We start from the raw sequence: 125,764 nt of genomic DNA, 5'->3' as shown, positions 1-125,764 counted from the left end.
ACAAGATAATGAAGAATACCGGAATGGGTCGGAATAAGAAAAAGGCAAACAGCAAATATGACCAAAGATGAGAAAGCCCACCGACAAAAGTGACGAATGTAGAATGGGTGACGAAAGCAGAATAGGACTAATTTAAGAACTTGGCAAAAACCTAATGGGACGACCCAAGACGATACCCATTTACTCAACATGGCACTGTCTAAGTATTTTACGTAGCTTGCGTACTAGCATCAGGTGACTGGCTCCTTACGTGCTAGTATGGGCTACGTAAGAGACGTAGCTGCTACATGTATAACAGTAGACTGCACACGTATAATGAATATGCATATTTACTAATCATGGCACTGTCTACGTATTATACGTAGCTTGCGTGCTAGCGTCAGGTGACTGGGTCCTTACGTACTGGCATGGGCTACATAAGATACGCAGCTGCTACATGTATAACAGTAGACCGCAGACGTATAATGAATATGCATATTTACTAATCATGGCACTGTCTACGTATTATACGTAGCTTGCGTGCTAGCATCAGGTGACTGGGTCCTTACGTACTGGCATGAGCTACGTTAGATATGTAGCTGCTACATATATAACAGTAGACTGCACACGTATAATGAATATGCATATTTACTCATCATGGCACTGTCTACGTATTTTACGTAGCTTGCGTGCTAGGATCAGGTGACTGGGTCCTTACGTACTGGCATGGGCTACGTAACATACGTAGCTGCTACATGTATAACAGTAGACCGCACACTTATAATGAATCGGTATATTTACTCATCATGTCACTGTCTACGTATTTTACGTAACTTGCGTGCTGGCGTCAGGTGTCTAGGTCCTTACGTACTGGCATGGGCTACGTAAGATAGGTAGCTGCTACATGTATAACAGTAGACCGCACACGTATAATGAATCGGCATATTCACTCATCATGGCACTGTCTACATATTTTACGTAGCTTGCGTGCTAGCATCAGGTGACTGGGTCCTTACGTACTGGCATGGGCTACGTAACATACGTAGCTGCTACATGTATAACAGTAGACCGCACACGTATAATGAATCGGTATATTTACTCATCATGGCACTGTCTACGTATTTTACGTAGCTTGCGTGCTAGCGTCAGGTGACGGGGTCCTTACGTACTGGCATGGGCTACGTAAGATAGGTAGCTGCTACATGTATAACAGTAGACCGCACACGTATAATGAATCGTCATATTCACTCATCATAGCACTGTCTACGTATTTTACGTAGCTTGCGTGCTAGCATCAGGTGACTGGGTCCTTACGTACTGGCATGGGCTACGTAACATACGTAGCTGCTACACGTATAACAGTAGACCGCACACGTATAATGAATATGCATATTTACTCATCATGGCACTGTTTACGTATTTTACGTAGCTTGCGTGCTAGCATCAGGTGACTGGGTCCTTACGTACTAGCATGGGCTACGTAAGATAGGTAGCTGCTACATGTATAACAGTAGATCGCACACGTATAATGAATCGTCATATTCACTCATCATAGCACTGTCTACGTATTTTACGTAGCTTGCGTGCTAGCGTCAGGTGGCTGGGTCCTTACGTACTGGTATGGGCTACGTAAGATACGTAGCTGCTACATGTATGACAGTAGACCGCACACGTATAATGAATCGGCATATTCACTCATCATGGCACTGTCTACGTATTTTACGTAGCTTGCGTGCTAGCATCAGGTGACTGGGTCCTTACGTAATGGCATGGGCTACGTAACATACGTAGCTGCTACATGTATAACAGTAGACCGCACACGTGTAATGAATATGCATATTTAATCATCATGGCACTGTCTACGTACTTTACGTAGCTTGCGTGCTAGCATCAGGTGACTGGGTCCTTACGTACTGGCATGGGCTACGTAACATACGTAGCTGCTACATGTATAACAGTAGACCGCACACGTATAATGAATCGGCATATTCACTCATCATGGCACTGTCTACGTATTTTACGTAGCTTGCGTGCTAGCATCAGGTGACTGGGTCCTTACGTACTGGCATGGGCTACGTAACATACGTAGCTGCTACATGTATAACAGTAGACCGCACACGTATAGTGAATCGGCATATTCACTCATCATGGCACTGTCTACGTATTTTACGTAGCTTGCGTGCTAGCATCAGGTGACTGGGTCCTTACGTACTGGCATGGGCTACGTTACATACGTAGCTGCTACATGTATAACAGTAGACCGCAGACGTACAATGAATATGCATATTTACTCATAATGGCACTGTCTACGTATTAAACGTAGCTTGCGTGATAGCATCAGGTGACTGGGTCCTTACGTACTGGCATGAGCTACGTAAGATAAGTAGCTGCTACATGTATAACAGTAGACTGCACACGTATAATGAATATGCATATTTACTAATCACGGCACTGTCTACATATTTTACGTAGCTTGCGTGCTAGCATCAGGTGACTGGGTCCTTACGTACTGGCATGGGCTACGTAAGATACGTAGCTGCTACATGTATAACAGTAGACTGCACACGTATAATGAATCGTCATATTCACTCATCATAGCACTGTCTGCGTATTTTACGTAGCTTGCGTGCTAGCGTCAGGTGGCTGGGTCCTTACGTACTGGTATGGGCTACGTAAGATACGTAGCTGCTACATGTATGACAGTAGACCTCACACGTATAACGAATCGCCATATTTACTCATCATGGCACTGTCTACGTATTTTACGTAGCTTGCGTGCTTGCATCAGGTGACTGGGTCATTACGTACTGGCATGAGCTACGTAAGATAAGTAGCTGCTACATGTATAACAGTAGACTGCACACGTATAATGAATATGCATATTTACTAATCATGGCTCTGTCTACGTATATTACGTAGCTTGCGTGCTAGCATCCGGTGACTGGGTCCTTACGTAATGGCATGGGCTACGTAACATACGTAGCTGCTACATGTATAACAGTAGACCGCACACGTGTAATGAATATGCATATTTAATCATCATGGCACTGTCTACGTATTTTACGTAGCTTGCGTGCTAGCATCAGGTGACTGGGTCCTTACGTACTGGCATGGGCTACGTAAGATAGGTAGCTGCTACATGTATAACAGTAGACTGCACACGTATAATGAATCGGTATATTTACTCATCATGGCACTGTCTACGTATTTTACGTAGCTTGCGTGCTAGCATCAGGTGACTGGGTCCTTACGTACTGGCATGGGCTACGTAAGACACGTAGCTGCTACATGTTTAACAGTAGACCGCACACGTATAATGAATCGGCATATTTACTCATCATGGCACTGTCTACATATTTTACGTAGCTTGCGTGCTTGCATCAGGTGACTGGGTCCTTACGTACTGGCATGAGCTACGTAAGATAAGTAGCTGCTACATGTATAACAGTAGACTGCACACGTATAATGAATCGGTATATTTACTCATCATGGCACTGTCTACGTATTTTACGTAGCTTGCATGCTAGCATCAGGTGACTGGGTTTTTACGTACTGGCATGGGCTACGTAAGACACGTAGACCGCACACGTATAATGAATCGGCATATGTACTCATCATGGCTCTGTCTACGTATATTACGTAGCTTGCGTGCTAGCATCCGGTGACTGGGTCCTTACGTAATGGCATGGGCTACGTAACATACGTAGCTGCTACATGTATAACAGTAGACCGCACACGTGTAATGAATATGCATATTTAGTCATCATGGTACTGTCTACGTATTTTACGTAGCTTGCGTGCTAGAATCAGGTGACTGGGTCCTTACGTACTGGCATGGGCTACGTAAGATACGTAGCTGCTACATGTATAACAGTAGACTGCACACGTATAATGAATCGGTATATTTACTCATCATGGCACTGTCTACGTATTTTACGTAGATTGCGTGCTAGCGTCAGGTGACTGGGTCCTTACGTACTGGCATGGGCTACGTAAGACCCGTAGCTGCTACATGTATAACAGTAGACTGCACACGTATAATGAATATGCATATTTACTAATCACGGCACTGTCTACATATTTTACGTAGCTTGCGTGCTAGCATCAGGTGACTGGGTCCTTACGTACTGGCATGGGCTACGTAAGATATGTAGCTGCTACATGTATAACAGTAGACCGCACACGTATAATGAATCGGTATATTTACTCATCATGGCACTGTCTACGTATTTTACGTAGCTTGCGTGCTAGCGTCAGGTGACTGGGTCCTTACGTACTGGCATGGGCTACGTAAGATACGTAGCTGCTACATGTATAACAGTAGACCGCACACGTATAATGAATCGGCATATTTACTCATCATGGGACTGTCTACGTATTTTACGTAGCTTGCGTGCTAGCGTCAGGTGACAGGGTCCTTACGTACTGGCATGGGCTACGTAAGATACGTAGCTGCTACATGTATAACAGTAGACCGCACACGTATAATGAATCGGCATATTTACTCATCATGGGACTGTATAGTAGGTCGTATTTGTATTACAACTCTCGTAACTCGCCTACGTATTCGTAAAGATACGGATATCGTGTAAGTAAAGCCTTTAAATAAGTAGGAGGTGTACGTTTAAACAACTCTATATGATAACCAACACATGTATGAATAAAGATGTTTTCTACTTATGTTCATATTCTGTTGAAAACTACTTAATGTAAAGGTATAAGCTACTTATAAGTAGGAGGTTGAACTGGATAATGTACCCGAATATGTATGGGTAATGGTGGCAGCTACTTACATTCAAGTTCCTTAAACAACTACGTATTGTACGGGTATAACATACTTATTACGTAGGCGCTGACATTATACGTACAAAATTCCAATGCCCGTACGCAACATTGTGTATCTCCTAAACGCGTAAGTAGCTTGCACCATTAAGCAGTATGCGGCAGCTGTATTAAGTATGCTGCACCCGTAGTAAGTAGCAAATTGCAAGCTACTTACAATTTTTTGCTTCATAAGTAGCAAATTTTTCTCAGTGCGGGTAATAAAACTAGTTGCACTTGGATTTTTCACTAGACCGAGTCCAGACGCGCGCGTGAACACTGCTGCACAAAAATGCCTGTTTGCTCGGTTTTTTGTTATATAAAGAGGTTGGGGACATCAAATTTACAAAAAGAAAGTGTGACATTTCACATGTAATATTTTTTATTTACATATCATACGTTTAATTACATTCAAACACAATTATTATATTTTAGTCTCATGTAATTGTTGGATTTATCGATTTTGCTCGCTCAGTACAAATTGCGGATCGGTCGAGCGACAAATCCGACTTCTCATCTCTCAGAATACAATAACATACTTCAACGAAAATGTATTAGTGTGCGTGTTGTGACACTTGTCACTCGTCCGTACACAAAAAGAGATCGAGGTTTGCAAGATTTGTCTTTGACGTGTGTCATTTTCTATGTATTTTTGTCGTCATTACAGATTGGATTTTGTATGTAAGTGTGTGAGAAGTGCGACTGTGTGCACCTTTCCCCCCGCGAAAAATGGCAGAAAGATTTGTACGGTGAGATATCGCTTGGGCCCCTCCCTTCCGATGTGTCGGAAGCCGGTGTTGCTCGAAGACAAGAATAATTGAATAGGTACAGTCACATCTAAAATATCGATATGTACGGACAAAGTGCTAAAAATATGTATACCTACACGATATTTTTAGATGTACCTTTAAATAATGACGTTGAACTCAGAAGAAAAAATACTAAATTACGCTATTGAAAATTTTACTTTATACCACGAGTACCTACCACAATCTGTTATGTCAATCCAACCGAACAAAGTGGTAGCAGCTTGTTAAATATAGGTACCTACCTAGTCAAGAAATATTTTATATCTTCAAAGAAATGAAGAAAAAGACTAAAAAGTGCAGAAAAAAATCACATTGAAAAGTTCAACTGTGTACCATGTAAGTAACTACATACTCGTATCTACACAGCGGAGTTTTAGTAATAGGATTCAGATTGTCTCCCTTCTGATACGGAAACCTACATAAAAAAGACAAATTAAATACCAAATCTTGGGGCATTTAAGCAGGTTTTGTATAAGTATCAACCTAAAAATATGTAGGCCCAATCACTTGTATATATGGGCGGTTTCAGACTAGCATTTTTTTCCTGCGCGTGTACGGTCGTTTCGGCGTTACGCGCTACGCGGCTACTATACGCGCGCAGCGCGCGCTATATTTCGCTACATTTGGTATACAACGTGTCTCTCTACCCTCTGGACATAGATGAATAGGACGTGTCGATTAGGGTATTTGTAACATATGTACAAAGTCTCATTCCAAACGCCACAGTATGCTTCACGGCTTACTCGCTTCCAAAAACGAGCTTATTTATTATTATTATTATTATGTGTGAAGCAGGCAGGCAGTTGAAATAACTGCCTGCCTGCTTCCAGAGCCATCAACCGAGTTTTCAGTGTTGAGTCGAGTTTGCATTGTGCTTGTCTAGTTTATTCTTAAACTCATTGACACTTTGGGCCGATACTACGTCCTCTGGGAGTTTGTTCCAAGCTTTGACCACTCTGTTGCTAAAGAAGTGTCTATGAGGATTATTGTAGGACCTGCGTGACACCAGCTTATACTTATGACCTCTCAGACGGTTGTTGTTATTGCGTTCTAGCATCTTATGGAAATCTTTGAGGTCATAGTGTTGGGTTAGTATTTTATATGCGCGTAACGCGTTGCGCGTATAAAACGCTAGTCTAAAACGTCCTAAGCGTGTACCGCACAATCTGCGTGACTGGAGGAAGTAAAAGCGCAGTTAAGCACAAGTTACCTAACTCGCGTTTACTAGCACAAGTAGCTCGCGTCTTTTCTTGCTTCAGTAATTTACATCTACCACAATGGATACGCGAGTGCACCAGTGGTGGATCACACTACACACGAAAGCAGCCCCCTTCTCTAGCCTCATTGTCAGTATCATGCGCTATGTGCAAGCAATATTAGGTACTAAGCCCGCTCCACACTGGTGCGCGGCGTGATGCAGCGAACGCGAGTGTGGAGCGGGCTTTAAAAATACGAAATTGAGTTGAGCCCGGCGACAATGACAACAGTCCGTAGGCGGCTAGGAAAAAAAACTCCAGCACAGCCGAGTCGGGCATGCTGCCGGATACCGGGTCAGCAGCAGCACCTCTGACAAAAAACTTGAAACGATATTCTTAACGTAACGAACGCCTGAGCGGGACAATCCATAAAAACTTACTGCTTAGTGAAATTGCTATAAGCTTTACACAGGCATAAACTTTAACCCGAATTTTCGTTTTATTGTTTAATTTAAGTAGATAACTAACGAGTTATTTAAAACAAATTGTATGGTAGGAACTTATTATAGAGCGTTTTGTTAAAACTTCTTTACATTAATGCCAAAACGTTTGAAACTGAAACACAAAATGACTTTACCTATAAAAGTTTTAAATTTTAAATTCTCTTGTCCATGGTTCGGTTAGTCTGTGCCAGTCTGTGCTGACGTTTCTGTCAAAATAAGTTAGGTTAGATTACTTTTGTTTACTAAATAAAACAAATGCTCTGAAATAGGGGATAACAAATGATATAATAAAATGACGTTAAATCCCAGAAAGTACTTAATTAGAGATATGATTAATAAACCAACTCCCTTTGATGTTTGGTTGCAAGGAACTATCGAACAAAATGTCGGTAACGATATTTTAATAATATCGGATACTTTTGGAAGAGCGAAAATAACGAAATGTGAGACTGCTGACGGCGTTATCGATAAGGCTTCTTTACAGAAAGGTAAGTTTAGGCACATTATTGCTTACAATATTCAGGCTTAGCCTGGCCGCACACGCACGGAATTTTCCGTAAGTACAGAATGTGCAAGCAAGACAGCGCTATGCATTTGTAGAGTCGTCCCGTTCCCAACTGTCATTCTGTACGGAAACCGAATGAAAATTCCGAACATGTGTGCGGCCAGGGTGTGTCGCGGCATTCAAAGTTGTCCAAGCCGTTACGGAATAAAGGCCTGTGCACACCGGGTGCGTAACACACATTAGTAAACCGCCAAAATGATTCGGCCGCGCACGCACACGTCACGCGAGCGGTGAGCCGTCTCTCATAAGGATTTGTATATTACAACGCGCACGTGTACTTAGGTACGTCTGTGCGCACGCACCCGGCAAAAGAGTGAGAGTTATTCATTTCAAATTAATATAAACCATGTAAAAACTAAATGTAGAGATTTTGGCTTCAATAAGCTTTTCTATCAACATCTTGAACCCAATTTTGCTTTGCTTTAATTTCTTAATCCTTTTCGCTTTTCCTTGCTTACACGACGTGCTTACGAAGTCGCAAGACTGATTGCTTTTTGTCGCTAAAGTTAGACTTTTAAAGATATGCTTTTTCTGCCGTGCAGTTAAATACACATTCGTGCTATAGCGAAGCGAATAGCAAGAGCAGTTTTTTCTACGTTCACACCCTCGTGAGCTATATGTCGTAGGCCGATCGTACGATCAGGCAGATCGTAATGTTCCTGTTTAATGTTTTGACGATAGTCACATCAAACCAATAGATAGGTAGGATAGGTTCGTTAGGTTACTTCAGATGCCCGAAGGGCAAACTACCCAGAAATAGGAGCCCCGCGTAGCGGGGCTCCGTCGACTCAGTGAAAGATTTTCACGTTTCACGATATGCCTAGGAATTTCACGATATGCCTGATCTTACGATCGGCCGCCGACATATATACGTTTCGTCAAATGTCTCGCCATAACGCCTTCATCTTCGCACGAATTTTTGATTTGATTACACTTCATTGTCTTTGCGACGTATCATTTTAGACACCATTTATATTTAGATTTATATTTGCTTTCCAGGCAAATATTGTTGTATACTAGGCACAGCTGTCTCAACAAAGGGCCTGCCTGAAGTGCAGGCTAGTAAATTTGTCGATCTCAGCACACAGCCAGATATGAAGGAGGCGTGGGAATACGAAGTACGAGAAACAAACTTACTCTTTGAAGGAAAAATAAAACCCTCAGTATAATATAAACATTTTTATTATTTAACTCTGATAAAATCCATCACCATTCCATAACAGTAATGGGAAATATACTTATTCTGTATTATATTGCTTAACCCATTAAAAAAAAAGTATAAAAACAATCAAATACATCAGGATTAACTGCTTACACCCAGGATTTAATAAAAACAAAACCATTAAAACGACTGGAATGCTTTATAAGCTTTAACATGGCGTACATTATTTTTCTTAAAATTTAACCACATCCGAAAAAATCCTTTATATTTTTGATTTGTGCACTGACAATAAGTTTAAATTATTAAAGCAGGCACCTCTGGTAAAAATATTAATAACAGCACAAAATCCCTACATTGCACCAATTTGCGCCGAATAAATACGAGTACTGGCTTACTGGCCAAAAATATATACATCAGTCTTACAATTTGGCTTCCGATTTCAAAAGAGGTCCTAGTTTTTGAGCCATCATGATGTTGCCGCTGATCTTTAGTTTGCCCTTCATGAAAGCGGTCTGCGGGTTGAGAGATCCTCCGGCGATGGCGATCAAGTCATCGTCAGAGACGGTCATCGTGACGTCAGGCTTGCCTTTAGGAGCACCTTTGAAGACTACGGGCGTCTTGAGGTCCAGAGCTGTAACGTAAAACATAATAAATATCACGTTTCTTTTAATCCTAGAATAGATCAATAGTTTCGTTGTACAGTGAAACCTGGATAATTGCAATCTCAAGGGACCGGCCATTTTTTGTCAATTAACCAGGTTTTTCATTTAAGCAGGTCGTGTCAATTAACGAGGTTCAAAAAATCGTTGTGTCAATTATAGAGGTTTTCATTAATAGAGGTTGCGTTCTGACAAATTTCTTTTATGGAGGTGCAAATAACCATTGAAAGTATATTTACACGCTTACGTTCTGGGTTTCTGGTATATATATATGTTCTGCCTATACTTGCACTTTTACACTACATTATTACTACTTTATTTTCTTATTAATAATTTGGGTTTAAAAAATTCCCTTGAATTGTAGAAGAAAGTTTTATTAGAATGTAAAAAGCATACTTTGTTTTTATTTTATCAAAACTATTGCTATTAAAATATTGTTTCTGATGTCTACAGCTACATTATTTCAATTACAGAGGGAATAAGTAAGACTCGTTTCAATAATAGAGGTAAAAAGAAGAGCAAAAATAACGGATTTTTTTAGCACAGTGTCAATTATAGAGGTCTTAGTTGCGATGTGGTCAATTACAGAGGCAAAATTACGAAAAGCACTAAAATCTAAATTGCAATTATAGAGGTTCCAAAATTTCAATTAAGAGGCCTTTTGGTCTCAAGGGACTGGGACCGGACTTTTGGTTGCAATTATTGAGGTTTTCCATTTATCCAGGTGCCAATTAACCAGGTTTCACTGTATTTGTTGATCCAGTATCAGACACAAACACACAATGACACTGGCATATTTTAGTCACCTCAAAATGTACACGCTCGGTTGAGACATATAGAGAAGTACTGATGGGCCGTCGAAAGGTACCAAAATTGCGAAATTTCGACATGGAGAATTTTCGGAAACTTCTCATATTATAGTGTGAGAATCGAAATTTTCCATTTCTTAAATGAAAGTTTCCTGTAAAATATTCCTGAAACTTCCGAGAACTTATTGGAAACTTTTCGCGACTCTTGCGTATCTATATATAGAAAAGACAAGAAAATCTTAAAACTAAGAGCATACAAAGCTTGGTTTACGATAAAATCCAACTTACTCCACTGTTTGACGGTCTTCCCGTTGTCGATAATGTTGTAAAGGAACACTCCACCGATGGACTTGGCTTTAGCAGCATTCTTCTTCACCTCTTCTATAATCTTGGCGAACAGAGCGTCGCTCTTCAGAGCAGCACCGGAGGACTGCGGGGCTGCGGCGGGCGCGGGGCCGGACGAGGACTCGACCTTTTTCAAGTCCATGTAGGCGCCTGAAAATATATAATTATTATAGACCAATTTTTTATCAAATCTCCAGAGGCATCAAATTCAACACCAATCAACACGGCTACGTAAATACTTTAATACTACTAGACTAGTGATTACTATCAAACTACGAATTAAAAAACGAGAACTTAACGAGAGGATGATAAATGTCGGATCTGTCACTATCGCAGACAGATTCTCTCAAGTTTCACCGAAATTATCAAAAATGCGTCCAAGTAGCTTCATGTGTTTCAAAACTTAGGCGAATTCACGACCTGGGTTGTTGTCATGTTTTCAAAAGACGTTGGACGTTTTCGCATTAGCTTATATTTTTTTATATTCACATTAAACCTAGGTACCGTGGCATTTTACTGCGATTAAGAAGCTTTTTTTTAGTGCCCACAGTCAGCATAGTAAGCCGAGTAAACGTACAGTTTGCCTCTCTGTCGCACTTGTAAATTCGTAAGTAAGTGTGACAAAGAGGCAACACGTCGAACATGGTTCGTGAAAGGCCCACTGTTTTCTACGTATGTATTTAATTATTTTATTTATTGAATAACTGACCTGCGATGACAACGTTGCCGGTCTCCTTGACTTTAGTCTGGAAGTGCACTCGGTTGCCGTCCAGCCACATCTCCGTGGCGAGGGTCTGGCCGGGCACCACGGGCTTCACGAAGCGCGACTTCAGGGCCTTCACGTTGGACGGGTTATTGCCCGCGTACCTACGAAATAAATAAGCTTAAAAAAAAAACATTTTTGGTACAAGCTTTTATCGCTGACTTTTCTTGCCACTGGCAACTGATACTCTTCGAGACAATTCTAACAACCCCAAATACAATTAGTTTGCGTTGTTTTATCACAGAGTTCCCATGGTCATCTCCTGTCTTCATCATCAGATCAGCTCATCATAATATTGCATTGTCATTTACATATTGTTTGCAAAATTTCAGCTCAATCGGGAAGTGGGTCAATTTTATCTTCCAAGATTTGACCCACATTAACTAACATACATACCTACTAATAGGGCAAGTTAAATAAAAGCTTGTAACATTTGATTAAAAGCCAGAAATCATGAAGATTATCGTCTGTATAACTATAAACCATAACCAATTGGTGTTTAAAAGAGACCTCATCTTGTAAAACAAAAATAAAAGTTATTCGAACATTTTATTCGTTTTGACCGCGAACCCTCCCTAGGAAGAAACTTTACTTACCTCGTTAACACGTGTCTCGCCGATATGCCAAGAGATGCGAGGCCATGCAGGATGGGCTTCTGGTGTCCCATCGAGGCCGCCATGTTCGGGTCGATGTGGAGCGGGTTGAAGTCGCCGGAAAGCCTGCCATTTAATCTTTTTATATATAAAATGAATTGCAGTTACTTTGTCATTAGTCTTGCTAAACTTCGAGAACAGCGGAAACGATTTGGCAAATTTTGGTTCAAAATATTAGTTGAAGTCTAAAAAAGGAAAATGGTAGAAACAACAAATTGTATTTATGCAAAACATTTCTCCAGTCATCTCGGGTCGCGGGAGACATGCGCATAACTATGCGCGCTTCGATGGTTCTGGTCAAAATACAAAGTTATATCAGAGGGCCTACTGCAATCATCGATATTTGCCTCGCTATCCCTAGAATATCAATAGCGATGGAGAGGCAGATAATAAAATTTCGATTTTCGATATATGCATTAGGATCTCAGACCATGGGCACCGTAACAAGAGCTGAAGTTTTAGGATAAACATAGAGAAAGTTTAAGTTGTAACCTGTACAACGCCGCCTGGTCCTCCGCAGTGCGCTGCTCGACGACGGCGTCGGGCGCGCGCTTGGGCGCGGCCACCACCTCTGTCGCGACCTTGCTGGTCCGCGGCCCGCCGAACCCGCCCTGCCCGAGCACGAAGATGTGCTGCTGGGTGCGGTACACCAGCCCTTTGTCTTGGTATATTTCACCTGGGAACAAAACCATGAGGTTAAATGAGCAAAGCTTATCGCAGATTGTTTCGAATAAAAAATAATTTCTAAATATCTTGATAATATAGACTTGAAGCTTGCGGCAGAATTCGAGAAAGATAATACCTAAAACACGGACATTAACATGTTCATGGAACTCTATTTCAAAACATCGATTAGTAGTTTAGACCTTATTTGGGAAAGATATTAATTCCTAATACGATAGCGTATCCTTCACACACACACACACACACACACACACACACACTCATAAGCAACTCTCACACCTTGACACCCCACTCTCACAGATAATTTTTTTAAGGCAGGTTTAGTTTAATTTTCCTATGTCCCAACTAAGACACAGGCTCACCCTAGTTTGGGGCTTACCGGACAACTTTTGTGCATGATACTGTATTCTTAGTTATTCTCAATAAATTTATTCTTATTCTTCACGATTAAAAAGTGGTTAAGGTGTACTCACTGTTGACGAGAGCCACGGCACTGGAGCCCTTGTCCAGCACGTCGACCACGTAGGCGCGGGTGGTGAACGTGCCCTCGGTGCTGGGCCAGTCGCCGACCAACAACGTTCATCAAGCTGTACTCACTGTTGACGAGAGCCACGGCACTGGAGCCCTTGTCCAGCACGTCGACCACGTAGGCGCGGGTGGTGAACGTGCCCTCGGTGCTGGGCCAGTCGCCGACCAACAACGTTCATCAAGCTGTACTCACTGTTGACGAGAGCCACGGCACTGGAGCCCTTGTCCAGCACGTCGACCACGTAGGCGCGGGTGGTGAACGTGCCCTCGGTGCTGGGGCAGTCGCCGACGAACAACGTTCATCAAGCTGTACTCACTGTTGACGAGAGCCACGGCACTGGAGCCCTTGTCCAGCACGTCGACCACGTAGGCGTGGGTGGTGAATAGTGATGTGCCGAGAGTAAAATACCATTACCGGTATTTTACCATTTGGGAATATTACCAGTAAATTACCATTCTTCCCGGTAATATTCCCAAAAGCGGGTAATATACTCGTACTTGAACGCTTACGTTATAAATGAATTAATTTAATTTAAAACATGTAGAAATGTCTTAATTATGTCACAAAATAAATAAAATAAATAAAATAAATAAAATAAATAAAATAAATAAAACAAATAAAACAAATAAAACAAATAAAACAAATAAAACAAATAAAACAAATAAAACAAATAAAACAAATAAAACAAATAAAATAAATAAACTAAATAAAATAAATAAAATAAATAAAATAAATAAAATAAATAAAATAAATAAAATAAATAAAATAAATAAAATAAATAAAATAAATAAAATAAATAAAATAAATAAAATAAATAAAATAAATAAAATAAATAAAATAAATAAAATAAATAAAATAAATAAAATAAATAAAATAAATAAAATAAATAAAATAAATAAAATAAATAAAATAAATAAAATAAATAAAATAAATAAAATAAATAAAATAAATAAAATAAATAAAATAAATAAAATAAATAAAATAAATAAAATAAATAAAATAAATAAATAAAATAAATAAAATAAATAAAATAAATAAAATAAATAAAATAAATAAAATAAATAAAATAAATAAAATAAATAAAATAAATAAAATAAATAAAATAAATAAAATAAATAAAATAAATAAAATAAATAAAATAAATAAAATAAATAAAATAAATAAAATAAATAAAATAAATAAAATAAATAAAATAAATAAAATAAATAAAATAAATAAAATAAATAAAATAAATAAAATAAATAAAATAAATAAAATAAATAAAATAAATAAAATAAATAAAATAAATAAAATAAATAAAATAAATAAAATAAATATAAAAAAATACACGCTCAAAATAAGAATATATCAATTAAGCTATAAAAAATTACCACTTAACGTATAAAAACAATGTGCCCACTTGCCCAGACAAGGGGAATACTTCCTAGTAATATTGGTAAAATACCGAGTAACATTGGGAAAATTACCAGTAGTTTTGGGAATTTACTAGAAAAGTAAACCTATGTTGATTTTTTGCACTTCGTATGATGCATTTGTTGACAAGTAATGATTTAATGTAAAACAACTTATGTTGACATTTACTTAATATGAATATTACCGTAAATTACTGATTCTGGGTAATCTTACCGGTAACATTACTGGGTATTTTACCACCTTGGGTATTTTACCGGTAACGGCACATCACTAGTGGTGAACGTGCCCTCGGTGCTGGGGAAGTCGCCGACCAACAACGTTCATCAGGCTGTACTCACTGTTGACGAGAGCCACGGCACTGGAGCCCTTGTCCAGCACGTCGACCACGTAGGCGCGGGTGGTGAACGTGCCCTCGGTGCTGGGGCAGTCGCCGACCAACAACGTTCATCAAGCTGTACTCACTGTTGACGAGAGCCACGGCACTGGAGCCCTTGTCCAGCACGTCGACCACGTAGGCGCGGGTGGTGAACGTGCCCTCGGTGCTGGGGAAGTCGCCGACGAACAACGTTCATCAGGCTGTACTCACTGTTGACGAGAGCCACGGCACTGGAGCCCTTGTCCAGCACGTCGACCACGTAGGCGCGGGTGGTGAACGTGCCCTCGGTGCTGGGGCAGTCGCCGACCAACAACGTTCATCAAGCTGTACTCACTGTTGACGAGAGCCACGGCACTGGAGCCCTTGTCCAGCACGTCGACCACGTAGGCGCGGGTGGTGAACGTGCCCTCGGTGCTGGGGAAGTCGCCGACGAACAACGTTCATCAAGCTGTACTCACTGTTGACGAGAGCCACGGCACTGGAGCCCTTGTCCAGCACGTCGACCACGTAGGCGTGGGTGGTGAACGTGCCCTCGGTGCTGGGGAAGTCGCCGACCAACAACGTTCATCAGGCTGTACTCACTGTTGACGAGAGCCACGGCACTGGAGCCCTTGTCCAGCACGTCGACCACGTAGGCGCGGGTGGTGAACGTGCCCTCGGTGCTGGGGCAGTCGCCGACCAACAACGTTCATCAAGCTGTACTCACTGTTGACGAGAGCCACGGCACTGGAGCCCTTGTCCAGCACGTCGACCACGTACGCGCGGGTGGTGAACGTGCCCTCAGTGCTTGGGAAGTCACCGACGAACTCGATGTACTGCTCGCCGTGAAGTACCTGTGAAGAATGGTAAGGTAAAATACAAATTAGTACCTATTTGTTTTTTGTACAAAAGCTACTTCAAAATAAGCAATCTTATATTTAATCGAACGTATCGAAAATACAATTCATCCGGGAAAGTACTAATAAGAAACTAAGAGACTTTTTTTAACCCTTTGAACGCCAAACGGCGTATCCATTTGCCGTGCCACTGACGCCACGGGGGTAAAATTTAGTTTTGTGAATAAATAATGCCAACCTAAAAGTAGGGTGCTTTTCAGTAGATTTTCATCAAAAAACGATCGACTTCAAATGCCGTCTTTGGCGTCGTTGTCACGATTTTGCGTTGACGTCAATTGCCGTCTGTGGCGTTCAAAAGGTTAATAGCCTGTTATAGTGTCCCACTGACTGCTCTGGCTCTGCCCTTGATTTCCACGACTCCCGTTGTTGAGCTTTTTCCGGCCAGTTATTAATGAAGATGTCTAAGTCGTCCCGCCATCACCGTCTGAGCCTGCCACGTCCGCGCTTATTTTGCGGCATCCACTTGGTGGCTATACTAGCTCACCTATCCGGATGCATGCGGCAGACGTGACCTGCCCAGTCCCACTTCAGCCTGGTGGTCTTCTCCCCTACGTCAGCTATGCGTGTGGAGCGTAGTGTAGTGTAGTGTTAGACTTACATTGGAGAAATCAGCGAACTTCCCAAGGCTCTGCATGGCCTGGTTAACAATGGGGGACTCCATGCACATGCCGGCGAGCACGAAGAAGGTGGGCAGCGCCACGAAGTCCTCGTGCCCTTCGTAAAGGAACTTCAGGTCGGTAGGGTTGGCCACTGACGCGCCCACTGGAACAAACAAAGCGTTTAATTTAGGGTCGTATTCCATAATTTTCATTGAAAATACGTCCTTTTAGCTTAGGAGGGCAGATCGGTCCAATATCTTGGTCCAATGTGTATTTTGTCTCACATTTTGCATAATGAGAGAGTGAGACGCACTGAGACTGGACAAAGACAGGTGGAATACCGGGTGGTATTTTACGTAACGTCAAGCCGGGTGGACTCATTGACAGTAGGAAACCGATGTATGCCGGTCACAGACCAACCCCTATAGACCGAGCTTATAGGACGACTCGCAGTCACCGCCCGTATGGTGTATAGGTCAAATATAAGATTGTTCGCGCGCCGCTCCGATCAGTTGCGCCCAAGGTTACGACCTGTTAGCAGTGTGCACGAGTCTAAGAAAATAAATCGTAAACTATTGAATTCATTGGGAAATCCTGGGATATTGCAGCGTAAAATGGTGTGGCAAGTCATCTAAGACATCTACTTACGAAACAGATGGAATAACATCCCACAGGAAAGTCAAATTCATTATTTCATTAAATAATGTTTCTTGTCCGCGGGGTTCATTTTATACTGGTCAGTAAGCAGAGGCGAAGTATGTCCGTCCCTTTTCGTCAACTTGAAAATGCAATGCGCTATCCCTTTCCCTTTCGACTAGTGATGTGACGATGATGGTTTTTCAGTTGCGGAAACTTCGTGCTTCGTCATACCGTATTGTACCATTTTAGACATAAAATATAGGTAATATGTTGTGTATTTTTTTTAGAATCCTCTAGGCCAGCGGAGCAGTTAGGCCGCATGTCACGAGATGGACCTGATGATGAACTTCAAAGAAGTGCGAGGGAACTCGGTGTTGGTTTGTGATAGACATATGTTGTATGGGTTTTTTAGAATCCTCTAGGTGAGCAGTTAGATCTCATGTCACGAGATGGACCTGATGATGAACTTCAAAGAAGTGCGAGGGAACTCGGTGTTGGTTTGTGATAGACATATGTTGTATGGGTTTTTTAGAATCCTCTAGGTGAGCAGTTAGGTCTCATGTCACGAGATGGACCTGATGATGAACTCCAAAGAAGTGCGAGGGAACTCGGTGTTGGTTTGTGATAGACATATGTTGTATGGGTTTTTTAGAATCCTCTAGGTGAGCAGTTAGGTCTCATGTCACGAGATGGACCTGATGATGAACTTCAAAGAAGTGCGAGGGAACTCGGTGTTGGTTTGTGATAGACATATGTTGTATGGGTTTTTTAGAATCCTCTAGGTGAGCAGTTGGGTCTCATGTCACGAGATGGACCTGATGATGAACTTCAAAGAAGTGCGAGGGAACTCGGTGTTGGTTTGTGATAGACATATGTTGTATGGGTTTTTTAGAATCCTCTAGGTGAGCAGTTAGATCTCATGTCACGAGATGGACCTGATGATGAACTTCAAAGAAGTGCGAGGGAACTCGGTGTTGGTTTGTGATAGACATTGTTGTATGGGTTTTTTAGAATCCTCTAGGTGAGCAGTAAGGTCTCATGTCACGAGATGGACCTGATGATGAACTTCAAAGAAGTGCGAGAGAACTCGGAGTTGATTTGTAATAGGCATATGTTATTGGTCCATTTGAATATGTTTTCAATACAACCTTCTATGACCTTAATAAAACGGACAAAAGAAAATAATTGTATGAGATTTTGGCGACACTTTTTTCTCGTATCGAAAGAGATTGCGATTCTGAGTGGAAATAATATAAAAATTCTAAACTTTAAAATTCAAGTTCTGGGTACTTTAAACAGAAATGCCCTAATATGTTAAGTAAAAATTTCAGGTACATTGTTAAATTACTTAATGAAATATTAAATTAATCAATTTAATTATTAAGTAAGTTTACTCTAAGTATACTAAATTGGTAACAATTTTACCACAATAAATTTCGGTATCACTGGTAGCAGTACCCACTACCTCTAATGAACATGTCCCATCCCTACGCTTACACGTGTCAGCGCGCCATGTTTGGATCGACCAATCGCAACGCTGTGAGCACCCCTCCCGCACCTCACAGTTTGGTGATTTGCGTCGGGAACAAAATGGCCAATATTAGGTTTCTAGAGGCGGTGTTCTGTGATGCCGGTCAACCTGTTTGACCCAATGTCAAAACTCAAAACGCGGCCTAAGAGCAGTATGTAACCATACGAGTAGTAACCATAACATGAAAAAAGGAATACTAAGACACATACGTGTATGAAGCCGAAGTTTTTTGTCGTTCATTGCCATGAGTTGTCCAAACGTAAAATTGTGGCTATTCTAGAACCGAAGAAATGTATTGCTTCGTGTACTGTGAGGTTTAAGAGGAATTACCTCCCGCGGACGCTCCGGCTGTAGAATGATCTCCCTGTCGCGCATGTAATAACTGGAGTTGCAGGCGATTTATGGGCTACGGTGATCGCTTACCATCAGGTGGGCCGTATGCTTGTTTGCCACCGACGTGGTATATAAAATAAATGAATTCCCTCGACCTGTTACCATGGGAAACATATGTCCTTTAATATTCAGTTAACTTTCGAAATATCTGCATACGGGCGAAGGTCAATAGCGATTTCGCTTTGCATTGGTAATTTAAATACGAATATAAATGATTCAAAACAGACTAATAATAGGAACTTGGGAAGTACGTAGGTTGATTTTATGTACCTAATTAATAATTATACTTATAAGTATTTCCATTCTTATATGTTTATGTCACAGAAAAAAATACGATGAATTTTAAAATAATATTACTCGTATCTGAACTGTTTTAGGTACTGTTTATTAAATATCATTTCAAATCTTTAATTTATCGCTTTAGTTTTGGGACTGCTGCACTAACCTCCCAAGGCGTAGAGGGCCAAGTCCTTGGCGTTGTAGCTGTACGTGGTCCAGTAGGACTCGCGGTCACCGTCCATCTTGCTGCGGTCTTCAAAGTCCTGAGGAAAATTCATTATTATAGGAAACTGGAAAATAGGCAGTATTACTGCAATGTTCTGCCGCCAGAGTGCAGCACTAGTGCACTTAGTAAACCATAGAGTAACTTGTACATACTAGCACAGAATAAATAATAGTACTAGGTACAGAAGACTCACTCTCTAACAAAACGCGTCTGTTACGATGAGCACAGATTGGCCGCTAGGTGGCGACAGCGCCACGCGCGGCTTATGGTTTTCCCCAAAATTGGGGCGGAACGGATTCAACGGATGTACTTTTAGCTACCTGTAGCAAAGCGACGAAATCGCGGAGTGAGCCACGCCTGATACTAGGCCTTAAACAGTTTTTTGTCAAGTTTTCACTATGACATTATGCATCAAGGCGGTTTCTTTACATGTGGCCTACCGCGAAATACGAAAATCGAAATTTCGATATCTTCCTCTCTATTGATTGAATAAGCAAGAGTGATAGAGAGGCAGAAACTGAACTTTCGATTTTCGTGTTTCGCGGTAGGCCTTGTGATTGTGCTAGTGACGCCCTTTACGCAGAGTTTCGCGTAATATTCCCTATTGGTGGAAATTTGAACTGTCATAGTGACTTCTCATTTCAGAAGAGCGCTGGTGGCCTAGCGGTAAGAGCGTGCGACTTTCAATCAGGTCGCGGGTTCAAACCCCGGCTCGTATAGAATAGAATAGAATAGAATAGATTTATTCGTAAGCACAAACAATCGGAACAGTACATAGTATAAAAGAAAACACAAAATAAGATTAAAGTGCCACGAAATGGCCCCATCTCAGCATGTTGCTGGTGGCTTCCAGCGCTGATCTTCCGATGAGACCATCAAGTGAGAAGAATCACGGAAGGTAACAGACAAGAAGAAAAAAGACAGAAATAACATACAGTAAACAGTTAGTTAAATAAGAAAAAAGTTACACAGCAAGAAGATACAACATAACGACTATTTACAATTAAGATTAATTAATACAAAAACAAGCATCGTGCTCTAAATCGCTGTATCGATCCGGTCCGACCATATCTAAGGTCCGATATCCGGTCCGACCAAGCGGACCCCAGGCTCCCAGGAGCCGTGGCTTAAATGCCGGGATAACGCGAGGAAGATGATGATAATGACTTCTCATTTATCGACTAGCTTCTACTCGCGACATTGTCGAGTATAATCATTAAACGCAAAAACTCTTAACGAGATAATTTCACTCTCTGAAAGAGTTAGACCATGACAAGTCTGCGACAATTTTGATAGCACACGCAGTGCACGTGTTATTTATACGTCATAATTTCATAGAAGTTTGATGTTTGAAATAACATTCGCACTGCGTGTGCTATCAAAATTGTTGCAGACTTATCTTGGTCTAACTCTACACGCCTTATCACAGTACCATAATTATTATGCGGGTTCCGAGCAAAAAACGCCTAATTGCAGGTGCTATTTAAAGCATTACTTCCATGAAGATGCAATTAGAAGAAGAAAAAAAGGAAATAAACAAAATACCGCATGACTAAAATACTTAGTGTATTTTAGTCATGCGGTATTTTGTTTATTTCCTTTTTTTGACAATGTATTAGCTGCAAATGGAGACCACTCAGCATAGGTATCCCAATTAACAATTATAAATTGTCTTAATTAACAATCGTCTATGTTGCACGTTATTCTACAAAACCTTACATAGTATTAAATCTGAAATAAACCGATTTACTAGGTATAAGGCGTACATCTAGTTGAAACAAAGAAATACTTTTATTTTAGTTTTCAAACACATACTCGTGTCCTTGTGTACAAAATTATTTCTTAAGCTTTATTGCAAGTGTAAGTATAGCCTGAAACCCGCGTTATATCACTCGCGTTTTATTGCACAAGCTATAAAGATAAAACATAATTTACTATTTACACTTACTTGTAGCTTCTCAACCAAGTTGAGCGTGACTTCGGAGATCTTGGAGATGTTCTTAGCCCCGGTCATGTCTACTACCTTCTCCCAGTTGGCTTTTACGGACTCTATCGTCACGGGGTCAGTTGGCTTCTTTCTGGAGAAACAATATGATTATAAAATACCTACATCTATTAGGAGTACCTATTAGGGTTGTCGTAAATAAGTTCTGGTATCTCGGGACATGTTCCGATTTAAAGTATCGTGTACCGGCCATTGTCCATAGAACGGTGATTTTTGTCCCTATCCATTACTTTTGCTTCAATTGTTCAAAAAGATTTATATATATTTATGGCGATTGCAATAGACTTAAGTATGTTAATAATGTTTTCTCAAAAATGGACGGCAAAGTCGACTTTGCCGTTTAAAAAATAGGTTGCGAAGCGCGTAGTTTATGGTCAGTCAAAAATTAAAAAGTTAAAAACATTGCAGTCTCGATTTTGGGACTGTAATGTTGCATACAAATTCCATTATTTGTCGAGTTCCAAACTTTTTAAAAGTTGAAATGGCCATATCAAATGAAGGCACAGTCCCATTAAACAGCCAAACAGATGATTAGTACCGCGACTATTTAGCTGTCTCAAATAGGTTGGCGTATTTTCGGCAGAAAAATACACTTCTATTTTTTTATTAAAAAAATAAAAAGGCGGCAAAGCTAATTTTTTCAATTGTTTCTACTTTTTTCTGTGAAAATATATACGTAAGAAAGTTGCTTTTGTAAAATATTTCTATGATATTTATATTTCTTGCACCATTTTTGAGAAAAGCACTATATATGACTCGGCTGGAAGGCTACTTGCTGGCTTCGGATTTAATTAAACGGACTCCCAAGGTCGTCCGTTTAAAACGAATCCTCAGCCTGCAAGTAGCTACTTCCGAGCCTCGACAATAATGTACTATTATATAATCCTAACTATTTACATGCATTATATTAGAGACTGGATAAACAAACAATATCTGTGGAGGGCAAATGGGTCAACATTGTTTTGTTGTAAATAAATGTGGTCTGTCCCCATAAAAATGTAATTAAAATTTTCTTATCACACTGACAAACACATAAAATGGTAGGTACTATTTTATTTCTTTGCTAATTCACAAATAGTATCGTGACATCATAATAAGACAAAGAAAATAATATAGACAAGTGAAATGCAATTTGCGTTTGCCCAATGGCAAGGAAGGCAATTGGAAGATTTTGGGAGGGAATTGTTCAGTTTAATTCAAAATTATAACACTTTAAACTCTCGCGTTTTGTACACATCGGAATTTTAGGTAAAAACAATGAAAGTATAACGCGGTAGACCCATATTTGTGTAATTAAATTATTCAAAATTACTTGTTAATATTAAAACTTATCCCTTTTCCATGGTTCGTACCTGAGGGTAGCACCTTCCGCTCTGACCAGGTGTGTTTTGGTGGCGAATCCAAGAGTGGAGTCGATTATGAGACCAGTTTCATTGAAAGACTCGTGCACCATGTATGCCTGCACATAAATAAATATCACATAAGACCATCCAAATTAAGAAACAATGATTTAGTAACACTTTATAAAATAATTTTCTTACTAAGCAGGGATGCCTGCTCACACAATGTTTGAAAAAAAAGGAAAAAGTCGCTGCCGACGGGTAAGTCTCGGTAGCTTATTGGCAGAGCGGCGGGCCAGTGTCCCAAATTCGCAAGTAATTTTTTCCAATTATCGTTTATTTCTGGAAAAAATGACCAGCATTTCACTTACCACAACAGGCGCAATGAGGTTGGGCTTCATGGCTTCAAACATGGTGGGAGGCAGGATGTCCTCAGTAAGGCGGGACGCGGCGGTTGGCACGATTGTGTTCACTTTGATGTTGTACTTGTCTCCTTCAATAGCCAGGGTGTTAGCCAGACCGACCAGACCTAGCTTGGCGGCGCTAGATTTAAGGAAATTGATAAAATATTTATTATAACTTTTACATCTTCTCAATATTGAAATGTAAATTCGGGAACACGACGAGTGCTGTGGCTACAATCTAGGTATACAATGAAATTATCGATTAAAAAATAAACATATCTACACTATAATTCCAGATTGGATGTTAAGAGTTCAAACCCTAGCGTGTACCTTGTACCAATGAGTTATATTGAGTCAAGTTTTCGGAAAAGGAACACATCGTGAGGAAACCTGCACACATCTGTAAAGATATCCCAAAGTGTGTGTTAAGTCTCCAATCCGCAGTGGAAGAGCCTAGGCCGTACTTAGCGGCATAACCCTCAATGAAATTTGGTCTGTGCTCGGCAGGTATACATTTTCTGGTGATAATGATGATGGTGATTTAAAATACCTGTAGTTAGCCTGGCCGAAATTGCCAAGAAGCCCAGCATTGCTGGACGTCATGATGACGCGGCCAAACTTCTGTTTCTTGAACAGTTCCCATGCTGCCTGCGTGGTCTTGAAGGCCCCCTTCATGTGGACGGCATGCACGAGGTCCCAGTCCTAACACAAATTATAAGCATAGGTGTAGGACTAAGGGCCAGTTGCACCAACCACAATCGGCGGATTGATCAACATTATTGTAAACGTTATCAAACTACACAACGGGACTTAATCGCGTATTTAAGTTTTAAAGTATTTTAGTATTTTATTTAAGTTTTTAGGTAAAAAAGTGGCATCCCAGACGAAAGGCAAGATGGAAACGTCCTGATGTCTCCAGACAGCCGGCCTTTTTGCCGTATGTAAAAGGGGTAACGGATAAAGTTGGCACAGTACTTGGAAAGTACTCTATAAAGACGGTGTACACTCCTTTATCCAAAGTTGCAGGGAGCCTAAGGTCACCGAAGGACGTTATTCCGTTCCAGTCACCTGGCGTTTATAAAATAGATTGCAGTTGTGGTAGTTCCTATATCGGAGAAACTAAGCGCACCATAGCAGAAAGAATTAAGGAACATATCGCAGCTGTCAAAAATCGTCAGGTGACCAAGTCTGCAGTGGCTGATCATTTGCTGGAGTCAGGACCAAACCACTGGATTGAGCTGCATAACCCTAAAATCCTTTCCACGGATCGCCATTTCTACAGTAGAAAAGTGCGGGAAGCCATTGAAATCAAAAAACATTGCAATTTTAATCGGGACGAGGGTTTTAAGATCTCATCCACATGGAATCCAGTCATTAGTAAATGTAAGCGGAAACGAATATCGACAGTCGATAAATCGAATATCGTTAGTGTTGTGTGTCGACAGAGTAACATCCCTAGTGCGCAAAACGTTCAAACTGATAAACAAGACCAAGTGCGGGTAGTTCGAAAAACTCGCGCGGCTAGAAGATGTTGATGTCAACTTGAGCCAGTCTTCTCCGAGACCACGGGGACAACGCCGTCCTCGAAACGTCGGAGGTAAATCTTAAAACTTAAATACGCGATTAAGTCCCGTTGTGTAGTTTCATAATGTTTAATAATCGTGAAAGTTTAAATCAGTGTATTACTGTAAACGGCCAGTGTAAACGTGCCTCGTCCGAGGCAATGCGGCCGAGGCACGTCTATATACACTGGCCGTTTTGTGCGCGAGGAAATTACCTCACGCGTATGCTCGCTCTGTGTTGAGGACCCGGCTAATCATAGTAGAGAGCTATGAAACTTATTATACAATATGATATTAGACGTTTTGGTGCAACCTCCCTAAAGAGTGTTTACGACCAACCAAAAATACTGATTGTATCCATTTTTAGTTGTTTTAATAGGTACCTAAATAGTGGTTTTATTGGTCACGGAATCGTAACTCGTGATCGTGAATGCTGACATTGTCACATTGAAGTAAGTAATAAAACTGAGTCTTAGCTTCGCATCCACCTAGTTTCGGTTCACATGCCTCTGCTGCCTATTTGACAGGCAAACTATAAATAGGACATGGCCTATTTGGTGTGTACCTAAGTCTGAGGAAGTGAGAGTTACACCGGGTAAACGCAGGTTAGTTGTTATTTCGGAGCTTGAGCGCGAACTGTACATAAAACATCCTGACGTTAAAGACCGCCGGGGACAGGACAACTCATGTTTCTGAAAAATTGCAATAGGCCTATCTGTTACTAATTAAACGCCAGCAGTTCTTAAATGTACGTAAAAATAAGTTAGTTAATAGCATTTTATAAAAGAGTTTGATAATAGCATTTTCTTCTATTTAGAATACATTTAAAAGAGGAAAAATTACTGTACTGGGTGAGACTTGAAAGAGGCCCTGAGTTCAAGTCTCACCCAAGGCCCAACACAGTAATATTTTTACTTTTAAATGTATTCTAAGTGCAATGCCTGTAATAAAGTGTAGTAGGCATTATCGCTAGGTACCTACTTAAAATGTTTGATAACAGGTGATGTTGTTTTTGTTATCTGATACTACTTGAATTGCCTATCTTGTTTTTTTCTGCAAGATGCTAATAATTTGCAAGATGTCATAATAGTAGATAATATATTTTATAACATAAAAAAAAACATAAACTTTGGAACACATTCAAGATGAATCTGAATTAAGAAAATTATTTTCTAACATTACGTAAAATAGAAGACCTACTACTAAACCCTATTAGTTCGTTTTTTTTAGCATTAGAAAGCACTTCATAGAAGGTAAGCGATCTTGACATGTCTTTTAATTGAAAAACGCTAGTTAAAAATCAGTAACTATTACTTATAAACGCAATAGCATATAAATGATCGTATTAGATCCATAATTGTTACATATTTGCCCTAACTTTATTTTTAAAATGTGTTTTACAATTAAAAGACACATAAAGATTGTTTACCTTATTTCTAATGCTAACAAAACGAACTATAGTAGGTTTCAGATATTTCAAAAGGTAGCTGTTGTCTAAATGTTTTTTTTATTTCAAAAACAAGAAATCAGCATGTTTGTCATCGACATTATTGTTGAATACATATAATTATGTTAATTGTATTTACAATTAGAAGGTACTGTGCCCTTACCCAACACATGAAGGTGAGAGAGACAAGTTAGAAAACCCCGATAAGCATACCTGGTCAGATATTTTGCTGAAACTCCTATCTCTGAGAATACCAGCGTTGTTGATGATGATGTCAATGCGCCCAAAGTTGTCAATTGCCGTCTTTATGATCTTCTCTCCCTCAACCACGGAGTTGTAATCAGCAACTGCCACGCCCCCTACAAAATAACATTACTTCATTTAATCAGTATTTGTTTATTTATCAGGAATAAGGTGCAGGTGGGCAATTTCGACTGCAGGGAAATTTCAACTAATCGAAATTATCTTCCATGTTTTACATTACACTTTTTTCGACACGAATACTCACTAATATTTTGTCTATTGTATTTTATTAACTGAATATTATTCAAATATGTAAATCATATTTAATATTAAGTTATAATTTGAATATTCAGTAAACAACATGACTGGCAATAAGTTATAAATGTTACACTATCACTTTAATTTTGCAAAATGTCCATAACTTTATATGTATGGTAGAAAGAAGCAGGATTTTAAATCAAATAAATACTTATTCGAAATAAAAAAAGACCTACCATCAAGTCACCATCAAAGAAACTAACATGTTATGCAAACTCAGAAAAGTTTGGCCTCAACAAGTTGATGTAACAAACCAGAAACTGACACTGACCCTGTTGTTTAGCAAGAAGATATTTCCATATAACATAATTTTGTGACATTAATACTTAATTGCTATTTTCACCCATCTTAAGATATGAGGACTTTCTAACAATGAAATGTAGCTTTCTAACAATAACATGTAATAGTCTTGAGTGACTCCTCAGATCAATGCTAGTTAATCCTTTTAGGTATGTATGTAATTAAGTCAATCACATTTTCATTTAATTTTAATTGTTATTCCTACAAATGAAAATAATTATTTGTCACCCAAAGGTGTGTCCCACTGCTGGGCAAAGGCCTCTCCTTTCTTTCCTCTTCTTTCTTTGTTCATATTTTTTATTGTATAGCCTCTTCTGCTGAACTTTGAACTGTTTGCTTGGATTGATTTTTAAATGAAGTCTCGTAGTTCAGTGTGCCTGTTGGCAAAGGCCTCCTCCAACTCTTTCCAGTATTTCCTCTGCCTGGCCAGTCTTATCCAGAATGGTCCTACAGTAGTTATTATTTCATCCTCCCATTGTTTGAGTTGTGGGCCTCTAGATCAAGATCTAGAGGCCAAGCCGAAGAATCCTTATGTGTCAAGACACATAAGGATTCTTCGGCTCCATTTTTCGATCTTACACCTTACAGTGTGGCCTGCCCACCTCCATTTCTGCAAGTCTATGTGTGTGAGGATGTCTCTAACTTTGGTTCTTTTTCTTATGTCGGCACTGTGACATTTGTCCTTTAATTTAACCCCCAACATACTCCTCTCCATAGCTCTCTGGCACTTCGCAAGTTTGTCTCTTTGTTTTATAGAAAGGAACCAAGTTTCACAGCTAGGGATTGCAATCCGGTCCGGCGGATCCGGTAATCCGGCCGGATCCGGCACATTTTAGAAGCTACCGGATCCGGTTGAAATCACCGGATCCGGACCGGATCCGGGAAAATAGAAAAAAAGACCGCACACAGCACCCACTGCGCGTTTTAAGTGAGATAAAGGCGACGGATAGAAGAAAGAAGTTAAACAGAATAAAGAACGAATGAAAAAATCCAAATTTGGTAAAATAAGAAGATATTTAATATGACGATGATTGAGAACAGAAGAGGATTTCCTCTTCTTTCATGTTAGTGGCACGAATCGGCACGATACGACGATTACTTAAATAATTAGAAGTAAACATTAAAGGATGGAGATGCCATGGAAGGTATTTGTAACGACCGGTCTGGCCTAGTGAGTAGTGACCATTCAGTGACCCTGCCTATGAACTATGAAGCCGATGGTCCTGGGTTTGAATACCGGTAAGGGCATTTATTTGTGTGATGAACACAGATATTTGTTCCTGAGTTATGAGTGTTTTCTACGTATATAAGCATGTATTTATCAATATACTATACGTATATATATCGTCGCCAAGTAGTACTACCTAGAGCTAGCTAGTACCCATATTACAAGCTTTGCTTGGTTTGGGGCTACGAGTAGGTCGATCTGTATAAAATTGTCCCCAAACATTTATTCATGTATTATTTATTTATTTAGGCTATAAAACTATTTTCACGGATATAAAATGAAAGCAAGATAATATTAGAATGCATTTCATACAATTTTGGTTAAAAGTAAAATATCTTGTTACTAGAATGGATGTCAGCGTTACAAATAATTCCATCAAAGAACAGTTACGAAAACTTGTCCTTTCAAGGAGTTCCATTTCCCATCCCATAATTATCCCATTAACAGGCTTTGGAATCTAATCAAATTTATATTTTTATTGTAAACGTATAAATTTGAGCAGAATGTGAGTGATTAAATATAATAAAAATAATAAATCATATTTTATTTTTAAATTGAGATTGACTACGTGACACTTTTTAATACTTAGATTTATTTTATTGTTAAAAAGTTATTTCTTATTAACTTCAAATTGTTGTTTTATGAATACATTTGTAAAAATACCCTTTGTTTCTCATATAACGCATAAAACTTGAAAAATATGCCATTTAATTAACTTTAATATCCTTATACCTAACCGGATCCGGTCCGGCCGGATCCGGCCGGATTGAGGCCAAAATCCGGCCGGATCCGGCCGGATTGAAAATCAATCCGGTTTGCAATCCCTATTCACAGCCATAGGTTAGACATGGCAGGACACATGTGTTGAAAGTTTTGCTTTTTATCTTTATACCTTTATACCTAGGTTGCTCTTCATGATCTCTTTGAGAGACCAGTATTTGCTCCAGCCAGAAACTATTCTTTTTTCAATCTTTTTGTCCATTTGGTTGGTTTTGTGTTTACCTGACGAAGCCTGGGTTGCGGATATAAAATTATGGTAGGGAGTATTAGTCAATTTTTGCTTTTGCAACGTTCGCTTAAATGTTGTCTAAAATAAGTTTATATTGGTCACAACATAAAAATGTTTGGTCTTTGAAGGAGATTATTTGGCCTAGATAAACATAGTCCTCAACGAAGTCTAATATGCACCCGTTAACTAAAATTTCTGTTTTGTCTGAATTTGTCATCAACTTGATCTTGCTTGAGTTGAGTTCCAGGCCCACTTCCTTGCTCCTTTTTGCTATCTCTCTGTTCATATTATTAATTTATATTTATTTTAACCTTTATAAGAAAAATGTTTCTTTAAAGATAGCTATGAATATCAGAAATAAATCTCCTTAAATATTAAATAATTTGATGTATATTTACAACCTATTGTAGTATCTCTTGGAATAATGGTTTTTTTTTAAAGATATCTATGAAAATCAGAAGGAAATCTCAATTGATATATTGAAATAACTTGGAAAATAATTTATATTGCAAGACTGATATAGAGTATTAATACGCATATTGGGCCTCATTAATATGATAATTACGATAAATAGTAAGTTCAACTACCTACAATGAAAAGATAATACTATCAATAAGTAATGAATACTACTTCCAACTGCTTTCATTAATCTGTATAAATAAATTAACTGCAAAATCGTATGCTCAGCACTGCTACTACTGTTCTGAGTTATGTTTGGGCACTGAGCTCTAAGAAAAACCACTAAGAAGTATACTTATGCCATAGAGCATATATGCTGAGTGGTGTCCATTTGTAGCTACTATAACAGCACCAATATTTATTTTATTCTTAACATACTTATTAATTATTATCTCCTTAATTACTTAAAGCAATATCAAGGAGCTATAAATATTCAATGATTACATTTCTTTTTTTTCATGTAGAAGATTTTTGCTATAAAAGTTCTTCTACATTATTCTAATCTAATATATTGTTATCAAAGCTAGTTATTGTTTTTCAATACAGATTATGGCTATAGTCAACATGCAAACAAGATAATAAAAATATAAAAAACAATCAATGTTGAAAGGACAGTGACATGACGATTTCATATGCTAAATGCAACAATAGTAAAACAAAGACAATGATAACCTTTGTCCTTGATTTGCTTGACTACATCGTCGGCGAAGTTAGCGGATTTGCCGGCGCCGTCGCGGGCGCCTCCCAGGTCATTCACCACAACCTTCGCCCCGCGGGATGCCAGCAGCAACGCGTACTCCTTCCCCAAACCGTTCCCGGCACCGGTCACCACCGCCACACGACCGTCAAAACGAAGCTGCTCCATCATTCACGGCTCACGAAAGCGAAATGAAACGATAGTGTTATTACTGACAGTGCCTGATAAATGACACTGAATTACTGCTATCTAGAGTCAAAGTCCATCAAAAACTTGTTTTGCATAGGCTACACTTGGTACTTTGATAGTAGGTACTTCTTCAAAATTCACTACACGGGCCACCACCAATAACTATTTCGTTAGTTTGATATTGATTGATAAGATTAAACGAGTAAAATTATTAAATAATCTTTGTTTTTCAAGCCCAAACTTATCAAACCCGTTTGCCAAGTGAAATTTTATTATTCGGAATGATATTATGATAATGACATATGACAGATTAACAAGGCAGCGTTCCAAAACTCGCTATACATTTAAAACAATTTATTTATTGCGCAAGTAACCAGCGCATTTTGCGTTGTGCACATTGTGTATGTATGGACTTAAGCAGTGGCGTAGCTAGCATGGGTGGTACCCGGGGCGGAAATTGTGGGTGTCACCCCAAAATTCAATCAAAATTGTAAAATATAATTATTCAAAAAATTAATAGTAATTTATGTTTAATATTCCATAGGTGTATTTACTCCATCGCTTTCATTTTAGATTCCATGAACTCTCAATAGTCCACACCCTAGCGGGTGTTGCCTCTGCGCGCATTCTATGACACGGGCAAGGACAGCATTCGCTCGGTGTAACTCACATTTCATAAGTGCCAAAAGGGCATCTACATGTTGCCTTGGACTCCGCGCACGCCTCCCAAAGGTCCCATGAAAGATATACAAATAATTTATGTTAAAAAAAAAAATATTTTTTGCCAAGTGCGAGATTTGGAAGAGATTCTGTAAAATCCCATTTCACAATGAATTTCAAATAGTCCAGAGTCACCCAATTAGAAACAGTGACATAGTTTCTCAATTACAGAAATAATCACATAATAAAAAAACCTTTCTGAATAAAAAACCTACGAGGCGCTAACATATACCAGGTGCCAACGAGGAACCCGAGAGATTTTAACCACGCATTTCTGAGGCCAAAAGAAGGAAACAATATTAAAAAAGAGTTTACGTCAATTTCGCGAAAAAAAATATCTTTTTTCGTTTTTTTTGTACGTATTTGCACATAAAATATAAATGCTATAGACGGTCAAGCAAATCTTGTCAGTAGAAAAAGGCGCGAAATTCAAATTTTCTATGAGACGATATCCCTTCGCGCCTACATTTTTCAAATTTGCCGCCTTTTTCTACTGACAAGATCTGCTTGACCAGCTATATTTGTAAAACTATCACTAAAAAATAATTTTAACTTTTTTTGTAAAACCTAGTTTTTGCAAAGTGTACTGTCACTTTTTTACATTCTATCAATAAGGATATTTGCCATTTGGACTAGGTCCCATAGTAGCAACATCGCTATCAAAAAAACATTTTGCACTAAGTAACAATAAAAAGATGTTTTTTTTAGCTGGCTGGTGATACTGGACTCTGAAACTAGGCGAATTCCAAAACAGTTTATAGGACATTTTAGTCTTTAAATATAAGTAATCAGGAATATACTGTCAAAACCTCTCGGGTTCCTCGTGGGCATGTTGTATATTATTTTCTTAATGGCGATTGTGCAATCTGCCATAGTTTTACGAATTTTTATAGATGACACTACTGATGTTCACGGTCGGGTGTCACCCCTAAATGGGTGACACCCGGGGCGGGCCGTTTCGTATGAATATAGAAGAGCGATAGAGAGGCAGATAATAAAATTTCTATTTTCGTTTGTCGCGGTAGGCCTCAGAAGCGAAATTTCGATGTGCAAAGTTCGCACTCGCAGGAGGCACTCAACTTATAATGTAACTCACTTCAAATCACTCAAACTATTCTATAATATATAATGAATAAAATATCAATGATTATCGTAATACCATTACTTTATTTAGAACGTCGTCAACCAACCGACATACTACCAACAAAACAAACTAATGTCAAAATTGAAGAAACGTAACCGTCACGTTCATTCAAAGTTCAAAGCAATTACTATAGTAAAGTACAATGGTGTGGTGTTTACGTAAAAGATTAAAAAATAAACACGTACCTGTTTAAATTATCTCGTTTATTTAAAGACCATCTTAAATGATGTCTATGTTACATTCGAATGTTGAGCCCTCATGGCAGTGGGAAACCAACGCTGAATTCATCAATGACCCCTTAGCAGGTAATTTAAATATAATTATTGTGTTTAATGCTTACACTGAATATGAACGATTTTAACAAGTGTTTTCTTTACTTCACAGTGATATATCACGAGGGTCAGTGGACGTTGAGTAAAGTCTCTCCTTTAAACAACTTACAATACAACAGAGTGAAGCTAAAACAATATGCGTCCAAAATTCGACTAGCATTGGTCAGTAGCGTGTCTGCGAAGTCTTCTGTCAATTATGCGGTGCAGTTTGACCAGCAGTCTCTATTGAAGTATTGTGAGGACGATGCTGATGCTTTAAAGGTAAGTTTTAGAAGTGTTAATTGTGAACCTGAACAGTGTTTACAACAAATCTACCACAGTTTATCTTTACTGGACTTGTGCTCTATTTTGTATCCATAAATTCATGGGTTGTCGGCGGGGTTGTTAAAGGTTTATTAAATTCGATGGAAAGTGTGAAATTGATCAAATGTAAGAGCAGGCCATCACCCTGTTGCGCTTTGATGTTCAAACTGCAGCATAAATTTCCGATTAACACTTGAGAGTTTTGAACACATATGAAATCATTTTAGTGAATCTCAGACTGTCCAAAAATATTGGAATAAAAACAAATTATTACATGGATTATTTTACAGAAATGACCGAAATCATAAACATGTATTAGTGATAGTATCACAAATTTATTTTGTTCAAATAAACTTGTGAGAGACCATGATAGACTCACTAAAATGATTTAATATGTGTTCATAACATGACAGTTTTAAATGTCTAATTTAACCTAGTCTCACAGTAAGCACAATTAGGTTTTGTGTATTTGACATAAATGTGGAATAAATATGATTTCAGATAAATGTTGCAACAACAACAAATGGTGGTAAGACAAAGATGGCATACACAGGCATTTTGATGTCCTGGGGAGTCAGCAGTGGTCCTGAAGGCACTGTTCACTTGCCTTATATGCTAGAGCGGGGAGAAAAAAAAGTCGCAGATGTGGTTAAAATCTGCTTACAAAAGATATTTGACTGCAATATAAAACCATTGAGTTTTACACAGGTAATTATTTTATGCTGAATTTATGGTTACCAATGAAATTATACTTTCTGTTCCGATAAAACCACATCTGTTGCATCCCTGCCAAATACCACACAATCCGGCCCGTGAAAAGAAGCAAAGCCTGGCTTTGGCTCTTGTGTCCAAATGTTTGGATACCCTTGTATTAATAAGAACATACCTAGTTATTAAGTATTCAAAGTACCATCAAGATATTATACAATTTATGCATAGCGGGCTGGTCAAGTGGTCATATCATAAAGCACAAGTCGTGGAGTAAACGAGGACTGCGGGGAAGAAGTGGCTCCAGGTCGCTCAGAACCATGACGAGTGGCGTAAAATGAAAGAGGCCTACCCCCAAAGGGTAGAGAAGCGCTAAAGAGAGAGAGAGAGAGATGCATAGCAGGATTATGGAAATTTATTACATATTTTTTTCTTATTTCAGTATCAACTGCTGATGTTTGGCTTCAGTTTTGTGGAGTGCGCATCAGCCAGGGGCACTGACCCTTTTGTCCTGTCCTACACCACTCCTGGGGCAGTTGACATTAAGAATAAGCTGGACATGCGGTTTGAAGTCAGTGACGTACACTACATGTGGAACGCGTAAGTATTTTAGCCAGGGAAATTGTTTCAGTTCTGAGAGTTAATTCTTTGTCTTACCATGCCCTGATTGTTGTAACTGAATTAAATGAAGCAAAACCAACCAATTAACTGAGGCAACATTTCTACTTTTGTAAAATTACTAAGTTTTATTTAAATAAATCCATTTTTAATTAAAAAAATAATATGTTGTTGGTTTCCTAACCAACTTCAAATAGAAGGTTCTGGTGACCAGATGGCTGGCTACTATTACGCACAGCATTCTGGGCACCTTTCCTGTTGACGGCAAATTTTTATCTGTAGGTTTTTTTTTGTACACGCGCCTGCAATATTGTTACTCTTCGAAGGCCGGAGAAATATGTGACACACTCTTTTGGCTCTACAAATAAGATCGTGTCAGATACTTTTGCGGGCTTCGATTGTGTAATATATTATTGCAGGTGACTGTACTTAAATAGTAAGTTTTATTATGTATGTTTATTTCTTTGTTTTTATGCATAAATAAACTTCACATTTATTTGAGTAATTCATTGTATACATAGAATTGTGGACATTTTTTTCAGATTAAAAGATGAGGTGGACAACATGTCAGAACTCATAAGCCAAGTATACCAGATTCTGCAAAAACAAATAATGCATACAATACAGTATGACATATCTTTCTTGGATATCTTCAAAATCACACTGCTCAAAGCAGAGATCAAAAGCAATGGTATTGTTAAAATGAAATCACCTGAAGTGGTGAACTCTGTTTTTACCGTGTTGAATGAGATCATTTGCAATGAGACTCCATTAGACAGTTGAGTTTTTGAATCAAGTCGTGTCGATTTTGTTGTTTAATTTTGTAAATATAAGTAACATTAAATAGTCTAGGCTGTCAACCGAAAATGTTAGTTAAAACTCATAAGTATTGTAATTTTAATAGCTGTACTATGTCAGTAGAGTTGACATGTAAGTCATGTAAATAGTTTCTTTGTGTGAATGTTTTAACTTTGACGAATACAATGAATTAATATAATAATACATGTGGTCATTTACTTATACACGCAATAATCAATATAATCTATGAAGTAATATGGATTTTTCCCACCATCAACTTGTTACCAATGGTAGCAATTTCGTGGTAACAAGTGGGAATAACCGAGAAAATAGTAGCCAGGTCACTGTCAGTGAACACAGTCAGTTGCAACTGTTGCAAGTGTAGCTACCAAATGTATGCACTGCTAAATTGGCTGCATGTACAACAACGCAAGGCTATGTGACATGACAACAGCCATAGCTTTTAGATTAGCCACTATGCATTTCGAACAGCCAATAGTGCTCGATAGCAAGACATGTTGGTTTTTGACCACTAGAAGTTGCAGTTCTAAAATATTGAAATACTATGTAATTCGCAATTTGTTATAATTTTTTAGTGAAGCATCTAGTTGTTTAGTACGGAAGGCCTATGAAGAACTGTTTTTTCTCGAATCAAGTAAATGTGTAGATTTAAATTGAATAAAAATTAAAAGCCATGTTATGTTTTTTAACATTTACTCTCATGAATTACACCTTACAAATGTGTTTTCGCATATTGTAACCTTACAAAATATTACATCATTACAATGTGCTAAACTTAAAATAACCTATTATGTAATCATGTCTTTCTTACCTTGCAAGCAGTTCTCTCATTTGATTACATTTTTACCACTCGATGATTCTTAGGAAGATGTTAAAATTTATCTTATTATAGGTATATCAAATATTTGAAGAATGAAAACTGTGTATCAAATTTGGCAATAATTCAAAGCAAGGCATGTAAAAGATTATGTAAATTTAGTCACACCAAATTCTAAATCAATATACACATAACACATAGCTAACAAAAGATTATTTATCTATTGTACAAAATGCTTAATTAAATTACACATTGAAACACATAATACATATTTCATTTAACTCCCCGCTTAATAAATAGTTAGACCTGCCCAAATAAATTTGAAATATACAGAATTAACTATGATTAACATCCATATAAAATTAAAATTTTTGTTATGTAAATAAAATACTATGTTTATCACAACAAATTAGATGAAATTCGAATAAAAATAATCGTTAGGAAAGTCAGTTGAAGGATAGGTTTTTGGTAAATAAATGCGATGTATGTAATGTGAAAATTCAAAACTAAAATACACAAAATACATAGCTTCATTCCCTTATGAGAGTCTAACATTGCACATATAAAATCACAACTAATAACATTCGTATATGTGGTCCATAAATATTCGTAGCTTGCCAAATTGGGGGATAGGGGTATGCAATACTGACTGAGAAATTACAAAAACAAACAAATTGAACATTTTCAGAAAAACGCATATTTTTTTCTAAGAATGCCCTTATATATAGTCGTCGAGTACATACTTGACTCGTACTGTAAGTCTTATTACTAAGTATTTAAGGCCAGTTACTCACTTTCTGGTCATCATAGTGGATAAACGTTTATTTATCTAGTAAAAATGACTAAAGGGGCCCACAGATTACCAGTTCGCCGGACGATATCAGCCTGTCAGTTAATCGCAAAAGGTGACAGTTCCGAACAGCTGACAGGCTAATATTGTCCGGCGAACTGGTAATCTGTGGGCCCATTACGGCCACTATGAGACCAGATAGGAGAGACGAGCTAATTTGAGACTTTAATTATACAGTACTAATTATTTCTATAAATCGAGTCAACCTTTTGTATCGCCAAGTAGTTATTTATAACTATTATCGAAACCCGTAATGCTAATGAAGTGGTTATAGTCAAATAGTCTTGCAAAGTCTATAATCTGTGTTCCATACACGTTTGTTAGTTTTTGGTTAAATATTGTTTTTTTGGAAGCACCTCATATTTTTCTATACATTTGTATTGAATGGTGAGGAAAAAATCCTAATATGTTACATAGGAAGTTCATACTTGGGCAGAATTATCTTTATTATAAGATCGACTTACAAAAAATCTCGACGTCCATCCAATCAAAAGGCAATACTAGTATGGAAAGCAGACTTTAGGCCTAACAAATACTATAATTATTTAAAGTTAGCACCCCCGAGATTTCAACGTAAACCATCCGAATGTTAAGTCATTTTCATTCCACTGTTTAATATGTACTATTAAGTATTATATAAGTGCCCGAGCGGCATGCTACAATTTTAAAGTGAGTGTCCAGATGCAAGCGAATTTGCAGCATTCAAAAAATTCTAATACATGATCTGTCCTGCAGTAAATTTCGTACCAATGTTCGTTGCACACAGCTGCGCCATTCCTGCAAACAAAAAACTGAAATCAATTTAACATATCATCAGATTACACTTTAAGCTCTCGCGTTTTGTACACATATTTTATTACACAAACGGGTCTACCGCGATATAATTTCATTGTTTTTAACTTAAATTCCGACGTTTCAGCTGAGTAGAAAGTTGTGAGGTAAAAACAATGAAATTATATCGCGGTGGACCCGTTTGTGTAATTAAATATATCATTAGATTGTTAACGTTTCATCGGAAATCCTTGAATAGGATTTCAAATTGTCAGGTAAAAGTTAGATTAGATGTTAGGTTTGTAATAGAGTTATGACTATGGAATGTATATATTTTTTTCGCACATGAAACAGTGGCGTGAGGCTTACACCGTGATTGGCACACCTATAGTATTTTTCTAACTGGAAGGATATGAATTATGATGATAGATGTCAATTCAATACAATTTTGCGACATTTGGCATTTTTATGAGATGACATCTATCATCGTACCCTTCCAGTTTGATAAACAGCAGCGGCCGCCCGCTCCTTCTGTATTATAGAATAGATAATACCTATATAGAATTAGTACATTTTTGCCGAGAGATGGACAGAAATACCTACTTCAGCGAAGATGCGCTGCGCCGGCCGCCATAGAGCACGGCGCCCCGGCACGCGCAGTGGACAAAAATGGAATTGTATGGGTTATTTTATTCCTAGGAATAAACATACAAATTTCGTTTTTGTCCGCTGCGTCCGCGCCGAGTGCGCGGTGGCGCTGCGTTGACGAGAATGGGATAAAAAAGGTTTGCATAGATGGCGCCATGTCTCGTCCAGGATAAAAAACCAAGAATTTTACACAAACAGGTTAAACCTCTGCAGGCGCCATTTGTAAGATACGACGTATCCGGTCGGTTCCATTGAGAATTTTACGTCTTTGATTTACAAATTAAATGCGACCATTTCCGAGCATGTTTGTACTAATACTCTTGTCAAAAACTAGTGGTCACCGAAAGTCGTCGCACTTTGTATCGTTTACGTAATAGTGGAGTATAATCCAAGTATTAAATATCTATAAGGATAAAGTGCCAAAAATATGTACACACCACCTACCTTAATATACCTACCTAATATATGGGAAATAAGATCGAGTAGACATATTTTTGGTACTTTGCCCGTGTCGATATTTAATACCTGGACTGTACCTACGACCCATTCACATAATTCTTAATCTGAAAAAAAATCATGTCGTCATTCGCTTTTTCGCTCACTAAACTGTAACTAAGGAATGCAATCTCGATCTCGTAATTTCGAGATCTCGCACGAATTTTCGAGATTCAATCTAGTTGACTGGAAATCTCGATTCTTGTTATCTCGGTCAAGATCTCGATTAATGTTTTCGAGATCTCGAATGAGATTAAAACATTGATCCGTGTGAATTACTTAGTTTTGAGACATCTTTTGAGGCACTTAAGACCTACTTATATAGGTATTTCTAGTTTTTTTTTAAATATAAGTAGATCTTTTATTAAATTTTTATTTAAGCAATATGTTGTTTTATTTTCAAAATATAACATGAGTACCATGACGTACCCTAAATAAGCAGTATACACAGAATTCTTTGAGATTTTTGATCAATATAACAAACATATTTAATACTTTGTCAAATATCGATCTCGTCGCGATTAATCTTTATCTCGAAAGTCTGTCGGTCGAGATCTCGAAACACCCAATCTCGATTCAAATTTTTCGTGCGAGATCTCGAATCGCCAATCTTGGTGCGAGATTGCATTCCCTAAGTCTGTGACTTTGTAAACAAGTGAAATAGTAGTGCGTTTAGACGCGACTACACGTACACGCACCTTGTGTCGGTGTGCGGCCGGCAGCCCGCCTCAGTGTGTGCAGGCGCGCGCCTAGCAGCAGCCGCCCGGCGCCGCGCCCCCGCGTGCTGGGCCCGGTGTTGACTACACGTACACGCACCTTGTGTCGGTGTGCGGCCGGCAGCCCGCCTCAGTGTGTGCAGGCGCGCGCCTAGCAGCAGCCGCCCGGCGCCGCGCCCCCGCGTGCTGGGCCCGGTGTAGACTACACGTACACGCACCTTGTGTCGGTGTGCGGCCGGCAGCCCGCCTCAGTGTGTGCAGGCGCGCGCCTAGCAGCAGCCGCCCGGCGCCGCGCCCCCGCGTGCTGGGCCCGGTGTTGACTACACGTACACGCACCTTGTGTCGGTGTGCGGCCGGCAGCCCGCCTCAGTGTGTGCAGGCGCGCGCCTAGCAGCAGCCGCCCGGCGCCGCGCCCCCGCGTGCTGGGCCCGGTGTTGACTACACGTACACGCACCTTGTGTCGGTGTGCGGCCGGCAGCCCGCCTCAGTGTGTGCAGGCGCGCGCCTAGCAGCAGCCGCCCGGCGCCGCGCCCCCGCGTGCTGGGCCCGGTGTTGACTACACGTACACGCACCTTGTGTCGGTGTGCGGCCGGCAGCCCGCCTCAGTGTGTGCAGGCGCGCGCCTAGCAGCAGCCGCCCGGCGCCGCGCCCCCGCGTGCTGGGCCCGGTGTTGACTACACGTACACGCACCTTGTGTCGGTGTGCGGCCGGCAGCCCGCCTCAGTGTGTGCAGGCGCGCGCCTAGCAGCAGCCGCCCGGCGCCGCGCCCCCGCGTGCTGGGCCCGGTGTTGACTACACGTACACGCACCTTGTGTCGGTGTGCGGCCGGCAGCCCGCCTCAGTGTGTGCAGGCGCGCGCCTAGCAGCAGCCGCCCGGCGCCGCGCCCCCGCGTGCTGGGCCCGGTGTTGACTACACGTACACGCACCTTGTGTCGGTGTGCGGCCGGCAGCCCGCCTCAGTGTGTGCAGGCGCGCGCCTAGCAGCAGCCGCCCGGCGCCGCGCCCCCGCGTGCTGGGCCCGGTGTAGACTACACGTACACGCACCTTGTGTCGGTGTGCGGCCGGCAGCCCGCCTCAGTGTGTGCAGGCGCGCGCCTAGCAGCAGCCGCCCGGCGCCGCGCCCCCGCGTGCTGGGCCCGGTGTAGACTACACGTACACGCACCTTGTGTCGGTGTGCGGCCGGCAGCCCGCCTCAGTGTGTGCAGGCGCGCGCCTAGCAGCAGCCGCCCGGCGCCGCGCCCCCGCGTGCTGGGCCCGGTGTAGACTACACGTACACGCACCTTGTGTCGGTGTGCGGCCGGCAGCCCGCCTCAGTGTGTGCAGGCGCGCGCCTAGCAGCAGCCGCCCGGCGCCGCGCCCCCGCGTGCTGGGCCCGGTGTAGACTACACGTACACGCACCTTGTGTCGGTGTGCGGCCGGCAGCCCGCCTCAGTGTGTGCAGGCGCGCGCCTAGCAGCAGCCGCCCGGCGCCGCGCCCCCGCGTGCTGGGCCCGGTGTAGACTACACGTACACGCACCTTGTGTCGGTGTGCGGCCGGCAGCCCGCCTCAGTGTGTGCAGGCGCGCGCCTAGCAGCAGCCGCCCGGCGCCGCGCCCCCGCGTGCTGGGCCCGGTGTAGACTACACGTACACGCACCTTGTGTCGGTGTGCGGCCGGCAGCCCGCCTCAGTGTGTGCAGGCGCGCGCCTAGCAGCAGCCGCCCGGCGCCGCGCCCCCGCGTGCTGGGCCCGGTGTAGACTACACGTACACGCACCTTGTGTCGGTGTGCGGCCGGCAGCCCGCCTCAGTGTGTGCAGGCGCGCGCCTAGCAGCAGCCGCCCGGCGCCGCGCCCCCGCGTGCTGGGCCCGGTGTAGACTACACGTACACGCACCTTGTGTCGGTGTGCGGCCGGCAGCCCGCCTCAGTGTGTGCAGGCGCGCGCCTAGCAGCAGCCGCCCGGCGCCGCGCCCCCGCGTGCTGGGCCCGGTGTAGACTACACGTACACGCACCTTGTGTCGGTGTGCGGCCGGCAGCCCGCCTCAGTGTGTGCAGGCGCGCGCCTAGCAGCAGCCGCCCGGCGCCGCGCCCCCGCGTGCTGGGCCCGGTGTAGACTACACGTACACGCACCTTGTGTCGGTGTGCGGCCGGCAGCCCGCCTCAGTGTGTGCAGGCGCGCGCCTAGCAGCAGCCGCCCGGCGCCGCGCCCCCGCGTGCTGGGCCCGGTGTAGACTACACGTACACGCACCTTGTGTCGGTGTGCGGCCGGCAGCCCGCCTCAGTGTGTGCAGGCGCGCGCCTAGCAGCAGCCGCCCGGCGCCGCGCCCCCGCGTGCTGGGCCCGGTGTAGACTACACGTACACGCACCTTGTGTCGGTGTGCGGCCGGCAGCCCGCCTCAGTGTGTGCAGGCGCGCGCCTAGCAGCAGCCGCCCGGCGCCGCGCCCCCGCGTGCTGGGCCCGGTGTAGACTACACGTACACGCACCTTGTGTCGGTGTGCGGCCGGCAGCCCGCCTCAGTGTGTGCAGGCGCGCGCCTAGCAGCAGCCGCCCGGCGCCGCGCCCCCGCGTGCTGGGCCCGGTGTAGACTACACGTACACGCACCTTGTGTCGGTGTGCGGCCGGCAGCCCGCCTCAGTGTGTGCAGGCGCGCGCCTAGCAGCAGCCGCCCGGCGCCGCGCCCCCGCGTGCTGGGCCCGGTGTAGACTACACGTACACGCACCTTGTGTCGGTGTGCGGCCGGCAGCCCGCCTCAGTGTGTGCAGGCGCGCGCCTAGCAGCAGCCGCCCGGCGCCGCGCCCCCGCGTGCTGGGCCCGGTGTAGACTACACGTACACGCACCTTGTGTCGGTGTGCGGCCGGCAGCCCGCCTCAGTGTGTGCAGGCGCGCGCCTAGCAGCAGCCGCCCGGCGCCGCGCCCCCGCGTGCTGGGCCCGGTGTAGACTACACGTACACGCACCTTGTGTCGGTGTGCGGCCGGCAGCCCGCCTCAGTGTGTGCAGGCGCGCGCCTAGCAGCAGCCGCCCGGCGCCGCGCCGCCCGCGCCCGCGCCCCCCGCGCCGCCCGCCGCGCCGCCACCTGAGTGCTGGGGCCCGATCTTGATGCCGTTCGCCTGGAAAATTACCACTTACTTATAACCATCCTAAAAATACGTTTTCTCAAAAATGGACGGCAAAGTTGACTTTGCCGTATAAAAAACAGGTCGCGAAGTGCGGAGTTTATGGTCAGTCAAAAATTAAAAAGTTAAAAACATTGCAGTCTCGATTTTGGGACTGCAATGTTGCATACAAATTCCATTATTTGTCGAGTTACAAACTTTTTAAAAGTTTAAATGGCCATATCAAATGAAGGCAGAGGCGCATTAAACAGCCAAACAAATAATTAGTAATAATTATTATAATGTTGGTACCGCGACTATTTAGCTGCATCAAATACTCGTAGCTTGGCTTATTTTCGGCAGAAAAATACACTTCTATTTTAAAATTTAAAACATAAAAAGGCGGCAAAGCAAACTTTTTCAATTGTATCTACTTTTTTCTGTGAGAATATATACGTAAGAACGTTGCTTCTGTAAAATATTCCTATTTTATTTATATTTCTTGCACCATTTTTGAGTAAAGCACTATATATGACTCGGCTGGAAGGCTACTTGCTGGCTTCGGATTCAATTAAACGGACTCCCTAGCTACTTCCGAGCCTCGACAATAATGTACTATTAATCCAATTTTTAACCGACTTCAATTTCATAGAAGGAGGAGGTTCTGTATTCCGTTGTGGCTATTTTTGTTTCATGTACGTTCACCGATTACTCCGATTTAAGTAATTCTTTTTTTGTTTGAAAGGAGCTACCTCCAAGTTGGTCCCATATTAATTTGGCTCTGTTCTGATGATGGGATCCATGAGGAATTGAGGGAACTCCTCATTTTTAAAGGCACGTGCATGGTGATTTGGGTGTTTTCTTAAGCAGGTTAAAAGTAATAGGTACAGTCAACAACAGAGCTATGAATACAGGCAAAGTGCCAAAAATATGTATACACGACCTTAATTGTACAGGCAATAAAGTACTGTATACATATTTTTGTCACTTTGCCTGTATTCATAGCTCTGTTGTTGACTGTACACGAATTTAGTGTTAAACATGATCTTGTTTTTCATTCATGCGTCGCGCTCTTAACAATGCGTTAAAACTAAAAATGGAAAAATAAAAACTTTTTACAAAAAAAAGAAAACCGGCTTCAAAAAGGATGTAATAAAATATTATATTTTTTTAAGTCTATGCGTTACCAACTGATATGTTTGAAGTCGGTGCCAAGCCAAGTAGTAACAATACCAGTCAAAAATAATCAACTTTATGGCTATAAATCCCATTAGAACTGTACTTTTTTTTTAATCTTTTTTTTTAAGGGGTTTTGTCACGCAGTGACAATCTCACCCCCGTAATGAGATCTAATAGTAATAATGATGTAGTAGTGAAGTATTACCTACACCACTACATCACATATAAGTATAGTTTGCACATCAACCTGGCCTCGTCTGAAAGTGGCGATGCCAGGACGATGTTGCAATTACCTATGTTGGTAGATTTAATAAATGTCATATCATTCCTCAGCGCCTCATTACGGACACATTCCATCAACACATGGTGAACATCTTCTATTTTATTGCACTCTTGGCAATTTGGTGAAGCCGCTAGTTTCATCAGGTGCTTGAATTTGTTTGACGGAATGTGCCCGGAACGAAGTCTGAGGAGTGATACTACCTGTTTCCTGCTAAGCTTTTTGTCAAACCAGGGGACCTGAGGGGGCTGACATTGAACTGTTCGGTACCAGATTCCTTTAGTGAGAGACCGCTTATCAAAGTATTCCCTCCACATCTGCCTGCAACTAATCCTAACTTTACCTAGTACTTCGCTGTGTACTGGTATACAACGGTATGGAATACCGTCGGTTATTGCAAGTTTTGCTGCTCGGTCAGCCTCCTCGTTACCCATGACGCCAACATGAGAAGGTATCCACTGTACAATCACTTCCCTATTTAGTGTACGAAGTTTGTTGATGGATTCAAGGATGGTGTAGGCTATCGGATGCCCTCGACTGCTCGAGGGTAACCGAGCCAAATGTGAAAGGGCACTCCTTGCGTCTGACAAAATTACACATTTGTTATGGTCTATAGACTCTACATATGACAACGCTTCGGCTATGGCAATAAGTTCACAGTGCATAATAGATATATCAGCTTGTATGTTAAACTTTCCCCGGAAATCCACCTGAGGGTCAAAAAAAGCCGCCCCACATCCTTGTTTCTCCTTGGACCCATCAGTAAACAGCTTATAAAAAGAGCTATACTTACTTTCTAAGAGATCATTATATAACCTATATAAATCTATTTGGTTCACATGTTTTTTGGCAGTCTCTAAACCCTCTATAAAAACATATATATTATTTGATAAATCGTAGCTACTTATCCAAACTATTCATTGAGTACATAGGTAATTGCTCATGTGATTGTACTGGGAGGTTACAGAATTGGTTATAAGTTTCAATGAGTAGCGGCTTTTTCTTTGTTCTCCAATACCTATTTTCACATGCCCTATTTAGTTCTTCTAACACATGTATTGTAGCATTATGTTCCAAGCATTTGCCTCAGTGCAGTGGCTCTATACTTTGCCCAGTCGGCTTTTCTAAAGTTGCGTCTGTTTTTATGTCTATCAGACTTATTAATATCGGTATTTAATTTAATCATTAAGTGATCGCTGCCAAGATTTTCGTTAAGTACTGACCAATTGAACTTTAAAGCTATATCTGCAGAAGCCAGAGTAACGTCAGGGGAACATTTCTGTACTGCGCCGTTCACCAATTTAATTCTCGTGTGAGTACCATTGTTCAGGGTAACAAGACCCTTTTCAACACTAGAATCATGAATCTGTTCCCCTCTCACATCAATTTTTATTGACCAATTAGTGTGGTGGCCATTTAAATCCCCTGCTACAAGGCATTTCCCGTCAGCTAGTGTAAATATCTGGTCCCAGTCCCTCTGTGTAGTATAAGCCGCCGGTGGACAATATATTGATATTACATTTTCTAAGAAACTACAGTTTAGTATCTTCATGTGGATCAATTCAATATGTGTGTTGGTTAGTTGAGAATTGCATTGTTGTGCTTTAACTGATTTGTGGGCTAACACTGCCACACCCCCATATCCATCGCCACGATCAGGCCCCAATTTCACCACGGCTACAATTGTCAGTGACATATGTCGAGCGACAATTGTCAAGGGACAGGTGACATATTACAATTTTATAAAATATTTTCTATAGAAATACTTACAAACATGACAGGCATTTTGCTACAATTGTATGTATTACAATTATGTTGTGAAACAAGAATAATTTTTTCTAGTCGACATATTTGTAGAATTGTCGGTGAATCTTGACAGGAAATGAGTTAATGTCGGAATTTCGTGACAATTGTAGTGTTTCTTGTGACAATTGTCATAAACTTAGCAAGAGAAATATCTGTTTTTTTCCGATATAATAAAGTTTTGTTTAATAATACAATGATGGTGGCAAACAGGAATACGGCCCGCCCAATGGTAAGCGGTAACCGTAGCCCATGGATGCCTGTGACGTCAGCAAAAGTAATGTTTTACAATTGTCGCACCTGTCACCATGGTGAAATTGGGGCCAGATCTGAATATGTTGTAACCGCTTATCTTGAATTGGCTAGCCGGGTCAAGCCATGTCTCACTTATTAAAGCAAGGTGTATCTTTTCTTGATGTAATAGCGATTCAAATTCTAGTCGTTTAGGGCGAATGCTTTGGGCATTCCATTGTATTACATTTAGGGTGATGTGTGAGTTGTTACGGTCCATAATTCTTTTATAAAGCTTAAGCCTGGCAGATCCTTCATATATTGTAAAACTATTGATATTATCCCCTCTAAAAAGGTACTCACACAACTTTTGATCTTATCTCTCCATGCAACTAGCGATTGCAAATCCGTGAACATTTTTCAAATCCGGATTTTCGGATTTTGGTTTGACCGAAATCCGAAGTTCGGATTCAATCCGGATTTTAAGAAAGGAATATGTGGCATAAAGGCAAAGTGAAACAAACAATCAAATTAAGTTGTTTTTATTAAAAATAAAAAAACAGAATGCGTACACTGCTACGCCAATAACAAAATATTTAAAAAATAATAGAAACAAAATACATACGTACACTCCCAAGTAACAAAAGGTTCTATAACTAAGGCATTTTATCACCAAACAGTGATATAGTAGGCCTATAATGGTAACCATTGTGACTGCTTGTACTATAAAGCTTTTTAACAAAGCGTTTTGTTTCTATAAGATTAAAGACCTTTTAAGTACTATAATTTAGCTCTTAAAACGCTTGTAGGATCATACAAAAGAATCTTTAAAGTGCTGCACTGTAATAGATATGCAAAAAGCGATTATGGTACTATTTAATACTATAGACGACTTTACTGATGCTTTTATGTACCTATTTTGCACTAATAATGCGTCAAAGTAACTTTTATAGTACTAGTATTGTAGCAGTATCGTAAACACTATTAGAGGATCAATCTGCACTATAAAAGGACTTTGTACGACCATTACGTAACGTTTTAGCTTTTTAAAAGCTCTCTTAACATCGCTATAAGGCTAGAAGAGTTCTCTAAAAGTCATGAAAGTTTTTCTATAGTGCTATATAGTACCATAAAAGTTACCTGGTACGTTGCTAAATAACTTAAATCGTAACTTAAAAAATGGCTGCTGTTTTCTGCCATAATAGCACATTAGCGGCACGGCTGGAGCCTATGTGTACTATAGCAGCCACAGTTGGAACAAGTCCTTATTTTATTAATTTTAATTTAATTAAAACATGAAAATTATGAGAGCGCATTGTCAAATTTGAAATCAGCATAATGATTCTATCGATACAATTATTTTCGCATGTACAATGTACCGGCATAGTAACGGTCCACAAATGCTTTTTAGTACATCCTTTTTATTACCTAAATACAAATGTCACTTTAAGAAACAATGGCGAATGAACTTATTTAATATTTTAGGCACCCACGACGCAAGCATGATAAAAAAGATCACTGGAATCGTTTACGGTGCAAAATAGCACTATAAACATGTTCCATTGGTTACTTTTATAATTCCAAATTGCGACATAAACGTTGCAGACAGCACTATTTTAGTACTAAAGAGCGTTTCTCGTCACTTTTAGATTTCAAACATAGAGCTGATTTATCACCGTGAGAGCCTTTATGTAATGTTTATAGAATAAATCAGTGATAAAACTAGGGCCTATCTGGGGTTTTGTAAACGTTTACAACACCATTATAGTGCTAATCATGAACACTAATTAGCACGCTCCAAAATGTTCTCAGGACTTTTATAGTACCAAATTTTGTTACTTGGGCTGCTACGCCAATAAAAAAAGCGGACGCGGGGCAAGCATACAGGTGCGAGCGAGTGCGCGACGCGCAATGCCCGGCTGGCAATAGCTCTCCCGCGTTACCGCTTCATGTGCACCGCTTTTTATTTCGCATTAGCATTCATTTTGAGCAAATTAGTACTGGTGGGAAAAAATCCGAAAAACCGGTTTTTTCTTTTCAAAATCCGAATTTTAAAACGGATTTTCAAACGCTCCGAAATCCGGATTTTTGAACTTCGAATAATCCGGATTGCAATCACTACATGCAACACCTTCCTCTTCAAACAGTTTCCTCTTAAGTTTAGCCAACAACAGCTGCCAGGTAATTTTTTCTTTGTGCTCCGATCGTTCTTCTTGGCTCTTGGGACCACCTTCACTGACACTCTTAACCAACATGTTGTCATCAAATAAAATCTCCGCTTGATCTTTCCTATTTTTCACACTTTTCTTCTTGTTTGCATTCACTATCCTATTAGAGTTGACTTTACTTGTTTTAACCGACCCAGCGTAGCTAGACTTCTCAAGCTCATCTTTCTCTGTAGGAGGTTCCCGAGTATCCTGAGATTGTTCAAATAGAGCTTGTGACTCAACCAGGTGTAAACATTGGGGACGGAATATGAATAGTGTACATAGCAAGCGTCCTTTTATATGAACAATTAAATTTTGTCATCAGGTCTCTTATTTTCCGTTCTTTCACATACACTGGGCATACTTTCGCCATTGCCATATGACGACCCGAGCAGTTGTTGCACTGAAAGATTGTCGTCGTGCAATTAGGATGATTCTCTGAGCATTTAGGGCACACAATTTTACTAGAAGGGCACATTTTAACCGTGTGGCCATACCGCCAGCACCGTGCACACTGTGTTACAGGATAGTTATACGGAGCGACCTTGGTTCTAGTATCATAAATATAAACATATGTCGGCAGAGATGCGCCCTTAAAGGTAATTCTAACAGCTTCACTTGTTACCCACTTTCCGTCAGCCGTATTCCTGCGTTTCAAACGTTTCACTGCCAAAATCGCCGTCTCACTTTCAAGATCTTGTAATATCTCCTCCTCAGTCATCTCAAGGTCAACATCAAAAATAACACCATACGACTGATTCTTTTCAAGCGTTCTATGACATTTAAAGCCACCCTCGTTAAAGCGCTTTGATTGAATTAGTCACTCAGCACTGGTATCACTACTGTGGATCAGCACTTTGTACTCATTAACGTATTTTATTCGTGTTATGCCCTGTATCCCTTCGGCTTTTAATAGTTTCGCTAATCCAAATTGCTTCGGTAGATTTTCTGTACACGTAATACAAACTTCGGTCATAAAAGTTATTATGTGTTCCGTACTCTACGTCAGAGGTCTCCATTGAGAGAGTAACGTCTCCGGTGTCCGATAGATGCCGCTAGCGTCTATGTAGTCGCTCCGCCCCGCGCCGTGACGTAGTTCCGCTTCCCCTTCCTGCGAACTGTTACTCGCTTTCCGCGACTCGCCGCCATGACACATTGTTTCGTCGACCGTCTTGTCCGATGGTCCGCAAATTTTTTTTTTGCGTACATTTTTGCAGCATGGTGCTTTAAAATTTCCGAACTAAAGCTTGTTCCATTAAATAGTGAGATATAGCAGAGATCGCTATTATTAGTCTTTTGGCGATCCCGCGATCGAAAGTGCTTTTCGATTCTACCCACTTTTTATTTTTATTTTTATTTTTCTTGCTAAATTATTTTTTACATACTATGCTGCTAAAATCGTTACCGTTAACAAGCCTGGGAGTACCTCGTGTTGTTAGTTGCGCATCGTAAATGCCTACTTTGACAGGCACGGTTCTCAGGCGGGTCGCGCATTTTCGAGATCGAAGTAGGAAGTGCGTCAGTAGTTTTTTATCAACTGATAAGGAGGTTTGGATTGTCTCGAACCATCCGGTGAGCCAGTTTAATGATATTCTAGTTTTATTGGCGTTCAGAAGCGACGCGACAGGGAGCCCCCGCCCGTGGCACCGGCGCCCCGCCCCCAGCCCCCGCCGTGTCGCGCGCCGCGCCGGCGCCGTCGACTTTCTTCTGCTGTCGTCCGAGATGACTCCGAACGCCGCGACGCTGCGGAGTGGTGTCGCGGTGCGGGCGCTCCCAGTCCGCGGGACTCCGAGACACGTCACACGCCCACTCCTGTTGCTGCGGTCGCGGCGCGAGTGGATCACGGACCTCTCGATCCCGTCCTGGCGTCAAGGTGAAAGCGGACCGCTCCTGCGACTCCCGACTGCTCGATGTGGAAGGAAGGTAAGTTACGTGGAAGCAGTGGAAACATTACGAGTACAGCGGCGGTGCCGTTCGCCCGTCGGCTGCCGTCCGTCATGACGTCGCTGGTGACCTACGCGCCGGTGGAGGCCACCACGATGGAGCCGCCGAGGGCAAAGTGTCGCCGTGATGATGCGTGCAACTACGAGCCAGCCTACAGCGCTACGATGGCGCTGCCCGCCACACGCATCGGCGCCTCCCGTGCAGGTAACGTCCGTCATGTGCACCGGCGCCTGTCGAGCTGGCCGCCACGATGGCGCCTCTCGCCTCACGTATCAGCGCCTCCCGAGCCGGCGGCAGCGGCCGCCACGATGGCGTCGCCCGCCTCACGGCTTTCGAGCTAGCTGCTACTATGGTGCCTCACGCACCAACGCCACCTGAGCCTGGCGGCGGCCGCCCTACGTACCGGTGCCGCCCGAGCTGGCCGCTACGATGGCGCCTCTCGCTTCACGCACCGGCGCCTTCCGAGCCGGTGGTGACGACCACCACTTTGGCGCCGCCCGACACGATGAAGCCGCCTGCCTCACGCACCGGCGCCTCTCGAGCTGGCCGCCACTATGGCGCCTCTCGCCTCACACAACAGCGCCTCCCGAGCCTGGCGGCGGCCGCCTCACGCACTGGTGCTTCCTGAGCTGGCCGCCACGATGGCGCCTCTCGCCTCACGCACCGGCGCCACCCGAGCCGGCGGCGGCGGCCGCCACGATGGTGCCACCCGCCTCACGCGACAGCGCCTCTCGAGCGGGCCGCCACGATGAGTCCTCGCCTCACGCACCAGCGCCTCCTGAGCCAGTGGCGGCCGCCATGATAGCGCCGCCCGCCCCACGCACCGGTGCCTCTCGAGCCGGCCACCACGATGGCGCCTCTCACCTTACGCACCGGCGCCTCCCGAGCGGCGGCGGTTGCCATGATGGCGCCGACAATCACGCCGATGCTGTCCACCTACAACTACGACGATGTCGTCCCTTGCAATGGCGCCCATGTTCTGTTCGCAAGAATACCACCGCGAACTTACCCGTCGCCGATGCTGCCCACCAAGCAGACGCTGGGCGCCACGGTATCAGTTTTGTCCTGTCCACATGGTCCCATTGAGGTACGCAGGCGCATATAGTTATGGTGCCACAGCACGAACAGACCGCTAAACTCTGGGTTTCGGTTAAGGATGGCGACGGCAGGCAAGGTCGTTAGGAGCCTCGTCCTAGCGTGGCTCGACTGCCCGGAGTTGAAAGCGGTAAGATTGTCGATACCCAGAGGAAAATACGTCGCGTCCCTGAGCTTCATAAAGGTGCTGATCGACGAGGAGCCGTGCCGCTTCGAGGGTCCTACAACGTCTCGAGGCCAGCGAGCGATCCAACCGGAGAGCAGCTTTGCGACACGATCCTGTGCGACCGCTCACAACCGAGGTTGAAGGCATCGAAAAGGTCTGCAGACCTCACATAATTATCTCTCTGCTGCCCGCTCTCTCCAGCTTAAGTTCCGTCTTACAAAGACGAACTCGTTCGCCAAGCCCCTAATAAACAAAATGGGACAAATAAACCCGCTGCGCCTGAACAAGCTTGAGTTTCCGGTGCTAAGAGAAAGGAGCCAGGGGTACTCCAGCAGTTTCCATCTGTCTGTCTTCGACTTTATCGAAACAGTTTTGTTACGCAAAGCGCCAAAATCGATTTTAGACTTGATTTCATCAGTTCGATTTCTTTAAAAGCATGCTACCATACCCCTATACTAGCTCAATATAGGCGTTTCTTCGGATAAAGTGAATTAGACCATCACGCTCCTAGACATCACGTGGGACACGCGGCACAGCACCCCGATTGAAAGTTTTTTTTTTTCGTGACATACAGGCCTGCCTTGCTGCCGAGTTCCTCGCAGAAATGAGACTCAATGCCTCCTGTTTAGTCTTAAATTCGCAAACTTTAGTTCATGGAGGAAGGTGACACCTTCGCAGTCCCCAGCAACACTTCTGACAGCTGCCGAAAACCTCGTGCCACTTCCCTCCTCATCTTATGCCTGCAGTCCGTTACAATCTCCAATAATGGTAGACAATGTACGAGGTAGGGCCCTTTCAGTGGAGAGTAATTGTTAACGGGCCGCATCTGCAGCGCTGACGACAGAAGTGTCCTACAAACATACAACCGGACCGTTACAGTATACATAAAACGACGGCGACACTACATCCCTTCCGTTACTACGGCTGTCGCAAAAACTGCTGATGCCAGCAGACCGTCTACAGGTTGCGCTGGTTCCTTGCTACTTACCAGGTCGGTACAACTCCCGAGGGCGACGGTTTATCAAGAAGTCACTGCGCGCCCGAGGGGCCGCTGCGCCCAGAAGCCGCCGAGACTATCTTCGCCTGATAGGCGCCCTGTTGGCCGGCCTCCGCTTTCGAGAGCCCTCGCACTGTGCCACGGTATTTCTTAACCGACTCTTTGAACTGCTACCACGACGCGTTTGGCAGCTGCCGGTGATACGACTTGGCATGGATGTCTCCACCTCCCAGCCTAGTCTGTTTACTGTGACGGCGTGATGAGGAGAGCCTTCACGCAGCTGTGGTAAGCTTGCAATTTACTGGCGGTCCTAGTGAACACAACGTCAGACCGCCCTTTCTAACGAGTCAACGACCTTAAGAATCGAGGCGTAGCTCCTGTCAGATAGGACGCTCCAACACCGGGCTAGCGGGATCAGGAGTGACGTCCTCTTGATGTACTTACTGGCGTGACTGGCGCATGCATGCAACATGCCAAGGGCTAACGCTACGTAGCGAACGAGACGCAACTGTCAGTGTCTCACTAATATGGAAGAGTGATAAAGAGACAGAAAGAAGCTCAAGTGATTGTTTGTTTGTTTGTTTATTTTATTTTACAATTAGCACTAACAGTTAAACCTTACGTACTAATCGGTGTTGTGTTACTTATGTCTAACATGCGGACAGGTACAATTAAGATGGATTAAATTACAATATTACATGGGGGATAAAATTAATTACAATTGCAATAAAAATAAATTACCATAAATTACTATAAATTAAATAAAAAACAGGTACACGAGCAAAATGTCAAAAATTCTAATTCTATAATGTTATGTCGATTTACAGTATGGAGCTTTTCGCCACTATTGACTCAAGGTAACGGTTGGATGCTGTCAGAAATTGGTTCTCAGAGGTGTAAAATATGTCAAGTTGGCTATCGCTGTTTAAGATGCTATTTAATTGCGTCATCGCTTGATGTAGCGGGGAGAAAGAGAGAGCACGCGTCTTGGCCGGCGGGACGGCAAAGATGTCCCGCCGGCAAGGGTCCATCCCCCGGACGATCACTTGAGTTTCTTTCTGTCTCCCGGTACTGAGTTTGTATGGCGAGAACCGGGTATTCCCGGTTCCGGTACTATGTTTGTATAGAAAACCAGTACCGGGAGCACTCCTTAGATCGTCGCCTTGTCTAGGCCGCCTGTACACCCACAATGTAGAAATGGTCTTCATGGTGCATCAAAAATAAGATTGATTGCCAGGTACCTCTAATATCCAGTGAAGTAACGAGCTATCTCAGGCACCTATTTCTACTGTCCATGTTAGCTTTCAGAACGATACTTGTTCATAAGCCTATCGGACACTATGCCTTCTTCCAACGCCATTAATAGCGAGACCAGCGCCTCCCAAACCACCAGCTTGGGACGCGAGAAATCTAATTAAAATTACTTGCCCTAACTTGAATAGCCCTACAACGTACCTATATAGAAGAGCTGCCGCTCTTTTACTGTTAGCATCAAGCCGCAGGGTCAATGACCTTACTCTACTACTCTGTAGCCCGGGCAATTGCATAGATAACTTTCGCGCTATTATTTTGTGTCCGAAATTCGGCTCTAAACCAGATAACGTGTCTTACCGACTGGACTCTTAGAGACTCTGGAATAAAGTATAGACCCAGTAAGTAGGTAGTCTGGGTACGTCAACTTGTGAGATTTACACAAAATGTTAGGGGACACTGCGCCTATTTCTTCCAGCCACAGTCTCATCCAAGCCGGCCTCGCCTACGATTGCTTTCGATCCGCGATGTACTTATTCACTAAATTGGCTGGAAAACTATCCAATTAGCTTAAGTTAATTGGAAACATGACTTTTTCAGACGATTCTATCGCCGAGATTCTGCGGATCGGATGCGATTTCGAATGAGAAATCTCTTAAGCCGGTTTAACGTCAGATTCGAATCTGGGATTACAATTTATATTCTCAATTTCCTGTAATGCATCATTATAACGAGTCACTGTGATTTCATGGGTTGCAATAAGGCGTATATATATATATTCTTTCTCTGAGTTCTATGACAGTAGGTGTAGCCCTAACGCTTGCGCGCCCGCTGACTCGCCACCAGGAGATAATAAACAGGTCTCAATGGAGACCTCTGACGTAGAGTACGGAACACATAATATAAAAATTTTACCTTCCAATAAAATTGTTATTATGTTTCCTTCTACGTCAGAGGTCTGAGTAATGCCTTCCTGGCAGGCTACTAGGCTACTTTTATGCCGACGGTACTTCTCCTCAACAATGTGTCATGGCGGCGAGTCGCGGAAAGCGAGTAACAGTTCGCAGGAAGGGGAAGCGGAACTACGTCACGGCGCGGGGCGGAGCGACTACATAGACGCTAGCGGCATCTATCGGACACCGGAGACGTTACTCTCTCAATGGAGACCTCTGACGTAGAAGGAAACATAATAACAATTTTATTGGAAGGTAAAATTTTTATATTTCTTCCGCAGTTCCCGTCGCGACATTATTAACTCCCCTTCTGTTGAATCTTTTTGCCCTTCGGCCCACTCTAGTCCACTGCTCCTCTCCATTTATCTCCCTACCTCTTTTAGAGGGCCGATCTAACTCTAAGTAATGCTCGCTTTCCATGTTTTCACCACCGCCAAACACCATAACCTCACTTTCGTCACAAACCACGTTGTTATTCTTCTCCCTGTCATCACACTGATCACTTACTAATAACTATTATAAATGTGTAAGTAATTCTGTCTGCCTCTTTGTCGCCTTTTCATGGCTAAACAACTGAACCGCTTTAGGTGAAATTTGGCAAGAAGGTAAATTCCTTGAATTATTTTATACTTTGAAATGTAGACCTCTGGACAAGGGACGGGAAATAACTCAGTCCCAATCCCACACTTGCGTGCTATAAACTGTTCGAGCATTAGTAAGAAATGCTCTTTAAAAATACGACGGCAAAAAATGCATTGGATTTACACTAATGTGCCGCTGCCGACAAACATGGTACGAACTGCGCCAACAAGATTTGATAGTGTGTTCTTAGGTACAGTCGACGTCAATGATATGTTTACACTTTTGCACCTTACTCCTTTGTAATAAGGTGAAAAGTTCATCCTTTTTGAAGTCGGTTTTCTTTTTTTTGTAAAAAGTTTTGTTCTTTATATAGATCCAGTAAGGTCCGGTGCGTAAGTAATAAACCCTTCGCCTTTAGCGTGCGGCGCCGCCGTGAAACTTGTCAGTCTGAATGTTGTCAAATTCACTGTCAAAAACTAAAAGTATTGACAACAACTAAAATATTTTTAAAATACCTTTCAGCTAATCTTATTTATGTCATTGGAAACCAAATAAAACGTTTCAAAACTTTAACCCGACTGTGATTTTAAGACAAAACCGTCGTAAAGAAGTACCTATGTCCTATGTCTTAGCTGTTACGCTTGATAATTAAACAAACCTTTATATGGATCGGTTGTCGATAAGGTCGATTTCAAATTGAAGCTTTACGGAAATAACACCTTAATGACAAACGACAATAAGTAGCCTATTGGTTGAAAACGACACACAGTGGCGGATTTGCAGTCTTTGCCGCCCTAGGCCCCAGGCCCTGTAGCCGCCCCTTTCTCATCACCCATCATATTGACTACATTTTGAGTTATTTCTTGTTATCATAAATATCTTGCCGCCCTAAGCGTGGGCCTACTGGGCCTTAGGGTAAATCCGCCACTGACGACACATATTAGACATCTATCAACTTTAAAACAATGTCAGTCACATAATTTCAAACTTGGGTAAATCCATCTGTCAGATTATGCAATTTTGGTATTAAGTAAGGATTATAGGGTAGATATTTGCTGAGAGGGTCGAATGAATTTACCCGAGTTTGAAGTTAAGCGACATATATGCCCCTTAACCATCAAACAAGCACCACTGTGGCGCAAACATCCAATCAAATACAACAAAATGTAAGGTCCGAATAAAGAAAATGTTAGAAAAATTACTTCTTTCATTAGCAATAGTAAATTTATAAAATAAACAAAAACCTCGCGGATTACTTGAGACATATCGTCAGGTGTTCAAGTCACTAATTACTAAAAAAAATTTAAACAAAAATCGACCTTCTTTAAGTACTAATATGGTTTACTATGGCTATGGACTTGTGGTGGTAATTAGTGAGTTTTGCTTGTCACCTGACGATATTATTTTATCTTTGTAGAAATGTAAAAAAAGCAAAAAGAAGAGTGGCCCATGAGGGGATCGAACCCGCGACCTTCGCGTTATTAGCACGACGCTCTAACCAACTGAGCTAATGGGCCGATGTGTGACCGCGCGAAATACGCTTTCACGTTATCTCATCATCGAGACTGCAAGACAATAAAGATAGGCAGCTGTTCGACGTGCGATTAGCGATCGATTATTTTCCCGAAAGAAATGTACTTACACCTTACAAGTAGATGTAAAAATAAAAACCCACCCACCCATGTGGTCTTCAAAGCAAAAAAAACCGGATAAGTGCGAGTCAGACTCGCCCACCGAGGGTTCCGTACTTTTTAGTATTTGTTGTTATAGCGGCAACAGAAATACATCATCTGTGAAAATTTCACCTGTAGCTACCACGATTCATGAGATACAGCCTGGTGACAGACAGACAGACGGACACTGGAGTCTTAGTAATGGTGTCCCGTTTTTACCCTGTGGGTACGGAACCCTAAAAAGTACAAAATGGTCTCGTTGTTATTTTACTGCGTTGTTTGTACGGGTTGGAAATTTTATCCTGTCAACTTAAATTTAATTTCAGACGCATTTTTAATATTAATTACATGTAATTCTCTTAACATCAAAGTCGCGTTTAGGTTTATTCAACAACCCCCCTCTGAGCTACTTTCTTTCGCCGACTGTACAGTGGCGTTTAAAAGTGCATGGAGATGTTTAAACCGTAATATTAAGGCATTACGGTCGACATCTATCCATGCACCTTGGAACGCTGTACATGCATACAATGGGCTTTTAGCGTCTAAGAAAAAAATCGGACAAGTGCGAGTAGGACTCGCCCACCGAGGGTTCCGTACTTTTTAGCATTTGTTGTTATAGCGGCAACAGAAATACATCATCTGTCAAAATTTCAACTGCCTAGCTATCACGGTTCATGAGATACAGCCTGGCGACAGACGGACGGACGGACGGACAGCGGAGTCTTAGTAATAGGGTCCCGTTTTACCCTTTGGGTATGGAAACCTAAAAACGAACTAACCTCATTGTTAATGTCGAAGACTCCCTCCTGGATCTTCTCGTAGATCTCTTTAGCGGTGTTGATGAAGGCCTCCTCCACGTTGGCGGCCGTTTTCGCAGAGGTCTCCATGAAGACTAGGCCGTGCTCGCGGGCGAACGCTTCGCCTTCTTCCTTCTTCACTTCGCGCCGCGACTCCAGATCACTGTTTAGAAAAAAATATATGTATAGTGTCCGACAGTTTGTATCGACATGAGGGTTTTTTAGGGGGACGGACAAACGGACGGGCTTGGTAAACTAGGGCGTCGCCAGGGGGGAGCAGGGAGGCGCAGCTGACCCCTTCTCTTCGACCTAGCGTTTTCCTGGCCTGGCGCCAGGGTCCGCTTTCCTGCTCAGTCTTCTCTACTTTGCCCGGTCTTCGGCATCCTCGGGTGTGAGATTGTTCTCTCCCATGTCCGCTGTCACGACTTCCAGCTAGCGCCCCCTTCTGGAGATCATATTTAATTTAAATTCAAATGTATGCCCACTCCATCCCTCCGCTAGGCCTTTGGCGATACAAATTTGAACCGTCTTGGTCCAATGGCTGGCGACATTCTTGTTGGTAACAGGGCTACAATGGCATACTTTTCAAACTTCAAAATTTATTCAGCAAATAGGCCACAAGGGCACTTTTACACGTCAGCATTGAATTTACATACAAGCACAATAAAATATGGCATAGTGATGTGGGGAAATAGCGTGGATCTAATACAACTATTTAGACTACAAAAACGCTGCATTAGAATAATAGTTAATATGCCTTTAAGATCGATGGAAAGCTGTAAACAACATTTTATCGAAAAAAAGATACTAACATTGCCATCGATCTATATCATGGAAGCATGCATCTTTGTGAAAAAGAACATCACCTTATTCCCACAATATACACGCGCACAAAACCTACGACTGCGAAATAAACTCGAAAGACCTGCATCAAAATTACAAATGGTTCACTCTGGTCCTTTTGCAATGTGTGTAAAATTGTATAATCATTTACCAGACATTATTAAACATGAATCTGACTTTAACATATTCAAAAATAATTTAAAGACATTCTTGCTGGATAAATGTTTCTACTCTACTCAAGAGTTCTTGCCAGAATTGTAATGTTAGTATTTAGTTATAACTAGGTATCGGCATTCTTTTAGCTTTATTTAAAATTATACAGTCATGTAAATAGCTAATTAATAATTTGTAATTATAATGTTATTTTAAATTTTAATTGTGTGTAAATATTTTTGATTGTATTATAGTTCTTGACCTTTTTTTAGTTATTTTAAGTTATGAACATTGATTGTTATTACATATTTTAATTTAATTTGTTTGGCATGCCTAGAATTAGTTATTATACGAGTATTAGTTGTTATTTTAGAATAAGAATTGCTGTGCCCTTACAGGGTCCATGTCACTGTACTGGAAATTATTGTAACACCTTTATGTAACAACATGGAAATGCAATACACAATAAACAATAAACAAAAAATACATACTTTGGGTACAGAACCCCAAAAATACCTACTAATATTAAAAATCCGAAGGTCACTGTCTGTTACCTCTTTTTGGTATGGAGATAGTTCAAGTCCCCGAGGATAGTTTTAAATTAAAATTGGTATTTGTAAAATTTGTCATTGTGAACAAATATCATTAAGGTTTAAAAACAACCTCGTCAGTCGAATCTAGTCTAGACACATTCTTTGTTTTAATTTATTCATAATTTTCATCAACCAGCAATTATATTTTTTAACCTGTTATACAATTAACATGTTATCATAGACCTCATTTAAATTATTCGAGTCAAGGCCATCATCATTGATAATTTTAAATCTGAGCTAAACAGCTCTCTCTGCGAATAATTTGCCTTTTTATACCATTGTCATCTATGACTCTGACTACTATACTATATATACTATTTGCGATTGTTAGATTCCATTTATACATTTCAGTAACAAAAACAGTAGGTATTCGTATTGTATAGCATCTCTTCCTTCCTTGCCGTATCCGGCAATGGCGACCCCATCAACAATTCTTATCCGGATTATGAAATGCCCTTATGTGGCTCGCAAAACGATGACGTACCAAATGACCTAGATTACAACTTCCTTTGCTTCAAAATAACTATTTACGATACAAGTGCGGAAAAGAGGAAATTCGAAACGAGTGGCGATAAATTAAAACACGACCGAAGAGAGTGTTTTAAATCGAATTGGTGCGAACACATGCGAATAGGTAATTCGCAACTCGTGTTGATTTAAAACACTCTCTTCGGTCGTGTTTTAATTTATCGCCACTCGTTTCGAATTTCCTCTTTTCCGCACTTGTATCGTAAATAACTATTTTTGTCCAAACTTTTTTTTCCGATACAAGCTTATTTTATCGCAAACTAATCCAACTAAACTTTTATTCAGACAGGACAAAATAAGATACTAAAATAGATTTACACTACCGCTCATAAGCATCTTAACTATAACGCTCAAGTGCCTATATATCATCATCGTCTCATCCTAGCCGTTTTCGGCCAAAGCGACTGCGTTCGACCGCTGAGAGCGTCGCTGGTGCGCTCTCATGTGACTGACATAGCCAATTTTTGTAGGGAATGTGTGGCCACACTCGCTGCAGGTCAGCACCCCTCTGATATAATTGTACGTTATGGCGACAGGTGGCCACCTAGCTCGTCGCGGTTAGCGTCCAGTTCAGTGCAGCGCCTAGTTTCAAACTGACGCACCTGTGTCTGCATAACATGCCTCCAACGCGGACTATGACAAATGAATGACCGCGTAGTGATAGTTACCTCTTGTTGCCAATTAACATAATGACCATGTTGGAGTTTGAGTGCTGGCGCGCGTCCTCCAGCCACGTGGTGAGGTGGTTGAAGGTGTCCCGCCGCGTGATGTCATAAACGAGGAGCGCTCCCGCCGCGCCGCGGTAGTATGACCGCGTGATCGACCTGGAATTTGTTTCGTATTAACGCATATCATTTGGTGGATAAAGGAGGTACGCGTATCAGTAGGTAGGAGATTCGATCCCAAGATCGTCAGCTTTTGAGATAGGCTCACTGCCAACTAGCTAAACAGCCATACCTACACACCTTACATACATATATGTATATAGGATAGGATGTAGACCAAATTTTCAATCAATCTTCTTAGCTAGAATATTTAAATCCGCTGTTGTAAAACAAAGACTTTGACCTGAGAATGTCATTTTGTGTATAAAGGAATGCCCTCATCCAAAGGTGTAAGAACTTATCAATCACTCACTTCCCTACACACGTACGAAAAATGGCTTGAGTCAACATACTAGTCACTAAAGGTTGGTTTGCTCAGTCACGCGTGAAATTCTTTAAAGCATACTTCTGCAAAGGAAGTCTATAATGACTATAATTTATAATGTAATTAATTAATTTATAATGTATTATTAAAACATCACAAAATAAATAAAAACTCACGCCACTCATATTGTTATTTTTACCTAATAAAATATCTGTTGCATTTGTTGTGCATTAATAAAGAAATTATCAATGTGTAATGACTTTAAACTACTAAAGCATGAACTATTTGGATCGAAAACAAGGTTAACAGACCAAATAGCAACCTCAATCCCAAACAATGGATACAGAATGTGAATTTCATACAACAAGCCTTTACTATTCAAGTATGTTCACCTTTAACATTGTTATATTTATAAACTAGGTGAACACTTCCTAATCCAAGTCATTGCTCTATTGATATCACACCACTAAGAGTTATCTTTGTTTTGTTTTCTCAATACGTCGTTAGTAGGTAGGCAAAACAATGAAGTTGGTTAAGGATGCAGTTTGTTTTGTTATTAAAAAAAATATTTCAACTAGTTATTTATGGTTGGTCCTAATATTTTACTTATGAAGAAGGAAGTGATATTTTTTGCTATAAATTTGTCTTGAATAATTACGTCCAGTGGCCCAGTCTTTGTTGTGCATTTCATTATTCAAATATATTCTCTCTATATTCTACAATTTCTACTTAAATACAACGAATTATTATATTGATAAACTAGGTGAACACTTCCTAATCCAAGTAATTGCTCTATAAATATCATACCACTAAGCATTCTTATCTTTGTTTTGTTTTCTCAATAAGTCGTTAGTAGGCAGCCAAAACAATGAAGTTGGTTACGGATGCAGTTTGTTTTGTTATTAAAAAAAATATTTCAACTAGTTATTTATGGTTGGTCCTAATATTTTACTTATGAAGAAGGAAGTGATATTTTTTGCTATAAATTTGTCTTGAATAATTACGTCCAGTGGCCCAGTCTTTGTTGTGCATTTCATTAGTCAAATATATTCTCTCTATATTCTACAATTTCTACTTAAATAAATACAACGAATTATTATATTGATAAACTAGGTGAACACTTCCTAATCCAAGTAATTGCTCTATAAATATCATACCACTAAGCATTCTTATCTTTGTTTTGTTTTCTCAATAAGTCGTTAGTAGGCAGCCAAAACAATGAAGTTGGTTACGGATGCAGTTTGTTTTGTTATTTAAAACCCTATTTGAACTAGGGTTATTTATGGTTGGTGCCTAATATTTTACTTATGAAGAAGGATGTGATTTTTTAGGTAGCGGAACCTTTAGGTAGTGGAACCTTTAAGTAGTGGAACCTTTAGGTAGTGGAACCTTTAGGTAGTGGAACCTTTAGGTAGTGGAACCTATAGGTAGTGGAACCTTTAGGTAGTGGAACCTTTAGGTAGTGGAACCTATAGGTAGTGGAACCTTTAGGTAGTGGAACCTATAGGTAGTGGAACCTTTAGGTAGTGGAACCTTTAGGTAGTGGAACCTTTAGGTAGTGGAACCTATAGGTAGTGGAACCTTTAGGTAGTGGAACCTTTAGGTAGTGGAACCTTTAGGTAGTGGAACCTATAGGTAGTGGAACCTTTAGGTAGTGGAACCTCTAGGTAGTGGAACCTTTAGGTAGTGGAACCTATAGGTAGTGGAACCTTTAGGTAGTGGAACCTTTAGGTAGTGGAACCTATAGGTAGTGGAACCTTTAGGTAGTGGAACCTATAGGTAGTGGAACCTTTAGGTAGTGGAACCTTTAGGTAGTCGAACCTTTAGGTAGTGGAACCTATAGGTAGTGGAACCTTTAGGTAGTGGAACCTATAGGTAGTGGAACCTTTAGGTAGTGGAACCTTTAGGTAGTGGAAATCCTTGTACTTTATAAATGTGGTAAATAGAACATACCTGAATGCTTCCTGTCCAGCCGTGTCCCAAATTTGCAGTTTGATCTGCTTGCCATCAATGGTGATCATGCGGGCTCCAAACTCCACTCCGATGGTGAGATCATGCACTGGCTGGAACCTCTTGTCCGTGAACTGTAGCAGCAGGCATGATTTGCCCACACCTAAACATTTGTAACATTACAATTTCATTGATTTACAAAAAGTTAACAATCTTCTAAATCAGGGGTCTCCAAACCCCGGCCTGCGGGCCAAATCCGGCCTGCGACGCATTCCAATCCGGCCCGCGGACCCCCAACCCTAGTGCCCAGTGTACGGCCCGTGGGAGCCAGGCTCCAGGGGTTCAGCATTCATTGAGAGTGGAACTGTTCCTAACAGCAGCAACCAGACACCCTCCCCCGGCGCAAAAACCGACGGTGGCCCGCGCGAAAGTTTCTGAGGTGCAATATGGCCCTCAGGTAAAAAAGTTTGGAGACCCCTGTTTTAAATTAACCAATGCAATTTGTTTTTATATTAAATCCATTCTAACAAAGCACACATTTGTTTTATAAAACTCATCATGAATCTCCAGGCTGTCATTAAAGGCACAGACTAGTGAGAGAGAAAGAGACTGCATGCACTTGGGAGGGACAACAGTATTTATGACCTTTTATGGTGAAACATTGATTTTGTTAGTGTGAATGCTGTAAGTATTACTATTCTGTGACTGAACACAACAATTACTAAGGTAACCTTAAGTATTGTGTATGCAAAACGAAATCCAATATTGAACACCCATACTGGAAACATTAGTCATACAGATCAATAGATATAGTATGTGTTTATTGTAACAGGTGAACCGTAACTGAGAACAAAGTAATCTTGTTTATGGGTTAACCCCCCTTATTCATAAAACTTTATGCGGCTGATTTAGTTATATTATGTTTTCACCCTTTCTTACAAATACATAAGTCATAATGACAGATAAAGACAAACGATTATTAACTGATTGAGGTTTGTAGCATGATTATGAATAAGGGGGTAAATCTCCAAATAGCCATGTTGTTGTGTAGAGATCAGATGCTATTTCATCCCCAATAGAATATTATATAGAAGAATTTTTTTAAATAAGTTTTAACCCCTGGAACGCCGAACCGACAAACGTACTTGTACCCGTCAGATGCCTAGTGCCGGATCCGTCCCATCCCCCTCAACTGCCGGAGGGTCTTCAATTTTTGTACCCGTCAACTGCCGCGATCAAAAAAAAGTGATATTGTGCAAATGATATAAAACTCTATTTGTAAGTGTTTAGATCTCAAAATTGTAAAAATATAATACAATAAATTTGGTGACTGATAAGGCACAAGGCAGTTGAGACACTTTGTACAGATCTGGGACTAGGCAGTTGACGGGTACAAAAATTGAAGACCCTCCGGCAGTTGACAGGACTGGTACGGATATGGCACTAGGCGTCCCAAGGGTTAAAACATGTGATTTTTTAATGAATCAACATGTGTTGATATGAATTTCTCATATCAATAATTTTCATGTTTAATGATTCATAGCTTGTTTTTACAAAGTGATGTCTGCAATTCAAAATGTACATATGATATTGTGTGAAACGGAGCCTAAAACATTTCTGGACGCTTATTTACATTACATAATTAATGTGTCATTTCTAAAACTAAACACACAACAGAAATACAAACAAAGGAAGTCCTTGACTTGAAACTTGTCTGGTTTAGCTGATCTACTCATAGCCATAGTCATAGCCTGTTTGCCCTATAATAATCGCCAACGAATTTAAGATATGCGCTGAATATTAAGTGTTCTGAAACGAGCGTGGGCGGAAAACAAGAGGCAATATAGATAACAATCATCCACACACCCCATACACCACTAACAAACACTTAACAAGTTATATGAACAGTCGTTTTAACTTATATCGCAACTTCAGACGGACCTATTTACATCCTAGATAACACGGAACGAAAACAAAAAAAAATGAGTAGATATAATATCAGGAAATAAAATCAATACCTGTGTCGCCAATGATGATGTATTTGAACAAGTAAGCGTATGCCATTTCGAACTTTTATTCTTCAGATCTTAGTAAATACCGAATAAGAACAAAGACGGTTAATGTTTTAAAGCGCAATTGTTATTAATTTGAGACGCAATTTTAAGATATTTCACAGCTGGTCGAAGTAACTTGTCATTGTGGAAAAACTGAAAACTGATTGAATGTATGAATGACTTAGGGAACGAAAGAGTGAATGAAACTTGAGGCGTTTTTTTCGACGACAACCACAAGCATGTAGTTAGTCTAGAAACGGTTCAAGTCGAGTCGATTCAATCATTTCGAGCATTCAGTCAGTGCGAAACTGAACTGAAAACATGGAGTTATAAGAAGGAGTGAACTGTCACTTTTTTTGCCATACTAAATTGAACCTTATCACAGAGCCAGAAAGACGTTCGTACCAGTACAGAGAAAACGGTCCACTTGAGATAGCAAAGGTGGGCCGCGGTGTCTCACTCGCACATGTTGCCAATGTTAAAAATATACCATTGTGGTAGTATTTATATCAATATACTACTAAAATTAAATACCTTATTATATTATTTAAGTGCTATATTCAGAGTACGGTTCTGATATCTTTTAGGAAATTTGTATATAATTATGATGTCAATATTATTAACTGATTTAACCAAGCATGTGCACAACAATAAAAACACTAATTTTGATATGGTAGACATTGTAGTAGTAAGTTTGAATATTAATTGGTATCCCTAACCTGATGACATATTTACAAAACACGTGAATGCAAAATTTCTTAAAAATGGTGAAGAAATGTTGCGTTAAAGGTTGTGGGAGTGAAATAATTTCTAATTGTGTAATATCGTTTCACAAGGAAGCCACAATTATTACATTTTACGATAAAAATACAAGTTAGACATTGTCAAACTCATTAGGGTGACCATGATGTCGGCACGATGTGAACCAGTTTTACCACTTCCTTTATGGTTTTACACAATTCTTATTACGTACTTAAACGTAAGTTTTCATAAATAGGTATGTATTTATTTCGGCATGTTTAAATTGGTGAAATGAGAGCCAATACAGAATAAATAATTGCAAAAATTGAAATCCAAAGTCCTTAAACATTACAGACACATTTATAAATTGTTATAATAATAAAAAAAACACATAGATAATAAAAGAAAAATAGAAGTTTATCGTAATTTACTGACTTTTGGGACGATACCAGAAACGTTACTGGGAATTTAGCCCTCATAAGCACGAGCGCTTTTTCAACGCGCGTTACAAAAGGGGTTGAATCCGTTCACACGCTAAATTCGATTTAACGACCAACGCTTAAAGTCGAAAAAGAAAAAACAAGGCTTGATAAAAAGCGCCACCACCATCGTGTGAACAAATACACATGTTTCCATTTGTTTCATTCTAACGCGCTTTTTTAACGCGCGTTGAAAAAGCGCTCGTGCGAATGAGGGCTTATATACCCTCTTTGGAAAATTTACTGGGAACGGCACATCACTACTTTCTTTACATTTCACGACGCTTCTCTTTTCGCACAGATGGCCTACCACCGTGAACACCGAAGTTCGCAAATTACGGGCATCTTTCTCTTTTACTCCTATAAAGGAGTAATTACAGTGACAGAGAAAGATGCTCGCAATTTGCGAACTTCGGTGTTTATGGTTTTCGGTGACGCCGAAATAATTTTTAGCTTGTAAGATTTTTACTATTGTACGTATGTTAGTTTGTAAGGTATGTATCTATGGGCCTTACCCCGGCTACAGACGTAACTATAAATCGTAGCGATTAAACTGTGCAGTCCGAACTGCGCAGTTTTATCTACCGTGTGTATGACAAATCGTTGTCGATTATCGTAACGATTTGTCATACACACGGTAGATAAAACTGCGCAGTTCGGACTGCACAGTTTAATCGCTACGATTTATCGTTACGTATGTAGCCGGCATTAGTCGCCTGATAATAAATGATATTTATTTTTTTAATTTAATTTATGCTCCAGTGATAAGCGTCCTAGTTAAAAACTATAACAAACGGGCGTAGCGGATCCACGCGACCCTGAGGCAGTGGCGGATTTGCTCTAAGGCCGAGTAGGCCCGGGCCTAGGGTGGCAGTCTATATGATGGGTGCTGAGAAAGGGGCGTCTAGTGCTTGCTACAGGGCCTGGGGCCTAGGATGGCAAATACTGTAAATCCCCCACTGCCCTGAGGGCCTACCCCAAACCACTTTCGACATATTGTCTCTCTGTCGCACTTGTAAATTCGTACGTAAGTGTGACAGAGAGACAACACGTCGAACTTGGTTCGCGGTAGACCCTCTGGTTCTGTCACCATATCTGTCTCTCTATCTCTCTCACTCATACCCGTGTTCTTGACAGACGTTACGGCGGACCACATTCCTGACGATCCACCATGTTCGTGGTCCAGTGCGCCTATTAGCAACAGCTTTTAGAACAACTAAATTAAGTGCCTAAGGTTGTGTGAAGCGTTTTACAGAAGAGAAAAAAACTATATCCATCCCTTTTCAGGCCATAATACTAGTACAGCGAAAATACAGTATGATTCTCTATAACTATGCACGAATAAGAAAAGATCCTGGCCAAACTATATATTCAATGTTATCCTAATATCCCACATACATATGACTTATGGTCACCCTAATTAGAAAGAGATGCAACGGCCCACCCTGACTTCTCATGTGGACACACTTTTTGGCTAATGTACTCTGTCCGGTTTACTCTCTAGGTCCGTGACTGAAAACAACACTATTTTGAAGGCGAGTCTGTTGAAATAAATGTCAATTTGGGTTTTTGTTATTATTCAGAAATGTAATACTTCTCATGGTTCTATAATGTTACTTTAATTGATCGTCGTCATAAATGAGCGATAGATTGTGTTTTGTGTAAAATTAATTACTACGCGTTTAATCTCTACTCAACTTGCTTTTGGTAACCTTAAAGTTAATTAATGTTTACAATGCCGACGAATTTCGTGATATCGTAGCCATGGATTCTATCGAAGACGGTGGTTGTGTGAGAAAATCCTATAAACTGAATAGTGACGATGATATAAGTAGGAATTGTAAAGGAGCATCAAAACAGCGAGGTTTGAACGAGAATAGTGAAAATGTGCGTCCTGTGTCGGATTCCATTTCCAATGACACAAACTGCGTACCACCGAATGATAGCCATTCAAGGCGCTTGATCTGCTCGAGCAGCGGCGAGCCAGGGCCATCGGGGAGACTCGTCGCTGGCAGTGAGGAGTGTTGTAATAAAAACATAGCTAGCAGCCAGGCTGTAGGTGCCAGGGTGAATAACAGTTACCTTGAGGTTGCAGGCAGCAGTAAGGCTGAGACCATTGCGCGAGATAATGGCATCCCCAGCACCCAGGAACTACAGACCTGCCAGAGACACAAGGTGTGCCAGGAAAAAGCTGGAAACACCTACAATTTAAATTTCCCCTCAACAAGTGCCACAAGCAGGGTTTGTGATAATTTCTTTGACAATGCAGGACTGAGAGAAAACAGGAAGAGGCCTTCAAGTTTGAAGTTAAACAGGCCTAACTTAGATGCAGATGACAGCTCAAGTGACACTGGTAATGATGACTACTCTTTAGGCTCTGAAGATGGCTGTATCTACACTTACAGAGGTGGGGAGCACTTGGCAGACCTGCCTAGCTCCTTCTTCAGTCTTGACATGGGTCTCCCCCTGGACAGGCACCTGCCCATACACCCATTGTACCAACAGCAACCTGCAGGAGCAAATGCTAGAGAACATGGTTCTAGAGCTTCAAGCCCCGAAATGGACTTTTTAGAAATGGACTTTGACCCTGGACCCTCTTGTGAAGTGGACACAGGTGACGAGTCCACACCAGATGCTGATTTAGATGTGGCCGTGAACATGCCTGAGGAGAATGAGCCTGTGTTGAGGGAACCTACACCAGAATTTGTTCCTTTAAGGAACGCAGAGCCTAGTAGACCGGTTAGTTCAACATCACAATGCCCGGAGCCTTCTACCCACAATTACAGCATGCCATCCACTAGCAGAGGCATTCCTACAGCACACAGTAGCACAAGAGAAGATTCAGGGAATAACTACACCTTTGGCCCTTACATTACCCATGTTAATTTCAAAGGAGAACAACTGAAAGTTCGCAGAACAATGGCACGGGGTCCCTGCATTTTGCCGGTCAGCCTGCATCTTACAAATGGAGACTTGATTACACCTAGAGAAGTATTACATCGTAAGTATATTTAATTATGCAGTGTAGGTCAGGAATAACATAACATTTGGCCCTCATTATGCATTTAATTTCTAACTAGTATAATTAGATTAATTAGGACTGTTGAGTTAAGTAAGCTTGAACTCACAACCTTGGTTTTTATGCACACATTAAAGGACTAAATAAATTTATTGTTGATTTTAAATCTTATAAATTTAAATTTTGATAAATGCAGGCAATAAAATTAAAATTAATAATAATTTTAGTTTTGGTCCATTAAGTTGAGTCAGACCTCAAACATTGATAATGCTATGGACTGATAACAAACATTGTATTATAATGATGCTTTGTTGTGAGCGCAGTGACTAATTGGTCAATAATTGTGTTGCAGTTAAGTAATGACTATATTGGTCATTTAATTGTAGTGCCTATGAGGACAAAGGCAATATCTTATCTTATCTTATCTTATTGTTTTCGGGGGCCCTTGCGGATACACTTCGACCCATAGGGATCTTTTGTGCAGTTACCCCCTAGAAGAGATCCGTCAACTACTCAAGAGCTTTTCCCACCATATCCATGTGTCGGATGATGGAGCTCATGGGTAGCGTTTTAAAGTCCTTTGGTTCCAGGTATCCTGCTCCAAAGTCCTTCATTCTTTGTCTGGCGAGGGTGTGACATTCACACATTAAGTGTCTTACTGTCTCTTCCTCTTCGCCACACATACGACAATCGGTGTTGTCAGAGTGTCCCATCTTGGCCAGAAATCCTTTGACCCCGTAATGGCCAGTAAACACCCCCGTTATGATTTGGAGTTGCCTTTTGCTAAGTTTCCAAAGCTTTTTGCTCCAGCCGGAGTCTATTCCTTGCATAAAGAGCTTTGCATGCTTTAGACCCGTCAGACTATCCCATTCTTCCTGGTGTTTGGTCTTGGTATGGTCTTTAATAGCCGTTGTGATGGTTCCCTGTGAGAGCCCCACGAATGGTTCCGGACCTATAAGGTTACTTACAGATCCGGCTCTGGCGAGTTCATCTGCATTTTCATTGCCTATGAATCCCTCGTGCCCTGGGATCCATACCAGTTGCACCCTGTTTTGCCTTCCAAGCTGGTTCAGAGCTTGGACGCCATTATATACCAGTCTAGAGTCCACTCTGGGAGCTTCGAGCGCTTTGAGAGCGGCCTGACTGTCGCTGAGTATATAGATATTCTTCCCTTGGGTTCGCCTAACTATATTCTCATGCACACAGGCAATTATAGCGAATGTCTCGGCTTGGAAGACAGTGGCGTAATTGCCCATGCTTATACTACTACTAAAGTCATTTGCATAAATGCCTGCCCCCGTACCAGATTCTGTCTTAGACCCATCTGTGTACCATATAATGTCGTTTTCATCAGAGATTGGTGCTTCAAGACCTTCGGTCCACTCAGCCCTTGTTGGAATTTTAACGTTAAAATTCTTATGGAACATAAACTTGGGTTGCATCTTATCGCAGCCCATGTTCGTAATCCTTTTCATGAAATTGTCGCATTCCATGTTTGTGTGTTTGGTCTTTGGCTTGCTATCGCTCCAGAGGCCTGTTAGGGTCAACCTGTGTAGCGATTTCCGCGCCTCAGATTGTATCACTAGGTGTAGCGGCGAGAGGTCTAGCAGTACCTCCATCGCCGCTGTTGGCGTCGTTCTAAACGCGCCAGTAATAGCCATGCATGCCGTTCTTTGTATTTTCATAAGGGCATCCCTGCATGTGCTCTTTAGTGTCCTTGGCCACCATGCCAGGCATTCGTACAAGATGACAGGTCTTACCATCATGGTATAGATCCATCTTAGTACCTTTGGGTTTAGACCCCACGTTTTGCCATAAGCCGATCTACACATTCCAACCAAGGCAATATCACTTTCAATTAAAATATGGTATTGTAATTAGATAATTTAAAACAAATAATATAGGGGATGAATATTGGGATAAAAAAAATCCTGTCCTCTTTCAGTATATAATTAATAAAGATCTGTGTGCCGAATTTGATCAATTCAAAATCCATTAAAAAAATTTTAGTGATGTAGGATAAAATATCCAAATATCTCCGTTACTTTCACATATGTAATAATACTCACTTAACTTACATACCATCGCCCAAGCTGTTAACTGTACAGTCGCCATCAGGTATATCGGAGCGGCCAAGGTGTTCACAATATCTGAACACGCACTCTAACGCCCTGACTATAGAGGCGTGTTCAGATATTTGTGAGCGCCTTGGCCGCTCCGATATATCTGATGGCGACTGTACATCGGTGGACCTTATGCCTTTTGTGACAAGGTCCACCAATGTACAGTTAGGAGTGTTGCTATTTGTACAAACCTATGGTTATGGAGAGCTTGCAACTTTAGGAGAGAATACTGTGTGTTGGTATTTTTTAAATCTGGTCTTTTCTAACCATTATCAATTTATAAACTGAAATAAATGTCCTATATACTAAGAAAAAGTGTCCAAGGCCTCCAGTGGCCCAGGCTGGAATCGAACCAGCATCCTCTGCTATCGCTGCAGGTGCCCGTGATATTCAGCCACCGGGCCACAGCGGCACAGGTCAAAATTTTGCCAAGTATATGCACTTCTTACTGGACGCTTATGGTGCCCCCTCATTATCAATTTTTTTTTCGAATATCTTATATGGTCTCGGTCATCATTAATGTGTCATTTACTATGTGTTATTCACAGACGACGAAAAAATGGAAGAAGAGGAGGCACCCCTAGCACATCAGATCAACCAAGGCGAAGGCACAGGGATCGACCCTGTCAATGTCTCCACCGCTCTGTTCCACATGACCATGGCGAAGAAACTGATGCTCGAGAAGAATCGGTCGGATGAAGAGACTGAAGGATCTGTGGTGGTAATAAACCATGTTATTAATTATTCATCCTGACCTAGCCATTTTCGGCCTGTGACTGAGTATGCACTGGCTAGTGAGAGCGACGATCGTGAGCTCTCAGGTGGCTGACGTAGCCTATTTTTGCAGTGAATGTACGTCCACACTCACCGCAGGTCAGCACCCCTCCGACAAAATTGTAGTTTATGACCGCAGGTGGTCGGGCCTTTAACTCGTCACGCTTTGCGTCGAGTTCCATTCGCCTCTGCTCTTCAAAGGCTTGCACTTTTGTACTCACTGTATGCCTCCACTTCGGCCGATCTTGTGCCGAAGTCTCCCAGTGCGATGGTTCAATGTCACATTCGGCGTCGCAGGCGTCCATAGGCTATGGAGACTGCTTACCATCAGGAGTTCACGTGGCCGGTGTCACACTAACTAACCAACTACTTGAAAAAACCGTCAACATGTAGTATTATGTGAAAGTGTGTACTTACGGTATTATGTGAAAACACTTTAGTTAATGGACGTACAAACATGGAAGGTAGGTACATCTAATGTAGATAATCACACAACAACTGCACTACAATCTTTTCTGCTTTGCCTTGAGGTTGACTGGTAGAAAATGCCTCATGGCATTAAGTTCGCCTTTTGTACATTAAGTTGTTCTTATGAGCAATAAAGTTTACATAAATAAATATATAAAATAATTTGAATATTTTTCTCTTAAACGTCGGATAATAAACTTATTAATTTATTTACCTACAGTCCGGGGAAGGCCCGTCATGTTTAGGAGTAACAGAACCACCTACCAGCATGGTGTGGTCGGAGCGGGAGGCCTGCGAGCGCCAAGTGACGCAGATAGGCGTCAGCGCGTGCGGCGCCACCGCCGTTGTTAATGTTTTCGTGAGTATTCTATGTCTAATATTGTCAAGACACGTAGACCTATTTGCTACGGATGTAGATGCAATGAGTATGCACTTTTGTCTCAGGCGTTGCCGTTTGGCACGTTTATTCCTTGGATCGCGGGTACTAAGCTCATCTAATGTCCTAGCCAGGAGATTAACTCTTGGCTACCCCTAAAAGGTGAGGGAAAGAAAACGTGTCCAGTTTGTGCTCTATTTCTAACTACATTTGGCTATCAGGTCAAGTTTGGTATCATTGCTGTATAAATTATAGACGAAGAATTCATTTATAAAAATAATAGTTGTACCTTTCATACAAAACATGGATTTTTGCTGAGAAAAATAGTATTCAATTTAATTTTATGCGTCACTTTTTTGCCCTTCACAATCACAGTGTGGCGATTTGCACTAAATAAAAATCAATTTAGCCAATTTTTTTTTATTCTGATAAATATCACTTCAGTAGGCATGCATAATTATTATGAAAATTATATGTGACGTCCTCAATCAAAAGGTTTGCCGCTTACCACAATGACGAAATTTGCTTGTATCTTTATACGAATAACCTGTCATTCAGAGCTTCCTTATGGTAAGCAACAATGTGGTACCTTTTAATTGGAAACTTCACATATTATAATGATTCTTCATAAATTTGCTTTACAGATTGCATTAGGCGTTCCAGTTAACATTGAAAAAATCAATACAGCTGTTGGAACGAGGCAGAGAGCTAACAACGCTCCAATACCCAGGTAAATGAGCGAGCATACGCGCGAGGCAATGTCCTCGAGCACAAAACGGCCAGTGTAGACGTGCCTCGCGCGCGCCGCCTCGGCCGAGACATGTCTACACTGCCCTTTTTTTGCACGAGGAAATTGCCTCGCGCGTATGCTCGCTCTGTGTGGACCCGGTTATTGTCATCATTTGACATTTGTCTAATTTAGACCTTTTCAAAAACATACTTTATTTGTACAAAGGATACTAAGTAGATAAGTTTTGCAAAACATATTTAATTTTTACAATCGTTCAAAATAATTTCCGTCACAGTAAAAACCTTTAGTCATGCGTAAAAAAAACCAATCATTAAAAATACTTATCCATTTTTTTCTGGAAGATACTCATGATCTTATAAATTCCTCATCACTAATAAATTTCTGCCCTTTCAACTTATCTTTAATAATAGGGAATAAAGCAAAGTCGCAGGGGGCTAAAATCGGGGATGTAGGTATGCCGGGTGCTCAAGCATTTTTATCCCAGAAGTTAAAAAAAAGAACTGTTAGAGCCGCTCGATATGCTGGTGCGTTATCCTTAAATTTATTTAGCACCCAATTTAAACCGTGGGTTGACCACGAACGCTGTATAGTGTTGGAAACGTTGGTATGTATTTTAAATTTATTATACTACGTGATATAATCCATTTACATATTTTTATTTCATGAGTAACTATCACTGTAACCAAAGGGAATAGAATGTATAGAGGCCGATTGTCAAAGTAAATTATGTAGCCACTGTAAATTTACTGCCATCTTTCGACAGAAGATAAAACTGTTAAAACGCCATTTGACTTTGATCCTTATTATTTCACTGATATGTGTTAACTTATTGAATGTTGATATTAACGATATCTACTCGCCTATAGGCCAAAGGTATGGTGCAATCTTTTCGAGCGATGGCGCCATAACCTTCAGCCTACTCTCGAGTAGATGGCGTTAATATTAATATTTAAGAAGTTAACACACTAAGTAGATGATCAAAGTTAAATGGCGTTCTAACAGTTTTAATCTTCTGACAAAAGATGTCAGTAAATATACTGTAGCTACATAATTTACCATGACAGTAACTCTCTATTTCAAATTCTCTTTGCTGTAACCGAAGACAATATTACGTGAACACTTTGTCAACAGGTACCTGTTATCGCGTTCCGTGGCCGGCTGCACGGCGGCAGACCTCGTGAACGGGATCCAGAAAGCTTCCGAAGGTCTGGTGGCCGCCAGGTTCTTCCCCATGTATCCGGAGCGAGCGGTGTCGCTGTCGCATTGGCTGGCGGACTGGATATCAATAGGTCAGAATTCTTTGATCATTTTCTTGACTGAGCACTACTGTTAACCTTTTGACCACCAGACGTCAACTGACGCGCGCGGCTACAGCCCAATATCGACCTTCGTGCATTCCAGCAAGGTTCACGATGACGCGGCGCGCACGATACGCGCGGCGTTCAAAAGGTTAATGTAATTTCTGAAATTCGTTGTTGAACTATATTACAGACGGTTTTGCGCGATAGATTCTTAAAGAAGGATTATTTTAATGTATAGTTGAGGAAATATAAAGTGAGCCGATCTTGTTCAAAGTTGTTCGAGAGATCGGCTCACTTTCGTCAACCGCCTTCCGCGCCTTTCGCGCCTTTGAACGCCAGACGGCGAAGGAATATGCCGTGCCCCGGACGCCAGGCGATCGTCATTATTTAAGCGAAATTGAACTTTACGGAGTCCTGCGTAAGTCCCTATTGCATTGGCGAAGCTGACGGCTGTGGCTGTCGGCGTCCGTGGCAAGACTTTCCGATGACGCCCACAGCCGTCTGTGGCTGTCAAAAGGTTGCTGAATACGTTTTTGGGCAGCTCCATTGGTTTATGAAAATGTGTAGGTACGCGGCAGTGAAGTAAGCAGAGTTTTATCAATTAAAATTACTGCTATCGCATGCTCATTCTTTAGAAATTAACAGCAAGATATGTGCCTATTAATCATGGAGTTCTCACAACCCTATAAATAATATGCAATAAATAAATTATGAATTGTATAAAACGTGTTCGAAATTGAGAAACTATTTATGTAAATTTTAATTCGTTCAGACACAATTAACCCACTTGTTACTAAAACTAAAAAATCTTACCCCTGATTTTTTTATGATTTTTCGATATATTGCCAATTAGCCACTACAAAAAAACCAAAAAAATAATGTGGCGTTATAAAAGACGGTAAGGTTTACTCGGGTAATTCCGAATGTCGAAAACTGTCGGATAATTCCGAAAGAGACTTTTATTATGATGGAATTAAGGGTGATTTTCATCTGAATTTCGGAATTATCCGACATTCGGTAATACCCGAATACACCTTAGTAATAAGTGGGTTAATTATACTTAGTCACTTTTTGTTACAGGGGCCGTCCCAATATTAACAATGAACCTGCAAGTGGGCTGCGAAGGTGAAATCCCCGACGCGTGGCACCATCAAATGGTGTTCGGCGTCTCGCCCCGCGGCATTTACCTCAGCAACCCCGTAGAGTGCACAAGAGAATGCGCGCTGTGGCCGAAACTTACGTCGCCGTCAGTTCTGCTGGTTAGAACGAGGGACGTCCTGGCGAGATTCACCCCGGATACCGATCTTACGCCGCTGATGGCTGTGCCGGATAGGAGGTTCAACACTTTTAACGTGTTAGGTGAGTTATTGGAATACTTTTACCTTAGAAACCCTGTAGAGTGTATAAGAGAATGTGCACTGTGGCCGAAACTTACGTCGCCGTCAGTTCTGCTGGTTAGAACGAGGGACGTCCTGGCGAGATTCACCCCGGATACCGATCTTACGCCGCTGATGGCTGTGCCGGATAGTGCTCATTTTTCGATTGCGATAGCTTACGTTTTTGGGTAGCTGCCGTTCCTCAGCCCACCAACGAAGCGGCAGCTGACGTCCACGAGGGTTCATTACTCATCGCCCTAACCACTTTACGAGTTATCGCCCGGGATGCGGTGACCGATGACATTTGCGCCTGGTCCTCGGTATATTAGGCGGCAGTGAGAATATATTCTGTGATAAAACTATATTAAAAAGGCCACGTTTTAACCTTAATTTTATTTTCACCACACCAGCTCGGAAAGGCTTACTTTGCACTTTAAAAACTGATAGCAAAGTTGCATTTTATTCACATGTGAGACAAAGTAATCAAATGCAAATTTTGAGTTGGTTTCTTATGTTTGCTGGTAGAAATGACTTTTAAATTATGATTTTGGATGATAAATTTTTAATTACATTCATTTGGATTTGATTTGGTTTGATTTTATTTTACATTTAATATTTGCTTCAGGTTGGTGTGGTGAAAAATTTTGTGTTTCACTCGGGGGCAAATTTTGTTTAACCCTCGTGCTTTGAAACCCTCGCAATGCTCAAGATACCATTTTTCGAACCACTCGCTATGCTCGTGGTTCAATTTTGGAATCTTTCGCTTGCTCGGGTATCAATGTTAGCACGAGCAGTTAAACAACAACTTTGCCCCCTTGTAAAACAAATAACTATTTCAGGTCAAGTAGTAAACGTGATCCGCGAGTGGCGCCTGGCCGGCTGGGCGGCGCACGGGCCGCGCACGCGCTACGTGCGCCTGCCCGCCGCCTACCAGGCCGGCGTCACCGTGGCCGCGCTCACCGGCTCGCAGGCACACAAGCGACTCACCACGGCGGCTCAACTGCCGATATTGGCCCCGCATGTTGAGAAGTTCGGCGTCGGATAGTGTGGGGAACATGAGGTAATGGTGTGTTGCACTGATGGTATTTGTGCGAGCAGAAACTTGTGAATATAACCTGTATTACAACTATGAAGGGCGCTATTAGTAAAAAGAGTGATAATTATAAAGGTATGCACCTACTTGAACCCGTTACCTATGGTCGCCGTCACTGTGGCCGCTCTTACCGACTCCGGGGCCCACAAGAGATTTACAACGGCAGCTCAACTGCCGATATGGGCCCCTCATGTTGAGAAGTTCGGTGTTGGTTAATGGTATGTTGCAGTTGTTTCACTGATGGATATGTGAGCGAAAAGTAGGGTTATGTTAACGTAACCTATGTATCGAATGATAGGCAATAAAAGTACTAGCATATTGGGAATAAGGCGACCCGTCTGCCCATACTAGACCCTCATGTTGAGAAGTTTGGTGTAAGGTAGAAAGTAACAGTATGATATAATTTTGGAATTCGTATGAGCAGAAACTTATTATATAACCTGTATAACAACTACATTAGAACCTCTATAATCCGAACTAATTGGGACCCAGACTAGTTCGGATAATCGAAATGTGGGTATTTTGGGATGAAATCAAATAAAAACTACACCTTTTAATATAAAACCAGCACGGTATTTTAAAATTTGACGTCGATATTAACCTTGAAATATAAAACACCTAAAAATTAGGTTTTTTCATTATTTTTAAAGTCGTCACGGCAATTGAAATTTACAGAAATGTGTAACCTGCTGAAAACAAAGTTGTTACAATAACATATGTCACTGATTCAGTCCATAAGTTTTGTTACTATGAAAGTTATGTGATCATCTATCACTTATCAATCCAAAAATGTTTCGATTTTTCCTCTGACTGTCAGTAGATTGTGATATTGTACGTTGTACGTAGCCATTGCCTTTAAAAAAATATTTACCTAATTGGATGCCATTGTGAATGTGAAGTTGTGAACACTCTTTTAGAAGGCGGAGTCAACCTAAAAAACCCACATTGACTTCCATTGTGTGTCAACTCAAAAAGTCATAGCTTCACTGACTGGTCTAAAGATGGGCAAAAGTGACCTCGAAAGGTTACTTTTATCACTCACTAATAAAATATGATCTTTTACTGTTCTGGGCAACACTTCTGCGTATTATTAATTTATACCTGTTATTCTTTATCTCTTTATTTATTTTTCGTCTTAAGTTAGGTTATTTATAATAGGTACAAAACGATAAAAAATACATATAAACACATTACACATTATAAAAAACCTAACCTAGGGTGCCGCCAGCAGCGGGGCAAGGCCCAAGCTACCGGTGGTCAGGGCCGCAGAGAGAGGAACCGGCGGACTATCCGCGCCGTGTCCAATTATTATTGTGTAATTTTCAATTATCATCATTTTATTTTAACACCATAAATAAGTTGCATTCTATGAACACTATAATATAACCCTGGACCAATTTTCTATCTAATGCACGTATATTTTGAATGGCACACACAATTAATTACCGCCAGAGGTGGTATAGGCAAGATATTAGATCCCCCACTACATAGCAGTAACATAGTTAACCGTAGTGTGATATCCCTATCGATTTTTAGTTATAGCCTATTTTGTGTCCCACTGCTGGGCAGTGGTCTCCTCTTTCTTCCATCACCTGTATCTTCGAGGTTGTCCCGCCATCTCTTTTGTGTCGAATTATACCAGTTTTTAACTTTTATGCAAATTTTGCAATACGGTGCAGCGGGCAATTTTGACTGCGGGATAATTCCTTACAGTAATTGTAGATTTTCTTTTTATGACCAAGGTTTACCATACTTGGTTCTGCATCAAACTGTGCGAAGATTCCGAAATATCAGCATCAGATCTAAAGAAAGATCGAAGGAACGTGTTTGTAAAGTGTCATTTAAAGTATTTAAACTGTCATAGATTGCATTTTCCTTAAACTCTATTATGCTTCAACACTTTCCTGCAGCAACCTGCGGGCTCAGCACGGTTCCATTTTTATCGACTATTACTATGCGCGTCCCTTTCGCACTTACATACTTGTTAGAACGTGACAGGCATGGTGACAAGGGATAAAAACGCGACCGTGCTAAGCCGCCTGGACTCTATGCCTATCACATTATAGACAACTACATATTACTTTTGTAAATTGCAAGTTTCAAATAAAATTGTTGTTGCTTTTACGTGCCTATGTTTTACGATTATGGGTAAATCTTATGAGAAAAGGTATGCATATATGTATTGTAGTCCTAGCCTTATAGATAATGTACAATATATTTGTAATACCAAAAGTTTATTGTTACAATAAACCTAGGTCTCATAAGTATTTTGCCTATAATCATTTAAAACCTTCATAAATACAGTTATATTGTACCTTTAATACTTTATAATTATTACCGACTCTTTAGTGTTAATATTTACTTAAATTAAGTATTGTTTTGTGTTTCTTTTTTCTAGATATATTTTTAAAGTTTCGCTCAAACGTTTGATTTCATTGTGTAAAATTAATTATAGGACTTTAGCGTTACTATGTATCGTCAATAGAGGTTATGTTTGGCTAAATTTTATTAGCCATGAACACTATTGTAAATATAAGAAGTTTAATCCGTTCACCGCCACACACAACACCAAGACTTAGGGGCTATTCATAAATTACGTCATTTCAAATGACGGGAGGGGGGGGTCTGGACATCGGATGATGGTAGCATGACGTAGGAGGAAACGGGGTAATTCGAAGCATGATTTTTGGATGAATTTAGGGGGGGGGGGGGTCAAAAATCGTCAAAAATAGATGACGTAATTTATGAACAGCCCCTTAGGGTCAGTTGCGCCAAACCGCCTGTCACCGTTAAAACGTTCGCTAAATTTTATTGTATGGCAAGTTTCATAGTTCACTGCTGAGTGACGTTGATCAGTCTGTCAAGTGTGGTTGGTGCAACTGGCCCTTATTATTATAGCGTAGGCCTCACGCCATTTACGACAGCGTGTCGTAAAATACATACCGTAACGTGTGGTTCAGCCACAGACAAGACATCCTCCAGACTGAGCATAGTAGCTCTACCCCCTCTGCCACGCATACGGTAGTTTTACTCCATTTTCGAGTCGAAAGTGTATGTGTGACGTCCGTGTCTTTGAACGGACCAATCACGGCACGGGACCTCGCTCACCTCGTCACCCGCACCCCCGTATTTTTGGCAGCATCGGTTTCATGAAATAATTGCTCTAAACTCGGTCTAGAGGATTCCTAGTCTATGTGCGGCGCTGATAGATGTGATTTCGCCCTAAGGTGGTTATTACACTGTTGCGGGTCCGCATGCCGCTCCGGTGTGAGCGAGACAGCGCTCGGTGTCTCGGATCCGCCTCCAATGTGAAGACCGACTTTATCCCCCTATTCATAAAACTTTACGGGCCTGATGTAGTTAAATTATGTTTTATCCCTTTCTTACAAATACATAAGTCAAAATGACAGATAAAGACAAACGATTCATAGCTAATTCAGGGCAGTAACGCGTTTATGAATAACGCCATTAATGTTTAATGTGTGGCGCTGAATGTGTTAAGTGATAGTTTACAGGAAGAGGGACCTTATGTGTGCCACACAAAGTCGAAATTTCAGTAACGTAAGTTCCCTTTTCCGTTGTTTATGACGAATATGTATTAGGGCAAATTGGTGCTTACTAGTCAAAATTATATTAGCACATGTTATCTTATTTCAGATCAGTTAAACCTCTGTAACCGACCTACTGCACAGTTTATCCGACAACACAAAGTTACGTATTCAATGTGTTTATTTATTATCTTATGGTAAGTCTGTGGTTGTTAAGATATGGTGAGGCTTGGTGCATGGGAATACCTTATATTCGTCACTATGGGAATTGGTATAGAAATACTCTCCAGTAAGGCTTAGATTGTTCTTCAAATTGTAAATAAGAATATTTTTGAGCAAGCCAACCACCTGACTAAAGTGTCATTCTATGGAACTTGCTAACTATGTAAACAAACCGCCATATTGAAATTGTCAAAGAACCGACTTTATAACCGAACCGAACCGAATTTACTAGTGACTTTGGTTTACATAGTTAGCAAGTTCCATAGAATGACTCTATAGACAAAACATCCCATTATAATTGGGTGTTTTATTATTAGTCCATAGAACTGTCAGTTCTAAACGAATCAAATAATATTTGTATAAACGCCGCAGCTCTATGAAATGAGGGTTTTATTTCTATTATAAATTTTCCAATCACACGCACAGTCATTTTCATGCAAGCCAGCTGTACCATTTCTATAACCATGTAATATCTTATGGACGCAATAATATAAATAATATAATGCGTTCAATCCTAAAAATTACCACCTCCGATCGAATTTCAACCTTATAGTAATGTGTATAGAGTTCAAGAGTACGATTGTATTACGGTCGGTGGTAACTTCTGGGAATGACCTGTTTGTTAAGTTGAGTCATTGTATTCTACTCATAAGCAAGAGACGGCAACATAGCAATGTAAAAGCAATGTTATGTTATGTATAACATTATATTTTTGGAATATACTACGATAGAATATGGTTGTTTTATTTAATACGTAAACTTTTCTAACTTTTCCTGGGTTACGCTCAATACACTTTTTGATTTTGTGTTAAGGTCGAAAATGGAAAAAAACACAACCATTAGTCAGCCTCTAAACTAGAAAATGTAGGTAATGCAAATCTGATATTTTTAATATCAATAGATATCATTATCTTGAATGAAGCGATTTACCGACGGTGGGAATCCTAATACCTTATTAAATTGGAGAAATAAGTAAATAACTTTAATATTAAAATCAATTTTATTCATAAAATAATCATCTTATTTTACTTACAACAGTTAAAACAACATTTAGATATTCAATACATTTAAATCAACATTAATAATCATTAGAATTTATATTTTATGTTACACATTTTTCTCCAAACAATTCTAGTTTAACTAGAGTCGAGCAAACACAACCAAACAATCAAAACATCTTTTTTTTTAATTTAATATCAGATAAAAATACCTCTATAATAACTCTATAACTCTATGTATTGGCACAGTTTAATGATATGTGCACTAGATAGGCGCGCACCTGGTGGCTTTGGGCCATATTAACAATTTGTCCTCTGTCAACGAAAAAACTCTTTCTATACATTTAAAATGTAATCTGACATGAATAATTAATTAATACTTGAGCCAAAGACTTTATACTTTTGCCGCGGCGCGCGCTGCCATCGCTTTTAGTTCCCCGACACTGTATTTCACACATAGCCAATACATAGTGCTAATTTTATTGTGCGACAATTCTATCTATAGTGGAGCGTATTTTATACATTTCTGACTAAAATTCGAGGTACATTATACATAGAAGTTATTATCAGTCTTTAAGGTCCTCTTTAAAGCCCCATTTAGACTGTTCAAAAACTTGCATGCAATATTCGGTACGTTGCTAATTACAGAGTAGGTATTACTTAAAATGAATTCAGTGGATCGACCAAATACGGCAATATAACGAAAATCGCATGCAAGTTCTTGAACCGTCTAAAATGGGGCTTAATAGGTACTACGAGCATAATATGTAATATAAAAGTTGCCAACACCTTACAAACACCTCCACCCACAGTGATATTCCTAAAATAAATTTTAACTCTGGACAGATTTTTTCATAACCTCATAAGGCCCTCGTCAAATACAAACTTTTCCTTTTTTTAATTTGAACCTTGTTGTACAGCAAATTGGGATGAATTTCGTTTGTTTAGAGAAAACAATGAATCAAAGAAATGCTTCTATTTGGTTTCAAGTGTACCTCTAGAAAGGTTCTAAGTGTACCTCCTAAATCAAAATTAAATATACCTTGTGAAGGCTTAAATATTGACCATTTGAGTTAAGGTAGAATTGGTAGAAAATTAATTGGATTAATCTGTCATTCACGAATTAACACATTCAGTGCCAGCGCGAGCTACGCGCTACGAGCGTAGCCGATAACGCGCCCGGAATAACCGTATGTAGCGAAAAGCGCCTGCGAACAGTCAGCCCACCTAGTTGTCGCTGGCTAAATGGGTTAATTTTGAAATACCTGTTGATCAATAGTAAAATCTCTTATTATTTTATCTAACGAATAAAATGACAGTAAGGTTTTAAATGAAGCCTTGAAAAACAAAAACATGTTATCTTTAAAATAAAACTTAAAATAAGAATAGCAACCTCAGTATTTCATTATATCGTAGCAATAGTTTATTTTATCCATATGCATATAACTTATTTGACTTAGATATGTGGTAAATATCAACAAATGCCCATAAATATATTTAATTCAATATCATTATATCGTCAGGTGACAAGCAAAACTCACTAATTACCACCACACGGTCATAGCCACAGTGAACCATATCAGTACTCAGATAAGGTTGATATTTGTTTAATATTTTTTTAGTAATTAGTGTGTTTTGCTTGTCACCTGGCGATATATACAGTCAATTCGTTTTAAAGTATATATGTACTCATATTAAATATAGAAAACTAGAGAATATGTCAACATCACAATGTATATAATGTGTATTATTACTACTGATGTGATTTAAGATGTAAGATGTAAATTAATTTCGATTTTCGAAAATGATCCACTTTAAATAAACAAATAGGTACCTAGCTATGTGATTAGACCTTGGTCAGTAACAAGTGCCTTCGACGAGAAAAAAAAACTAGCAAACTATTGAGCAATGAATTGTGAGTACTATATCAAAATTTTGCTCAAAACTACTTATCACTAGAATTTAGCATTCACCATTGTATAAAACAGTGGAGTGAGCCATTTTACTAAATACAGACATTACACGAGGATACATTGGCTCGCCTGTTCCTATCTCTGTCGCACGCGCGTAATTGGGTACTTTCCTCTACTTAATAGTTATTAGTTTTACAAGGGGGCAAAGTTGTTGTTTAACCGCTCGTGCTAATATTGATGCCCGAGCAAGCGAAAGAATCCAAAATTGGAATCTTGCGCGTTGCCAGGGTTTCAAAGCACGAGGGTTAAACAAAATTTGCCCCCGAGTGAAACACAAAATTTTTCACCACACCAACCCGAAGCAAATATTAAATGTAAAATATCAAACAAAATCAAACCCAAATGAATGTTATTAAATATTTATCATCCAAAATCATCATTTAAAAGTCAATTCTACCAGGAAACATAAGAAAACAACTCAAATTTGCATTTGATTACTTTGCCTCACATGTGAATAAAATGCAAGTTTGCTATCAGTTTTTGAAGTGCAAAGTAAGCCTTTCCGAGCTGGTGTGGTGAAAAATAAATTATTTCACACCGTGCACGAAATAAAGCACCAGATCATTATTAGAAAAACATAGATAGCAGTTATTTTTAAACACAATTTCTATTTAATAAATCGGATGGAAGTATAAAAAGTAGGTGAGTTGACTGTGACGTCACAAACACGTTTTCATATAAATTCCATATTAGCAAATCGTTTTGACAGTTCTAAAAAAGAAGCTGATTTGACTAGTAGGCAAGTAAATTTAAAAGTGGAAAAATTACTGTCTTGGGTGAGACTTGAACTCACGGCCTCTGGACTCTTAAGGTAGATGTCGCTAGGGCCCCTTGACCTGTAATATGGTGGAAAGATTTGCTGGCTATGGATGAGGTCTTAGTGGCTCAGATGGCAGAGCGCTGGAGTATCTATCCAGAGGCCGTGAGTTCAAGTCTCACCCAAGACAGTAATTTTTCCACTTTTAAATTTATTCTAAGCTTAATAGCATCGTTCGCAGACGTTTCTGCTCGTTAAAAAAATTAAAACAGATATAAAACGATTCATAGCTATTAGTCCGACAAGAAATTGTAGAAAATAATTGAGGGCGCCACTTTCTAAGTAACTGTCACATGTTTGACTTAAAATGCTTAAGCATGGCAACAATTTAATATGGAAATTTTATAGTCCCATTTTATTTAATTTCTACTATTTTATGTCGCACTATAATTCAGGCCAGTAACGCGTTTATGAATAACGCCTCTAAACAATAAACTTTAACCGAGAGCTTTGGAAAATGTACAAACATGTATTATTTTTATGTTATTTATCTACCTACACACAAATACCATTTTTCCAGTATAGATCAATAGCTCCTCTTGTTGAGCATATCAATAAGTTTGACGAATAGAGTAGGCGACAGATCTTCAGGCATCGCTCGGGCTTGGCTTATCAGCGTGTCGTACATTTTCGCTTCCGTTTCCGCGTAAAGTTCCGGCAGTTGTAACTGTCTGAAACAAAAAAAGAGATTTAAAATTTTAATATGTACGTACCTACTTATAATTCAATTGATGTAAGATTTGGATGTGGTTCGTATTTATGTCGGCGGCCGATCGTAAGATCAGGCATATCGTGAAATTCCTAGGCATATCGTGAAACGTGAAAATCTTTAACTCGTTCCCTGAGTCGACGGAGGCTCCTATTTCTGGGCAGTTTGCCCTTCGGGCATTTGAAGCAACCTAACGAACCTATCCTACCTATGTATTGGTTTAATGTGACTATCGTCAAAACATTACACAGGAACATTACGATCTGCCTGATCTTACGATCGGCCTACGACATTTATATTATTTATAGAGATACGTAAACGTATTACCTCTCTTGAATGTCTTTCTTGTATTCGGTAACTATTGTTACCGCACCGGACCGCGACCTCGGTCGGTGGTCTGCCGTACCTACTCATCAGTATTTGAAGAAATCCTTTACGAGATCGTCAGCCACTAATTACAAAGAAAAATGTAAACAAAAATCGACCTTCTATTTGTACTAATATGGTTCACTATGGCTATGAACTTGTGGTGGGACTTAGTGACTTTTGCTTGTCACCCGACCTGATGGTGTCGTAAAAAAAAGACTAGTGTCCTCCTCGACGACCATAGAAACTTACCTACCTAGTACCTAAATACATATTTGTTGTACCTAAATCTCATAAACAGTCAAGGAGCGAGAGAGACAAAGAATTGACGCACTCGAAATGTGGTGTTGGAGACGAATGCTGCGAGTATCTTGGACACAACACCGTACAAACGTCTCCATACTTGAAGAATTCAAGGTGAAAGAGAGGCTCTCAGCTACGGTCAGAGCGCGTATCCTCAGATACTTCGGACATGTGACGCGACGTGGAGAGCAGGCCATGGAGAGACTTGTTGTTCAGGGCCGGGTCAATGGCTGTGGGTCAAGAGGACGTTCCCCAATGCGCTGGACGGATTAAATACAAGCCCTTACCAGGGGTGCGAAACTCCTGACTTCGGCCAAACTCGGCTCCGCTCGGTTCAGCATTGCTCCGAGCAATTATTAGGGTTGACACAACTTGACGTCCCTTTGCGTTCACGACCACAGATAAGATAAGGGCTTGAATTTTGACAAACCTAAATAGCCGAAAGGGACAGCATGATTCGACCCTGAACCGCTGTCAAACTTCGGTTTTGTAGGAAGTTTCCTTTCTGTACGGCAATACTATTATTTATTCTGTGCCCTTACCAACACTCCACTTAACACATGTGCCAGAGAAGCATCTGCCAGGGAGAACAGGTAGAATCGTTCGTCGTTGACCACGACTGCTCTGTCAAGAGTAATTCGACGGAGAAGAAGAAATCTCATAAACGAACCTGTATAGTATCCTTATCCGCTCAATATGCGCCGGCTCGTGGCTGCCGTAGCAGGCGCTGAACACGGTCCTCTGGTTGGCGTCGCACCGTTGCAGTGCCTGCACCGCGAACCAGGAGCACTTGCCCTCTTGGATGTCCGTGCCTTTCTTGCCGCTTACTGATTCGTCGCCGTAGCAGTCTATGTAGTCATCCTGATGAAGAAAATTCAGTTTGGTTATTAAAAAAAAAAAATAAGTAGAAACCAATTAACCAAACTTAAGACGAAAGTGGAGGTACCGCGCAAAATCGCCTTTTCATACTAAACGTAGTAATTTTCCTCTCTGGATATTAACATTATTGAAAATATTTCTACACAATTTGTTTTATTTGTACACCCTCGAATACGAGTTAGGAGCATTTAAATTTTCCAAGAAATCTATTTTTCGCACCTAATTTTTACAAAAAATGACATTTTTAATAAAAAAAAAATATTTTTACAATTTTCAAAAATTCGAGAAAAGTCAAACCCCCAACGTTTGACTTTTACTTTAACTGTATGACCCCTCACTAACAGAATATCTTCGGTTTAGCCCATGGTTGACTGGTAGAGAATGCCATCTGGCTACTAAGTCCGCCATTTGTACTTTCACGTATTGTGCAATATATAATGTTTATATAAATAGAGGATTGCGCAAGCAAATAATCCGCGTTTGTTGCATTTGCCTGATCTGGACGCACCTTTGCGAGCAGTTGTTAAAAAATATAGGTGGTGAAACAGGTAATGTGAACACACTAAGTAAAATAAAAATAATGCTGCGTTCTGAGATATTTTAATTGAAATGAAGGTGTACCTATAGTTCGTTTATTTTAGCATTAGAAATAAGGTAAACAATCTTGACGTGTCTTTTATTTGAAAAACACATTTTAAAAATAAGTTACGGCAAATATGCAACAATTATGAATCTAATATAATCATTTATATTCCTCTGCTTTCATAAGTAATAGTAAATGATTTTTAAAAAGCGTTTTTCAATTAAAAGACATGCCAAGATCGCTTACCTTCTTTCAAGTTCTTTCTGATCCTAAAAAAACGAACTATAACTGATAAAAGTACAGTAACGTAAGTAGGTCACTTGAGGAAAACTATAAGTGGTGCCACTTATAGTTTTCCTCAAGTGACCTACTTATGTAAGATAGAAAAGTATGACTGATTACAATCTGAGAGAGCTCAACCATGCGGCGTCACGATTTTTGAATTATCTATCTACATTACCTATAAGGTAATATTTTCCTTTGTGTATTCACAAGGAATAATGGTTTTAATATAGACACACCTAGCAATTATACAGACTCTTGAATAAACGCGTTGACAAAAGAAGAGCACATGTAAGATCATGTCTAAGTATTTAATGCAAATTCACGCATTCATATTCTAAGTAATTTCCGTATGCGATCATGGTACGGATAGGTATGCATATTTTATAGACGCAAGACTTGGCTTTGGGTATTAGGTTTACGTTTCATTACGAAGTAAGCAAAAGCAAGTACTTATGGATTTTTTTTAATGCCGAGGCTTAAGTAATTTATCGTAAACGGTTTAGGTATGTTTCAGTAAACACTGAACAAATTGGTAAATATTTATCACATTGATAAAACTTACCTTGACACTAAGGTCACTAAGTGGCAATATTTCGTCAAGTGATAACCAAAACTCACTAATTGCAAAAATATTATTAAACAAAAATTAACCTTATTTTGGTACTAGCACGGTTCTTAATTTGGCAACAGTAACTAGTGGCTTTTGGTCGTCACCTGACGATTTGTCCAATGACTCACCCTTGATGCACTTGAGCGAATATTGTATTTTTTGATAAAACTAGACTGCATATAGGTAGAAGAGAACAATTGTGTCGCTTAACTTCGAACTCGGGTAAATCCATTCGACCCTCTCAGCAATTATCTACCCTATTACCTTTTCTTAATACCAAAATCGCATAATCTGACAGATGGATTTACCCGAGTTTGAAGTTAAGCGACTCAATTGTATATGGTTACGACCCTTAGACGTTAGGGAACTACTAGAAATTTTAGAAAATAGGTACCTACAAAGTAAAAGTTCTCAATAAACATAAGACCCTTAAAATATTTAGCATGTTGATAAAATTTAACTCGATAGACTCTAAATGACAATATTTATACTCACCTTTTAAATGCACTTCTTAAGCAAATCATACGTATTGGTTTTGTTTATTATAACCGAGCTACATGGAGATTGCAATAGCCACGACCCTCACACATGAGGGAACGACTAGAAAGAAGTGTAAACATACGCACCTGTATTTGAAAGAATCTGCCAATATCGAGGCAGATGTCCTCAACCTTCTTATGCTTGGCCGGGTCTGTGTTGTTGGCCAACAGCAAGCCCAAACACACCGGCAGCTTGAACGTGTAGTACGCAGTCTTGTACTTGACGATAGCGTTGTACTGTTCTATCGTGAACAGACTGTAGTCATTTTTGTGACGATTCGCCATCGTCAGATCTAGGTGTTGCCCGATTGAGGTTTGGAAGAGAGTCTGCAATTGAAATTATGATTTTATATTTCTTATTTGGTGAACTGCCGCACGTAGCGTAACAAAGTATGTTGCAATAGTGTAATAATACCTAGAATACCTACCTAGTGTTTGGTGGAAAGAGGCTTTAAAAATTATTTATTTTATTTTACGTACTTACCTAAATAAACGTCTGTAAAACGTTTTTTTAATACAGGTGCTCAAAAAGTGCTACTTTACGTAGCTGTTTAGCGTTCGCAAAGTTGTTTTTTGCGAACTAGTGCTATTTACTTTTCTAGCTTTTTTAAATTTAATTCTGACCTTAATCGATACGTCCACACCAGAGTTTGGATGTTCAAAAACTTTATAAATTTTTATTTTGCCATTAGACATTTATTACGTACAAAAAGTATTGTTACACGATATAAAGTAAATATTTATTTGTTATTATAGAAATAAAACGTTATAAAATACGATATCTCAAAAAAAAATTTTATTATTTGGCTGAATGGAACTATCATTACCACGTTGGCTGACGTTAACGGAAAAAAATAAAAATTAAAAAGTAAAACCGGCGGCCGCCATTTTCACTTGAAATTTATTAGTTGTATCAAAATAATTATCTTAAATTGCAACTGTAAGAGTGTTTTTGTATGAAATGAGTTAATGTGATTACTTTTGGCAATGTAAATCACCGCTGAACGTAGTTTATAGTGCTGAATATACAATATCATTCAAATTCAAGGGAAAATTCGTAACTGTAAGTGCAATGCTCATGTTACCAATATTTGTGTTAAAGTGTTTTTTTCGCAAATGTATTAAAAAACGTCGTTCAATGTACGTGTGAAAGTGTTATTATTTACTTGTCCCGTGTCTTTTATTCGCCTACGGCTCATAAAAGACATCCCGGGACTCGTATATAATAACATACTTTCCCCACTTGCATTGAAATGTACTATTTCACATACGTAGTTTTTACATCTGTAGTTGTTATAAAGAGAGAAAAATTTACAGTAGTCCGCTAAATTTGAACGATATTCGCCGTTAGTACAAATCGTCAGGTGACAACCAAAACGAACTAACTAATTAACTAAAAATAGGTAATATAATAAAAATCAACCTTATTATGGTACTAATACAGTTCACTATGGCTATGAACTTGTAATGGTATTTAGTGAGTTGGTTGTCACTTGTCACCTGACGAAATATGGGTGATATGATATGCTTACTTTCTTACCTCATTAAACAATTCCAATATCTTAGTATAGAACTTCTCTCCCCCGAACTGCGTCTTGATGACGTGGAACATGGAGGAGTAAATCAGGATGGCGTCATTGATGGCGCGCGTGCCGACGTCCGGCAGACGGTACCAGCACGGCATGCCGCGGCGCGTCGACGAGCTGTCCATTATGTCGTCTAGTATGAGGAGGTATGCTTGCAGCTGAAGGAGACACAGAAAAATAACCCTTAAAACTAAAACACGGAAGGTCCTGAGTTCAAACCTCCTCGGGGCTCAATTTGTAAATAATGATTCTGGTTAGGACATAATGCAAAAAGAGCGTGAAAGGTTATGTTCAGTATTTTGGGCGTTGTCGAGTTATGAAAAGTAGAGTTAGTTAAGTAGAATATGCATCTAATCTAATCCTGTTTTTTTACAATTGTACATACAAAGATCAATACTCATAAGTCATAACTGAACACTTGTAAATCTTTCTCGTGCAAATTAGATGTGCGTATGCTTGAATAGACACAGTTCCCCAAAATATAACTCGGTACTTTAACAACGCGTGATCATATGCATAGTATCTGTATATGCTTAGGATCTGTGATTTCAGTTGTGTGAAATCGTAACCAAATAGAGCTTTACTATTTATGATTACGAGTTATGCAACCTATGCAACATGCATGGAAAATAGGACATGGTGAGTTTAGTTTAATTAGTACTTATAAAAATAAAATACTAATCTTACCATGTGTTTATACTTATTCTTATAATAAACGTGCGAATACAAGATAAGTCACTTACCATCTCCACACACCAGCCAAGCATTTTCGCTGAATGAATAGTTTCGTCAGTTACATTCCCTGCTTTCTCAAACATCTCATAGGCAAGGAGTGTGGTCATGCCTCTTGTTTTCTTCCCTCCTCCTAAGTTATAATCCAGCGTCTGCAAAAGGCAACTAATTCAGTCGCACCCAACCTTAATCACTTTTATCAGCCCGTAGCTGACCTTAATAAATTCTTACCAACCGCCTCACGTAAATGGTACACTTACAAGTAAGTATCATTTATTTTAGTTACCTTTTTCACCCAATTCCCAACTTCAGGTACGTCTGCAAACTGTGTGTTAGTAGTGATAGTGTCCATGATGCTTGGAAGCGCGTCCTCAAAAGATTCTTTCGTCTTTTGAGTGATTAGTTGAGATGCGTTACTTGATACTGACATTTTGCAGAAATTTAACGGTTTCATGTACCTGAAAATAAAACCATGATTTATTTTTGTCAAAATATACAATTTCACTTAAAATGATACGAAGTATATTCTTAGGAATTTATAGTGTGATTACCTATCAGTTTGTATTCCTTCATATACTTAAATATAAACAAAAAACACTATAATTTTATTAATAAAGTTATTTTATTTAATCGTATGGCATGTTTTTACAAAATAAAGTTATTAAGTTTCATTGACATTATGATACCTAGTAACAAGATTTCATTATTCGCTCGATGTTTTATACATTATACACCCTCGGCCAACTGGACTTAAAAGATTAATTCAAATCAGTTGTTATCGTATTGTATTGTATACATATTACAAAGATCCAGTTTCTATATTGTAAATTTCTAAATAGGTAACAAAAAACCCTGGCATTGAAACTATTTTGTTTTGTGTTAGAAGACAATAAGTATCCACCTTCAAATTTAAATATGTACAAAAGAATATAAAACTATATTTTTTACCTAAATTGCTTCATAAAATAAATTACACTGTTATTCATTACTAAACTATTTATGAGCTACTAAAAGTACTAAATAAACTATATTTCAAAAAAGAAAATTGAAACTGTCTTAAGTATTCAAAGGACTACACGTTTTTAACAGCGTAAAATGTGTACCTCCGAAATATAAATAATTGAATCTGCTACTGCCATACAGATGCCTCACAATTTATCATTCATTTCTTCAATTTGTATTGAATTCTTATCTGATTCAGAACTTCCTGAGATATATCTAAAAGGTCGTGAAATAAGGTCTCAAGATAACTTTCAGACAAAGGTGACGTTTAGAAATGGTAATAAAGAATTATTATTATTGAATTCTTTATTGCTCGCTGGTGGGAAACAAGCACACGGCTTCGCTTCTCTTCTCTTAATTTGGTTCGGTTCTGAAGAAGATATATTTTTCTCTGGAAACCGAAAGACAAACCATAACGATATCATGAAGTGATCAATTTAAATGATCAAAAATATCAAAATCTATGATTTAATATGACTGTAAGTGAATGCTCTAGGCATAGGGAAATATAGTAAGACAAGAGTGCTCATTCCATACATCAGTTTTAGTACCATAAAGACTATTATTTTCATAGTAGACATCTAGCATCGAATAGCGGAATTATCAGTACTGCTACTTGATAATAGATGTCTAATGTTGTTGAGCATTTTGGTGACGACTTAAGGTATTATACTTGTCAATATTTTTATGCTTTTTCCAGTCACGCAAGAGTAATAATAATAAAGGAGTACCTAATATGATAAGATACGAGTATAATAGGTGACGTGATCGGGCTACGAACCGTGATTTTTGATGTCTATTTATTTATTTTTCTTTTTCAACTATTTAAGTAAGTAAACATTACAAATGCCGGATGAGTCTTGATCTCGAGTTTCCACTTTCCAGGCCAGGGTAAGTATGATTTTTTTTTGTGATTAGTGTCCCTACAATTTTTCGTTGTAACGATCTTTGGTAACGACTTAAGGGGCCCACAGATTACCAGTTCGCCGGACGATATCAGCCTGTCAGTTGTTCGGAGCTGTCAAATATTGCGTTTAACTGACAGGCTGATGTCGTCCGGCGAACTGGTAATCAGTGGGCCCCTTTAAGCTATAATTAGCTCCATGCATAATTTTTCGGAAGATGTCAATAGATTCTGCTTCCCGTGAGATTCAACTGTTTCTAATAAACAATAAACCAGCTCCCTAGGGAGTTATATCTTTTTTTTCACAATCCATAACTCCCGCGAGAACAATATAGGCATTTTCACTTAAGTACACAAGCATGAAATAAGATCTTTCGAGAAAGTGTGATGAAAAGTAATGCCAGGATCGCACGTACCGAGTAGCAGTGTTCAGTTGGCCGTAATGGTTAATTCTAATTAACAATTAATCAATTTCATTAACCATTAATTCCGCAATTAATCAATTGCATTACGCATCAATATAATTAAAATTAGATAGAATTGAATTTTGAGACGTTTAATTAAGTACATTGATTGTCAATCTGCATTAACGTTTAATGGAATTAAATATTTTTTTTCATAAACTAATAATTAATGTTACTTTTGCTTGGAACTATTAAAATTATAAATAAAAATAACCATTAATACAAGCTTCAGTGAATTATCAGATCGTGATACATATTTTAACTTGAGACTACACTATATGTTTCTATACACTCATTATAGGTGTATTCCTATTTGTCCCTGCCATATGTGAGTTGGAAACAAATGGGAAACCACACCTTATTGGTGTGGAGACAAATGGGAAACGGGGACAAATGGAATTTATATGCAGCGTCTATTCCATCTGTTCCGGGTGGGAAAAAATGGAAAAACATGGGAAAATGATGTGTTCCCATTTGTCCCTTCTCATGTATGGCGTAGGACACGTGGATAGGGGACAAGTGGGAATACACCAATAATGCACCCATTATAACCAATAATGAGTGTATTCCCATTTGTTCCCTCGGGGAACATATAGGAAAAGACTGCATATAAATATTTTCCATTTGTCCCCACCTTATTGGTGTGGAGACAAATGGGAACACATCATTTACCGATGTTTTCCCATTTGTTCCCACCTGGAACAGATGGAATAGACGCTGCATATAAATCCCATTTGTCCCCGTTTCCCATTTGTCTCTACACCAATAAGGTGGGGACAAATGGGAACACATAATTTTCTGATCTTTTCCCATTTGTTCCCAACTGGAACAGATGGAATAGGCGCTGCATATAAATCCCATTTGTCCCCGTTTCCCATTTGTCTCCAACTCACATATTTATTTATTTTATTTATTTTATTGATAAAAATGTTTACATGACATTACAGTTAAACCAATGCGTCACGAAACTTAGACTAAAAACAATAACAATAAGTACTTATAAAAGCAACAATTATTTTAACAACAACAATAATAGCACATTACATTTGAGAAATTATATTGGAACAGTTGAGCACCTAGCATCCATCGCCTCACAGAATCTCAAGCATTCTCTATACACTGCCGTCCATCGCCAAGCAAATAGGTCGCACTCAGGTGTCGATGCCAGGAGCGCATTGAGTAGTGAGAGGGCGCGGGGCAGCGGCGAGTTCCTGCGCGATACGGTGCGCGCCGGCGGCACGGCCAATAGGTCGCGTTGTCGTGGTCTGAGGGCCATCCTCGGGACGTCCGGAACAAACAGACGCACGAGACCAGAGACAACTTCGGGACAGTCCGACATATGGCAGGGACAAATAGGAATACACCTATAATGAGTGTATATAAACATATGGGAAAAGACGCTGCATAGAAATATTTTCATTTTTCCCCATCTCATTGGAGCGGAGCCAAATGGGAACACTAATATCGGGTGTATCCCTTTTGTTCCCCGCCGTTCATATTCATTCATATAAAACATTCCCATTTGTCCCCACCTTATTGGTGTGGAGACAAATGTGAACACATCATTTTCCCATGTTTTCCCACCTGGAACAGATGGAATAAACGCTGCATATAAATCCCATTTGTCCCCGTTTCCCATTTGTCTCCACACCAATAAGGTGGGGACAAACACATCATTTTCTGATGTTTTCCCATTTGTTCCCACCTGGAACAGATGGAATAGGCTCTGCATATAAATCCCATTTGCCCCCGTTTCCCATTTGTCTCCAACTCACATATGGCAGGGACAAATAGGAATGCACCTATAATGAGTGCATAGAAACATATGGGAAAAGACGCTGCATAGAAATATTTCCATTTTTCCCCATCTCATTGGAGCGGAGACAAATGGGAACACTAATATCGGGTGTATCCCTTTTGTTCCCCGCCGTTCATATTCATTCACATAAAACATTCCCATTTGTCCCAGCTTCATGCATGGCGTAGGTCACGCGAATCGGGGACAAATGGGAATACACCAATAAGCACCCATTATTACCAATAATTACCAATAATGGGTGAATTCCCATTTGTCTTCGCGGGGAACATATTGGAAAACCCTGCATAAAAATACAGAGACAAAAATTACGATGTTTATTCTTGTTAATTGTTAATTATCAATCACATTTTTAATTTTCATTCAAAATTGATTTAATTTTTAATGGTTTGTAAAGCAATAACCATTAATTCTTTTTAATTGTTAGTGGTTCGTAATAAATAAATATTAATGCAAATTGATGATCAATGCAATTGATAATTAATTTTCCTTCAATGGTTAATGGTTAATGGCAATTAACCTTTTCAATGGTTAATTTTTAATGGTCAATTGCATTAACGTTCGGCCAACACTGCCGAGTAGAGTGGCGAGACAGTAAAACGAAGTATGAAATTGTTACTCGGCCGAGTAAAAAGTCCCATACTTACCTAAGTAAATATCCTTTATTGTGCACCATAATTAAAGTTAATATAATTATAAATATACACAGAAAGCGAAACCGAAGCATACATATATTATAATTTCATGTTGTTGAACGTGTTTATATAGAACAAATATAATAAAATATTTTTATGCAAGTAGCCCATCGTCAAGAGTTTAATGTCTTTTTCTCAATCACGGAAAAGTAATAATAATCACGAAGTAAAATAATACACGAGTACCTATACTAGGTGTCGTGATGGCAGTACAATAATGATGGCATTTTCAAGAATGCGTATTTGAGACACTTGGCGGTTTGGGCATTGTATAAGGCTGCACCTGAGTTATTGGGAGAGTAACTATATAGACAAGGGACGGCGCCAGTTATCTACACAAGTTACGTCCCAATGCCAAGGGCCTTCCCAGAAACCACGGCACCAACGAACATCCGTCGGGCCTTTTACCGTACCGTATGAGTTTATTCTAGTACCACTGAATAACATGAATGCATTGACGTATAGGTATCTAAGGACTGGCCTTACGGGCAATAAGAATTGGGCATGAATGGGGCCAGTACAGCAGTGTCACACCGCTACAACGCGATTGGTTGATGAGTTCACACCACGCGCGCGATTAGTCGCCACTAGTTGCGTGATTGCACGATTGGCACGAATTCGTGAGTGACACCGCCGAACTAACACCATTTTTAGTGTTACGGGCCCGTCCTTAGATATTATAGGTCAATGCATGAATGTGATTTTGCGCGAACGCAGCCGAGGGCACAGCTAGTGAATATTTGTTATCACTGTGACACATCATTAAGTATGTTTAACTACTGGCAGTAAAAAAAAATCTAGCTCAATACCTATATTTAGTTACATAATATGAGAGAAGCTATAATAAATTATTTTCATTAACAGTTTTCAGTTCAGTTCGTTCTTATATTGTTTGGTTACAATGGTGGTAATAATTTTAACGATATTTGTTACGTGTTACTTTCTGTATTACCATTTCACAAAATACAATAATAGGCCTGTTGCAAGTAACAAAGAATCATGGAAATAATGGTTTCAACGAAACATATATGTTAATATGATTCTAAAAAATGGCCCAATCTCAGTATAAACTGAAGGATTATTAATATATTCAATAAAATAAAAGTGCAAAATTCTCCAATCGGCCATTTTTACTGAAACGCCAATCAGAAACGTTCCAAACAGTGACGTCATCAATCCATAACATATTTCTTAGAGCAACATAGACAACCTCATTGACCGAAATCTATACGTGGGCACCAAAGAGTTCGAAAGGTGCAAAAAAAATGTTATTTCGCCACTAAACATTTATTACGTCCAAAAAATATTATTACACGATATAAAGTAGATATCTATTTGTTATTACTTAAATAAAATGCTAAATAATACGATATTTCAACAACAAACATTTTTAATTATTTGGCTGAATGGAACTATCATTGCCATGTTGGCTGTCGTAACTAGAAAAAATTAAAAATTAAAAAGTAAAACCGGCGTTCGGTGATTTTCACTCAAAATGTACATGTATCTAAATAATTCATCTTAAACTGCAACCGTGTGAGAGTTTTTGTGTAAAATGAGTTATTGTGATAAATTTTTGTAATGTATTTATCATCCCTAATCGTAATATATGGTGCTGAATTAACAATATCATTCGGATTCAAGGGAAATTCGTAACTGTAAGTATGTAAACAATATCTACCACCCTACCACCAACTAAATAATGACGTCACAAATGGCATGCGAGGCGTTTTCGCGCGAAGTTTAAACTAGCTATAATAAAATGCAATTATCTATGTTAAATCTTATGAGTATAACTGAAATATAGTGTTTTTCGGAACTAATACAAGTGTACCGACGATATTAAAAGGGTTTTCAAAATTTGTCATCAGGCCTATTATTGGAATGAACGAAATGTTGTTGGCCCAAAACCGACATTCTTCTTCGGAAATGTACAGGATGCAGTACTCAGAAGAAAACCTTTTGGTCACGTATTCAAGGATATCTACGATATGTACCCAGAAGAAAAAGTGGTAGGAATATTCGTGATGAGATCCCCAGAATTGTTAGTAAGGGATTTAGATGTGATAAAGAATGTACTAATAAAAGACTTCGATGTTTTCTTGAGCCGTGGTTTTGAGTTTAAGAAAACGGGCTTTGGAGCGAATTTGTTTCATGGTACTGCTGATACCTGGCGACTGCTACGAAGCCGCTTGACTCCACTTTTCACATCAGGAAAGCTAAAGAATATGATGTATCTTTTAAGCGAATGTGGGCAAAAATTTGTAGAGTATGTAGCCCGAGTCACACAGTTAAATCCGGAGCAAGAAGTCCACGGTATGACAGAAAAGTTTACCCAATCTGCCATAGTTGCTTGTGCGTTCGGCGTAAACATCGACACTTTTAATCAAGAACACGAAACCTTTCGTAGGGTCCACAGTATAATGTCCAACATGTCCTTTAGTCGTGACCTGGAGCTGATGTACCCTGGAATTATAGTGAAAATTGGAGGTTCTCTTATTTCAACAGAAGTTATCAAATTTTTTATCGATTTGGTCAAAGGCGTCACTGCGCAAAGACATGGTAGACCAACCAATAGAAACGATTTCATGGATTTAATGTTGAAAATGAGAGAAGAGAAACACATTTCCGGACCAATGAGGAAAAACAATGATACTGAGACGAGTTTGGAGCTAACTGACGAGGTCATAGCGGCACAGGCATTTAGTTTTTATGCTGGGGGTTTTGGAACGAGTGCGGCAACCATAGGTTTCTTACTGTACCAATTAGCTCGTAACCCAGAGATCCAAGACAAGGTGGTGGCAGAAATAAAAGAAGTACTTGAGAAACATGATGGCGAGATGACTTTACAAGCTGTTTTCGATTTATCTTACATGGGCCAAGTTTTTGATGAAACATTAAGAATGTATCCAATTGTTTCTGATTTGAAAAGAATGTCTAATCGCGCCTATACGATACCTGGTACAAATGTAACTATAGAGAAAAATCAGTTGATTAAAATTCCAACACTTGGTATCCATTTTGACGAGAAGATATACCCTAACCCTGAGAAGTTTGACCCAGAGAGGTTTTCCCCAGAGAATGTGGCAGCAAGGCACCCATGCGCATATTTGCCTTTCGGACGTGGGCCTAGAAACTGCATCGGTAAATGTCATGAGTTATTTTGGTAATATCAGTACTGTAGTTTCAGATCTAATTTATATGTAGTTTGTGCCCTACAAGTATGTACAGTCGTCATCAGATATATCGGAGCGGCCAAGGTGTTCACAATATCTAAACACGCACTCTAACGCCCAAAGATCTTATGGCTGATGTAGGCTTGTTTCCAGCAAAATTGGTATTTTGATAATTATTTTCTGTATTGCATTATTTCAGGGTTCCGCTTCGCACAGCTACAATCGCGGGTGTGTTTGGTGAAGCTCCTCTCTCAGTTTCGGGTTGAACCTTCTAAAAATACCCCCCTTCAATTGCAGTACGATCCTCGGCGTATCACATTGTATCCCATAGGCGGTATACCGATCAACTTCATTAAGAGACATTGATATGTCGTAGGCCGATCGTACGGTCAGGCAGATCGTAATGTTCCTGTGTAATGTTTTGACGATAGTCACATTAACTCAATAGATAGGTAGGATAGGTTCGTTAGGTTGCTTCAGATGCCCGAAGGGCAAACTGCCCAGAAATAGGAGCCCCGCGTAGCGGGGCTCCGTCGACTCAGGGAAGGAGTCAAAGATTTTCACGTTTCACGATATGCCTAGGAATTTCACGATATGCCTGATCTTACGATCGGCCGCCGACAGATATATGACGACGCGGCATTACATCTACCTTTGGTATTTAGATGCAATACGTACGAACATATACTTTATTGCGCGAGACTACGGTATATAATTGAATAAGTTTTTCAACTGAAGGTATATCATTTAAAAAGTTTTTCAACTGAAGGTACATAATTGAATAAGTTTTTCAATTTAAAATAAGTTTATTTATAAGTAATTTGTATGTTTAATTGTTAGATACATTGCTATCGGTTATTCATAATTTGTCTTCATTATACCTAAAATAGCAAAAAATATTAATATTTACTATTAAGTATCGTAGAAAGTGTGTAAGTATTGTACATCCTACAATAAAAAAAGTTACAAATGCTAGATGAGTTTTAATTTTGACTTTTGAGATCAGGGTAAGTGAGAATAGTGAGATATAATAAAATTAAATTTGTATGTTTATTGTTCTTAGAGTTTATCGTTATAACGGTCTTTGGTAATGGTAAGGCCTTAAGCTCTGGTTTCCTAGGATAGCGGTGCCGTTATATAACGGCCGTCTCCATATAAAATACTACTTCATCCATCTGTCCACAACACACAACACAATTTGCCCTTTCGGGTATCTCAAGCAACCTCACGGACCTATCCCGTGACTGATCTTACGATCGGCCGCCGACATCAATATGATAATCATAAATGTGAGGAAAGTCATTAGTATGGTACGGGACAACAATTGACTACGAAACGCAAGCGCTGCGTTGGCGCGCTTCTACTGAGTCTCATCTGACGTTCGTGCGCGACCAGTGGTAGGGCTGCTTGTATAAAACCAATATCACCTGATCGGAATGGTGATTATTGTCTTTGATCACGTGCGGACGCATCAGGCCAGGAACAGTATTACGTTTCGTACCATGTGTGTTGTTTTGAAAAGATGTGTCCTGTCGTGTTTGTTGCCGGGCCCATATTGGGATACCCTCCTCCACTAGATGGGAGATTTAAATCTTCTCGGGTCAGAGGTGTAAGGTTGGAGCCAGCGTAGCTTTATTTGACGTTCATAAGCGCATTGTAATATGCTTACTTTAATAATAAAGATTTGAACGGTTTAATAAATGTGATCCTTTTATTTGAATTCAAACCAATCCTCAACTTAGTAGTAGTAGTATGGTTAACGAGTCCGAATGCTTATTACTTCATGAGCTGCTAGCATATTAGTTAAACTGTGAAGTACTGCATATACTGAGGTAAGCGGAGGGCTTTTGGCCTTCCCTCCGTCATAACCACAGAAGAAATAATAGTACTACCGTACAGAAAGGACACTTCCTACAAACCCGAAGTTTGACAGCGATTCAGGGTCGAATCATGCTATCCGTTTCTAATATATGGCACTATCCCTTTCGGCTATTTAGGGTTGTCAAAATTCAAGTGATTATCTTATCTGTGGTCGTGCACGCACAAGGAAGTCAAGTGGTGCCAACCCTAATAATTGCTCGGAGCAATGCTGAGCCGAACGGAGCCGAGTTCGACCGAAGTCAGGAGTGTCTCCCCACTGTCATAACATAAATAAATTCAGCATCCCCGATTAACTCGAAAACGATACCTACCAAACTTTGCCAAGTTGTTTATCTGATGGGAATATCAAGATAAACTTGAGAGAAACTTACAATTTACATCAAAAATCTTGGTGGCTCTGTCGCAGCCAACTGCTAAAATTAGCCAGCTAATCAGTTGGCTGAAGAACAACCAGCCACGTCATTGATCGCAACGTTTAATTAACCAGATGGCTGAACGTCGTTTAGTCATTTAGTTCAGCGGTCGGCAACAAGCGGCCCGCGAACCTCTCATTTGTGGCCCGCGAGCCCCCTTGGCTATGTTGTATGTAATATTGTCAAACAACAATATTACATACATTGTCAATTAACAAAAGTGCGGCCCGCGTCTACTTCCTTAACTACTATGTGGCCCTTCGCTGCTAAAAGGTTGCCGACCGCTGATTTAGTTAATTTGGACGTTGATGAATTTTATGTTCTGTTAGGTTAGGTTATATTTATTTTATTTCACTTATCTAACTTTTTCAGGTTACCTACATTTAAATCACTTGGCTGAGTGAACCAGTCGTTTTCAAAGAGCTGACTTTCAATTTTCAATAAGTTGTTAAACGTTGAGTGATCTTTTATCGGCCTAGGCGATTAATTAGCTGGCTAACTAACTAGCTGCCTGCGACAACTCCACTTCTTTTAAATCCACCCGAGCAATCTTGCCGAAGGAAATCTTTGGTTCACGAAACTAATGCAAGTAGCCAATTTAATGTTTTTAAAGATTTTAATGTTAGTTACTGAATCACGGAAAAGTAATAATGTTTTAATGTTTATATATATACAGGGTGGAAAGGCACGACGATCCTTCCCGGAAGTATTAGGTCGTTTAAGTGATACAGAGACTATTGGTAATGGTAAGAATCGTTAATTGAGTAAAAAATAAAAATTGCAAAAATACTACTTTTTAACTGTGGTGATAACCCTATAGCATGTGCACATGACGGCTAGATTAAGGATCTCCGTCGGGAAAGCTCGTGACTTTACACTTTTTTCCGATCGTTGACAGTATCGCAATGATGTATGAATGACGCATAAATGTCAAATAAATCAAATGCATGCAAAAATATTACAAACAATTTTATTACTTTCTTAGATAATTACTTTTTTCCAATATTTAATACTATCTTCTTTTCACATACGGTGTTCAAATTTACCTCCGTGTATTACAACGCCGCCGCAGCCCGTACCCGAGTATGTCGATGCACATGCGATATAGTGTATGCTCTTCGTCATTTATCCTCCGCAGAAAGCACCAATTAGCCTTTGTCTCATTTCGTCCGCAGTTTCACATTCCGTTTGGTTTGGTACACCATATCTTTTACACAGCCCCACAAATTTAAATAGCCACGAGCATCTAACATTTTTATTTGAAGAATATGACATTCAATAAGTATAGTTCAATGAAAATTTAATTTCAAACATCAGACGTCTTGTCTATTTCCTACCACGCAAGAAGGTTTGTTAGTTTGGTATTGAAGAAGTATTTATTCTTGATTTATTCTTAGTATTTAATTTTTGCAAGTTCATTTGGTGCAACTAACACAACCTACTTGTTATTTTTAATTATTTTAGATAGTTTCCAATTATTCGAAAATAATTTTGTGAAACGTGTTAAGAAACTAAAACCTTTTTATCAGTCAAGGAAACCAGAGATATTTATAAGACGATTGCGTACTTTTGAGTGGTTGTCAATGTCACCATTTGAACTGTCGTTGTAAACAATGTTGTGGTTAGTATTATTAATATTAAGATTCCTTAACATAACTATTTCATTCAAGTATTGAACAAGTGGAACCACTAAGAAAGCGAAAATCCTCCAATGATTCTTACCGTGCTGTAAGCAGACCTAAAAATGGTTAGATGGCAACAAATTAGCATAATTTCCTGTCGAATACTGATTGTTTACAAGTAAGTTCATTGACCCTGTCACCTGTTAGGGTTAGAACAAAGTAGTTTTTTGCGTGGATGTTTAAAAGGTCATAATTTAGAAACGGTTGCCCATATTAACATAGTTTCTATGGAGAAAATATAGAGCTTAGGCTAAACTATCTCCCATTTCCGGAAAGGATCGTCGTGCCTTTCCACCCTGTATAATAAAAAAGTAAGAATAAGATACAAGTATATAGGTGTCGTGATTAGGCCATAAACCGTGATTTATGTATTACATTACTTCAGGGATCCGCTTCGCGCAGGTCCAATCCCGGGTGTGTCTGGCAAAACTCGTGTGGAACCCTCCAACAACATTCTGGTTTTTTAAGGTAAACTCGTTAGGAGAAAAATAAGACCCCAATGACCGTCCCCAAAACCACGGCACCAACGAACATCCATCGGGCCTTTTACATTACAGTGAGAACCTACATTTATACTATAGTATGATTGACTACCATGAATGTGTTTCCCCGCAAACATACTCGAGGGCATAGCTAATACCTAGTCAATATCGTATTATTTGTTATCTCTGATGTGACATATCATAAAGTGTGTTTAACTATTGGCAGTAAAAGACTTTGCTAGCTTAAGCTTAAGCTATCTATAGTTTTATAATAAGAGAGAAGCTGTATTACTTATTTTCATTAACAGTTTGAGGTTTGCCTTAGATTGTAAGGTTACAATGGTGGTAATCATTTTAACGATATCTTTTGTTATTGCTTCCTTCTTGTACTACCACTTCACAAAGTACAATAATTACTGGAATGAACGAAATGTTGTTGGCCCAAAACCGACTTTCTTCTTCGGAAATATCAAGGATGCAGTACTCAGAAGAAAACCCATTGGCCACGTATTCAAGGATATCTACGATATGTACCCAGAGGAAAAGGTGGTAGGAATGTTCGTGATGCGATCCCCAGAATTGTTAGTAAGGGATTTAGACGTGATAAAAAATATACTAATAAAAGACTTCGATATTTTCGTTAACCGTGGTTTTGAGTTCAAAAAAACGGGTTTTGGAGCGACTTTGTTTCATGGTACTGCTGACACCTGGCGACTGTTACGAAGCCGCTTCTCTCCGCTTTTCACTCCTGGAAAGCTAAAAAATATGATCCATCTTGTAAATGAACGCGGGGATAAATTTGTGAAGTATGTAGCCCGAGTCACACAGTTAAATCCGGAGCAAGAAGTCCACGATATGACACAAAAGTTTACGCTGGCGACCATAGCCGCTTGCGTATTTGGCATAGACATCGATACATTTAACCAAGAACACGAAATCCTTCGTAGGATCGATAGTAAAATATTCATCATGACCCTTAGTCGTGACCTCGAGATGATGTATCCTGGAATATTAGTAAAAATTGGAGGCTCACTTTTTCCAACAGAAGTTATCACATTTTTTATCGATTTGGTCAAAGACGTCACTGCGAAAAGAAATGGTAAACCAACCAATAGAAACGATTTCATGGATTTAATTTTGAAAATGAGAGAAGAGAAGCACATCTCTGGACCAATAACGAAAAATAAGGATACTGAGACTGGTTTAGATCTAACTGACGAGGTAATAGCGGCACAGGCATTTAGTTTTTATGCTGGGGGTTATGAAACCAGTGCGGCAACAATGGGTTTCTTCCTGTACCAATTAGCTCGCAACCCAGAGATCCAAGACAAGGTGGTGGTAGAAATAAAAGAAGTATTAAAGAAACATGATGGCGAGATGACCCTACAGGCTGTTTTAGATTTATCTTACATGGGCAAAGTTTTCGATGAAACATTGAGAATGTATCCAATTGCTCCTGATTTGAGAAGAAAGTCTAGCAGTACCTATACGATACCCGGTACAAATGTAACTATAGAGAAAAATCAGTTGATTAAAATTCCGACGCTTGGTATCCATTATGACGAGAAGATATACCCTAACCCTGAGAAGTTTGACCCAGAGAGATTTTCTCCAGAGAATGTGGCAGCGAGGCACTCGTGCGCATATTTGCCTTTCGGGCTTGGACCTAGAAACTGCATCGGTGAGTGTCATGAGTTATTTAGGTAATTTTAAAAGTGTAGTTTATACATGTTTAACCTATAGTTTGTGCCATATGATAAAAGTCCTCTAAAAGTATGTTAACAAAACAAACTACGTAAACTTACGATTCAACGGGCTAAAATGATTTAAATTTTCGATTTGAATTATCGGAAAGTGCAGGGTAGGCCACTCAGGCACTCACAAAAGTCGCTTCGACAGTTTACTAATGATTGTGGAAGTGTTTTGGATCAAGTGACCGTTAACGCGGGTTATTCGTCGATCGCCATATTGGTAACATTGCCTCATGATTCATTTCATTGTTTTTGCTCATTAATGTTGTTTAAAGTGTAATATTAATAGCGTATTATGCAGTAAATTAATGTGGAAGTGTGCAGATAAAGAAATAAATATCATGAAAGGCGTTTAACCACAATTCTGGCTTCAACGCCGGGTAGCCCACGCGGGTCCTTGTAAAGTCCAGCCATCGCCTTACAAGAGCACATAACCCAACTACCGAACAACGTCGTACTCTGCGAGCATTTGGTATTTCTATCTCTAACCGTGGGCTAGAGCCCTAGAGGCCATAATTTTATAGTTTTATACCGTACACTGGCTAAAGTTTATTTATTACAAATAATATTAATTCGATTCCACGTGGGATCCACTTTGACGTTGGCGAAATCATCAACAGTATTAATGGAGCCATATTACCCAAGGATTGATTGACTGACCGTTAACGCAGGCTTGTTCCAGCAAAGCTGGTATTTTGTCTGATATGTTGATATGAATTTGAATTGTGACATGATGGTAATTATTTTCTGTATTGCATTATTTCAGGGTACCGTTTCGCACAGCTACAATCGCGGGTGTGTATGGCGAAGGTCCTCTCTCAGTTTCGGGTGGAAGCTTCTAAGAATACCCCCCGTCAATTGCAGTACGAGCCTCGGCGTATCGTATTGTATCCCATAGGCGGTATACCGATCAACTTCATTAAAAGACATTGATATATGAGTTATAACAACGCAATGGTATATCTAACTGGCATAAGTATATGAATAAATTTAAAAGTGGAAAAATTACTGTCTTGGTTGGCACTTGAACTCACGGCTTCTGGATCGATACTCCTGCGCTCTGCCATCTGAGCCACCAAGACCTCATCCATAGCCAGCAAATCTTTCCACCATATTATGGGTCAAGGAGACCCTTGCGACATCTACCGTAAGAGTGTTACACTTCTTAATAGCATCGTTTGCAGATGTTTCTGCTTGTTAAAAATTATAATTAGTATGGGTAGCACATCGTTACTGGTGAATTTCCAATATGACTTGGAACTCCGGTAGCTGTACATTATACTTTATAGTTAACCCTTTGATAGCTACAGTGGTCAAGGCACAACATCGGATTACCGTATCTATGACAGGATGTCCAATACCAACACAAATTGTACAGTCACCTGCAATAATATGTTACACAATGTAGGCTGCAGAAATATCTGACATGATCGTATTAGTGGAGTCATAAGAGCGTGTCACATATTTTGTGGCATTTGAAGAGTAACATATTATTGCAGGTGACTGTACCATCAAAATATCTTATAATATAAAACTATTATCTACTTTTAAGGGGTCATCCATTAATTACGTCACACGAATTTCTAGGTTTTTTGACCCCTCCCCCCCCCCCCTTGTCACATTTGGTCACATTTGGCAAACCCCTCCCCCCTAGTGTGACGTCACATTTTTTCTACGAAATCGCCAAATCGAATTAAGTAAGTACCTAAGTATTATTAATATTTTATCAAAATATTTTTGACGATATAAATATTATTTAATTTTATAACCCAAAACTGCTTAGGAAAGAAAATTAAAAGAATAAAAACGATTATCGTTTTAAAAACTTGTTATTTAAATGTACAGCGAATAAAATAATAAAAAAAAAAATTTCGGTTACTGATGAAGTTAAAGTGACGTCACAAAGTTTGTGTCTCCCCCCTCCCCCATGTCACAATATGTCACATTTTCTTGACCCCCTCCCTCCCCCTAAACGTGTGACGTAATTAATGGATGACCCCTAAGTAGTAATCCAGTAACTTTGTCAAATTTTGTAACCTGGCTCTTTTGCGTCAAATCCGGTAGTTCTGATTTTTTGCAGACTCATGATGTTGGCCCAATGAATAATACAAGTTTGTGACTTCGAGCGCCGAACGCAACTTTGTCAAATATCGAAAAAACCCGCAAAGATTTCGGACCCGCATATAATTTTTTGAAATTGTATTCATAGGGTAAGTAAGTGCAGTGAGTATGCACTTTTGTCTCAGGCGATGCCGCTTCGCACAATTGTTTCTAAGGTCAAACAAAGCTGATTTGAGCCGGTAGACACGAGATCGTACCGTGCCTACCTCCCAAAAACGGGAGGGAAATGGTCGGCTCCCCAGGTGCAACCTATGCTATATTTCTTCCTGCTCTTAGCAACTAGGGCAAGTTATATATCATTTTCATATAATTTAAGGATGAGCACATTATATTCATACTTTTAAAACGCCAAGTTAAGTGTTTTTTTTTACATTTTTAACCTTTGACTTTGGCCATAATTACATTTCTAAGGAAATCGTCACTCAATCCGCTACATATTTTTCCAAAAAAATGTATGACTGCCTGCTTTGAAGTGATACTTTATAGAATAAGGAATCCCTAAATTATATGAAAATGATATATAACTTGCCCTAGTTGCTAAGAGCAGGAAGAAATATAGCATAGATTGGACCTGGTGATCCGACCCTTGCGCCTCCCTTTTTGGGGGGTAGGCACGGTACGATCTCAAGCTACCTGGCCAAATCAGCTTTGTTTGACCTTAGGAACAATCGTGCCAAGCTTCACCGCCTGTGACAAAAGTGCATACTCACTGCACTTACTTACCCTACGAATACAATTTCAAAAAATTATAAATTTTGAAAGGTTTATTTCAGAAACTAGATGTACAGAGACAATTCTAGTCTCGTATTGTAGCAAATTTAGTCCACTTTAAAAACGTCCTCAGAAGGCACTATCAAAAACTAGTCCTTTAGGGTTATAATCACCCAAATCTAAAAGAAAACCGAAATTTACGCGGGTTTTTCGATATTTGACAAAGTTGCGTTCGGCGTTCGAAGTCACAAACTTGTATTATTCATTGGGCCAACATCATAAACACGTCTGCAAAAAATCAGAGCTACGGGATTTAACGCAAACGCGAAATGTATAAAATTACTGTATTATAGGTTTTAAGTCATAAATGGTGTTGAAATATGTTCAAATAATATTAATTAAATGCAACAAATGAATGTCTATATTTGAACAGGTGTTAAATTATTACCAGTCAGCATGCATTTACGTCAAGGATGAGTTTCTCCTACAGATACTTGATATAATATTATGTACACAGATGAAATTTAATTAATTGATAGGTAAGTATGTAAATTAATGAAGGGTAGTATTTTGTTGCCCCACTGAACCTAATAATTTGAATACTGATATTATAGGAAATATAGTAAAATAATCTATTACATCCTGTAACTGGTTAAATAATAATAGTCAATAATCTTACCTGGGCAAATGTCTGTGATTCCTGAACAGTGTACTCCCGACCATGGATCTAAGTAAGTTTGAGGTATTCATCTTCCAATAATAATTTGGCAATGGCTTAATGGACTAACTTTCTCCTGGTTAATGACCGAATTCCTGCAGTTATTTGGGAACTATGAAAGAGTCACGCAACTATATTTGTAAAATTAAATAGCATGGTAAAAATACCGTACTATAGCGGGCACTTATGAACAAAATGCAAATACAAGTACAATTTCTAACGTTATTTAATATTAAAATATAAAATACTCGTCTATAACTAACTACTTCAAGTTCTGACTGACTTGTATTGTAGTGCAAGTGGCATTTATCTCAAATCAATGTCACTGTCACCTTTAGTTGTCATTTTGCAAACGTCAGCATGCCATCGGTTTAAAAAGTGTCTCGAATATTTGATTAATTTTTTAGTTGTTATATTAAGTTTAATTTGATTTGTATTTTCTATACTATTTAATGTCGCAGTGGATATATTCTCTTTGTTTAATGTTAAAGCGTTAACAACACTATTATAAAAGTTATGACTTATACATGTATTTGTATACATCTGTCTGTATATAGCAAGTATATAGTCATGCCATTCATTATGCATAAAAGATTTTGAGCTGTTTTATAGATATCTTGAATATTTTATAAAACTAGATAAATATCAAGCTACAACATAACAACACGAGTAACCGAGTAACTTGACTTGAACACATAGAAGCTCGGAGTAAATATCTATGGAGCGGCCATTAACAGGCGTTCCCCTCTGCAAAAAGATCGCGGCCGCCGGTCAAGGAGGTTATATAAAACTAGTTGCCACACGTCATACGCCATTCAGCAAACGTCAGTCTAAGCGGAATGATAGGAGCCGAAAATGCCGAATTGCAGCGTTTTCTCGTGCAAAATGAGATCGGAAACGTCTAGTCTACAAAAAGAACACGTTTCTTATCATATGGAAGTACTATTACATCTAAATATTATCAAATAGTGCATTAACTTTGCAAATAACTAAAAAACATTGTCAATCTGACAGTGATACCAGTGATATGATATTAGATCTATTTTAGGGTAATTCTAAAGAAGACTTTCTAAATATTAATTAGGTACGAGTAGAATTTCTAATAGGAAATATTATGCGAAACTCTGCGTAGGGGGCGCGACTACCACAATCCATCACAATCTGGGGGTCCGCCGCGGAACAAGAAAATTTAAATTTCGTTTCTAACCTCTCTATCACTATTGCATATTTGAGCGATAAAGAGAAAAGAGAAAATTTACTAGCTAGCTTAGTGCTACACTCTGGCGGCAGAACATTGCAGTAATATGCCCTATTTGCGTTGCTTTTTAGAATTAAGATTATCTAAATCTCTCCCCATTTTCAAAAATCAGCTGAAAGTATACTTTTTATCTCTGCCTTAAGAGCCAACAGGAGTGGTCATTCCTCCATACAAACGTAGTCCTCGTTTTCCTCCGTGGTTTTTGAAGCTAGAGCAATGATTTTTTCAACACAGATTAATATTGTCAATATCTGTGTCGGACCGTTTTGCTTTTTTTGATATTTTTGTTTTTTAAGGCGCTAGAGCCCTTCAAAAACGGCCAAAATGGCCTAATAGACTATGCCGCAATGAGAGGCGTGATATTCAAAACTGATATCAATTAGCCAAAAAAGCAAAACGGTCCGACACAGATAATTTCATAATCATTTAGATTTCCAAATTTGGTTACGATTGGTTAAGTTTTGGGGGAGGAAAAAGAGGACTACGAAACCTCGATTTTTGTCATTTTTACGCAGGATTTTTCGCCTCAGCTGCAGTTGTCCCTATCGCACTAATTTTAGGGGCGGAGTCAAGTTTCTAAATACGTACACAGCCAGAAAAGTGATGGGCAATAGTCGACATTTAATGTCGATAATCTAGTGATGTAAGAAGTTATCGATAAACCGTCTTGTGTGAAAATATCTAGATCCTAAGATACAAGGGGTTTTGGGTTGAGAGTAGGGAACACATTTTTGTAGTTATGATATACAATCTATTATGAACTTTTTGATTCTAATATTTCAAATTAGAAATCAAAATCAAAAATATTTTATTGCATGGTTAAAATGGGTTAACAAAATTTTTAGGTACCTACAGGCACGCTTCGTAATTGTCGAGCAATTTAGGGTCCTAGCTGAATTGGTTGTTCCATACTTACTCGTGCTCTATGGAATGTCCAATTTAGCTAGAACCCTAAATGGCTCAACAATCACGGAGCGTGACAGTACAAATGATTCATGTTCTGTATATCCTGTCCTACAATGGCGTTAATATTTGGTTGTCATGTCTATACTTCGTTTTTAAGCATTATTGAAAAAAAAAAATAGTAAATACTAATATTAACCACTAAGTACATAACTATTACAAAAAAAAGCTAAATAATTATACGATTGCATGCTTAAAAAAGACACGTCACCTTCACTCTAATGCTAAACAAACGAAGAATAAGAACTAACAGCGATAAGACCGCCTGTTGCTACCTTTATCTACATTGTAAATCGGTTTTAGGGTTCCGTACCCAAAGGGTAAAACACGGGACCCTATTACTAAGATTCCGCTGTCCGTCCGTCCGTCTGTCACCAGGCTGTATCTCACGAACCGTGATAGCTAGACAGTTGAAATTTTCACAGATGATTTATTTCTGTTGCCGCTATAACAACAAATACTAAAAACAGGATAAAATAAAAATTTTAGTGGGGCCTCCCATACAACAAACGTGATTTTTGACCGAAGTTAAGCAACGTCGGGCGGGGTCAGTACTTGGATGGGTGACCGTTTTTATAAATAATGGTACGGAACCCTTCGTGTGCGAGTCCGACTTGCACTTCGCCGGTTTTTTTTAAATTTGTTTTTATGTTTGTGGTGTAATAAAGAATATTTTAGAGTCAGACCAAGAAAAGTCTACAGCAATTTTGATAGCACACGCAGTGCAAGTGTTATTTATATGTCATAATTTCATAGAAGCGACGTTTGAAATAATACTTGCACTGCGTGTTCTATCAAAATCGCTATAGATTTTTCTTGGCCTAACTCTACTTTAAATTACAAAGTAAGGCCTAAATTATAAAATAAGGCCCATCAATGTTTTTTTTTGTGTTTATTAAACTTGATATTTTGTCTATAGTATTAGCGGACATGGCCTCAAAATTTAAACCCGCTTAAGAATCGGGCCTTATTTCGTGCATTATATACAATACTACCCATTTTTGTGTAGTCATTATTTATACTATAGAAGCATTGTTTGAGTAGCCAATTATTTAAACAGTATTTTTTAAAGGGCAACGGTGGCAATATTTTAAGGTCTGGATAATAAGATACAGATCTTAATAAGGATATCAATGTAAGTGAATGTTACCATGACTACCAAACAAACAAATGTGATAGAATTTGCCAGCTGGCATTGTAACATTCAGACAGTTACCTATGTACCTAATCTGAAATATGAATAAATTAGTAATATTTTAAACAGGAAAGTAAACCGAATTTTGGCCTTTTGCTGGACACAATCACAATAGTAATTTGTTTTACAAGAGGGCAAAGTTTATCGCCACCGGTTGATGCATTTGCAGCACCAATGGTAGAAAATGCAAGCTCATCATCAACTGCATAATCGACGTTTGATATGACTATTGAATCCGAGCTTTTTGATCATGAATCATGATAAAACAAAATTTTAGAAGGTCGCAGAATAGTGGATTTAAAATATTTATTTTCTGTGATCTCAAATATCAGGCACGATCATACAAATTGTACATTTGCTGATCTTGCCTTTGTCATTGAAAGACGTAAGGGTTTACACAGAGAATATATATTTAAGTGTAATATGTGCAAAAAAAAGGAAACGATACACTCTGAAGACCCAAAAAGAAAATGTTAGTAAATACTGCTCCTCCCCATGGTTACTTGGTTCCTTATTCAACCTACCTGAAATTAAACGAGTAGGTTAGTAAATTATATCATTTTACATTATAAAGTTAAATGTTTAGGTATCTCAATCACTTACTCACTGGTGGACATGGACGCCAAATTTTTGCCCATCTACTTATACTATCTTATAAAAAATGAAATTTTGAAAGTTAGCACGCTTAAAGTTCGTTTTTTTTGCATTAAGGTAACAGATTTTGACATGTCTTATTAAAAATTACCATTGAAAAATAAGTCATAGCAAATATGTTAGAATTATAAATCATATTAATCATATTAATGAGCAAGAGCACCCTAAACCGGCGAGCGTGTATGAGGAATGTTATGAATGTGAAGGAAGCGAAAGTGGTATGTCAGGATCGTAGCAAGTGGAAATCCGTGGTCTCTGCCTACCCCTCCGGGAAATAGGCGTGATTGTATGTATGTATGTATGTATGTATTAATCATATACTTTTTTATATTCTTTTGCTTTCATAAGTAATATAAACGAGTATTCCCGCCCACTATAATGACCTTCTATTAACCTTTGATTTAAATAACATACATGCCATTCTTGTTTCTGAATCCTGGCTCAAACCTTGCTTGCCGTCCACCTCATACTCCCTGCCTGGATTCCAGTTGGTGCGGAATGACCGCTCCGGTAGAGGCGGTGGTGGGGTTGCCATCTATATTCGATCTCACATTCCTTTTTCTATTATTAGTATGTCACCCACTTGTTCCAACGAAGCAGAGTATCTATTTCTTGACATTTGCTTATCCCATTCAAAGGTTCTTCTTGGTGTTTTTTATTCTCCTTCTATGCACATAAGTTACTTTTCTTCACTTGAAAAACTCCTCGAAGACCTTAAGCCTTCATTCAATCATCATATTATTATGGGTGATTTCAATACATGTTTATTAAAAAATGATTTCCGATCCAAATCATTAAATTCCTTAGCTAGCGCTTGCGACTTAGCCATACTCCCTTCTGGTCCTACTCACCACTTTCCCAATTGTTCTCCATCTTTACTGGATCTGACTCTTGTTTCCTCTTCAAGTCATGTTGCTAAATACGAGCAATACCCGGCAGTAGAATTCTCTTACCACGATTTGCTTCTCTTATCTTATAAAATTCGACCGCCTAAATCTAAACCCAGAATCCTATTACAGCGTAGTTTTGGTAGAATGAGCGTTGAGCACTTGTGCGATGATGCTCTTCAGATTGATTGGAGCGTGATTTCTAAGGCTAGTGATGTCAATGACAAACTTCTCTTATTTAACTCTCTTCTATCACAGCTTTATGATACCCATGCCCCAATCCGTCCCTTTAAAATTAAGCATCTTCCGGCTCCATGGCTGTCCGATAACATACGATCTTTGATTGCTAAGAAAAACGTAGCTAAAGCAAAATACAGGATAAATCCATCTGGGGTGTGTAATGCTTAATATAATTATAAAAAAACTATCATACATTTGTTATAACGCCACTTGATATATTATTGTATGTTATAATGTAATTTTTATTATACGTTTCCTTTATTATATTGTGGTTTCATCTAAACTGTCATTGATATTATGCCTAATGTAATATAATTTTCAAATAGTATATAGACATATTTTATAATGACATTTGTTATATTATAGTTTTGTATAACGTAATACTTCATACAATTATATCAAGTATAAATACAATATTGTATAAAATTTTTTGTCATATTTCATTTACTGATAACGTAAAGGATTACATACTTTTTATAACTAGTACGCACACTACTGCTTTTGCTAGCTATTTTATTCTAGGGAGGTCGCAGTTCTAACCTAACCTAACCAATTTTTTCACGGTTTTCGTTCTGCGGGGGCCGCAGTTCAAACCTAACCTAAACCACTTTTTTTCCTAAAGTATTTTGTGCTACGGAGGGTCAAAGTTCTAACCTAACCTAACCCTCCTTGTGTTAGGTAGTTATTCGTTTATGCGGAGTCGCAGTTCCAACCTAACCTAACCCATTTATGTCATGCAACTATTATGCCATATAAATAATTATGTGATGTCACTTGTTATAACAAATAATATGCTTTAGAGTATATAATAATTATGGCAATGTATATTAGACGAAGTGTAAATATACCTTATGACCATTATACCAATAATAACATTATGTATACCGTTAATTAGGTATTACGGTAGTATGCCATTTATTACGTTATTCAAAATAACGATATATCAAACTATAATATATGAAAATTAATTATAACAAATGTAATGCACCCATCCATCTGACAGAAATAAGGAAAAGTACCATACGTTGCGTAACAGATGCAGCACTGTCTGCCGTGATGCCCAGAGACGTCACATCCACGGTTCCATTGAAAATGGCGATCCTACTAAGACCTGGAAATTCCTTAAAACATTAGGAGTAGGTAAATCTCAGCAATCCCCTGTGAATAAGGATGTAGATCTTGATTTGCTCAACCAGCATTTCTCCGCTTCTGCTACTTTCAGTGGACCGGTCAAGACTCAGACTCTCAACGATCTGTCTAATTTCACAACTTCTGTCTCCTCTCAATTTACTTTCTCAAAATTTTCCGAATGTGATGTTAAGAAGAACATACTATCAGTATCCTCCAATGCTGTTGGAGTAGACAATGTGAGCCGTAATATGATCCTCCCACTCCTTGATCTCCTTGTTCCTATCATTACCCACATCCTTAATAGTTCTATTTCTTCTAGTATTTTCCCAACGCTTTGGAAAGAAGCTCACATAATCCCTTTACCTAAAAAGTCTAAACCTTCTTCCTTTTCTGACTACCGTCCCATATCCATTCTTCCTTTTCTTTCCAAGGTTCTTGAGCGCTTAGTCCATCAACAACTAACTTCTTATTTAAATAGATATAGCCTCATGAACCCTTTCCAATCCGGTTTCCGTTCCGGTCATAGCACGGTCACATCGCTTATTAAAATCACTTATGACATTAGAGAGGGAATGGATAAAAGGATGGTGACGGTATTAACGTTGTTGGATTTTAGTAACGCGTTTAATACCGTCGATTTTGACATTCTCATTTCAGTATTACGTTCCCTTAATATATCACCTCCAGTTATTCAATGGTTTAGAAGTTACCTTGTCGGTCGTCGGCAGAGAATTAAAGTAGAAGGTTCTCATTCCTCTTGGTCCAACACTCTGGCCGGCGTTCCGCAGGGTGGCGTTCTATCCCCACTACTCTTCTCGATATTTATTAATTCCATCACCAGTAACATCGTCTCTTCTTATCACTTGTATGCTGATGATTTACAAATTTATTCTCAGGGTGTGCTTGACGATCTTCCATCCGTTATTAATACTACAAATATTGATTTAGAAAACATTTTAGACTGGAGTCATCGCTATGGTCTCATTGTCAATCCATCTAAAACGCAAGCAATAATTATAGGTAGTTCAAAATTAATCTCCCGAATAGATTTTTCTAATTTACCTACGATTTTATTTAACGGCACACAGATTCCTTATTCGTTTCAAGTTAAAAATTTAGGCATAATTATGGACCGTACTCTATCTTGGATTCCCCAGATCAATGAGGTTAGTAGGAAAATGTTTGCTGCTGTAGGATCCCTACGGCGGCTTCGTAACTTTCTACCGCTCGCTACCAAAATTGCGCTTGCTTATGCTCTGCTTCTCCCCATTTTAGATTATGCGGATATCAGCCATCCCGATCTTTCTGTAGAGCAACTAAATAAACTCGAACGTCTTCAAAATCTATGCATCCGGTTCATTTATGGCTTGTGAAAATATGACCACGTCTCGTATTACCGTTCGGAGCTCAAGTGGCTCCCCATACGTTTGCGACGCAATTCTCACATTCTTGCTCACCTGTACGGTATTCTCTTCAACCCCTCTACCCCTATCTACCTGAAGGAGCGTTTCAAATACCTCTCTTCTTTAAGATGCTCCCAGAACTATCTGCTTGCCCAAATTTCTTCTTCTTCTAAATTCTATAACGGTTCTTTTACCTTCCAAGCGATTCGGTTGTGGAATGCTCTGCCGTCTGAGCTAAGACATGCTAAATCGCTTCCCATTTTTAAGGCTCAACTCAAAATTCACTATCTGTCACTTCCTCAAACTCGCTAATAATTAGATTCTGTCTGTCTGTCTGATTCTGTGTTGTGTGATATATGTATGTATATATGTATTTATTTATTTATATATTTATTTATTTATATATCTCTTTAATGTATGTATTCATATTGTTATATATTTAGTTGTGCTGTTTTTTTTTTTCCTGATCTTGCACTTCATTTATTTTTGCTACCCTTATACTTATTTCTTCCCTTCGATAATTTCTACTACCTGAAGGTTGTCTGGAAGAGATCGCTCTTTAGCGATAAGACCGCCTGTTGTTGCTTAGTTTTTTATTTATGTTAATTTGCTGTATTTAATCATGTTTTCATTGTGCACAATAAAGAATATTATTATTATTTGTACCTCCGTTACAAACTCTCGGGTTTTTAAGCCCGGTCATTTATAAGGCGTACGTGGGGATATAGATCCAACACGTAGAGGCCGTTTGGAGAGCTTTGATGTCATGTAGAACGCCTGCTGGAACCCATTCACGGGTACATAAATAGATACCCGTAAACCGGTTTCAGCAGGCATTGAGAGCTATTATAGAAAAATGGAAAGAGTCCTGGTCTATGGTTTAAATTTGGGTGGAAAATAAGTCTGGGCTATTGCTAAGAGTTCCGGACACCTGCCATAACATTGTGTTATACAGTGTTATCGAGGCAGGCGGTGACTCGCCACTCGTTAGATGGGCACCTGATGCGCCATCGTAAAGACGGCCAGGCGCAACACCGGCGTGAGCGGCTCAGGGGTGTCGAGAGGTGGTGCTGCGCTTTCTCCGAAGTTACTCGCGGCGTTATGCCCTTTAACACTTCCACCCCTGGAGCATATAGCTCTAACGACTCCTCTCTGGACGGCCAATGAAGGCAAGCCAGAGCTGAGAGTCCTGCGGGTCCCCTTGGGGTCCACTCCGACCGACGAAGACACGCCGGAGACGGAGACCCTGACCGACTCTCGGGAGCACTCGGGTCCGTGGGGTCGTTACTCCCCAACAGCTCGCCACAAGCTGCCCTGCGGGCTTATTATTATTATTATTATAAACTAATTTTTGAAAGCGTTTTTTAATAATTATTAATAAAAAGACACGTCATGATTGTTTACCTTCTTTCTAATGCTAAAAAATAACGAACTATAATAACCGGGCCTTATTTGGTACAGAACCTTGATTTGATAGGTACATCGGATATTCTGGGCCCCTGAGTTTGTTACGTAAAGGACAAAATGGTGACATGTGGTTAGAGCTGATACTGTTAAACTAGTGGTTCTGTGCGCTAAGTATAAAAAATAAGCTTCAGCGAACTCATTAAGCCTAGAAAAAACCCTACACCCTACTGCCACTTAAGTCAGTCTTGAGTCTTTGAATCAATTTCCGTAGTAGTACTACTACTACTAAGGTACTAGGAGGTAATAAGGCCTATAGTAGGTATAATAAGGCCTACCTGAAAAATAATGTTCTTACAACAGTGTAACCGTGACAACCGTGTTAGTTATTTGAGTAACATATATGTAAAGTGATACAATTAAAAGCTAACAGCAAACCAGTACATAAATTATATCTTATGTACTTCTTATGAATTACACTCTTATAAAGGTTTCGGCTAATTACGCTTAATTACTTGAATAAAGGTAGATGAATTGCGTGCGGTCCAATAGGTAACCACAACTCACGGAGTCCAAAACAATAAGCTGATCAGCAAAGTCAAGTAAACAAAGCCAAGTCACAATAGTAGAAAGATTATCGAGTTCCGTAAACGTAAGCCGGGTCAAAAAATTCAATCGCAACACAGTAAGTAATAAGTGAACGCCTCGTGGCAGTAACGCACGAAAAATAACATTGCAAATTGTCGGCAATGAGGCGCGCGCGGGTGCAAGCGTACGCATCTGTGTGCGTGCATTACACACACAAATACAGTCTCTCACGCCCCGTCAGAGCGACGGGTATATTCAGCTTGAAATCTCAAAATTGACTTTTAGCTCAGCTCCCGTTTCGTCTTAAGTTGCCATTTTATATATTGTATATATGTAAGTATAAATATGTATTATGTATATATATATTGTATATTTATTTGTGTATTAGGTTTTGTTGTAATACTAATATAAGTAGTTTTGTAATATGTGTGTTTGTGTTTAATAGTCTCCATATTTTGCTCCGTGCACTACCTGTTGACTTTTGTTTGAGTTCTACATTTCCTGCTACCCAAAGGTTGTCTGGAAGAGATCGCTCTTTAGCGATAAGACCGCCTGTTGTTACCTGGTTCTATTTTTCCGTTAAAATTTCTTTGTAGTTTTACATGTATGTAAAATGTATAATTATTGGTGCAATAAAGAATATTTACTTACTTACTTACTTACTTTTTGTTATAATATAACTAATTATAAAAAATTCTATTATAATTTATGTAACACATTATTTTTATATAACACCTTAGTTTCATATCAACCTAATCTATTTAATCAAATAAATAGATCTATAAGAATAAAGAAAGGGGGGACGGGGGATCAAAAAGTAGTCGAATACATCTCGCGTGATTTGTGCACAACCCCTAAATAACGTAAAATTACCGATAGACTCTTTTTTTTAAATTAATTTTTCCTTTAGTTTCTACATATAGCTGGTCAAGCAGATCTTGTCAGTAGAAAAAGGCGGCAAATTTGAAAAATGTAGGCGGGAAGGGATATCGTCCCATAGAAAATTTGAATGTCGCGCCTTTTTTACTGACAAGATTTGCTTGACCAATTATATATTTTTATTTAACATGTCAAATATTTTATTAATTTAAGGTATTTACGGCTGTCACTTTCCATAAATAGGCACTTTTAATTTATTACTCTGGTATCACCGTACCAATATTAGTGATGGGACACACTAATGAACTGATAATAAAAAATCATTCTATATCAGCTTGCAAGATTCGCCCTAAACAAATTGACAAACTATTAGAAATAACATCTAAATCATCATAAGTTAGTAAAATGCTGGTACAAAGACTTGATATTGTATTATTATTATAATTGATAAAATCAGAAATTAAAATTCATTGTCAATTTTATCGACAATATTATCGGCGCGTCCCTCGCACTATCTAGGTTTACTTAGAACTGACGTCATCTCGTTCACGGACAGGGTTGTCTGTGTTTGTTCTTGTACTTGTGTGAATATAGTTTTTGCTAGTGTTTGATAATTTTGTCGTGTGCGTGTGTAGCGACGCATGCTAAAAATGCATTAGTGTTAACATTATTTGTGTGCGTTACCTCGTCCCCCGCGCCAAAAACGACAGAATTTTTCAGATAGAAATTAGTGCGCGTCTCTACTCCATAGATATTTACTCCGAGCATAGAAGGTAGGATCGTATAGAAGTGGTATATGCGTGCCTCCGTGAGGGACAAAGCATACGCAAATGCGACACTGTGATTGGTCAAATTTATTTGTTGCCCACCATTATCCATACTAAAAAAATGGTGGGGAACAAAAAATATGTGAGACTGTGATAAGGACAAACAATAATAGCGCTTTCTCTGCTACTCCTACTGAAAGATACGTAAGACTATCCCGTTCTGTCAGTTATCCCCACCACTCATGCCCAATCCAAATACAAATACAAATGGTTTATTCGCAGTAATATGGTTACATAGTGATCTTAAGTAGGTACAAAATAGTTCTACATATTACGCCTTTTCTGGCGTGCGAATATCAAATAAAAAACTTAAAATTTAAGGACTAAATAGTGTAGGCGTTCCTTCTACAGTAATACAGATTTGTTTTTGGTAACACTAATTTGCCCTCATTATGTACACGTTGTATTCTGTCTCTAACTCATAGATATAATAATATACAGAGATACCTTCCAAGCGAGCTGTCAGTGGGATCACTTTTGTTTAGTGTACGATCAAGGGTCCAACGTTTTCTGTTCTCTTTCACGGCGCAGCAACTAGTATCATTTCTCTCTCCTCGCTCTTTTAAAAATGCCGTTTGTCAAAAAAGGACAACCATACTGTTGACAAGATGGACTTCAAATCAAGTGTTGCCTTTTTTGATGCGCACAGGCTGTGTATGTGTGCGTAAAAGCGTATATGTGTGCTCTTTTAGGGATGTGAAAAGTCGATTTTAATCATGTTATATATCGATAAACGCTTCACAGCGTAACGAAATAGCGATTAATTGAAGCTTCAATATCTTCGTTAAACATGAACATAATTGAAATGCTAATGGATAATGAATATATTATAATGTAATAAAATAATTCAATTATTGCGGAACACATATTTTAGTAGGTATTTATGTATTTTAATTAAATATCTGAACTTTCCCTTGGTTCCCTGCTGGGGCGTGACGATAAAATTGTGATCTGATAACCACATAACAACTAAACAAAAGTGGCAACAGTGACAGCTCGCTGAGACGGGATCTCTATATATTAAATCTATGTGTACGATTAACAATGTGGCCCACCTTGCTGTAGCCATGTCGATAAAGTCATATCGATAAACTATCGACATTTCTTGCAATTTTAATTTTACTTCAAAGGTTTAACGATACCTAAAATGAACAAAAACGCTTTTATTCTTTATTGTGGTTATCAGATCACAATTTCCGCCCCAGCAGGGAACCAAGGGAAAGTTCAGATATTTAATTAAAATACATAAATATAGATGGTCAAGCAAATCTTGTCAGTAGAAAAAGGCGCGAAATTCAAATTTTCTATGGGATGATATTCTTTCGCGCCTACATTTTTCAAATTTGCCGCCTTTTTCTACTGACAAGATCTGCTTGACCCAGTATACCTACTAAAATAGGTCATCATCATCATCATCTCAGCCATAAGACGTCCACTGCTGAACATAGGCCTCCCCCTTGGACCTCCATACGTGCCGGTTGGAAGCGACCCGCATCCAGCGTCTTCCGGCGACCTTAACAGGATCGTCTGTCCATCTTGTGGGTGGACGTCCTACGCTGCGCTTGCTAGTCCGTGGTCTCCACTCGAGCACTTTTCGACCCCATCGGCCATCTTCTCTGCGTGCAATCTGGCCTGCCCATTGCCACTTCAGCTTGCTAATCCGGTGGGCTATGTCGGTGACTTTAGTTCGTCTACGGATCTCCTCATTTCTGATTCGATCACGTAGAGAAACTCCGAGCATAGCCCTCTCCATAGCTCGTTGAGCGACTTTGAGTTTTGAGATACGGCCGATAGTGAAAGACCACGTTTCGGAGCCGTAAGTCATCACTGGTAACACACATTGATTAAAGACTTTCGTCTTGAGGCACTGAGGTATGTCGGACGAAAAGACATTACGTAGTTTCCCGAACGCTGCCCAACCGAGTTGGATTCGGCGGTTGACCTCTTTCTCGAAGTTGGACCTACCTAATTGGACTACTTGTCCTAGGTAGATGTACAAGTCAACAACTTCGAGTACCGAGTTCCCAACAGAGACTGGGATGGGCACAACATTGGCATTTGACATAAGTTTCGTCTTGTCCTTGTTCATTTTCAAGCCCACCCGTTGTGAAACTCGGTTGAGGTCATCGAGCAGCATGCTGAGTTCCTCCATCGACTTTGCCATGACTACGATATCGTCGGCAAACCGAAGGTGAGTGATGTATTCGCCGTTGATGTTGATGCCAAGTCCTTCCCATTCCAGGAGCTTGAAGGCGTCTTCCATTACGGCAGTAAACAGTTTCGGAGAGATAACGTCTCCCTGCCTTACGCCTCTTCGCAATGGAATCGCCCTCGTGCTCTGCTCCTGTACTCGGACCGACATGGTGGCGTTACTATACAAACACTTCAACACTTCGATGTACCGATAGTCAATATGGCATCGCTGAAGAGACTCAAGCACCGCCCATGTTTCCACCGAATCGAAGGCTTTCTCATAGTCCACAAACGCTAAGCATAATGGCAAGTTATACTCTTCGGTCTTCTGTATAACTTGCCGCAGCGTATGGATGTGGTCTATGGTACTATAGCCTTTTCGGAAACCGGCTTGTTCGGGAGGCTGGAAGTCATCAAGTCTGTGTTCGAGACGGTTCGTGATGACCCTTGAAAACAGCTTATAGACATGGCTCAGAAGCGTGATGGGTCTGTAGTTCTTCAATAGGTTGTTATCACCTTTTTTGAAGAACAGCACCACCTCGCCTCTATTCCATGTTTCAGGCGTTATGCCCTCGGACAAGACGGAATTAAAGAGCTTCTGGAGGACTTTAAGTACCGGTGTTCCACCCGCTCTCAGAAGCTCTGAAGTGATTCCGTCTTTGCCCGGCGCCTTGTTGTTCTTAAGCTGCTTCAGGGCCATCCTAATCTCGTACAGACTGATGTCCGGGATATCTTCGGTATAATGTCGGGACAGCTTGGCTCTTGGATCTCCTACCAAGCTGTCAACGGGCTTTGCGATCGAAGTGTATAACTGTCCATAGAACCTCTCGATCTCACCTAAAACCTCCGCTTTGCTCGACGCTATGCTGCCATCTTCCCGTTTCAGCTTTGTCAGCTGGCTTTGCCCAATAGACTTGTCCTTTGCGAACACTTTGGAGCCTTGGTTTCGCTCAATAGTCTCTTTAATACGGTTAGTATTAAAGAGACGTAGATCATGTCGCAAGTACTTAGATATACGTCTATTGAGCTGCCTATATGACTCCGCGTCATCGGGAGACTGCAACTGTAGCGAGCGTCGTTCAGCCATGAGGTTTAAGGTTTGCTCGGTCAATTTCTGAGGTCTATCTTTACGGCGGGGTCTAAAAAACTTAGACCCTACTGTGTGGACAGTTTCCACTAGCCCGTCGTTGATTTCGTCCACTGAAGCCAAGTTCTCTAGGCAAGCAAAGCGGTTAGAGAGCTCGAGTTGAAAGCTTTCGGGGTTTTGAACATGGGCTCGAGTAGGTCGGAGCGTAGACTTCATCAGGCTGGACCTTTCAAGTTTAATATTGATATTCAGTGTGCCTCTTACGATTCGGTGATCACTACCGGTCTTTACCCTGTTGATCACAGAGACATCACTGAATATCCGTTTCTTGTCGGTCATGATGAAGTCTATCTCGTTTCTCGTGGAACCGTCAGGACTCATCCAGGTCCATTTCCTGTGAGGCGGCTTCTGGAAGAAAGAGTTCATCATGAAGAGTTCCTCTCTCTCCAGAAAGTCGGCCAGCCTCTGACCCCTAGGGTTCCGTTGCCCATACCCAAATTGCCCCACTCTCAACTCATCCCCGCTTCTCTTGCCCAACTTTGCGTTGAAGTCCCCCATAACAACAGTAAAGTAGGTTTTAGAAGTATGTATGGCCCTACTTACGTCCTCATACATAGCTTCTACTTCATCATCGGAGTGTGACGAGGTCGGTGCGTATACCTGAATGACCTTCAGCGAATATCTTTTGGATATTCTGAGTATTAGGTATACCACCCTGCTCGACACACTGTCGATGGTTATTATGTTGTTTACGAGGGACTTGTGAACGAGAAACCCGACACCACCTTGGGACTGTTGGTCGCCCTCCCGGTGGTAGAGTAAGTTACCAGACTTCAGGGTTGTTGTGTCCTCCCCCTCTCTACGGACTTCGCATAACCCTACAATGTCCCAGTGTAACCTGCTCAGTTCCTCTTCCAGCTCGCAGATCTTTTCGTCAGTCCTCATAGTGCGTATGTTGTGTGTTACCAGGGCCAGTCGTCGTCGGGGCGGGTAGCCGGAGATTCTTAGCACCCCTGACCCCGCTAATGCCCTGACCGCTACCATAGCCAGAGCACCGGGGGTCGCCGGAACCTCGGGGCCGTGGTTTTATTGTGCTCATCATGATGGGGGGTGAATGCC

At 40.0% G+C, this 125,764-nt stretch overlaps 7 protein-coding genes and 1 non-coding gene across 9 annotated transcripts; 4 read left to right on the top strand and 4 right to left on the bottom strand.

Moving 5' to 3' along the window:
* Positions 1-9,039: 9,039 nt before the first annotated feature.
* LOC134798211 (peroxisomal multifunctional enzyme type 2-like) lies at positions 9,040-31,121 on the bottom strand. The gene is made up of 14 exons (XM_063770576.1): positions 30,817-31,121; positions 26,801-26,946; positions 24,129-24,280; positions 23,546-23,717; positions 23,187-23,293; positions 21,778-21,907; positions 19,770-19,866; positions 16,761-16,924; positions 15,973-16,099; positions 12,757-12,940; positions 12,208-12,330; positions 11,558-11,715; positions 10,792-10,998; positions 9,040-9,666 (listed from the first exon to the last, which is right to left on the bottom strand). Exons 1-14 carry the CDS (start codon positions 31,010-31,012, stop codon positions 9,455-9,457), a joined length of 2,175 nt encoding a protein of 724 aa, XP_063626646.1. The 5' UTR covers positions 31,013-31,121; the 3' UTR covers positions 9,040-9,454.
* Positions 31,122-33,016: 1,895 nt separating this feature from the next.
* LOC134798202 (uncharacterized) lies at positions 33,017-36,526 on the top strand. The gene is made up of 5 exons (XM_063770567.1): positions 33,017-33,199; positions 33,279-33,487; positions 34,031-34,237; positions 34,680-34,837; positions 35,398-36,526. The coding sequence occupies exons 1-5, from the start codon at positions 33,118-33,120 to the stop codon at positions 35,636-35,638; spliced, it is 897 nt and encodes a 298-aa protein (XP_063626637.1). The 5' UTR covers positions 33,017-33,117; the 3' UTR covers positions 35,639-36,526.
* LOC134798208 (ras-related protein Rab-2A) lies at positions 36,351-65,647 on the bottom strand. Its single transcript, XM_063770572.1, has 6 exons — positions 65,434-65,647; positions 63,419-63,578; positions 60,985-61,140; positions 58,182-58,362; positions 42,904-43,056; positions 36,351-38,118 (listed from the first exon to the last, which is right to left on the bottom strand). The coding sequence occupies exons 1-5, from the start codon at positions 65,477-65,479 to the stop codon at positions 42,955-42,957; spliced, it is 645 nt and encodes a 214-aa protein (XP_063626642.1). The 5' UTR covers positions 65,480-65,647; the 3' UTR covers positions 36,351-38,118; positions 42,904-42,954.
* On the bottom strand, positions 57,173-57,246 carry Trnai-aau (transfer RNA isoleucine (anticodon AAU)). Its single transcript has one exon. It is a non-coding gene; the product is annotated as a tRNA-Ile (tRNA).
* A 2,593-nt stretch (positions 65,648-68,240) lies between the features above and the next one.
* LOC134798170 (uncharacterized) lies at positions 68,241-79,034 on the top strand. Its single transcript, XM_063770515.1, has 7 exons — positions 68,241-69,690; positions 72,380-72,552; positions 73,294-73,431; positions 74,094-74,179; positions 75,332-75,489; positions 76,582-76,860; positions 77,717-79,034. Exons 1-7 carry the CDS (start codon positions 68,454-68,456, stop codon positions 77,920-77,922), a joined length of 2,277 nt encoding a protein of 758 aa, XP_063626585.1. The 5' UTR covers positions 68,241-68,453; the 3' UTR covers positions 77,923-79,034.
* Positions 79,035-85,909: 6,875 nt separating this feature from the next.
* Positions 85,910-110,180, bottom strand: LOC134798168 (uncharacterized). 2 transcript variants are annotated; one of them, XM_063770512.1, is made up of 7 exons: positions 93,069-93,139; positions 92,407-92,578; positions 92,132-92,272; positions 91,343-91,546; positions 89,890-90,129; positions 87,577-87,767; positions 85,910-86,199 (listed from the first exon to the last, which is right to left on the bottom strand). In XM_063770512.1, exons 1-7 carry the CDS (start codon positions 93,104-93,106, stop codon positions 86,055-86,057), a joined length of 1,131 nt encoding a protein of 376 aa, XP_063626582.1. In that variant the 5' UTR covers positions 93,107-93,139; the 3' UTR covers positions 85,910-86,054. The 2 variants fall into 2 exon arrangements, with proteins under 2 accessions (XP_063626582.1, XP_063626581.1); XM_063770511.1 differs by lacking the exon at positions 93,069-93,139 and adding an exon at positions 109,898-110,180 and having other exon boundaries at positions 85,913-86,199.
* LOC134797869 (cytochrome P450 6B4-like) lies at positions 98,890-100,543 on the top strand. Its single transcript, XM_063770221.1, has 2 exons — positions 98,890-100,145; positions 100,377-100,543. The coding sequence occupies exons 1-2, from the start codon at positions 98,993-98,995 to the stop codon at positions 100,541-100,543; spliced, it is 1,320 nt and encodes a 439-aa protein (XP_063626291.1). The 5' UTR covers positions 98,890-98,992.
* Positions 104,938-107,344, top strand: LOC134798169 (cytochrome P450 6B5-like). Its single transcript, XM_063770514.1, has 2 exons — positions 104,938-106,316; positions 107,153-107,344. The coding sequence occupies exons 1-2, from the start codon at positions 104,975-104,977 to the stop codon at positions 107,317-107,319; spliced, it is 1,509 nt and encodes a 502-aa protein (XP_063626584.1). The 5' UTR covers positions 104,938-104,974; the 3' UTR covers positions 107,320-107,344.
* Positions 110,181-125,764: the final 15,584 nt, after the last annotated feature.

Source organism: Cydia splendana, chromosome 16, assembly GCF_910591565.1.
Source record: "Cydia splendana chromosome 16, ilCydSple1.2, whole genome shotgun sequence".
NCBI lineage: Eukaryota > Metazoa > Arthropoda > Insecta > Lepidoptera > Tortricidae > Cydia > Cydia splendana.
This window is presented reverse-complemented; position numbering and strand designations above follow the sequence as displayed.

Excerpts from the sequence above, each read along its gene's own strand:
- LOC134798211 (XM_063770576.1), bottom strand. The coding sequence starts at position 31,012 with ATGATGGAGCAGCTTCGTTTTGACGGTCGTGTGGCGGTGGTGACCGGT. Across the intron at positions 12,331-12,756 it reads GACCAGGCGGCGTTGTACAG|GCTTTCCGGCGACTTCAACC; the intron begins GTTACAACTTAA and ends ATTAAATGGCAG. Across the intron at positions 10,999-11,557 it reads CGGCAACGTTGTCATCGCAG|GCGCCTACATGGACTTGAAA; the intron begins GTCAGTTATTCA and ends ATATATTTTCAG.
- LOC134798202 (XM_063770567.1), top strand. The coding sequence starts at position 33,118 with ATGATGTCTATGTTACATTCGAATGTTGAGCCCTCATGGCAGTGGGAA. Across the intron at positions 33,200-33,278 it reads CATCAATGACCCCTTAGCAG|TGATATATCACGAGGGTCAG; the intron begins GTAATTTAAATA and ends TTTACTTCACAG. Across the intron at positions 34,838-35,397 it reads GTACACTACATGTGGAACGC|ATTAAAAGATGAGGTGGACA; the intron begins GTAAGTATTTTA and ends CATTTTTTTCAG.
- LOC134798208 (XM_063770572.1), bottom strand. The coding sequence starts at position 65,479 with ATGGCATACGCTTACTTGTTCAAATACATCATCATTGGCGACACAG. Across the intron at positions 61,141-63,418 it reads GCTGGACAGGAAGCATTCAG|GTCGATCACGCGGTCATACT; the intron begins GTATGTTCTATT and ends AACAAATTCCAG. Across the intron at positions 58,363-60,984 it reads ATGTTAATTGGCAACAAGAG|TGATCTGGAGTCGCGGCGCG; the intron begins GTAACTATCACT and ends TTTTCTAAACAG.
- LOC134798170 (XM_063770515.1), top strand. The coding sequence starts at position 68,454 with ATGGATTCTATCGAAGACGGTGGTTGTGTGAGAAAATCCTATAAACTG. Across the intron at positions 72,553-73,293 it reads AGACTGAAGGATCTGTGGTG|TCCGGGGAAGGCCCGTCATG; the intron begins GTAATAAACCAT and ends ATTTACCTACAG. Across the intron at positions 73,432-74,093 it reads CCGCCGTTGTTAATGTTTTC|ATTGCATTAGGCGTTCCAGT; the intron begins GTGAGTATTCTA and ends TTTGCTTTACAG.
- LOC134797869 (XM_063770221.1), top strand. The coding sequence starts at position 98,993 with ATGTACCCAGAAGAAAAAGTGGTAGGAATATTCGTGATGAGATCCCCA. Across the intron at positions 100,146-100,376 it reads TGGGCCTAGAAACTGCATCG|GGTTCCGCTTCGCACAGCTA; the intron begins GTAAATGTCATG and ends GCATTATTTCAG.
- LOC134798169 (XM_063770514.1), top strand. The coding sequence starts at position 104,975 with ATGGTGGTAATCATTTTAACGATATCTTTTGTTATTGCTTCCTTCTTG. Across the intron at positions 106,317-107,152 it reads TGGACCTAGAAACTGCATCG|GGTACCGTTTCGCACAGCTA; the intron begins GTGAGTGTCATG and ends GCATTATTTCAG.
- LOC134798168 (XM_063770511.1), bottom strand. The coding sequence starts at position 109,968 with ATGAATACCTCAAACTTACTTAGATCCATGGTCGGGAGTACACTGTTC. Across the intron at positions 92,273-92,406 it reads TTGGGAATTGGGTGAAAAAG|ACGCTGGATTATAACTTAGG; the intron begins GTAACTAAAATA and ends TGCCTTTTGCAG. Across the intron at positions 87,768-89,889 it reads GCAGATTCTTTCAAATACAG|GATGACTACATAGACTGCTA; the intron begins GTGCGTATGTTT and ends TTTCTTCATCAG.